This window comes from Centropristis striata, chromosome 1 (genome assembly GCF_030273125.1).
Source record: "Centropristis striata isolate RG_2023a ecotype Rhode Island chromosome 1, C.striata_1.0, whole genome shotgun sequence".
Lineage (NCBI taxonomy): Eukaryota > Metazoa > Chordata > Actinopteri > Perciformes > Serranidae > Centropristis > Centropristis striata.
The window spans coordinates 37963085-38107263 of record NC_081517.1 but is presented as its reverse complement, the minus strand read 5'-3'; the positions used below and the strand labels follow the sequence as shown (position 1 = coordinate 38107263).

The 144179-nt window shown below is 39.8% G+C and overlaps 5 protein-coding genes and 1 long non-coding RNA gene across 10 annotated transcripts; 3 read left to right on the top strand and 3 right to left on the bottom strand.

Annotated features, from left to right (window-relative positions):
* The first annotated feature begins 32022 nt into the window (after positions 1-32022).
* On the top strand, positions 32023-83955 carry lef1 (lymphoid enhancer-binding factor 1). Of its 5 annotated transcripts, none has more exons than XM_059341584.1 (11): positions 32023-33063; positions 35047-35113; positions 36340-36464; positions 58798-58927; positions 63457-63547; positions 65569-65688; positions 66505-66667; positions 67464-67571; positions 69993-70035; positions 71475-71516; positions 82333-83955. In XM_059341584.1, exons 1-10 carry the CDS (start codon positions 32863-32865, stop codon positions 71507-71509), a joined length of 1083 nt encoding a protein of 360 aa, XP_059197567.1. In that variant the 5' UTR covers positions 32023-32862; the 3' UTR covers positions 71510-71516; positions 82333-83955. The 5 variants fall into 5 exon arrangements, with proteins under 5 accessions (XP_059197567.1, XP_059197560.1, XP_059197553.1 ...); XM_059341577.1 differs by having other exon boundaries at positions 69987-70035; XM_059341570.1 differs by lacking the exon at positions 71475-71516.
* Positions 83956-85406: 1451 nt separating this feature from the next.
* hadh (hydroxyacyl-CoA dehydrogenase) lies at positions 85407-92404 on the bottom strand. The gene is made up of 8 exons (XM_059341545.1): positions 92246-92404; positions 90399-90527; positions 90153-90310; positions 89181-89307; positions 89017-89106; positions 88861-88933; positions 86668-86784; positions 85407-85928 (listed from the first exon to the last, which is right to left on the bottom strand). The coding sequence occupies exons 1-8, from the start codon at positions 92360-92362 to the stop codon at positions 85810-85812; spliced, it is 930 nt and encodes a 309-aa protein (XP_059197528.1). The 5' UTR covers positions 92363-92404; the 3' UTR covers positions 85407-85809.
* Positions 92178-98069, top strand: LOC131978049 (uncharacterized). The gene is made up of 2 exons (XR_009394927.1): positions 92178-92476; positions 97993-98069. It is a non-coding gene; the product is annotated as an uncharacterized LOC131978049 (long non-coding RNA).
* Positions 93705-101332, bottom strand: LOC131978021 (cytochrome P450 2U1). The gene is made up of 5 exons (XM_059341522.1): positions 100750-101332; positions 97755-98405; positions 96120-96281; positions 95834-96001; positions 93705-95253 (listed from the first exon to the last, which is right to left on the bottom strand). The coding sequence occupies exons 1-5, from the start codon at positions 101174-101176 to the stop codon at positions 95072-95074; spliced, it is 1590 nt and encodes a 529-aa protein (XP_059197505.1). The 5' UTR covers positions 101177-101332; the 3' UTR covers positions 93705-95071.
* A 1171-nt stretch (positions 101333-102503) lies between these two features.
* Positions 102504-116760, bottom strand: sgms2a (sphingomyelin synthase 2a). The gene is made up of 6 exons (XM_059341534.1): positions 116661-116760; positions 110217-110705; positions 108677-108794; positions 106158-106311; positions 105555-105721; positions 102504-103503 (listed from the first exon to the last, which is right to left on the bottom strand). The coding sequence occupies exons 2-6, from the start codon at positions 110648-110650 to the stop codon at positions 103318-103320; spliced, it is 1059 nt and encodes a 352-aa protein (XP_059197517.1). The 5' UTR covers positions 110651-110705; positions 116661-116760; the 3' UTR covers positions 102504-103317.
* Positions 116761-117495: 735 nt separating this feature from the next.
* papss1 (3'-phosphoadenosine 5'-phosphosulfate synthase 1) lies at positions 117496-138049 on the top strand. The gene is made up of 12 exons (XM_059341511.1): positions 117496-117730; positions 120637-120751; positions 120846-121081; positions 122531-122669; positions 124512-124630; positions 124945-125058; positions 125153-125264; positions 129142-129347; positions 132018-132153; positions 132698-132966; positions 134136-134365; positions 136786-138049. Exons 1-12 carry the CDS (start codon positions 117671-117673, stop codon positions 136922-136924), a joined length of 1875 nt encoding a protein of 624 aa, XP_059197494.1. The 5' UTR covers positions 117496-117670; the 3' UTR covers positions 136925-138049.
* Positions 138050-144179: the final 6130 nt, after the last annotated feature.

Sequence of the window (144179 nt, the reverse complement as noted above, 5' to 3'; positions counted from 1 at the left end):
TCTGTACTTCGCAGAAACCTACATTTATTCTGGTGGACCTGAACTCCCTTTATGCTGCAATGCACACTATCAAACTTCCTCTTCAACCACAGTCAAATTTAATTCGTTTAACTTTATTTTACTTTAAATGCTCAAATTTAGTCTATTTTAAATGATCACTCTGCACCTGTACACTGTATAAACAGGCTTTTGCATTGCAGGCGCCACATTCAGGATATGGTTTGTATGAGTAGGGATGTTGAACTAGCTGATCAGTATGAAAGTAAGAAAACAGCCAAAACTGAGTATAATTTAACCTACAGTCATGAAAATAAAAATATTAGACCACCCTTGTTTTCTTCAATTTTAATGCCTGGTACAACTAAAGATACTTTTGTTTGGACAAATATAATGATAACAACAAAATAGCTCATAAGAGTTTAATTTAAGAGCTGATATCTAGCCGTTTTCCATGGTTTTCTTGATAATGACAAACATCATTATCGTTATATGTGTCCAACCTGTACCTTTAGTTGTACCAGGCATTAAAATGACCAATAAATTGAAGAAAGGAAGAGTGGTTTGGCATCACTTAAACCACTGGCGGACTGGGAATGTTTGAAGGGCAGGGGTGGAAATAATAGAAAGGGCGCCTGCTGTATGTGGTACAGTACCTTACTATGTTTTGTCCACTAAGAGGGCACCCTGGACGGCACTTCATCATGTTTTATCTACAACGGGGACTAAGAGGGTCTTTGTTATGATCGCCTCTGCTTTCCATAGCATACCGACCACATTAAATATAATCTTTATGTGTATGTAATTCTAAATCAAGAGAATTTTGAATGAATCCAACAATAGACTAAATCTAAACAATAGATTTAGTCGGTTTTTAATTGACAGGCACGTCCTGTTAAGTTGTTAATAACTTAACTTGTAACATAGTTAGATTTAATTAATAATATTGCGTGCAATCTGTTGCCTCAGTTTTATTAAGTAGCTATTGTTTATCTTTTTTTACAGTGTGTGCTGCTGAGTAATGGTTAAAGTTGCCACTGCTGCAGGAGGAGTAGCTGCAAACTCAAATAGTAATTTCAGCATTTGGCATTCGTTCCAACAGCCCTACAGTGCACGGAGCTGGCTTAATCGGGCAGAGTTTTGGCAAGGAAGAACAATGGGCATCCTTGGTTTCCTAGAAAATCAAGCACCATCCCAATTTTTTCATGCATCGACTTGGTAAGGGGATATACTCTGCACATAACACAAAACACAAAACACAGGAAAATTTGAGAGAAGATGAAGAACTGTGAAGGGAAAGGGGAAAGTTTTTCTGCAAACTGCAGCAACATTCACAGAACAAACAATCCAAGTAAGAAAAAAAACATAAAAGCAGACAATCATTTCCAGAAAAGCAAACATTGTACAACACTGTTGCCCCGAAACATTTACGGCCAGTACATTTGAAACAAAGAGGGCCTCTAAACAGGTAAACCGCCAGGACATACTGTTTACCATTTCATGTTCTCTCTCCGCAGAGGAGTTTGATCTTTTTCTCCTGTATATCCCGCAGTGTCACAAACACAATGCAGTGTCTCGTAGCTTCAAAGGCCCATCGGTGACAGGTTCAGGGGGAAAAGATCAAATATTCATTTCTAAGACACACGATGGAAATTTAAATGAAATACAGTGAAAATAGGAAAATAACTGCTTGTGTCACTCGTGACAGGGACTCGCTGGAGAGGAAAAACCTTTGGGCTCCCCTTTGTGTTGTTTTTATTTTCACTGTGGTGATGATCGCCGCTTTTTCTTTAATTTGCTTGCATGGAGAGTTTCATCCTTAAAACGAGTTCTTTGTTTGACAGTCAGAGAAACAGAGTCAGACTATAGAGTCTGATTTTAATTATCACTTTAATCCAAAAACCTTTTTCAGCCCTTTATGAAACTTTCTCACTCACTCCTCACTGCAGACAGACTCTGTGTGTGAAAGATCGCAGACTTGTTTTGCCCCTTAATTAAAACTTTTCAGTTTGTTGCTTGTTATGGCACCAAATGTTCTCATCATATCATCACATTAACTGGCAATCCTCTCTTGGCTCACTTCTTGCTCGCTCCACACCATCAACAAAATATCCCTGTGGGGCTCCATGGCACGCCCAGCAAAGAGCTAATTGAATTAAACTGCATTAATATGACTTACTGTATGTCCTTCCAATCCAGAGAAGAACATCGCTCTCTAATGCCCTCATGTTTATGATTATATGGGATATTGATTCCAGCACTTTAAAGAGATGTGCGTTTTATCATATCATCTAAACCGCTCTCTCATGGTTGCTTGTTTACAGCGAAACCCGTCTTAATCGTAAACACAGATAGCAAACACATGCAAAATTCCCACAGCAATTTGAATACCAATCCTCAGCAAACACCCTTTTTTTACTCTTTCTACGCACTTGTGGAGGAAGCAACTTAATCTCTCTCCTATTAGAGGCAAGCCGGGTTGTCAGCTGAAATCTTGGGCGGGCTGCGAACCGATTGCTAGAGTGTTTCATCAATATAACAACGATAACAACGTGGCTGACCTCGCGGAGCCTCTGAAACCAAACTTCACAGAGGGAGGAGGAGCTCCCTCCACTTCTGTTAAGTGTGTGAAGAGGTGGAGGGCTTTACTGGATTATTGGGATCCCTGCCTGGCTGGCGCACGCAGGGGAGCGTCTGTGCCGAAAGTCAGAATATAAGGAGGATCTTCCGCAGCCGCCATTGTTTTCCAGATGTCACTTTTCTCACATTTTGAGTTTAAATGTGTGTATCCTTGGCTGCAGGTTTGCTGAAGATCTTAATGATGTTTCCTTTTAAATCCTAAAGCACAGAAACTACCAGAATAGATTCAGTTACCTCCTATTTTCTCATACCATCCCCCTCCTCTTCTCCATGCTGCGCCATATCATTCCTTCTCCCCCTTACATTTTGTGTATGTGTGGATGCATCTGAAATGTGAGCGACTGCTCCAGCAGAGTAGAAAGCGGAAGGGAGACCAGCCGGCACATGTTGAAAGGCATGGCTGCTCTTTAATGTGGCTCCAGCTCGGGAGTCCTGGGCCTAATGAGGTGCTGTGGAGCTCTGCTGCTCCAGCTCCCTTTCGCCTACACACCAGCAGCCCACATACTGCCACCACTGCACCATTCAGGATCATTAAGGAGATGCTCCCAAATTCCTCTAGGGACCCTGAAAGAAAAGATTGAAAAAAGAAACCTTTAGATTGGCACGCCGGAGTAGTTTGGGTGAGAAGTACGCTCCAGTCGCCAGCAGTCACACCCAACAGCCGGCACACACACATTAACTCATAACAGACTTATTCTGGACCAACACTAAAGAGCAACTGCAGCATCTGTGTAAGTAAAGACAGGTGTTAAAGTGACGTCACTAAAGTTTAATATAAGATCAGAAGAGACGGGGCCGGGTATAATTCAAATTTGCAAAATTCTGTTTCTGATTATTTTCTGCTTATTGCTTGTGGTTCTTCTTTTGGATTCTTAGCCTGTTATTATGATATGAAAAGAAACCGAAGAATGTTAACTTAATTTTCAGCAGATTTGAGCATAAATGGGCAGATATTTTGTGATTATTTTGCTGAATAAGGGTTAAAATAAAGAGGAAAACTTTAATATTTTCTAACCAAATTTGCAAGTTAAATGTTTACTGATTCATGGTTTATTTAATTATGAGTTAGTCTTTCTATTATTTTCTTTTATTGATTAATCTTGTGTTCCAAATTATAACCACAGATAGTGAAACATGACTTGTTTTTTCCAACAGAGCGTCCAAAAAACCAAGAGGAATTCACTTTTTTGTCACATAAGATAAAGAAATGCAACAAATCCTTACAACCGAGAAGTAACCCCCCCCCCTGCATGTCATAAGTCTATTCATGTTGTGAAAGTGTACCATGCCATGTTGCTGAGGTTTTTTCATGCTTTTTTCCTCCTTTCCTCTCCCCATGTGTGCTGTATTTCTCTCTCTTCATACCCTGTCTTCCTATCCTGTCTACCTTGTGATATTGTTTGTGGGTGTATTATGCGTTCTGGACGGGTTGATGGCTCAATTTCGTTGTACTTGTACTTGTACTCTGTGCAATGACAACAGGGTTCATTCATTCATAACTGGAAAATGTTGCATAACTTAAAATAATAAAATTATTATTAAGATGTTTGCAGATTAATTTTCTTTCAATCGAGTAATCATCAGTTGACTAATCTGTTTGATGGCTTTGGTATTTTAAAGGAATCATTAAAGTCACACAATAACAGAAACTACATTTTGTGAGATAAAACTGCTGTTTTTGTCAAAGGAGTCTAGTGGCTAAAATGCATTCACCTGCAGCAGGTAATACACTGACTAAGAATAAATACCTCATACAACAACAAAAAACGCCAATGGACTACTGTATTTTCCCTTTTAACATAACAGCTTCCCTTGAATTCACTTTATATCATACCAATTATTATCTTAACTTGAACCTGAAATTCAGTGAGTAAGTGATAAAATGGGCAGAAGCACAACACTCATTCATTCATTGAGTGGACTGAGCAGCTTTGAGTGAAGCTGGAGGCTATCATAAAGCTCACTTCCTGAACACCTCCCTGAACAACTCCCCTTCAACATGGTCTCACAGGAATCCGTGAAATAGCCACGGATTTGCTTAACTCAAAATCTGTGGAATAGCCACGGAATCACTCAAATTTCCGTGAAACTGACACGGATTTCGCTACAATGCAAGTTAATGACAGTCATATCCCGTGGCTATTCCAACATAGAAAGTGATAATGTACATTCACTGAGTGAATATTTAGAAAATAAAACATATATTTCTCGCTAGAAATGTGATCAAAATCCATTTTTATGCAGAAACTAAGTCAAAAATATTGATTTTTTTTCACTAAAATGAGAGAACTGTCCGCCATGTTTTTTGTTCTGACCGCCGGGACCTTGAAAGTCATGTGACTTGGAAAAAACCAATAGGAAAAAATATCCATGGAATAGCCACGGGATATGACTGTAATTAACTTGTATTGTAGCAAAATCCGTGTCAGTTTCATGGAAATTTGAGTGATTCCGTGGCTATTCCACGGATTTTGAGTCAAGCGAATCCGTGGCTATTTCACGGATTCCTGTGAGACCAGGTTCCAACATTTACGTCAACCCCAGTCTGTGGACACTTTTAAAAAAGGGCTTAAAACTTTTCTGTTCAGGGAGGCATTTTTAGGTTGTCCCTAGATGTTTTTATTATTGTCTCTGCACCTTAATCTCTTAATAATGTATTTTTTTTTATTACCTGTGTCTTTTTTTATTTACTGCTGATTTTAATGTGTCTGAGTTTTCTCTTAGTCTTTTGTTTATTTTGTTTCTGGTTTCTGTAACACTTTGAGATTTCTTAATGAAAAGTGCTTTACAAATAAAATGTATTATTATTATTATTATTATTATTATTATTATTATTATTATTATTATTATTATCACTTTATAACTAACTTAATGTAACATTTCCACCTCATCCCTGGGTCAGTTCAGCCCTCATGTGCTGTTGGCACTTTGCACTCCAGGACTTGATTTCAGAATAAAGAACCTGTCTAGATGCTGGGTCGTAAATATCAAACATGTTTGTGAAACATTGTTTGACAGGTGCGGTGCAGGCAATCCAGGGCTGCGTTTCCAAAACAGGAACGGAGGTCACTGAAATGAATAAAGGTCATTTGATCATGTGTATAAGTAGTTGTACTTTTTTCTTGGCGGCTGTTTTTAATGCACCAAAAAAAAAGTCCACTTTCTTCCATTATAATAAAAATGTAATGAAGTAAATAATGATTGCACCATCATTGCTGCATAACGTTTCAGTATCTTGATAACAACAGCAGTTTTAACATCAAAGTGTTGCAGTGGAAAAAAGTAGAAATTCCTGAGCAGGAAATATTGGTGCAGTTATGTGTATGTCTGTATATGCATGGGATGCTGCTGGTGGTGCTGGTGCTGTGTGAAAGTGGTATACCGCCCAACGAACAAGATGAATAATCCCCAACACCATCAAAGGATCCTCAAGTAGGGAGCTCAGGCCATGACAGCGGCACATACAGCGAGTCTCCTAGCCTGTCTCATACCCCCTGGGGACAGCAGAGGCCGAGGAGAAAGGGGAGAGAAATAGAGAAATGGGGGAAAATGACAGGAGAAGAGAAGAGGAAGGAGCCGAGAGGGGAAAGTGGAAAGAGGGAGAGAAAAGTAGGGAGAAAAGAAAAAAAAGAGTTGGTGGTTGAGGAGAGGAGATAATGTTAGCTGCAGAAAGTTATTGAGTATTTAAGAATTATTCCTTTGGGTGATGGAGACAAAGTAATACAGATAGGAATGTCTGGACATTACATTGTTCTTTTTTATTTTAGGAAAAGCTTTGATGAAAAGGGCCAAATTTACTAATAATAATGTTATTGAGCCCCTAAAGTGCAGAGACATGCTATTTCTTTAAAATGTTGCTCATACAAGTTATTAACTTTTGCAGAAAAATGTATGGATTATTTTATGCACCGTAGATTATTTTTTTGCACATTGTGCGATCAAGATAAAATATTCGCTATAGCGTTGACCCCTGTGAGTCAGTTGATTAACTAATCTGTAGTTTTGGTCTTAGTCGACTGTGATTTAGTCGTTTTTTCATGGCAAATTAAAAGCACATCTCTGGTAAATACAAATTTTAAAGTGGTGCTTTTGTATAATTCTTTGTGGAGGAACTTCATTTTACCAAATCAACTAATTGATTAGTGGGTTGATCAGCTAAGAATCTGTTTTTTTCTTCTGTCTTTGTTTTCTTACAGAAATATAGGAATACAGCCCTAATATTAGCACACAAGTTATTATAAAAAAAAAAAAAAATTCAGGACTTTTGGATCTCTATTCAATTCCCTAAACTTCTCTCATCAAAAATAAAGAAACAGAAACCATGAACATGTCAAACTCATTATATACTGATGCTTGGTCAGCACCTCAGTGTAAGATTGAATTCACAAGGAATTAAATGGCGTATGGTTTGGACGGATCAGGGATTGCGTGTCAATTTCTTTTTGGTACATGCAGTGTGGTTTTTCAAAATGAACCTGTTGTGTTTGCAGGAGACAAACACTTGGAACTACTACAGACAAAACTACTTGGTTATGGTTAGGAAAAAAAAATTAGTCTGGGTAAAATAAAATAAAAATAAAAATAACTTGAAGCAGTTACGTTTGTGAAATAGAAGATTGCGTATCTACCTTCAAAGTTGACAGGCTGACTTGACCTTTGATTTTGATTTTTGATCACCATGACCCTTTTACCCGACCTTAACCGACCTTATATTCAGTGAGCTGCTCTGAATGTCTGATAACGCCACAGATGGGTTTTCATTGGAGTTAATGGAAAGTCTGTTGTATCTCATACACTGAAGAGTTCCTTGCATGTCCTTATCTGAGGAACACAGACCAGGCGCCGCTATCTGAAGAGTTTGGAGTGGGAACAGGTTGTCACTGTCATTGTTTTGTTTTTGTTATCAAACTCTCCTGTTAATAATTATCACATCTTTGTTATGACGTTCACATCTCTATAAGTCTCCTCTCCTCTCCTCTCCTCTCCTCTCCTCTCCTCTTCTTGGCATCAGTGCGTTGCTGGCCTGTCTGACAGGGAAATACAGTAGATCACAGCTGGCTCGATGCCCACAGATAGAGCGGCTCCCCAGTGTCCTCACACCGCCGCCTCAGATCCCGGGCCAATTCTCCCGCCCCGCCTCATAGGTCAACCTTGGCTGCTCTCTACACCCTCGCACACCGTCCCCTGAGCCGATGCCCAACCCACCACCCGTGGCACAGACACTCCTGCCTTTCCCTGCCAGCTTTTTACACAAACCAGAGAGGACACAATGCAGTGTTTTTGTTAAGAGATGGACATGTAATTAACCTTGGACCATGGGTGTTTTTACTCCGTGTCAGGACTCGTGGAGAAATACGGAAGGCAGTTTAGCGAACAGTCAGGAATGTTAGCAGCGTGTGAGGGGGGCTAAATTAATGAAAAAGCCATCCATTAACCTTTGTGGCTCGCTGGCTGCTCACTCAGCCTGGGCTTCTGGATGGAGCTCAGCAACGTAAACTGTGAACAATTAAAATTGTGCATGTTTATACATAAAGCTGCAAAAGTTAAACACTTAATATTTCAAGCCAGACATTCCCTTGTTTCTGCTCATTGGTAGATTTGCTCCATTTCTCTATCTTATATTATAAGAAGTATAAGAAGTGTTAAACTCTCAACAAAAAAATGAGCATCTGTCATGTCAGAAAATGCCCCAAAACAGCATTTACTTATGTGACAAAGTCCATGTCACATAAGTAAATGCTGTCCACTGGCCATACTGCAGGAATTGTGATTTTTTTCCTTCTGGGAAGTTTGACTTTGTTTTTTAGCCACGAAGTCCACAGAGGGAAGAGGTCTAGATCAATAAATGGGTCAATAATACATCGGATGTAGGAGAACACTGTTATCCCCTTTTCCCACCAAAATGAACACATTAATGCAGCATATTTTAAAATGCGGGGAAATCAGCTCAAAAATAAATGATAGAACACTTTATCTTTGCCAGTAGATGAGTATGCCCTTCTGTTTTATTTTCTGGTGTTTGGCATCAGGATCACACCGGTCCTGTCTCACTACATTCCAGACTCCAATGACATATTCGTTCTCAAATTAACAGATCTGGGTTCCCCCTTACACAAATTATACTCATAATGTCTGACTTTGTAAGACTCCTGAAGTAAAACAATTGTTCCAGCTGATATTTAACTTTAACAGGTCTTCCGTAAACTGAATTAGGATGTGTGATGCTACTGTTTGACATCCAGAAACAGCCCCAGTCAGCATGTCTACATATTTTTCATAACTTGCTATATCAGGAAATGAGTTCTGCTTTGTGAAACATGAAGAATTTAGCAGAAGAAGTGATGGTGAGGAGAAAGTCTTTGACGGTTTCCTACTGTCAGACAAAAACCTATTTACACCTAACATAATTTGATATGATTTTTTATCTCCATGTAAAGGGAATAAACATTTATATAACTGTTGATTTATTAAATTGTAATTCTACGGAGGGAAACATGATGCTGAATTAAGCAGAAGAACTAAAAAATTTGTGTGACCACCAGGATGTCATGTTTGCATCACTGCAAATCAGAGCTGGAGCCGATAAATACCTGTCACTACTGCAGAGTTCATTGTCCTAAGAATGAATGTTGATTGTAATCTTTGACAATGAAGACACAAGCCAAATGTTAGTGGGCTTTTTGTGGAAAAGGGGCTTAATAGTTGACAGTCAACTTTGATTTATTTTAGCCAAGAATGAGATTATTCCCCTACCTTAACCTTTAGTATTGTAATGTTGACGATGAAGGTAAACAAAGTAGTAATTTCAACCTAAACCATGATGTTTCCTTAACCCTAACCAAGCTGCTTTGTACCTAAAGGCTCAAACATACTTGCTTTTAACTACTCGTACGCAAACGCTTCACATCAGCATTGCGTATCTTGCGGTGGTTTGGGCCGTTGGTTGTGCACTTCCTCAGAAATAAACGTTACATGCACATGCATAAAACCGTTAGGAGTGGTATAGGGTTGTATGTACCATTACGTCCTTGCTTGGCAGAAATTAATTGAAAAAATTGAGAGGAGACAGTGCCAATAACATGTTTTGTCCACCAGTCATCATACGCCATAGTTGGCTAAGCAATTTTATCGACCTTTTACCTTTTACGCCACCGTCTCTCTCCCCCTTTCTATCTGTCACTATCTAATAAAGCAGTAAAATGCCAAAAAATAATCGTAAAAAAAAAAATCAACCTCCAAGTCTCGCCATGTTAGTTTACATTACACCATGCAAATTCGGAAGCTCTACTTCAGTGTTTTTTTGAGCCCTTATGTGGTCTGGGTCTGATTTATGTGGTGCTCCCTCTAGAGGAATCTTCCAGTAACACGCGTTGTACATAGTCAAGTATATGTAAAAAAAAGTTACGTTCACGATGCAGCCGCTGTCTATGCAAACAGGTTTCAAAAAACGTATATTTGAGCCTTAAACCTTCCCAATAGCTGTGTAAAATAAAATGGTTTTGTCTTTGGAACAGTGATATGTCATTGTTTTTGATCAGAACATGCTTATATGAGAGCATGGACAAATTACACATTTTGTGGTTTCATTTGGAGGACTTTCATGAACATATATATTATTCTGACATTTCAAAGACAAATTATTGTCCGACTAACCAATAATAAAAACGGTCATTAGATATAGCCCAATTTCTACTGTATCTAGGAATTAAAAACGCATTACAGACTACACCCACAGTTCTCCTTTACTTTACCTCACGAGAGGCCCGCGAATCGTCTGAGAAGGTGTCACAGTTAAATTTAGATTTGCACAGTCATACGGCTCAAACACTGCCTCCAATATAAAGATAGTTGTCATCACATGACCCTCTAAGCCGTGCCTCCCCCAATGTGCCAGTTCTGTGACATTGTTCATCAGCAATTACATAAACCCCTTACAGCCGCTGTCGATGTTAGGCAGCATCTATTCACATGCAGATGTTACTAAATCCTCTTCTTGTTTTTTGTTTTTTTCAAGGATGGCTCATTTTGTTTTGGCTCCCCCCTCCTCCTACAGCTCCTTCTCCTTCTGTGTCTTCTTATTTGCATTTATGGCCCAGAAAAAGAGGTTATGCCCAAATGTGGATGGTACAGAAATGTTAATTGGTTGCATGGTCTATATAATCAACCCTGGCATGCTCTGGATGACTGTATGGATGATAAATATTTTATTGTAGGCGTGTAGCTGTATGTACAGCATCCCCCCATCTGCTCGATGTTGCCTCCTTTTTTTCTTTTTTCTTTAAAGAAATCAGCCGAACAATAGGCCTGATATTTTTCCCACTTGCTTATCCATTTCTGCCTCTTTTCCTTCTCATTCTCTGCCACCCCGTCTTGAAAAAGAGGCTCACAGCTGCCCTATCAGCAGGGGCACCCTTTCATCATATGCTGAATCCATTGCTCACCATTTTTTGTCTTTCATCACCCTCACAATAAGTCAGGAATCGTGGCGACATTACGCAACATGCTGTAACACTATTACCTCATTGTCACATTTTAGCGTCGTCGTGAAGGCGGGTACAGTGTCTTCCAACACCGCAATCCAACAAATTCAAATGTCCCCTCGCACGAGACAGAGAGAGAGAGAGAGAGAGAGAGAGAGAGAGAGACACGCTGTGACTTCCTCCCTCTGCCAGACAACCGAGTCACACTGTGGCTGGTTGGCCATCTCTAATTATTTCATGCCCCTTGGTTCTGCATGTACAGGACGACACGGCATAGTGTTGGAGAAGAATGAGAATGATTGACAGCCGGGCTCCATCCCACAGGAACTCATTAGGCTTCCTGACTAAAAGCTAGTGGGCACGCTCATGCTGCTCTTGCCTCCTTCTTCCTTTGGTCCTCCTTTTAGTCCTACATTCAGTAAGTTGGAAAAAGAAATGCCTGAACTCAGCTGCAAGCAGGGAGTGAACTTGGTGTGCTCTTATCTCATCTGATCTGAGGATCTGCTCAGAATAAAAACATTTTTTTGGGGCTCGGCGCTCTTTCATTTTGAGTTTCTTTTTCTTTGTGAGGGTTTCTCTGCTCATCTCAGCTCCTACGACTCTTTTGCATTTCGGTTTTAGACTGTTCTCCCTCTTGCTCGCTGTCTGTTCTCTTTCTATTTCTCTTTGGCCCTCTTTTCTCTCCCTCTCCCGGGGTGATACAAGGCAGTGATGCGGGTTCTAAGAAGCCCTTGAAGTGTTGGCTCCTCTGAGAGCACTTTAAAAGGCCATTTCATCATGTTCATGAAGCAGCACTTGAGACCAAGCTCAAACATGACTTGTGTGAAACTAGCATAAACTCCCTGGAAAGTTTTGTTGCACCCTTATAGTTACATACCACTTTTCTGTGCTGTGGATATCCGCTCCTGCTGCTCGTTTGTAGTCCTGCAGTCGGTTATCTTCAGATCTCCATGTATGTACATAATGTTTCTAGTTCAAAGAAAAGGAATAGTGAATCACTGGATGCCGATACGCCTTAATTACATTGAACTGTAACCCTGATCTGAGCTTTTCGGTTTCCAGAACTATTGAATTGCAGGCCTCAAACACATTTCCTCACCAAAATTGCTACCGAAGAGCACGGGGTGCCAAGACATCGACTTTTAGTCATTCAGTGTCCAGACTTCACTGGGTTTTTGCGGAGTGGCAATTATGACATGCCAATTAGACAGAGATAGAAAGATGGCTGTGCAGCTCTCCAGTTTCTAATCCGCTCCCAAACTGGGAAATCTACAGACCGTGTGCATCAGATTTGGTTCATTCACTGCCCTTCATTTACCACACACAGGCACAAATGTATGTGTATGTACAGTAAGGCACACACATAACGGGAAAGCAAGGACATGAGCCTAAACTGTTGATTTATCAAAAAGAAAATACATAACAAAACCTTATGAAAAGCAGAATTTGAGTTCAATTTAGAAAGTTGAGTTTATTAATTTGTCACATCTCCCATACTATTTTATTACAATTTCCATAAAGGTATTACCAACAAGAAAAAGGTGCATCCCCTACCTGTCACACACCTGAATCTAAAGGTCAGATTATACTTTCTGCCTATACATATCTGTAATGGTCTGTTTTACGTCCGTGTCTGTGAGGGTCTCAGACTGTACATGCTGACAAATGTGTGAGCACATCCTTGTTAAACTTGTTAGCAAACTTATTAGCAATTTACCTGGGCAGCAGATACAGAGCAACATTATCACTCATCGAGTTGTGTCTCAGGCAACCTGACAGTAATTAGACTTCTTTGAACTCTGTTTTTGGTCTCTAACATTTCCAGAGGGTACTAGGGACCATATTCTGATGAAATCACACCAGCTGCAATGCCAAATTGGGCGAAGTGAGTAGTGGCGCATTAAGCCAAAAAAGTTCTTCTGCATCTATGGGACCCATAGATCAAGCACACCAGTCTTTTCTTTGACCACCTCCCAGCCGCTCAGTCTTGGGTGCACTCGCTTGAACGGAGGAAGGAAAATCATTCTGTATTTGGCTATTTGTGGATTTGTAGAACCCAATGATCTAAATAAGGGCTGTTTAACTGTTCAGACTTGGAATATGATGTACTGACAAGCAGAGTTGAGTAATAACTCTGATGACCCCTTTCACATAGAAGCAGTCATGTGACTTCTTATATATTATAGCTACTTTTCATATTTAAATTACAATCTATATGTCTTGTTCAACCTGGTCTCACAGCAATCCGTGAAATAGTCACGGATTTGCTTAACTCAAAATCCGTAGAAATAGCCACGGAATCACTCAAATTTCCGTGAAACTGACATGGATTTCGCTACAATGCAAGTTAATGACAGTCATATCCCGTGGCTATTCCAACATACAAAGTGATTATGTACATTCACTGAGTGAATATTTAGAAAATAAAACATATATTTCTCGCTAGAAATGTGATCAAAATCCATTTTTATGCAGAAACTAAGTCAAAATATTGATTTTTTATCACTAAAAATGAGAGAACTGTCCGCAATGTTTTTTGTTCTGACCGCCGGGACCTTGAAAGTCACGTGACTTGGAACAAACCAATAGGAAAAAATATCCATGGAATAACCACGGGATATGACTGTCATTAACTTGCATTGTAACGAAATCCGTGTCAGTTTCACGGAAATTTGAGTGATTCCGTGGCTATTCCACAAATTTTGAGTTAAGCGAATCTGTGGCTATTTCACAGATTCCTGTGAGACCATGTTCGTCTTGTTTTAAGTAGGAAATATGTCAATTTTAAAGAAGCGAAATCCTCTCAACATGTTTTATTGTGACTTTAAATGACTTATTCCTCTCCTCTGAGCAAAAATTTGGTTTGACTAGATTGTTAAGCGATACACACACATCCTCACACACACATAAACCATCTTGTCTGAATAGATGCATTCCATATTATTTCAATTGAATTTGTGTTGTTTGAATTTACATTGACCTAGCTCCCTTCACCAAAGCTGTTTGCTGTTTTCTGTCTGCCAATTAGCTTCCAAACACATCTGAGCAAGTTCCCATTTGAACTCATGCAATTCAGTGTAGACAATTACTTCTTCTACTCGCAGTGTAGTACCAAGGCTTTAAGGCTCAACAGCTTGTTGTGGGAGCCGGGGTAAATACAGTGCTGTTTGAGGAAAATGTTGATGGTGAAATCACGCAGTTTCATCTGCGATTAACATTATTTACAACGTTGTTTGGCCTGGGTTTAGCCGTAAGAAATTAATGATGGATTTTAGGGGGCCATAAACACAATCTTTTTTTGGTGCCAAGCCAGTGGTTAAATATAAATTAAGAAGAAAGCAGAAGATTAATAGAGTCTGTATCACTCTCAAATCCCCATTGCTTTATGTTCTGTTTGATGTCTCAAGTGAAGAGCTCATTCACACTGAAATCAAAGACCTGTCATCTGGTTGCAGAAAGAGCAGATAATATCATGGTGCAGGACTTTGCTTATGGGTTAGATTTAAGCCTGTAGAAACTGTTGTTTCCACCGGGAGTCATCTTTGACTCTGTTGCTCACTACCTTCTGACCAACATCTTTACATTTCTGATTGTCACTAGGGACCAGCAGAAAAAATCTCATATTTTGTCCTTATTGTGCAAAAGATAAAATCCCTATTGCACTAAACTTTTACCACCACGTAAATTGTTGATTTTATGTTTTTTTTTAATGATTTTATGTGTATACATGCATATTTGATTTTGTGCGTGCAGTGCATTTTTTTTATTTTTTCTATTTTTATCTTATTGCATTTTATTGTTTTACTGTCTACTTCTCTTTTTTATTGTACTGTTATTGTGTTATCTATTGATCGTGTTTTTGTGCAGCACTTTGAAAACCCTGTGTTTGCTATAAACGTGCTATATAGTTAAAGTGGATTGGATTGGATAAACTGTTTCAGTTATATTCCTGTTTAAATGCAGTTGTATGTATTTCTTTTAATGTAACATGCTGTTTAACCTTCTGAACCCGGGGCAGTTTCATGGCACATTTAGCACCTGTCGAATTTTACGCACTGTGGCCTTGTTTTCCATTGAAATATATAAATTTTCCACCTCCGTGGAAACGGCACAATCTTGGCTGGAAGTAGTAAGAACTCAAAGAGTATTTTGTGCTGTATAACACAGTTATGATGCCAGAAATCATTACAAAAGAAGAAAAGAAATCAGAAATGTATTTAACAAAAATAAAGAATGGAATGTTATATATGTTATAATATAACATATATATGTTAATAACATATGTTATATATGTTATAATATACACAAGTGCCCACAAGTGTTATATATATCGGGGGGGAAAACAGGGTCTCCACATGCTATACACTATTTACATTTCTACAATCTCTGTTGTCCTCTCCTCTCGGCTCTGTGTAAACAGCCTGCAGATCAGTCAAAGTTTCACAGAATTTTTATCATCTCATTTTTGGTCTCAGCTCAGTCACCAAATTTTAAATGTGACATGTAGAATAAAGTCATTTGGATGAAATAACCCTTTTCAAGCATGGATTTAGTTATTTTTCCTGACAGAATGGTTTGTCACACATGATTCATCTAAAGTCTGTTGGATAGATGAAAATTCAATGATGATGCTTGTTTTTACAATTTCTCTCTCTGATAAATGGTGCAATTTTGGCTTTTTTTATTTTGAAGAGAATGTGCTTTTTAAACCCACTGGTGCGTTTTTGGGGTTAACATGTCAAAATATGGACATGTAGAGCAGCTTGAGCCTTTTTTCTTCTTTTCCACCGGTGGCAGACTTGTTCCACCGAGGGAACAAAACTCTCTCTCTTTCATTCCTTTAACCACCTTGAGATTGCAGATACATTGAGATGCATTTTGAATGCGCTGTGTACAGATCCAAAGAATGCTGCTTTAACCTGATTAATATCAGCACATATGGTGTTCATCAGAAAATGCTACATTCAAAATGAGGCCTTATTTGAATATCCAGACAGGATATGCTGTTTATAAAACCTGTATCAAATATTGTCATATTCACAATAATAGAAGAATATTAGAGTGCATGTAAATGTAGACTTCATAAGACGAGACCTATCCAACAGACAGGACTCTTCTGTCATCTTTTATAATGAAATTCCGCACAGGCAAGCAAACAGGTATCCTGAATCTTCTAAAATCATAAAACCTTTGATGTCTTCCTTCTTGAAATAATTTAATTAACAGCACAGATCAACAGGAATGCATACACACTGCTCATTCAACTTTTCTTTTACTTTACAGGGAAGCTTTGCTCATATGTGACATTTTCTGAGTAAATTCCTTTTGTATTAAAACTTTGCATGTTTGAGTTATGAGGCAGGCAGCTGAATGACTCACTAGGCTTACTCAGACTGATGTAACATTGGCATAAAACTTCTGTTCACACATCCTTCAAATGAAACTGACAAGCTTGCTTTCCCCATGGTTCCATTGGTTTACCTCCCTAAATGGTCAGTATTACAATAGTATTGTTTACGAAGCTCCTGCTTTTTAATTCCTAAGGGAATAGACAGGCCTGTGAGGCTGAGCTCACCTAGACCATTCAATTACAACCTGTTGCCCATTGCTGTAAGTAATCCCCCCTCTGTCTATCTCTCTCCCTGTCAATAAAAGCAAAAAAAAGAAAGAAAAGAAAGGTCCAAGGCACACAAAATAGGATTTTCATAATATTAACAAGCTGCACACAATTCTGGCATAGAAAAAGCTACTGAACGTGAACCAGCAACATTTCCAATAAAAATGTATTTGTTTGTGTTTGTATGTATAATCTGTGATATGTTCTTATAATTTCTGAACTTTCAATACTATTGAATATACAGTCATGGAGAACATGTATTAGACCACCCTTGTTTTCTTCAATATATGCCTGGTACAACTAAAGGTACATTTGTTTGGACAAATATAATGATAATATCTCATAAAAGTTTAATTTAAGAGCTGATATCTAGCCATTTCCCATGGTTTTCTTGATAATGATTTTGGTTATTATCAAGAAAAACATACGAAATGTCTAGAGCTTTAAGAGCTGATATCTAGACATTTTGCATGTCAGCTCTTAAATTAAACTCTTATGAGATATTTTTGTTGTTATCACAATATTTGTCCAAACAAATGTACCTTTAGTTGGAGCAGGCATTAAAATTAACAAGAAATTGAAGGAAAAGGGTAGTCTAATATTTTTTTCCATGACTGTATAATAAACTAAAATCGTATTATTTTCAACACATGGTATCAAAAATTCAAAATGCTGTTTTTAAAGGCTAAATTTTCCCATGTGACCCATATTAGTGAGGAACGTGATCCTATCAAGGTTCTCCTGTGACGTTGTGGAGCAGGATGTGGTCATGGCAGATGTGAAAAGTGTTCCAGCAGCTTATTGCGTGAGCCTTCGCTTATATTACGCATGTGAGAGCCGTGGAGGAAACCCCCACACAAAACATGACAATAATGAGACGAGACAAACACGAACCACAAGCGGCAACACAAGAAAACTTCTGGTCCTGCTGGATGTCACGATGAGGCCGCTCAGTGTAAATAAACAGCGTCTTGTGTGCAACAGGGAGAGGGGTGAGCGTGTGTGTTGCTGTAATCGTGTGCAACCATGGGCTTTTAATTGTGCTGCACTCAGAAGGCCTCCACCAATCAGATTCCTGACTCAGGCACGCTTCAGGGTGACCGCAAAGGAACAAAAAACAAACGCTGGGCAAACAAACCAGCCCTGATCCAAAGCCACTGAACCCGTCCTGTCTTAGCAGCAACAGAGCTGTCAAGAGGCTTTCAGGAACAGACACCCATTACTGCACGCTCTCTCTTTTAGATTTCCTCCCAGGACTTTTCTTTTACCCCAATTTTTGATCCTCTCCTCTCCTTTTTACTCTCCTCTTTTGACTTTCTTTCTCCCGTCTCCCCATCCATCTCTGCGCTTTCTGTCCCCCCCTCCCTCCTTTCTCTCCCTCCATGTCACTCGGCCCATCTGGGCTGTCTGGTGGAGTTGGGAACATCGGTCCCTGTCAGGGGAGCTCAGTGGGGCCCTGTTGAAGACACAAAGGGTGGATTACTGCAGCTGCCAGTCACACTAAGACCCACACAGCAGCTCTTCGGAGTCTATTCCAGTGTCCTCAACCCTCACACCCAGCCCTATCACAAAGGGACATCATTAGCTCCGCCACAAAGGAGCCCCCCGCTCACCCGTCTTAAGCAACACTGCAATCAGGCCCACAAATAGCGTGATTAGGGAAGATAATATGCATGTGTAATGTATGCTAAGGCGGTGTCATCTGCTTAAAATAGGAAGGGTACGTTGTGGGGCTTTGTTTTTAAGGAGCATCTTTCACACAGATTTCACATCATGTCCGCTCATAATAAGTCTCCCCTCTCCAAGATGTTGTTTTTTGTCTGTTTTTATATGACGTACGCGCAAACATTCGACGCATTGAGGATGCAATATAAGCGTCAATGCACATAACATGATATGAAAGTCCATAATGGAAAGATTTATGTTCGTGTTTCTGTGTTTTCTTTCCGAGTATGTCAGATGATTAAATTTAGGCCTCATAAAATTGTAATGCTCAACTGAGAGGTTATATTATATATTAAGCAGTTTTAATTATGCATCAAAAAGGTGTGTTTTAATTGGACTTTCCAGGAGAATTTCTCTCCACGTCTTGATCGCAGCATCTGTTGAAAGTATGTTTTTGTCTGAGAAATCATTACATTTGATCTTAATTGCGAGAACAAAGAATTCCCCTCCCATCACTCTCACATCATCAAACAACCACAATAGTTTCCTTTTTGTTTCTTCTTCTCATTTAATCACTTCTCACATCGTTGAGAAGAAACAGTTGTGCGATGTTGTGTTGGACCAAGATTAATTTCATTTTCACCCACTGTGATCCGGCCCGATCCCCTATGACAGATCACGCTGAGCATCTGGCTGGATCTGCTAATGCACCGAAGCCAAGCAGCACTCAGGGTGCCTAAAACACATATTCACAGCTCCAATACTCACGCTGGGTCGCCAACACTCTCCAGCCTGGTTATAGTGTTGGCTGTAGACTATAACTAATAATGTCTCCATTCATGCAGTTTGGCCAGCAACAACACTGAATTCATTGCAACGGATGGCTGCTTTCAGAGGAACATGAAAATATTTCGTTCTTCTTCTGTCTTTGGTCGTGTTATTCTACTGACACTCTGCATCCAGACTGCATGAGGAGGATCAAAGGGTCAACAGCACTGGTGCTCATGCCAATAATCTCAAGACAGCCCAGAAATCTCCGCAGTATGTCTCCCTGAGTGGATGTTTCAAATTCTCTGGATGTCCACTGTGTCTTAAAGGAATGGTTCAAAATTTTGGGAAATATGATTATTCGCATTCTGGTTACACAAGAAAAATAATACCACTTACAATGTTACAATTTCGCTTTTTTTTAAATACAAAGTCAGAAGACAACATGTGAGCAATTATTTTTCTTTTTCATCTGTGTAGATTATGTGTGAATAAAAAAGAGCTGGGTCTTCAGTCTCTTCTTAAAGATTGAGAGTTTCATATCTGTCTGTTAAATATAAAAGCAGACAAACAAAACTGGCATCAAAGAACTAACAACGACAATTGCCCTCTGTTGCCGCACAAAATATCTGTGTTTTGGAATTATCAAATGAGATGAAGATTAAAAAAATGAGCAGTAGTCCTTTGCTTATTCCCTCACTTCTGTTTCTTCTCTTGTGTACAGATTCATTTAAACTGAACAACTAGGTTGTGATGCTGACAGACTCTGCCGATTCAGCACTGGCTGCTAGCTATACCTTTATATTTAACTGACAAACAAAAGAGAATTTATTAATTTCTCTTCTAACTCTCCACCAGAAACCAAACCTCCAAAAATGTTGAACAATTCCTTATAAGGTTCCATATAGCGCTTCATACTTGTAGTTTATGTTTCTATTAGAAAATGTTTACACGCTTGAATGTTCAAAAAACACGTAATTTTCTCATATAATAAACCTGTATTCACCCTCTGTGATTGTAGCACCTTTTAAGCCCATTTCCAGAAAAAGCCCAGTCTGCTCTGATTGGTCATTGTTTCCGGGTCTTCCAGGCTGCATTTGCACTCTTGGCATCTCTGCACCATCATTGCAGCTAGGGAGTGACTCTAACAGCACTGTAGCAGCACATTCTGCCTATATGTAGCATAGTTATGACATCACCACCTTATAGAAATCCCTTTGGCTCATTTAAAGGCACAGTTTCTGAATGCAGGCTGATTGGATTTATCCAAGGATTGAGTGTTTTTACTTTCACAATGTGTATTGAATGGAGACCTGTTTATAATTTTAAAAAAAATACATGGAAACATCACTTTTTACAATATGGGACCTTTTAAATAACACGATGAACACCATTTAGTTTTCAAGTACTTGTGACTGAAGCAACTTTTTTTCCCCCAGAATATGTGGGAGGAAAATGTCTGTAACGACTTTGATTTGCCGTAACTGATAAAATTTGAATGTTTCCTCAGTTGGCTGCTAAAATTACACACCACGTCTTCTTCTTTTAATAGTTTGTTGAGGAACTTTTCCATAACATTTGTTTTATCATTGACCTGAGGAATTCTCATAACCTAAGAACAGTCTTTGAATGTGTTGGATTAAAGCAAGGAACGATATAAAAATGAGGCTCAAAGGCTCGATAAAGAGGTTGGGAATGCCTTTTAAGTGTGAACCTGGACCAGTGGCGGTCTACAAAGAGGGGAAACATTCACATGTTTTATGTGGTTTTGGTGGTGGTGGGAGGGATTTCTGTCTACGGAAATGTGTGAACATTTTAAATGTCGTCTCTGGTGGATTGGCCGCTCTTAAATCATTGTTTTCTCTCTCTCGCCTCTATCTGTCTCTTTGTCTTTGGATCTTTGTGTTGTAGTGCCTGAGAAAGGTGGCACCCCCACCCCACCTCCCCCCAACAGCACTGGTACTTCCAGACAAATCAAAGGCGATGAATGTAATGGATGGAGATGAAAACATAGGAGTACACGAGGGAGGCTTGTTTATGAGCATCACTTCAAGTCAAAGCCAGGGCAAGTCAAGCAATTCAGAGGAGGGCAAATGACATTAACAGCAGGGAGAAGGCACAAACACTGGAGAAATCAACAGGGGCAGGAGGTCACCACGCCCTGAATGAGATGCCTTCCTGATACATTTGGTGCAAGGAAATATGGAAAAAGTAGTATGAATGTTTATAAAACGTTCTTTAAGGTGTGGTGGCACTAAATATCACTCTCACAGGCCTTTTCGTGACTACACTTTATGAAGCAGATGGCAGGGCGAGGCAGGGTAAGGAGGATTTTGGCACAGCCACTTTACTATACATCCTCTGGGATTTTACTGTTTCAAATTTGGCTCAAATTGGGCCACGACTTGGGCGAGACTGAGGCCAAGAGTTCAAACGCTCTCCTGGCTGCATATTTCAGATGTAATAAAATTAGCAACAAGACAAAACAGGCTGCAGCTTTACAGTAGACTGTACGTCTCGGGCCCCACATGCTAAATGTATCGCACTTCAGAAATATTACCTGCAACCACATGCTGGAAGTAAAAGAATCGTGGAGGGGAAAATGGGACGTTTCTAGTTTAGAGTCGACTTTGAAATCAAGGCCAGAGAGACGAGGTCTGCCTTTGATCTCTCCTTCCAGGCCGACAAGAACAATAACACAATCATTTACCAACATATGAAGTCATGCATGCAAACAAACATAAACCGCAGCACATTTCCAAAAATCTTTTTCTTCACACAATTACTCAGAATTGGTGTTTGCGTGTGTGTGTGAAACAAGATAACTTTTTACTGACAAAACTATTTTCAAAGATGTAATTCAAGATATCATTTCAATATAAGTAATCACCACAGAAGTAATTAAAGCGGTGACAGGATAAGAAAATCACTTTGTCTACTTGAGAACCTGGCGATTCTTTTTTTTTTTTCTCCCTCGCCTGAGGCCTGCCAAGAAGAAATGACTCATTTGCAACAATTTCTTCGTGTTGGGAGACGTGGGGGGAAAACCCTTAGACAAAGGAATGAAATGAGTTGTTTCCCCACTCTGAAACGGAGTCAAACACAGCCAGCCTACAAAAAAAATCCACTCATCTGATGCTTTTTAAATACAACAAAGGAGTGGAGCCAAGGTGCCTAACTAAACCTGTCAAATTGGCAGCATGTGCCTGTGTCTGGAAATGCTTTTCTCTCTAGTAACAACTCCCGGGAATTGTGGACTTTTCTTGTGTGAGACTAGAAGAAATCAATCAGCACGAGTGAGTAACACACTCCAGTGGTTTTAACAGTTAATATCCTGATGGCTCAGGCTGGTGCACACAGGAAATCAGCTACCAACCTGGTTAAATATTGCTTGCTTGGGCTCTTTACACAGGCTCCCCTTCAACCTTATAAAAAACACACTAAAAATGAAAACTGTTGCAAATTTATAAGAAGAAACATGCTTTTTTTATTCACCCACTACACACATCAATTGCTGATTGCAAGGTTTGAACCTGGTGTTTCAATGCGCTAAAATAATGACATACAAAGGCGGGAATCTATGATGAAGAGTTTAATATAACATGTTATGAGAATACAGTGTGTTTCACTGCCAAGATTAAATCACAAAACTTCTTCATTTATGACAAATGGCTTCTTATGGCAACGTAAAGCTGCTCTGATCAATTGGTTTGTATATTAAAATAGGTCAAATCAGTTTGAATGGGAAACAGGTCGCTCATAGTGATAAATTAAGCAGCAACCTCTTGGGCTTTATGACAAATGAAGCTTATGCTGAAGTGCCAAAATTGCAGTTCCTTGGACAGCCACTTGAGGCTGGCCTCGAAAGTAATCAAACCCTATTGACATCCATGTTAAAATGCCCTCTATAGCTAATTTCCCTTTTTCTGAGAACTGTACGGGTGTGAATTTTGATATAACAAACATGTTTATATTAACATATTAAGTCTTTAAGTTCTGCATGATTAAGGGGGGTGGCAGGTGGTTGATGTCACACATACGCAAATTTAATGTTGGCAATATTCCCTTCCTGTTAACTTTCATTTTATGCAAGCATCATTCTTTAGATGCTAATTATGGAAAAATTCACAGATATGTCTAATAGGCAAGGCAAGGCAAGTTTATTTGTATAGCACAATTCAACACAAGGTAATTCAAAGTGCTTTACATACACATTAAAAACAGCAAGACACAATTGAAAACAGTAAAAACAGTCAATTAAAACAGGGAAATATAAATAAAAGTATAAATAGGATAAGATACAGCAGGATAAAAAAAGAGATAAAATAATAAAAAGCACAAGTCAAACATTGTGTAGTTAAAAAGTAAGGGCAGTAGAGTAGAGCAGATAAGTGTTAAAGTTAAGAGTACGCTTCAGTAAACAATAGTGTTTTTAGTCCTGATTTAAAGGAGCTGAGCGTTTGGGCAGACCTCAGATCTACAGCTAGTTTGTTCCACAAGTGAGGAGCATAATAACTGAAAGCTGCCTCACCCCGCTTAGTTAAAATAATAAAGGGATAAAATAATAAAGATCAAAGGTCAACTTCACTGTGACAATGTGGCAATATTCTGCAAAAACATTTTAACACCGTAAGAAAAGCATGCTTCTCACTGAAAAATTATTATTTGAATCATATGTCAATTTAACGATAACTTCCATTTCACCAAAAAATGACAATTATTACCTTTTGTTCCATTTCTTAAAATTCTTTACTACATATTTGAGTCCAGACAGACATGGATGTATGCATGGATGTAACTTGAGTATACAACCATACAATAATATTTTGTTGCCTTAGTTAGTCAAATAAGTAAGAATCAAAATCAGAAATGCTCAGCAGAATCAAAAACAAACACAGAATTGATTAAATCTTAGCAATACCTAACCCTAACCTCACAGTCACGCACAGGCCATACTGATATGTACACACACACACACACACACACACACACACACACACACAGACAGACAGACAGACACACACACTCACACACACACACACACACACACACACACACACAGACACACACACACACACACACACACACACACACACACACACACACAGTGAGCAAAAGCAGGCTGGCTGTGTTTACTGTTTAGCCCTGCGTGTTGATGTGATGAGACACCCAGGCTGATAACACAGGGCCAGAGGTACTGCCGCTCCCTGTTTGATCTCAGGCAAGCCAAGGCCGGCTGAGGCTGGGCAACGGGCACAGACGGAGGAGCGGGGTCAGCGAGGTGTGCTGTGTGCTTGATTACAGACTGGATGGGGGCCCCGCGACCTCTTAGCGGGTCAGCTCTGACCCCTGACCCTGACACAGCAGGCACCGACGCACTGCTCAATGCTTTCTCCAATAACACAGTGGGATGAAAGGAGTAGCTGTGTGCGCTGAGAGGACTGCACCACTTCCCCTTTGGACCTGAAGAATGTAGCACAACACAGCAGCGCACAGTGGAGGACGGCTGGTGGTGGAGCTTGGCCAGCCTCTGGACATATGTAGCCCTTGCGCAATAAAAAGAAGCCTTGTCATGCCTCTCTAACCTGATCAATTACACCAGTCAAGACCTTGCCCTTTCCCACAGCGTAACAGAAGGGAATACCTTGAAACTTTCACTTAGAAGAGGACAAAAAACTGTGAAAGATGTGCCTTTTTCTTTTGTCCTCTATGAAATATTTGAGCAACCACTGTGCTGTTTTGTATAAGTTCCTTTAGATCATTCTCTCAGCACACATAGAGTTAAACGATGGCCCCTATCAACAATAGAAACCCAAGGTGCCAATGGGCAAGCTCAGCAGATTCCTGCACCTGACAGTCCGCTGCAGAGAAGGTGGCCGTCCCAGCTGGGCGAAGTTTGTAGGTAAACACCCTCGCCATTAATTTCCCTGAAGGCACCTGGGTCAGCCAAGTGTTAATCTGCCCATTAGTCTTCAGGAGTGACAGCAGGACAGGGCTGCATGCACACACACACACACACACACACACACACAAACAGGAGAAAGGCTGCCTGTCATGATATTATAGCCCCGGAGGATTTTTCTTTTGGCTGCATTGAGGCAACACATGCAAGTATCAGTGTGTGGAGAAAAAGTCAAAAGAAGAGATAAAGATTGTGTCTGTGCATGTGCATGTTTGTCCAATGTTGTCCACGGATGATGGCGGCATGCGAGCACTCAGGTTTTTGAAGCTCTGAGAATGTAAGTTAATACCGTCTCGCCTGTGAGCGTGAGCCAAGTCTGAAGGGAAAAGTGATCCCTAACTCTCCCTCTCTTTCTCTGAGGAGCTTACTCAGTGTTTCTCTCTTTTCTGTCAGCTTCACTGGCTGGCAAGGATAGAAGGGTGGAGTCAGGTGCCACTTGGTGTGAATCATTCTTTATCTCCGTGAGTAAGACAATAGAGGAGTCTGCCGATTGGATTTGGTAATCTGTACAGTGGGTGGAGGAGTGGATCCTCATGAGGAAACTTGTTTTTCAAGTACATTGTTGCAAATGTGGTAATGCTGCAGCGTTAGCTCCATCCGTGGATGGCAATGTAGGTCAATTGGTTAGTCCAACACTTTGCTTGAAATCTCTAAAAAACGATTGCATTGATCACGTTTAATTTTTGTATTTGTGACCTTTCTTCTAAAGCACCACCAGCAGATACAAGTTTTTATTTATCCAGTAAAATATCTCAACGGTACGACACAGATTAGCACACACAGCTCGAGCTCCCAGATGATAAATCCAAATGACTTTGATGATCCTCTGTCTTTTCCTCTAGCACCGTCATGAGGTTGACGTTTGTGGTTTTGTGTAAAAATTTTATGGCTATAATATAAGGCTGGGATACTGAACCCAAAGATATATAGTCCAATGAGAATTGTTCGCCTTGCACATACAACAAAAACTTTTTCAAACTTCCAGTTGTACTTTTGTGGTATGCAGCCCAAGGGACTTTTTCGCTGTCATCACATCCAGTTCTATTGTATATCTATGGAACTTTCTCAACAACTGTAGTATGGATTGGTATGAAATCTAGCGCAGTCAAATCCCCCTCTGGGTTAATCTTAACAACTTTGGTGATCCCCTGACTTTCCTTTTAGCACCAACATGAAGTAAAAATATAAATTTGTCCAATTTTGGTCAATAAGTAAATATGCATGCTAACACTGAGATAGAGAGCATTGTCATTGTGCAAGCTGTTCTCATGAATGGTTTGTAACATAAAGAAATGCACTGGAGTTTTTAACTATTTCAGTAGAGCAACAGAGGTAGTGTCCCCCAGTGTTTGTGTCCCGTTGGAAATTTCCTTCCATAGATATGTCTAATTAGTGTCACATTGTACATCACCAACATAACTACGTCAAGTAGATATGTATAGAACTGGTTATTTTGACTCTAACTCTGTTCTTTACTCAGTAGTTATGGTGCCTAAATCTTACCAAGTTGTTCCATCTCACAACGAAAACAATGTGTTTAAAACAGTGACAGTTAAATACTGCGGTTATGTTTCATAGGATATCATATGAAACACAATGCATATATTTTTATGTAAGAAATTGTACAAAGCATTCATGAGAATATGTTGCATTGTGAGCATGTTAGCATGATGAAGTTTGCAGCTGTGCAGCATTGCAGAGCTGCTAGCACGGCTGTAGACTCCATTTCTATTTTATAATTTATTTCACAGGTGTATCATGATGTTTGTCACCTTGCCTGTATTTTCAGATTTACTGCTCTCTCTTTGTACACTCTGGCACCACCTTTCCAAATTGGACGCAACCAAAATATATACATTGCTTGACAAATTCCCCTCCTTTTCCATCAAGGAGATAATTTCCTTTTAATGACAGTTTGTCTGAGACAGCCTCCTGACAGCATTGCCATAAATCAGCAGATCACACGTCTGCCCTTCTCTTCCTTATTTTACCCCCAAGACACTTTCCTTCCCCTTCAAGAAGGTGACTCATCCTCCACCAATCAAAGAGCAGCACAAATAATCACTCACCTCGGACCTCCCCTGTTTTTGATTTGCACGTTTGATAAATGGTGTCTCTTCTCGGCTTTAATTGCCAGCTCTTTTCATCATAATTTGATGTTTGTTTCCTGTCGTTTTCTTGGAGATGACTGCGAGTGCAAGGGCTATAATTTCTACATCAAGGAAGTTGTTATGAATGACTAGCAGGTGGAATAGACAGGGATTTCACCACTGAAACTCACCTGGCAGGTGAATTTAGGAACTGATATTGACAAATCATCACACCGAATGGGCGGACGCTCACACATGCAGACATAGAAACGCCCACACATGCACAGCACAAAGCAGGAACGGGAGATAATTAGGGTAATTTCTGTTTGAAGTATTGTGCATTGCAATGAAAATAGAACAGATAAAAGATGAGACAATAATAGATCTAAAGAGGACCTTGACTGAATGTTGTTCCAACAAAGAGCATTTTGTTTGACACAATTCATATTGTCTACTAAACTGATATGCTCTACCAACTTTATAAAAGGGGGGAAAAATATAATATAAAACAAAATATGCTTGATATGCATTATGTTCACCAACACTTTGTATCTCACCACGATGTGTAGACCATTAACATATTTATTTCCTTCCTTAGACTGACTGCCGGGTTTTAAGGAGGGAGACGAGGAATCGAAATCCGCTGATGATAAATTATGCTGTGTGTATTGATATATTCCTTCCTTATATAACATGCAAAATGTAGTATCTAAAGTGAGAGACAACTGAATTCAGGTCACAGCGCAGCAGGAAATCTTCCTTTTCATGTGAGATCCAGAGGGGTCAGTCTTATGAACTCATTAGGAGAGAAATGCTAATGTAGCTGTGTTTTTTTTTCCTACTCCGCTCCTTCCTTCTCTCTCTTTTCTCTCCACTTCAACTTTCCTGGTTATTTTAACAACCGGGGCTGCGATACAATGAGCCTCACCGGAGAAAATAATGTATTTTTCAAGAGAAAGTGTGTAAGGTGGTTCTGACAGCGTCTTCATTAGAGAGGCTGTCGTCCACCGCCTTGTCATCAAGTCGCTAAACTAGAATTACTACACAGCAGACAAAGCCTCATCTTTATCTATGCCGGCTTATCTCTGATGCACTGATTCAACTGCTGCATACAATATTAATTTAAAAGTGAAAAAAGTAAATCTATATTGGTCAGTGAAATATGTACATCGCTGTTGTATCCTGGTGAACGAATGACCCCTCCTCACTTCTCTGCAGCAGTCTCCCATCATGCAGCAGAGGCCATTAAATAATGAATCTCTCACTCACCCACAAGTTCTACTTCACTTTGCAACACAAGAATATGAAGTTACAGTGAAGGTTTTTTGTTTAGATTATATTGCAATTTTTCATGCAGGAAACACAAACCTAATTTTGATAGCCTCTTGTTTTTGCAGAAACTAATGCATCATATGAAACATTTTGTTATGTAACATTTGCAATAATGTGATATATATATATATATATATATATAGAGAGAGAGAGAGAGAGAGAGAGAGCGAGCAGATACGTGTATTGGATTACTTTTCTACTTCATTCTCTTACATTTGCACCTTGAATATTTTCATTCAGCTAACCTTTATGCAATTGGAGTGTCTGGGGATACCTTCACCCTCACCTGCCTCATACCAATGGACTGTTTGTTTATTATGATTCAATTTTCCAGCTTTTATTGTTTCGGATATTTCTTTGGAGAGTAAGAGTGCCTGTTTACATCTTCATTGACCACTGTTTCTTGCAGATATTGCTGTTCCTTCCTTATCGTCCACCACTGCTATGTGTTAAATAATTAAAACAAAACAAAAAACATTTTTTTTGAAAAAAGGTATTTTTGCTGTACTTCCAAACTAGTTATAATTGAAATGGTCATCGTTCACCATGAACTGAGCAGAATGAACAGAAAAGACCATACAGCATTGTCACAACACCAGAAAAAGGAAGATATTTCATGTATTCTATTATAAGGGCTATGAATTAAGAGACTGGATTTTATTTTTTGTCCAAAAATTAATTCACAGACAAAAAAATACAGAAATGTTATCCTGATTGGTGCATGTCTTAGATTAGTTCTAAACTTAAATTACACAAATTCAAATAGAGTTATTTGGGATTTAGAAAGGGATGTACCCTTCCCAAATCCATTGACATGACAATACTTTTTTGCTGCACAAAAAGTATTGTCATCAGCAATCATTCATCAACATATCTTAGGAAAATCTGTTGTATTTAAGCATGTTATGAACAGAAGTGCCATTTTCTCAGATCAGCTTAAAATCTAATGTTTGATAAATGCTAATTGGAATAGGAAACATCATGAAGTGTCAAGGTGATAAAGCAACATTATTTGTTTGCTTAGTTGTTAAAGAGGAATAGAGGTTTAAAGAGCCCAAACAGAACATTAGGATTAAGGTTGGTATCCTTATGTTGCTTTTCATAATATCTTACAATGCCAATAAACCAAAGCCAAAACTCAAACATGAATCATTTAGTCCTGTGATTTATTTAATCTGTTTCATTTTTCACAGTTTGGATCTCTTCACCTCTTACCTCAGGCCCTGCAGGCCTGCACTGTCTCTTTTTAGTATCTTAATAGGCCTACCAAAAATCGTTTTCTCCCCCCTCTTGATTTCCCCCTTTTCTCACAATTTTATGATTAAAACCATATCCAAGGTGAATGCTGCAAAAGACACGGAATAAAAATATATTTCAAGGCAATGAGGGCTGTTCCTAGCGTGGTTTTAGGGTTGCTGGTGGATGAAGGTAGCATCATTTCACATCGTGCCAGAAAAAAGTGGCGGATAATTAAATTAAAAGAAGTAATTAAGCAGAACCGATACTTTCCACAGAGCAGGAAGGGGAAAAGAGTTTATACCTTGTATAACATTTTTCTTCTTCTGATTTCTTTTGGCTGGAAACAAGAAATATAATGTTAAAGGGTTTTATTTTTAATGAAAGGTTTGGTTGTTCGGGTCTGCCTGTGTGAAATCTTTCTAATTAACTCGTGTGTTGGTGCCTGTATCCTTCGTGCGTGCGTGCGTGCGAGCTCGCGCGTGTATGTGTGAATGTGGGCGCGTGTGGAAGCGCGCGCTTTCCGCTATACTCTGGTATGCAGCCAGTCTCGGCTCTTTGAATCCACACTCTGCTCCAAAACCCAAAAGCCTTTGATCTTTTTCTTTTTTTTTTGCTGTCTCCTTACCCGGAAGAGAACCCCTTCTCTCTCTCTCTCTCTCTCTCTCTCTCTCTCTCTCTCAGCTGGGATGAACGCACACGTGGAAATGTTGGCCCGGCTCCACACTCGGACCAAATTTAGTCATACAAAGGGAAGAGGGAGAGAGAGAGGAGGAGGGAGGGAGGGGTGGAAGAGGGAGGTGGTGGTGGTGGTGGGGAAACCGGGCGGGGGGAGTCGGGGATGAAAGAGCCAGCCGCCGCAAGATCAAAGGCAGCCGCGGCTCCGCCCCGCTAACCCCACCTCCGCGCTTTATAAAGATCTGCCTCCCCATCCCAACTTTGATTCTCACGCAATCTCTCCCTGCTCAGACAGACACAGAAAGCACACCAGTTCTACTGCCTCTTTTTTTGTTTATTTTCTTTTTTCTGTTTCCTATATTTTCCCATGAAATATCCGAGTCTGAGTTCTTTTAATCTCCCCCCCCCCTCATATGTCCAATGCTAGTTGTGTTTTTTATTATTATTATTATTATTATTATTATTATTATTATTTTACATAAATGTAATTCTTAATTAAATACACAATGCATTTATTTTATCTGTACTTGTGTGTGACCCCCCCCCCCCACACACACACACACACATACACACATTTTTTTATTCATGTGTGAGTGCTAATAATGAATGGCAATATATCTGAACAAATGTTTCATCCTTGCATCTTCGATTAGATGGTTTTAGACGAGTGTGTGACACTGAAAACTTCAAAAATAATTAGGGGTTGCTAACATGCAAAAGTTTTGATACCCCTTGGCCTTTTCCCAGTTAGAGAATAACCCTTGATACCCCTGGCCTATTTCGTTTAACCGTTATATCACATTTGTTATCTCGCAAGTGTGGCAAAATACTTAAACGTGACATTATGCTGCTGGAGACCAATAGCATAAATTTGATATTTGCACATGTTGTTATAAAACATAAAAAGCACTAGAAAACCGCAAGGACTCCCCTTGATATTGTCAATACAAAACAATTCAAAGAGGTAAAAAAAACCCACACACACACACACACACACACACACACACGCACTCCCTCTGCCCCCCAATGTTGCTGAATAAATAGGCCTACAAAAAACATAAATGATAAATCTATTTGAAGCTTTTGAATGTTAGTGAAAATTAATATGTCTGATTTCTACACCCCTTAATACTTCTTTTTTTTCTTATAATTTGGGAGCCTTGGTGTATTGGGCTACTACAGAAAATAACGCTATTGCCAATTCTTGCGTTACTTAACTTCTTTTGCCAAACAAGCGTAGGCTCGTCTTGTTTTCCCTCTCCATTTCTTTCGTAATTTTTATTTATCGTGATTGTTTTTAACCCATCACACAACGCGCGTGTCAGCCTCGCCGCTTCTTTCCCTTTTCTTCTTCTTCTCCTTCCTCCTCTTCCTCCTCCTGTCTGCCCATTTGTTGTGAGCTGTGTATAAATCTTTCTCTCAGGAGGAGTGTCAATCGGTGCGGTGTCAATCAGAGCCTCGGTTTCCCTTTCATCTCTCCTTCCTCCCAATGACTGAAGAGGGAAAGAGGAGGAGGAGGAGGAGGGAGGGAGCACAGCTACATTACCAACACACACATACACACACTGGTTACATTACACTGTGGAAGCAGTGCGGGAGCAGTGGGAAGTCGCTCCACGGCGTTTTTCCCTCTTTACCCTTCTTTTTCTGATTGTTTTATGACTTTTGCTTTTATCCCTCCTGCGTTGAGGATGTATTTTTGAATCATGAAAGCGGCGTACTGCGTTGCTTGTTGTCTTCTCTAAGTGTTAAAACTGTGTTTTCTTCCAGTTGCACATCCATCAGTTACCTTTTCACCTCCAGACGGTGTTTTGGTTTTGTTAGCCTACTTTTTTTTCCCCACTTTGAAGGACGACACGGCTTCTCCACTGACTGGACCACCGAGGAATTAATATTTCTCAGTTTTGTAAATGCACTTTTTAAACATTTTTTTTTTTACTGGACCATATCCGTCGTCGGTTGTGTGTGTTGACTGAAAAACTAGTGATGAGATTTTAACTCGTGGTTCGTCTTCCCTTTTTTATTTTTTCCTCATGACATTGAGGCGTGCACCGGACTCTCATTCTGAGCCTTCACATGTCAAGTTTTTCGTGTGTGAGTTACTAGTCTTTTTAGTTTAAACACTCGTGGTGAGAAAAGGACGCCGACAAGCAGCCACTCTCCTCCTGTTGCTTCAGTAAAAAGACACCGGCAGCGTGTTTGCACGCCGCTTCCTCTCCGAGTGACTCACGGTCGACGCTCCGGTTAAAGAGGGGGACGTTTAGGCTACCCACTCATTTCTGGGGATTTTAGTGGGAGTTTTCCCCTCTGTAGTTTCGGACAGTGCTGGCGTGTGTGTCTTCAGTTTTCTTGGTGAAACAAACAGAGTAAAAAACAAACAAACAAACAAACAAAAAAATGCCTCAGTTATCAGGCGGCGGCGGAGACCCGGAGCTGTGCGCCACAGACGAAATGATCCCGTTCAAAGACGAAGGAGACCCGCATAAGGAGCAGATCTTCGCCGAGCTCAGCCACTCGGAGGAAGAGGGAGACCTGGCAGACATCAAGTCATCTCTGGTCAACGAGTCAGAGAGCAGCCCCAACAGCAACAGCCACGATGTAAGTAATGTGTTTGACTGATGTGGTGGATGATGAGGAAGAGAGGAAGGAGGGTATCAACTCTGAACTCCCATCAGAGAGATGAAACGGCCTGCATCAAGCCTGTAAACAAAGTTTTTTTTTTATCCTCTTAATCATTTAAAGATCTGGTTTTCATTTAGCTTTTGGCACTTTTTTTATTAATTTATTCTGTGTGCCTGAATGCTTTGACAGCTTTAAAAACATGGCTGCTGCTTTAAAGAGCATTGAGAATATGGCAAAATTGAATTTCCTCTTGTGTAAAACAGCTCAGTTTTACAATGTTAAGCTTTTTTTTTTATCATCAAGATTTATCTCAAATTTAAAAAAAAATACACACTGAGTTCAGGTGCATTTATAGCCTCCTTTGTGGTATTTAAAAAAAAAATGTTTTAAAACATTAATAACACTCAATATCTGCAGGTGTACAGACTTCACCCCTCCAGAAACGTCTCCACATTTTACATCTTACACACCAAATTTTCAGAAACAATAAAGGCCTAAATGCACACTTGAACATCTGTGGTAGATATAGTTTTTTTTTATTTTGTTGTGAAATTTGAAAACAAAATAATAGAAAAAAGATTTTAAGATGTAAGAATTGAGGCCTTTTGTGCTGGCTGTGATAAGTAGGCTAATAGCTGTGTTTGCAGAGGTGCACCATAACCTTCAGCAGCTGTAAACACTAGCACATGAAACTGTTTAGCACACATGGCTTAAAACCGATTCACTAACAAGATTATTCATTTTGGTCAAAGTTCACAGCTTATAAAACACATCTTTATCTAAACGTCATATTTTTCAGTTGCCAGGATGTTTATCTATTTTTAATGTCATTCTCCTATTTCATTAGTGTTGTGTTTGTTATTATTGCATGCTTTATGGTTGAGAAAAATATTAATCACATTTAAAGCTGCATTTGATTTTTTCCATCCTTACTGCTCAGATTAAAATCAGGCAAATCACAGGAAATGAAATGTGCACATAGCATCTCAATGGAAGAATTATTAATTATAATGCTTCTAAAATTATTATCGGCATGCTTTGTATACCATACTTGAAAGATGCCATTTTATTAGCAAACGGAGTAGTCATGAAACACAGTCAAAATTAGCTTTTTAATTTTTTCTGCATCCGTCTCCCCGTGCACCGACCTCAGGATGCAGGCTGCAGCTTCCCCCATCACAAAGTTAGTCGGCTGTTTTTGTCATTAACCGCAGCGTTATTGAAATTTCGGGCACATCTTGAATGAGACTGTACACATTCACCACCCAAATGTCCTAGAGACGCACGAGACAGAGGCTGAATGTTAATTAGGAATCCAACGAAGTTCCCTCGCTCAGCTTGAAGCCATCCTGAGGGGTCTGAACTCCAAAAAGAGGTCCTCTTCCCAATTCTGATTCAGAAACAGAAAGGAAATGGTGTGCGAAAAAGCAGACGACCCCCCCCCCCCCCCCCTTCTTCTTTTTTTACATTTTTTAAAGCAAAACCTGTCTCCACCATTTTCTATTTTCATGGGATGATTTTATTTCACTCTATACAGAGGCTTTTAATTTGTAACGAAAATACACCCCATTTATTTGAAATTAGAATAAACTGAGAGATGAAATTGAGAGTGGACCTGTGCTACTGAAAACAAGTTAATTTATAAGCTCCTTAAGGACATGAAGCTTAATTAAGTGGTTCTTTTGAAGCTTTGATGCAGGCTGCTCCATCACCTCTCTATAGATGGTAGCGTGTGTGTTTTTGTGTGTGTGTGTGTGTGTGTGTGTGTGCATGCTTGTTCTGCTTTGGTGACAAGCAAAAGGGACGGCATTTGTCCCAGCAGTGTTTGTGGGTGTCTGACCGTATCAGCATGTTTGTGTGTGTAACTGCATTTGAAGGCCCATTTTAATTGATTCACCTTCATTTTAAATTTTTTTTTTTACTATTTCTTTTTCTTTTCTTTCTTGTCTTTTTTTACAGGCAGCTAGACAGTCCCAAATACCGCAAGATTCATATCATGAAAAACACAGAGATCATTCGGAAGATGGTAAGTGACATCGCCTTGAGCAAGAGCTCGTTAAATCAGCGTGCTTTATAGGACAGCTGGCGTGCCATTTAGCTGCAATAAGCCCCGGATTTTCAGAATAATTCGCTGCAGCTTGAGAAGTTGAGGTTACAAGGGGACAGGGTGAAAAAGTGGCACCTTGTTTCCTCCCCACACAGAAGTGATCAGTCACACTCCTGCGCTGTTGGACCTCCTCTTATCAGAGTCCCTGCTCCTGCTGCACTCGGACAGATAATGTCTGATCCAGGTCTAGTCAGGGCATGCTGCACCTTCATGGATACCTGTTACCTACCTCGTAGATGAGGGTGCCTGCAGAGCCAAAGATGAACTGAAAGGAGGATGCACATTTCATGTTTTCATTCTCAGATATGACACATGTGGCACAAGCCTACAAATGAAGATAACTCAGAAAAACAAGTCTATCTCTTGTGTTTCTTATTAGGCAATTACCCCAATAAACTATTTCCCCACATACATCAGCTAAGTGTCGCATGCAACATGTTGCTGCTGCTCGCTTTGCCCTGACCCCACTCCTGCAGGTCATCATTAGGGCTTTGTGGAGGAGTGTGTCTCCGCTTTGTTCCCCTTTCGCTCCTGAATAGAAACCCTCAAACCAAACACTGGCTTTCTTCACAACAAGATCCACGTTGCCATCAGGCTGTACACCACAAACACTCCCAACCCCCCGGCCTTATTACGCAGCGCGCAAGTTGAGTGGCGAGTGTCGCAGCATTGAGGCCTCTTGTATAAAGCTCTCCCCCCTCTCTCTCTCAGGTCAAAGGATAGTGGAACAGTTGGGGCGTCTCCTGTTTTGACACAGTCTGTATGTTCTTCTAATTGGTGCTAATTGGCACAGAGGGGCTCCATTGTTCCTCTGTATAATACGACCCTCCTCTCCAAGACGGGAAGAAAGGGCACAAACAAAAGGCCGAGGAGAAATGGGGCACGGGTTAAAGCGATCGACAGTGATATCATTACAGCATCAAAACAGGCAGGCGAACTCTGTGCTCAGCTTTGTCATGATTACTGCTCTGATTTATTGACTGAAGCACATTCAGAATATGTCTTTTTATTAGATTTATTTATGTGATTAAAGCCCTATTGTTTTGAGACATTCAAAGAGTTCTAATGTTGATAAATAAAAAAATGTTTCATGTAAGCCTTTAGCAATAATGGCCACTTTTTAATCTCAATTTTTTTTTAATCAGGAAAACTCCAAGACCTGTATAGTAAAGGTCATCCGTACCAGGGCTACCCAGGCTACATCATGATGAGCAACATGAACGACTCCTACATGAACAATGGCTCCATCTCACCGCCCATGCCCAGAACGGTCAGTACCAACTCATTATTTATTTTAATTTTGTTTTTAAAAGTCAGTTTAATTCTTATGAAATCATGACATGAAACGCTGTTGATGCAACAATGAGCGCGAGCCTGATCACCTGAGAGTAAACATGTCAAAACCACTTCTAGCTTGAGGAAGACAAAACAAAAAATGAGCCAAAGATCTCAACATCACTGTTAGTGAATCTATTTGAAAGTGCACCAAGGTGTCACCTTTAACAACTTTGAGTGGCAAGTGTATATAAAGTGAGAAAATAAATTGCTGACAATTTGAATTGGGGGTGAGAAAAATCACTCTAGAATCAATGTTACTTTATCGGTGTATTTGAGGCGTGTCATGTTGTCTTCTCTGACGTTTTTTGACGATTTTTTTAAATTCAGTTTTTACACTGTTAGTTGTTGCTTAAAGTGCTGGTTTCACACTACATATTGACTTTGTTCATTAATCCGCTTGTTGAATCAAAAGAACAAACATGGAGGATGATGATAGACCTGCAGAGATTTAACCTCATGCTGTACCTGCTCAGGAGAAACTGAAGTCCAGGCACTGAACACAGTTTAAAACTCAAACTAAAGTTAGATGTTGTAAAAGCTGTTTGTAAACTCTATTATAGTAATTCAACATGTTCTGGTAATTTTACATATGGCAGACAGAGGAAGAAGGAAACCTGTTGCTTTACCTGCCCACACACTCTGCTCTGCTGTCTCAGTTTTAAAACAGCCTAAATCAAATTCAATTAAAGAATTGAAGCACATAAAAAGATTGCAATACTTATGGTAACAAATGTTAAGACATGGCAAAATGTGGACTTATTTCTGGCTCTAATTTTGACAGTTGATTTTGTTTTTCACCTTTAAAGTAGGAATTGCCAATATTAGCTGTTCGAGCCTCTTGGATGTGAGAGTTTGCTTATATTTCACTATTTCCAGTCACTGTGAAATGATTGCTTTTGGTTTGGACAAAATGAGCAATTTTAAGATAACTGTGTTATCATCTTGCATGTCCTTGTTGTTATTTATATTATTTTATTATTTTTGAAATGTTCGAGACCAACCAATCAGTAGAAAATAATAGTGATTAGTGCTGTTTTTGTCTTTTTTTGCCTTTGTCTTTTTTTTTTCTTTTCTTTTTAAAAAAAGCTTGTTTAAAGCTTACCAAAGCTCTTGGGTCAAAATGTATGCAGTGTAATATATTATTAAATAAACATTTATTTATTTGCTATTCAAACTTGGACTATGAAGTTTAAATGGGAAAAAATCCCTTCAAAATGAATGAATCATTAAAAAAAAGTTACTGCCCGACAACATAGACCTGAAATGATAAATCTGGGATTAGAATAATTGAAATAATTTATTATAAAAAAGACAGCATTTCAGGTAAGCTCTCATTTATTGACTTACAAACTTAAACCAAAACAACAATGCTTACAGTATTTCTAATGTTTGTGTTACCCTTCTGCACCAGCATTGTTTATACTTACTCCCATGATAACCACATGTGACCGTTGGAAACTGAATGCCTGTCATACTTTCCAGCAGATTAACATAAGATATACAGTATTTTCCCATCTTGTTAAAATCTTAAGTGATGCATGTCTACATGACCCAAGTAAGCCCTCTAATTAGCCCAGCATGACTGAGTAGGCCTGAAGGCAGCATCCCTCTCTGAGGCTGCCCTGCAGAGGAGTTTATAGTCCCGTCCAGGGGTGGCGTGTGTTGTTGCAGATATCGTCCCTGTAATGGTATTAATTTCAGGCCAGCTGCAGGTCTCTCACTGGCGGCTTCCTGTGTCTGTCCCGTTTGCAAATTTCTCCTCTCAAGACAGACATAAAAACGCAGGGCACACCAGCAGCTGTCCACTCTAATCCTGCTTTGTCCGAGTCTCTGTATCACACTCGGGGAGACAACTAGCCAGCCTCAGTCTGGTTATGGTTTGGTGCCTCCATACAGGAAACACTCACACAAGCCCTGGGTTGTTTGTGCTTTTGCAGTGCATACACGCAAGTTTCATCAGGGTAAAGTTGTGAAATGTGAGCTCTGCGTTATTATAAGAATCGGCTTTCAGAGGCAGATGTGATTGTCGGGGGCAGATGCCACATGCTGTGTGCAAAGGAAGTTCATTCACACGCAACTCTATCACGGGATGATGTTAAAATTGCATTGCTTCTCCTCTGCCAAAGTTGCAGAGGGTGAAAGTATGTGACATTGTAGAGAAAACGTGATTACCTCATGATTTGCCCTGTTCAGTTTACAAATAGAGCGGTTTATGAAATGTGGGGTATGAGGCTTTCCAAATTCTGTTTTTATGGCTTGTTTTCTGGTCAATTTTATCGATTATTCCATCACACGCACTAAAAAACTCGTACAGGGTCTGTATGGAGACCAGCTGACTGTATGAGAGGAAATTACCCCTCACTGCAGATGAATTAGGCCAGGCAGTTAGGCAGCATACTCGCTGCCAAAACTTTTAAAGCCCCGCTTTCATTTCATTTACCATGCCTGCTTTTTTTTTTATTTTTTCAGCCCAATTTCCCCCCCTCACCCTGTCTTCAATAAAACGGTAGTCATTTTATATACGTTTCTCTCACTTATCCAATAAAAAAGAGCCAAGGCTTGGTGGAAGGATCACGGAACATGAGTCTTCTGGCTTTCTCACTGATGTCAGCTCGCTGCCTCTGCTGCCGGCCACCGCAGCCACAGTATCTGCAGGCCTGGGATCGGTTTTCACCGAGATCAAAGGCACATTCTCCCTTTCATTCTCTTCCATCCCCAGCCCCACCGCCGCCCCCGATCCCAGTAGTTTAGATTGATTTCCATTGACCATGACATTCCAGCACATGCCGTCCAGTCATGATGGAGCTGCTGGGAGTAGCTGATTGTCAGCAGATTTTAGGGCTTCTAGCTTGATAGGTCGCCTCTGCCACAAGAGCTGAGATTTTGGTGTCAAGATGCCTAATGGTGTTCAGTTGCATATACATGTTGACCACTTCAAAGGGTCTGTGGTGTGTCATATATACCCTCATGTTTACGTAAACCTATAGCTGTTGTAGGATGTGGAGTCTGCAGGGTATCCTGAGCAAAAAATGTGCAGTGAGTTGTTCATCATCACATGATGTGGATCCTTCTCTTAAAAGAGCATGTTTGTTGTGTTCATGATGTTTCTAACTGGTAGTAGCTTGTTATTTCTACATTTAAATGAATAAAAGGGATGTAGATAGATAGATAGATTACTTTATTCATCCCCGAAGGGAAATTCGGTATTCGGATGTTTGGAGCAATAAGGTTAAAGCGGGAAATTAGGTGGTATATTTTAAGTGTCATATGACACCTTAGCTTGTAAAGGTGTTTTTTTTTTGTTTTTTTGTTGGAGCATTTGCGCTGACACTGCGAGAGCAACGTATCATTTTACTGGGGGCCTGCTGTTCGGCTGTAGAAATCAGCTACACCGATTTATTTTAGTTATAGCTTGACTCAAGATTTAAGCCTGTTCCACATGTACGTGGGTAAATTTGAAAACAGGGTTTTTTCTCTTACTATAAAGAAAAACACATTAACACAAGCATCCTTTTAAAAAAACCAATTGAATCACTGCCAAGAGCATGCCAAACCAACACGCGGGGATATATAGTGGGGTCTGCATTGTGGAACTGTTGCATTATGGAGCATTGACCTCAATATAGGGGAAGAGCAAGAGCACAAGTCCTGTTAGCAAGGTTAGAATCAGCAGTATTTTGGCCGTGTCCCAATTGGCCCAATTTATATTTAAACGAAAGGCCAAAACCAGAGAAAGATTCCATGCTTTAAAAGATACTCGTGTCATTTTATTGTGGGACTCTTTTAGGACTATGATCTCTCCTCTCTGCTAATGGTTTCCTGTCACAGGTCTCTGATAAGCTGATGTGAACATGTTAAAAAGTTAAGCCCAGTTAAGCAGATATATGTATGTTCAAGATATTAAATTTCTCTAGAATAAACATAGACAGAAGTAAAGTGACTGTCTTGTCTGTCATCTTGATCTTTCACAGCATTCACTTGTCTACATGTAATGAGTTCTGTTTTAATGGTTGGTGTGTTAAAAAAAAGGAAAAGATGACAAAGATAGTGAAGGTTTGTTTTCTCTCTGACTTCAGTGTCTTTGTGAGCGTTTATATTGACAAATGATACTTTTCCGATCATAATATCCCATAATTATATTGATGATAATGTTCGCCAAGTATAAATCTTCAAAGCATCTTGGATGTCATCAATCCAGATTTGATGTGTGGAAGAAGAGAAGTTCACAGCTTTGAGTTCTATCTTTCATCGAAGTGGTCCAGTAAGTGAGGATATAAAAATGACAGCTTCTAAATAAAGATCAACATGCACGTGATGGAGACATATTTATAAACGACCTGACACCTATTCTCAGCGTCTGTTGCTCTTGTCACAAAACATTTAGTTAAAATCAGAAAAAAAGCTCCTCTTATGGGTTAGAAACAAACCCTCCAGCCTCTGAGCTCATGACATGCTATGAAACCCTTTGCAAAGACTCGTAAATGCATGGTTGACAAGATAACGACACAACTGCGTGTTCTAAAATGTTGATAGTGCAGAGATACAGTACAAGGTTTTTCACCTGGCTGTGAGGATGAGTTGTGATCTCCAGCTGCGTTGGAACAGTCTTGAGCAACAGCTTGGGGAGAGGATCGGATAGAATCGTTTTTTTTTTAGTTTCGCTGCTGTGGTTGGGGAGTTAAGAGAGCTCCCTCTCCTTTTGCCGTGCACTCTTTTTTTTTTTTTCTTTCCCTTCCCTTTGGACCCTCAATTGCAGATCCTCATGGCGAGAAAGAGGGGGTGTGGGGGGGGTGCAGCGCTGTACTTTCCTTTGATGTAGTGGGAACGTGACGGATCTGCTAGCCAGTGTCTCGCAGCGTGGAATCACTAACCCAGGCTTACCTAACGGGATTTGGTAGGACCGCTCTGGTGTCCCTCAGTGCCATGTGTGTCCTGAGCTCATGCCCCCAGCACTACCGTGGAAGATCCCTGTTAAAGAGAACACTGCATTTACCAGCAGCCTTCCATGTCCACACATAATGTTCTAGATGGCAGCTTATGGCAGCTTCTGTAGTTTTTTAAAGTGTTACTATAGGGTGGACATGCTGTGTGAAGTTTACCACAGTTAATTGCAGCATTTTGTCTTTAAGTAGCTGGACTACATATGATCATCCCACTGACAGCTCATTTTCTATAAGTACAGCTCTGTCTCTATTTATAGTCCAGTCTAAAAAAAGAGAAAGAACTAACTGTCACAACATAGAATTATAATTACCTAATTTAATGCTATAAATACCAAATCAGTACATATCAAAGAGTCACGCTGACATTGATGTCATCTGCTGTGCAGCTCTATCACACGGTGAAATGTGTGTATGTGTGTGTGTGTGTGCACATGAAGGACAGCAGCAGGGACCTCACAGAAGAAACACTTGGCGGCTCAGACTCTTTGTAGTGCTGCTGGGTCGTGGTGTTTTATAAACAGCACCATTAACGCCAAGGTTCCTTTTTGTCCGTTCGCTGTGTGCTGATGCTGGTTGACACATTTGCTCCATATGCACGGCGCTAATGACGCCATGTGGTTGCAATCAACCTTATCACTGTGTTTCATCTTGTTAAATGGAGCTCAGCAGGGTGATTGTCTACCAGGAACGAGAGATATGCATTGTTGGGGAAGATGGATGAGAACCCAAAAATAAGAAGATTGAGGGTTAAATTGGGTTTATATTACATGCTGAGTAATTTGAGTAGAAACATGGTGTCTTTTCTGTCTATACTATACTTCTTTTTTTTTTCTTTTTTTTGTTGATACTCTTAAGACATATCATAAAAATATATTTTTTTAAATTTGTGTTTCTGAAGCATTATTTTAGTTGTGCTAACACATTGAAACTGATATGCTAATTTTAAGGCAATGTAATTACATGAGAAAAAGAGAGAGCAAGCAGTAGATACGATCAGAAACATCTGGCTAAAAAAAGAAGTGATGAAGATAAAAGACAAGGCGTGGCAAAATGGCATATCAGGATAACAATATATATCACAACATAGCATGGTTTATAGAAAATAACCACATGGTGAAGGCTATTTTGTAGCGTCGTCAAAAGAAACTAAATTTTGTCATGACGGAGTTTGACCACTAGTTTATTGACACTGCGGTAGAAGCAATATATAAAGTGTATATGCTACACATTTTTTATATGATTTTCACGATATATGTCATCATATCACCTGTCCTTAATAAAAGGCAGCTAAAGATTGACAATAAAATAATTAGGTGTTCAAAGTGATGAAAATGTGTGTTACTATAGGCGTGTGTGTGTGTGTGTGTGTGTGTGTGTGTGTGTGTGTGTGTGTGTGTCCTGGTTGTGAGCATGTCATGCAGGCGCACACTTAACCCCAGTCGTTTATTTTGGGCATGTGTTCCTGCTCAAAGCGAAGCACTCATAGATGATGGCACTTTCTTCGCTCCCCATCCTCCCACTGAATTGGATGAAGCTTAACCAATCAAGCGGCTCTGCCTGGAGCCAGCCAGTCAGGCTTCCACGGGCAGACCGCCGCTCAAGCCCGCAGCACCTGCTCAGAGTGCTTCACTCTTCACCAGCAGCCTGCCGCCGATCTCCAGGGGTCAGCGGAGGGCCTCGCCAAAGTTGTCCCTCATGCCCAATTGTGTTTGAATGGCCTGGGTGTGGACTTCCTGTAAGGGAGGATCAGAAGCCGAGCGGGGAGGGCGGTGTGCGCACGTGTGGAGTGTTTTTGTCAATTTGTTGAGAAACTGACGTAATTGTTGGTGATGTTATGACTCTGCTTAGTTAAATGGGATAGTGGGTGAAGTGGTTGTCTCCTGGTTGTGTTAGCTTCAAAATAGGGGTGTAACGCTACACAGCAGTCATGTTTTCTGCAGTTTCAGCGTAAATAAATAATATCTAAAGCATAAAAATATGTTTTTATTTTTTTTACTTTTGAACGGACAGAGCAAGTGTCTTGGTGGGGAATGAGGTAACATTTTACCCACTGGCAATTTTAATTTTTTTATGATCAAAATAGTTCAGCAACAGGTCACAGCAAGCTATAAAAGTGAAAAGGCATCTCTCTCTCTCTCTCTCTTTCTCTCTCTCTCTCTCTCTCTCTCTCTCTCTCCCTCTCTCTCTCTTTTTGAAATTGAAAATACAAAATACATAGAATAATTAAAGTAGAATTTCTGAATTAGGTGGCGTGTAGCTCACCTTGGCTATTTTTAAACACCCAAACATTTATATAGTGTATCGTATTTATCAGTAAAATGTAAACATCACTGTCAAATGTGCGTGTATCTTATACACATTTGATCGGTATACCATTTGTTAAAAGATGTATGGCTAAAAGTTTTGGATCAAAATTTACGTGAATGTGAACTTTAGTTCCACATAACATGAATCATTCTACAAACAATATAAATATCACTATTTTGACCAGATACCTCAATATCGATATTATTATTAATATCGATGATATTGTAGGGTTGACTATTGGTGCTTTCACAAAATATTAATAATAATAATGTCAAAATGGATAAAGGCAAACAATAGAACAGCTAGAAGAGTCTAAGTTCAGAAAATGAACTTAAAAAAAACACTTTACGATGATGCAGCCTTTAAAACTGAGAAAGGTCAACACTTAACCCATGTTACGACGCTACGGTATCCGAAATTAGACTCATTTTTGGATACCATGTCAAGTCTCATGTCACGATACCGTGACAGTTTAGCACTAATACACAAACCATTACCGCTGTCCTTGAAATCTAGTTTTGCAGCAAACATGCGTAACTGCCCCGACAGCACAAATTTCATTGACCCGGTCAGTCTTAAAGCCATGATTGAAGCTTTACTGCAGTCCCTCAAAGCTGATCACAATACCTTACTGTTCCCTGATAAAGTCATAAAGTGAGTAAAAAACATGAATAGCTTTATTGACTTCATCCTGACAGCTTGTAGGTCTATATAGAGGCGAGCAGTGTTCCAGCTAGTAAACTGCATCAAGGGGAACAATAGGACCACAGGAGTGAAACATGGGTGCAAATCCTGCCGGCTGTGTCCAGACTTCAGAGAAGCTCAAACAGCCCTCACTTTGTCCGGCTAAGAAATAGAGCTATGATCAATAGCTGCTCTGTTTTGTATGAAGTTGGTCAGTCTCTGGCGCGCTCTTTTCCCCTCCCTCCTTCTCTTTGCTGTTTCATATTTTTCAGAAGCTCATTATTTCTTTCTGCTGTGGGTGTGAGTGCTAAAGAGGCTCACATGCAATGTGTATCTGACAGCGCTGAAATATTAATGGTCCCCAGTGTAGGAGGTTGGTATAGGGCCTGCATAGTTACGGTACAAAGGGTGCCTTCTCGCCACCAGGCTTTATTAGCAGAGCTGTTAAATGAATGGATGGATATAGCTTTCTTCATGCCTCCTTTTGTGTTTTTGCGCTAAACAGCAGACCACTTTCTCTTCTTCTAACAATTTGCAACACATACACTAAAACGAGTGTTCAATGGAGACTTGGGCACACACATGCAAACACACACACACACACACACACACACACACACACACACACACACACACACTCACTCACTGTGAAGTGGAAGAGCTACACTACACTGTTGAGCTTTCTGTGGGAGGACAAAGAGGAGGGCTTTGCTATCAGTTCATTTTGTGTGGTCTCGGCCATAAAAAACACGCTGTTCTTTGACTGTGAAAAAAGCCTGTCTTTAATTTTTGGGAAACCCATAAAAGTTTGTCGCTCCTTTCATATCGGCTGCAGAATTGAAAACAAATGCTACATTCTCCCCTCCTCTCCTTTGAACTGGCCAATTATGGAGTTGTGAAAATAAAAATCAGTCTGTAGATCTCTTTACCCCCCTCTCTTTTCTTTCCTTCCTTCTCTTCCCCCCCTTTTCTCTCTCTTTCTTCCTCCGTCACTTTCTTTTTTTTTCTCCTCCCCCCTTGTTTTTGAAGAAACCGAGGGGGATCACTGATGTCAAAGTCAAAACCAAGAGCATTAAGAAAACTGGCGAAATGCAATACAGCTGCAATCCGACATGACGCTAGAAAATAGGGCTGAGGAGCAGAAAGCCTCTCTCCCGTATTCCCAGGGCGCGCAACTGCTCCCGGCCTTGGCTTTGATCTCTTCAAAGCCTCCTGCCTCCTACTAGATGGAGAGTCTTGGCTGCCGCTCGTGAGCGCTGGAGAGAGGCAGGGAGGGAGGTGGGGGGATGTTTTTTGGGGGGAGCCGTCGTCTTTTCCTTTCCAGGGCTGAAATCAATCACGGTGCCGAGGCAATTATGTGTAATTCAACCCCAGCCAGATTAGTGACTCTTGTTACCTGAGCGACCGGAGCTCTGTAATCTGTGAGACACACCGGCCTCACCAGCAGAGGAGTAGCCAGGAACAGGCGAGGGCACTTGAGGGGAAAGGAGGGGATCGAGGGGAGAGGGAGAGGTGCTGAAAAGCAGGCTGCCATGCTGCTGTCCAGCAGAGCAGAAAATCAGAGTACAATGAAGTGATTACACTTGCAGATGTAGCCATATTTATGACGAGGTGGATAGAGAGAACAGGAAGAATGACGAGTGCTGATTGCCATGGAGCTTGCTAGTTAGTGTGCTAACGAGCCGGGGCTCTTTTGTGTTAAAACATGTGCGTAATGTCACCTCCAGTGCGCTTCCAGTCCTCCCCCACCATCCACCGCCCTGTCCCCCTCCAGTGCCATATCTCTATCCCTCATGCCCTCCACAGTCGGCTCCGAAATGCAAGCTTGGCCAAGGCTCCTGCCCCAGGCGCCCAATTTACTATGGCTGGAGAAAAACTCAGTGGCCCCAAGTCACAGAGGAAAACAGCAGAGCTGAATGCTGCTCTTTCCCTGCTGCTGCAGTTCGTCTGATCTGTGCAACTGTTTCAGTGTCTTAACACGCAGCAGTGTAACAATTTACACCCTTCTGCTTTTTTTTATGTGGCTTACTGAGGAGATTTATCCCAATTATGTTTGCTTCCAGTTTAGGCAAATCTAGAACGTAGTAAGAGTTTGATGCTCATGACTAATACCACCTAGCGTATGCTGTGAGATTTTTTCATTTCTGTGACTTTTTTTAAGCCTGTGGTATTTTCATGTGGGGCTTTAGAAACAATTAATTGAAGGTTGGGCGGAGGGCAGCGGGAAAAGTGCAGCTTCACATTATTGGTATTTAATTGGAAATATATGATTGCCTTGGCTTTTATTCATCCCCTGCGCTCTCTGTCTGTAAGAGCTGATGTCACAGCGATGAGAACAAGGCTTTGTTTTTTTCCTCAGCAGTCACTTGATGCAGGATGATGAAACCCACAAAGATATCTAGCAAGAATGTGTTTGTTCATCTGATGAGTTCGCCTTGTGCTCCATGTTTCTTTTGATCATCGGACTGCTCGCTCTGTGATTGAAGGCACTTATTTTCCTCGTGGGATGTACACATTGAATAAATTAGATATACCATCCTGTAATAATACAACGTAGATCATCAGGACCTTGATGTCTGTGATAGTTTTAACAAGGCAGGCTGACAGGGAAGTGGAGCTGACTCTAAAAATATAAAGGTCACGCTGAATGGATTATGTGGCATCAATGGAGCCACCGTCCAGCTCAGCAGGAGCCCTTAAATCCACTAGCAGCCACAACCCCTCGGCTCAGGGGCCAGGTGACGCTTTTCATGTCCTCCAATGGAGAGACATCACAGAGGCATCCTCCACTTTGAGCTGCCCGTCATCAAACAATGCATCAAAACATCAAATCAATCCACCCCCACTGTATCTATCTTTTGAACTGAAAGATGGGGGAAATGGAAGTGCTCACCGCGCCTCCCGCATCACACATCTACATTTTCATTTCTCCCATCACAAACATTGAGACTCCTTCAACACTCCCAAGTATTTATATAGTGGTATAACATGTGCTCACGATACTTAAATCGCGACTGCAAGTGTTATGATTGGATTTTACGATCCATTTCAATTTATTTTTAAAAACCTTTTTAACACTAAACCACAGAAAGGCCGTTAAAAGACGTTATCTTTGACCGCCACCTGGCTACTTAGTCGCTTCAGCTTTGTTTTGCCTAAAACGGATATGACACCACATCACTCATGACATTACTAACAAAAAAGTGTTGATTTATTATATCAACTTTCAAAAATCTATTCCACACATGCATTTTGCCAAAATCTTACGATTTAGTGAGCGTCAATTAATGCCGATCTGGATGAGTACAAGCCTGTGAAAGCCTGGGACAGTACTGGTGGAAGTGTTTTAAATAGTAAGATATTGGTGTTTGGGAAGTACTGAGCATACAACTGGATAAATGAGACTTGTATTATACTGCACAAGTTGTGTGAGAGTTTGAAAACAGATTTTTACTTAAATTCATCAAGAATTTACTATGTTTTTGGTCATTTTGGATTCTCTGTTTATTGTGGAAGCGTTCTAAGAAAACAAGGTTTTGTCATATGCAGTGAGTAGTTGATATACAGATGTCTTTTTTTATGGGTTGAAGTATTCCTTTTAATATATTAGATTTTAAGGTTATTGCGTTATCTGCTTATATTTTAATTAATCCAATCATTCATAATATTTTCCCAAAGTTTATATAACATTGTTGCTCGTTTTATCTGGCCAGTTGTCCCAAACCCAAAGATATTCAGTTCAGCTCATTCAATCTAACATCACTCTCTTAACAGACAATGAGATTACATTAAAACATATGAAGAGTCCACTATGAATTAATCCAGCTAAGAGCTGCATTATAATCATGCTATGCTCATTGAATGGCTTATCATTCAGGTTTTTTTTGTGACATCAGGTGCATGAGTGTGCCCTGTAATGTTGCTGTAACCATATGCCCTGAGCCTATAGAGCCCCCTTTTGTGCTCCAGAAATTCACTATTACCATTTCTTTAGAGGTATCAAGGGATAAGCAGACGGTTGTCTGTTGCCATGTTGTACATGGTCATTGTTTTGTTTGTATTAAAGCCCACAAAAACCCTGCCACAGAGCTAATTGACGGGGCGGAGTTTTCATGTGACCGTTCAGATCCTTGGAGAGGTTCTTGAAGTGTTCCCTGCTTCTGCGGGGATGGAGAAAAGCCATTTGTTCGGAGGGGATCAGATTTGAATAGCTTTGTGCTTTTCATTCAGATCTTAACAGGGGCGTGTGCGCCTGGCTGGAAAGAAACCCTAAAATGTGTGGTTTGATTAATGACTAATTCCAGGCTGAAAGGCAGTTGTTGGTAGTCTTTACCAGTTAATCCCTTAAAACGTGGAATCACACCCAAACAGTGGGCTGCTGGTATTGTTGTACGGTCTATAATATGAATGAGCCGAAAGGTTTGCAATGTGATCCACAACCGATGATGCTTCTTAGCACCGTGCCGTGGACCTTGCCTCATTATAACCTCCACCAAAATGGTCATATGATCTGTAACATAATACAAACACAGCTTTGTCAGGGTGCTTGTGTAATTATGTAAAAAGATCTTGTTGGAAGTAAAAAGGAGACAGAATGTGTATAGCTTCAAGCGCAATCATTTAGGTGAAGAGAGCATTTATCATGTAACTGTGGGGTCAAAAGTTCAGATCAAGGTCAGTACACAGGTGTCATGACACCTGAGGCAAAGGGGATTCTTGTGACCTGCAGTTTTTAAAGCATTGCATAACCTACATTTTTAACCCTATCACAAGAAATTGACACAATTCAGGTGTTTTCCTGCAGATTTTATTTTTGTTCCATCATGACGTGAAAGGCTCACTTACCCATCAATATTTTTATTCTTTCTATTCTTATACGTTGTGTCGGTGGGTGTGCATCTGTCTGAGTGGAATACAGAAGGAAAACTAGGTCAATACTCTCTACAGCTCAGGCAGAAGCAGCTCTCATTCAAATCACCTCCCCATACCCATTTTTCCTTGTGTGTGCCATTGAAAACCTTCCCTGCGAAAACACGGCAGCTCCTCCACAGCCTGCTGCGGTCTGCCTCCGTCCAGCTCTCCCCTGGCTAGCTCGCTGTGCTAATATTTAGCTCTTCCTTCCCATAGATGTAATGTGCAATGTTGCATTGGAGCTAGCTGGGGCTTAGTGAGAAGAGTACTGTCTCTAGCTCTCGTCTCCACAGGTAGAGACACACAAAGACCCCCACCAGACTCTATTTTCCCCCTCAACGCTGAGCTCCCAAATCCAAACTGACAGCCATTCATGCCCAGAATACCTGGGTGAAAGCTGAGGGGGGGAAACACTATCTAGGTGTAGCAGGCAAATCCGCTCTTGTTCGACGGATCTATGAAGCTCCTGCATAAGGCAACTCATCAGCACTTTTCCCCCTATTCTGCACTGTATTTCTCTCCCTCTTTCTCTGCATCTCGGGCATTGTGCGGAGGCTAAGGTTTTAGCGCGCTTGCCACACAAAGTTAGCTTGTGCTGCGATTTTATTTGTGTACATCTCTCAGGGCCTTCGAGTGTTGTTGTTGAATGTGGATGTTGGCACCACCACTCTGCCTGGCATGAATGTAGCTACTCAGCAGACCAGAGCTGGCTTCTAATGATAAATCATGCAGTGTGTTAATGCAGCAGCAGGGTGGCTATAAATAGTTGCTGGAGAGCGATGACGATTGATTCAGGAAGAAAAATAAAGCCTGCTCCAAACATTTTATGCTTGTGGTCAGCTGTAACGGGCGAGTTCAAACACAGGGCCCCAGGTTTAATATTGAAATGACACACAGCTGATCAGGTAAATGACATAGTTAAAGGCTTTATTGCTCAAATTAGACACATTGGCAGTGTCCACATACACCTGGTAGCTGTGTTTATGTCTGTTTTGTGCAGAGAAATGACTCAAGTCTGCAGAACGGCTGTCATCTAAGGTGTTGCTGGGATTTTCAGTTAACCTGTCTCACTAGATCCAAGGCGAGTGATGGAGCTGCCATGTTCTTTGTGGGGGTATAGATGCCTAGTGGCTGCTCAAGTGTGTGTGCGGTCTGCCTTTTGTGTATGTGTTTGCGTGTGCGCTCGCAGGCCTGCTGACAGTGGCACTTCAGCAGAATGTTTGCCCTTTCCTCAGTCCTTTGATGTGACCAGGTCCTGCTGTGATAATGAGCCCTGTGCCCCGCCGCAAGGTGAACATCCTGCAGTTCGCCCGGGGCTCTGCCAGAGCAGCGGCCCAACCCCCACCACACTGCTCCACAACACACACTCACACACGCACACACACACACTCTGCAAATACAACAGTGGAGGAGCCGACCTCCACTCAGAGCTGATCAACTTCCACACAGTGCTTGGATAGTGTGTACGTATATTCACAGTAAATACTTCTGGCTTGTGGGTAATAAGCAGGCTACGGTTTCTCTTGTGTTTGGATAACCTTCTTTAATTAACACCAATATGGCAAGACAGTCAACACCCACGCCACTCCCTCTGGGATCACACAGGCTCTGCACTCACATGTTGCTCCCAGTCTGTTACACTCACACCTGTCCCCTGCAAAACAATGCCAGGTAGGAACTAATATTACTCTTGTACTAAGGAGACATTAAATTGCAACTTAAATGCTACACGTGTATATATATATATACAGTCATGGAAAAAATTATTAGACAACCCTTGTTTTCTTCATTTTCTTGTTCATTTTAATGCCTGGTACAACTAAAGGTTCATTTGTTTGGACAAATATAATGATAACAACAAAAATAGCTCATAAGAGTTTACTTTAATAGCTGATATCTAGCCATTTCCCATGTTTTTCTTGATAATGATTTTGGTTAATATCAAGAAAACCATAGAAAATGGCTAGATATCAGCTCTGAAATTAAACTCTTATGAACTATGTTATCATTATATTTGTCCAAACAAATCAACCTTTAGTTGTACCAGGCATTAAAATAAACAAGAAATTGAAGAAAACAAGGGTGGTCTAATACATTTTTCCATGTCTGTATATATGAAAAATGTTAGTGAAAGTGCTATAAATGATAATGGAATAATGATTGTATGTAATAAAACTTACTTACTATCACATCATAAATAAAAATGATAAGCTTAAGTAATTAAAAAACAAAAATGTAATGTGTACTGTAACTAAGTAACTAATACCACATAAGAGCATGACAGGATATCTTAATATGATGGAATATGTATGCAAAGTTTCATAGAAATAATCAAATGCACACTAAGGATAAGTCTATTAATATTTGTATTTTTCCTCTCCCATCCCATAAAAAGACCGAAACAATCAATCATTTGATCCTGATACCATAAGTGTTTTCTGTGTAGCCCAAGCTTGATGCTGTATATCTAATTTCCCTGTGTCATATATCGTAGATCAGAAGCCTTAATGACAAACCAGCAGCAAAGCAAACTGTTGTAATGAGTTAGCTAGAATAGACGATGACGTCAGAAGTGCCTGTGATGCGTTATTCGAGTCGAATTAACCACTTTTAGTCAAAGCTAATGTTGTTTTCTGGAAAAACGTTGCGTGACAGGGGTGTGAAGAATCTGGAAAGGACACAACATGCCTTATAAGACCCAATCAGGAAGCCAAAGTGAGTTTCGGTGTCATCATCAAAAAGGTCAAGAGGTTTCAATTTTATGGGTTTGTAAACGGCAGAATAGTGTGGCCACTAGGGATAACTGTAGCAAAATGTATGCATTTTAATGCAAAAATATATGATGTGGATGAAGTCTGACAGCCGCAAGACAGAGTTAAGAATGACTAACATGTTGCTGGTTTTGGTGTTTTTTTTTTACATAGATTAATAAATATTTATATAAATCTACAATATAAGTAGCCTCATCCTTTAATTGCGTTGGATTGCTATGTTTTACATCAGACAACACTCTTACCACATTCAAAACAACAACCTCAATTACAATTTTCAGACGAAACAGCAACTTATTTTGCAAAACAATAAAACTATATTGTCCTATAAAAGCTGCAAAATGATTTTCATAATATAAAAAGTAACTAAACTCTTGTCCAACATCACACTGCAGATTCTAATCACCGTCTCCTCTTGCATGACCTTTTTTAAAAGCCTGAACTTGCAGTTATAACAGTACATTACTTTACTCTGGCTTTACAGTGAAGAAAAATAGCAACTGGATAATTTCTAATGTTCTGTTGCTCTTCCCTCAGTTTTTTAATAGCTCCGCGACATATAGAAATTAAGAGTTGAACACTTTAAAAAGCGGATAAAGTCTTTTCATCTGGGGCAGGCATATTTCACACAAATTATCTCCTTTGCACGTTCAGAATGTCAGTATGAGAGCTAGCGTGATTGGTTTGCTTGGAGCGCACGCTTTTCATGCCAACTGAAGGATGATGGGTAATCCACCTCTTCTCATTCAGTTGTGCTTGGTGGCAGTGGTGGGGAAGAAGACAGTCAGCTGTTAATAGCTCCTTTGTATACATATGTAGCATGTATGTGTTAAATTCATTAAATGCGTGGTTATTGCAGCCTCTGATCCCTTCACCATGTACCATAACCGTGTTTTACAGCATGTCAATGTGCCTTTCCACGTTAATACAGTGGCATGTGTCGGTCATGTGTGGTTAATGTGAAGTGTTTGACGCGTGGCTTGTGTGGGTGTAACGGTGGTATTTAGAGGACAGTGTGACAAGTTGCTTCACACGATAAATTTGTGCTGCAACTTATCTACTAAAACCATAACATTGCACATGTGGTCCATGGCTTTTTTTTTTTCGAGGAATTGAACAAATATGATATTCTTGATACCATTTGGTGTTTTTCCAATTTCTACCAACTGTCCTCGGCCTTCCGTTCAACTTTTCAAAAAAAATCACGCAGGATTTATGATAGAAACTAAACGAGTGGGGAGAAGAGGAGATTGTAAGGGGGGGGGGGGGGGGGGGGGGGGGCTTCACAGATGTAAATGTCTCTCCAGGGTAGGCTTTTCCTGTTATTTGTAGCCTCCTCCACTGCTGTCCCTGTGGTTGGCTTCACTTGTTCGTCTCATTACCCCGGGCGCGTGGCGCTCCTTCGCTTGCTGGCGGCCCGGCTTTCTTCTCCATTAATTGGGTTTCGTTACATTAAGCCCCCTGGCCGAGGGGCCATCCTGCCAATAAAACATTCCATTTTTAGCACTCCACTCAAAGCTGGTGGGGTTCAACCCGCTCCGCGAATGGTAATTGGTTATTTATTTAAGCTTCCTCAGGTTGGTCTCCACTGGTTTTGGTAAAGAAGCAGTGGAGGAGCTAGAGAGGGAGGGGCTGTCCCTTTTCTTTCCGCTGTAAAGCTACTATGGGACAATGTTTGCTCGCTTTTGTTGGGAAAAGGTCGGACAACTTGCACACAAACACACCTGAGAGTGAACACCTGGTCTGAGGGCGACCCTCTGTACCGGGCACACCCTCACTTCATGCTTTAACTTTCAGCATTGACAGAGGCTTTCCATCTGTAATCTTTTCTTTTTTATGATCACATTGTCAGTGGAAACAGTAGCCAAAGACGGTATTTAAACAGTCAGAGGTGGGTGTGTGCTCTCAGGCAGTGATTCACAGTTATTTTAAATGATTCCCTTAGGTGATGGCAATCATCATTTTATTGGAAATTTACAGCAAACGCTTGACGATACTGCTTGTGATCACAGAGCAATCTTTTTTTCTTTCTTTTGTTAATATCCCAAGCCTTATTCATAGTATTTTTTGGTGTATCCTTTTCCTCTAGAGGACAGAGAATCCCGTGAGTAGGTGAAGTTGGGTTTTTTGGGGTGAGAAGGGCTTCGTAGTGAAAAGATTTAGCGGCATGGGAATCCATAGCCACCACTCGAGCTGCCATCTCCCCAGCTGTTTGTGAAACACCTCACATGGTTTTTTACACACTTGATTGTAGCTGCAGGCGCAAAGAGTCCTCATTGCATATAAATTACAGAAGTGGGAAGTGATTATTATAAAATTCCCGCTTTCCCTTTTTTCCACTCCACTCTGCAGAAGTGGTATAATTGAGTGGAGTACAAAAGCCGTGCTGTGAGGGGAGAGAGGGAGATAGATGCTAAAAAGGCAATATTGCAGGGATAGTTATTGCAATATACCACATAGACACACGCACAAACGCACACACTCGTGCTCAGAAACTGTGGCAGGATGCTGGTGGAATCTGACAGAATACAAGCTCAGAGACACCGGCGTGCCGTCAGAAAAATCTTCCCTCAGAAAAAAAAACAAAAAAGAAACAAAAACGAAACGTCCCATTTCCCTTCCCCACCCCCAATTTCAGACAGCGCGCCAAGTCACTGGCTCCCCGTGCTGAAACACACTGGAGTGTCTCCTCCATGGAGGGCTTCCTGCCAGCTCCAGTTCCGCACAATGAATTTCTCTTAAAACCACATCTGAGGGGTTCTTTAGAAGGGCCGGCCAAGCCTGGATATGAAATTCCAAATGGAACGTTTTCTTTTCAATCCTCGCCGCCTCTCCTCTTTCGCTCTCCCTGAAAAATATGAATAGAAAGATCCTAAGCCTATTATTTCTCCTATACAATAAAAGGGACCTCCAATATGGCCGCCCTCCGTCGCAACACCGCTGCTGCTGAGGGCTTTTAGAGTCAGGAAAACGGTGATGAGAGGGGGTCAAATCGTAGTGACGTGCTGTAACCCTCATGGTTGTGGTCACTTGAGTGTCTCCAATTATTTCCTCCAGGAAATTGGTAAAAGGGTGTCGTGCTTTGTGTGTGTAAACTTGCCAAGAGCTGCAAAGTGGGTGCAGCAAGCCAACAAGTCTCCACCTGGAGGAATTAAAATGGTGGCTCTGTGACGGCTGCTAGCACGTAAACATGCGTGAGGATTTTGTTCCACCCTGATGCAGTTTTTCCCAGCATACTGTATGCATGTTAAGAAAGATGTGAAGATGTAAGAAATGACAATTCATTGCTCTTCCTTTCTATCGAGAGTAAAAACCACGGTAAGTTATGGCATGCGGTTTATGTAAATTTGAACCCAAATAGCCACAAATTGTGTGTGTCGGTCACAGAGGCCTGCAGGTTTTTCTCTGGTGGATTTTTGCCACAATGGAGGCAGTTTATTAAGAAGTTGAGAAAAATAGGATTTGACAGCTGTAACTGGGGAAAAGCACAAAAGAGGGCTTCTCCTGTGGCAGAAGCCTCTGGCTGGCTAAGGAGTCAATCACCTGTTGTTTTGTTGCAGTATTATAGTTTGTGTCTGTGAACAAGAATAAGAGAATAACTTTTTATCCACTTACTTCTTTCTTTTCTCTTTGCTGGAGAAGACTTGGATGATAATCCCTCAGGTTCTTATCTCATTCCCACAGGATAACAAATGGGAGTGGAGGGGCGTAAAATAATATGGGCGAGAATGCTATCATTTAGCCCCTGGTGTAGGCATGTCCCAGTCCTGGTTAGCCCTCCTTTAGGGTTAATGGCAATTACTAATAAGCCCCGCCCCCCACCCCCCCCCCCCCCCCCAGTAGGATGAGGTCCAACACCCCCACACTCACAGATTATCCCGTCACCTTTGACTCTAGTTAGCTGGGGTCAAAGGACCTCGCTCACCTGTGCTAAAAGCCTCAGCATCAAGGCTGGAATAGTTTTCAGTAAGGATGCGCGGATCGGTATTGGATGATATTTGTTCCAAATAGATTCATCTGCGGCCTCTACAGAGTTCGTACAAAGTTTGGAAAGGGCTTAACTTTAACTATTATGTTTTCAAGCTTAGAAATATTCTTGAATTTGAATACAACCCTTGAAATGAAACAATCCAGTCATCATATTTGATTGTTGTCTCCTCGTGTCTCACACACTCTCACACAAAGGGTTTTTAAGAAGTTTTTCCCTGGCCGATGTGAGGGTCTAAGGACAGAGGGTGTCTTACCATGTACAGTCTGTGAAGCCCTGTGAAGCAAATCTTGGAGTTGTGATTTTGGGCTATGTAAATAAAATTGACTTGACTTGGATCAGCTAAACTAGCTAATAGTCACCTAAGTCCTCTGTTGATCACTTACTCTGCAAATTAGCAAGCATTAAAGAATCAAAACATTCAATCAAAGTTAAATTTACAATAGGTCAATTAGCCAAAGTGTCAAAAAACATTGCTGCAGACAAACTTTATTTTTTTCATTTGCATTTATAGTAACAATTTAAATGTAATGATAAAAGCTTCTGGTTTAGGTAGCTTGAAATTGCTTGAAAAGTGTTTGAATTTAACTCTTAAACTGTACAAAACCTGTCTCTCAAGGCCGATCAGATGATGCAAAACATGCGAGACTTCTTTCCTGAAATAGATTCACTGGTCTGGCAGTTCTGTCAGGAGACACAAACATGGTGGTGAGACGACTTCCTTGTCTCGGCCGGCCAGCATATCAGACGTGTTTTTCACTTTATTTACTCGCACATCTCATGCAACAGATTCAGTTCATTTTAATCTGGGTAGTTGTCTGCACCAGCTCTCTGCAGGCTTGCATCTTAGCTGCATCTGCTGCAGTTAAAGTGTTTATTTATGCTTCAATTCATTTATTGAACAAAATGTGAGTCTAGGAACTGAAATAAATACATTAACCCACATTTTGCATCCAAGGTGGAGCAGGGTCTGCTATGCTCTGGTTTGTAATCCCACAGACTGTCACATGCTCTGGTGGCACGTTGGTAAACCTGCTTCCAGTGATTGGTGATTGGTCCTAAATTTTCCGGCAGGACTTGTCTTGTTTGTGTTGCAACCTCAAATGCTACAGTGGGGACTGTGCTTTTTTTTTTTTGATGGTGTGTCTATGACGCTCTTATCAAGAGAGGAGCTGGGAAAGAAATTGGCCGTGGGAGATGAGATTCCCATCTCGGTAAGGAATCTGATGCAGATGATACGTCATGTACTTGAATATAGTGAGATCTGGACACGCACACATACTGCACACATACCGCACACATACCACCCTTTGTGTTCGCGGTTAGGACGTTCCCAGAAGGTGGGGAGAGGGAGAGGGGGGTCTTAAGTTGAGACTGGTGCCAGTCTGTGAGAGGTTCGAGGGAAACGCAGACATTCCAGCAGCCACCCTTGTGTCCAAGGAGTTTTGTGTCTGTGTGTGTGTGTGTGTGTGTGTGTGTGTGTGTGCGTGCTGTGGGAGTGGACAGGGAGGGGCACCAATCACCACTTAGCACTGCAGGAATGTCACCTTGGCAGACACCTCACTAGGACAACAAAGTGAGAGCTAATAAAGAACAGTCCCTTGATTATATCGTCTCCTTAGAAATTTATGCTCGTACTAAATTTAGATGAGTATCTCCAACAACATTATTAATCAGGTGACTGTTCCTGTGAGAGCATCTGATTACAATTTCACGAAACCCTTTGATTCAAAGCTTGTGGGAGCCATCTTGGCGCAAGACGTGTCTCACCCAACAGTGAAAATGACGTGTCTCAGATTAGCCATATATCCTGTGGCGGTGATATTTTGACTCCAGCTCTGCTCTGGACTCAGATTGTGAATAGCAGATTTAGCATACCTAAGCATTGCCATGTGTTCATTGCTGCTGAAGCATGTAAGCGCTATTGGCTGGGGGTTGGGGCTGAGGATTTTTGGGCCAGGCTCGGTCTATTTTAGTTGTCAGGAGGCAGGTCTTTCTGAGTCAGCCGGGGATGGGGGGCCTGTGGTCAGGCCACTGTTGACGTGATTACCCCGGCATTAAGTACCGCTGCAGACATCTGTCTCACTCGCGCTCTCTCTCCACAGCCAACCCCCTTCTCCTCCTCCTCCATCCCTCATCTCTCCTTCCCCCGGCTCTTGCTCTGTAATGAACTCCCCTTATTCACCAGCTAATGACTGCCTTTGATCTCCTGCCTAAGACCTCTGCTCTAACTCTACCCTGTGAATCTCTCTTTTCTCTCCCCTCTATCGCTCGCTCGCTCCTATTCGCTCTGTTTCTCCCTTTTGCTGTCTCAAACATGCCCGTGCACCTCTTTGACTTGTTTTTCTCCCTTCCTTCAGGGAACAGGGTTTTCGATCATGCTGACCTAGGCTAAACAAAGTTTTGAGGTGCTGGGTTTAGACTACTAAAAGAGAAGAAATTGAAGGAATAGCTACTATTTTTTCTTCTTCGCCATACTATTAAGCTTCAGTCACTTCAACAGGGAGGCAGACCACCCGCACTACATACGCCGTACCAGTCCCCACATCATGTGGCAGGGAACAGGGACATATTGCTCATGAAAAAATGCAGCTGAAGTTCATTTCTTATGTCATCCCTCTTTCATGTTGTCTCTAAATCTTGCTGTATTTTTCCCAACAGTCCAACAAAGTCCCCGTGGTGCAGCCGTCCCATGCAGTCCACCCACTCACCCCACTGATCACGTACAGTGACGAGCACTTCGCCCCAGGATCCCATTCTGGTCCTCACCCCCAGGACGTCAACAAACAAGGTAGAGACCAAGCAAACATGACACAACTGTGTAGCTGCAGAGCAACTTTGTAAATGATTGATTGTTCTGATGAATTGTTACATTTTTTATTTGAATCGTCAATCAGAAGATTTAAATCTTTCATTTCTGTTGCATGGTTCAGCTCGACCCCGACTCACTTCCGGGTCACTTACTTTCTCCATTTTATTTTCCACTGCAGATAGAACCTCTGAGTCTAGGCAGGGTTCTCAGCTGATGGTCACAGCAATACAGTGTAAAATTGCTGTGACATCATCTTCATTGCAACACTCACCTGAACACCTACACGTTGAATGTATGGCATGTTTTTTAGGGCTTAAAAAAAAAATCTGGGTCCAGTGGATAAATAAATTTCGCTCTCTATTAAAGGTAGCTTTATGGTTTAAAAATGGCAAGTTTGTGCAGGATGTTACCTCCAATTACTTGAAACTTGGACTGAGGTATAAAAAAATATCAGGTGTTTTGCTACTTGAAACCAAGAAACATTGAGTCGACGCAGTGGAAATGCGACATTATGCATCACACAAACAGGGTGACACTGTTACTGTAGCCCTTATTCATTCTGTGCAGATTCACATTTAACGATTTTACTCAAAATCTTCATTGCAACACTCACCTAAACACCTACACGTTGAATGTATGGCATGTTTTTTAGGGCTTCCATTTAAAAAAAAAAAAATCTGGGTCCAGTGGATAAATAAATTTCGCTCTCTATTAAAGGTAGCTTTATGGTTTAAAAATGGCAAGTTTGTGCAGGATGTTACCTCCAATTACTTGAAACTTGGACTGAGGTATAAAAAAATATCAGGTGTTTTGCTACTTGAAACCAAGAAACATTGAGTCGACGCAGTGGAAATGCGACATTATGCATCACACAAACAGGGCTATACTGTTACTGTAGCCCTTATTCATTCTGTGCAGATTCAGATTTAAAGATTTTACTCAAAATCTTCATTGCAACACTCACCTAAACACCTACACGTTGAATGTATGGCATGTTTTTTAGGGCTTCCATTAAAAAAAAAAATCTGGGTCCAGTGGATAAATAAATTTCGCTCTCTATTAAAGGTAGCTTTATGGTTTAAAAATGGCAAGTTTGTGCAGGATGTTACCCCCAATTACTTGAAACTTGGACTAAGGTATAAAAAAGGTGTTTCAGGTGTTTTGCTTGAAACCAAGAAACATTGAGTCGACGCAGTGGTAATGCGACATTATGCATCACACAAACAGGGTGATGCTGTTACTGTAGCCCTTATTCATTCTGTGCAGATTCACATTTAACGATTTTACTCAAAATCTCAGTTTGAATTAAACTGAACAAACACCTGAGTTCTTTTTTTTTTTGAAAGTTTTTTTTTAACATCCCTTTGTGCCAAAACTGTCAGGAATCAATAGAGACGCACAACCAAAAAAAGTGTCACAGCAAAGTCATCCTTTCTATCAGCTCTTCTCATGAACTCATTTGAAGCAGCCTGTGGGACAGCGCGCTGAGCTCTGCTGCCCTCTCCCTCTGCACCCTCTGCCTCTCACTAACAACATCAAGCTCCGGCTCTGACAGCTGCAGCGGAGCTCCTCAGCAGTTTGGACGAGCCCCTCAGCCCTGCGCAGCTGGAGACTTTGGCAGCTTCTCACGAATGCCAAAAAAAAAAAAAAAACGTGGGCCCCGCCATAGTTTTGTCCCGCACCTTCTCTCTTCTCCTGGCTTTCTTCTCCTGCGGCTGCCAGTTGAAAAGGAGGAGAGGGATCAGACAGGATGTAGGCGATGATGAAGATGATGATGAGGCTGGGAGGTTCTGAGGGACCTGCTATAAATAACAATGTAGAACTGAGCACAAGAGTACACAGCGTAGTGAGATGAAGGGAGAGAGACATATAAAGAGACTGTGCTCCACATATGTCAGAGGAATCATGCATCAGACACATTTTTGTTGAATCTTTTTCTAAAGGAAGCATGAAAGAATTGTGTTGACACGAAATTGAGCATAACTACACTGTGCGCACATGCACGCATTAGATTTTAAAAATTTGTTGTCATGTCGTACAATATATGAAGTAATTCTCTCTATTTTCTGCTCATGCCGGTCCATAGAGATCCACTAAGTTTCTTACAAACACTGAAGAGCAGAAAAGACCCCTGGAGGTCTTTTTTTTTTTTGTAACTATATTTGATCTTTGCACTCGCAGCCCAACAGAAATCCATGTCCAAGCGATCCAGTTGCAGAATTAGCTGCAAATGATTTCCCTAGGCATATTCATGTGTGTATACCAGTCGAGCTAAGCTGAAGATGCTTAAAACGAAGTCTCTCTTATTCTCTTTCTAGCTGTCCCCCTCTCTCTCTCTCTCTCTCCCGCTCTTGCTCTCGCTCTCTCATATCGACTTTCCTTAGTGCGCTCAGACTTTGATCTGCTCGTTAATTATGAAAAACAATCATGGATTTTCTCATTATGAGCTCTAATATGCACAGGGCCGCTACGCAGGATGGAAGGTCGAGCGGAGGGAGGGCTTTGAACATTTTACAGTTAAACCTTATATGTGTACTGTTTCAAAGAAAAAAGGAAATAAAACATGGGAACGCTAATTTGAATATAGATTATTCCCGGTTTTACAATGAGAAGCATGTTAGTGTTGCTTGCGTTGAGAGGAAATGCAAGTGTTGGGCGTCAGTGGGAACGTGTGAATAGGGGAGTGAGTAATTAGGCACCTCGGGGGTGTGAGTGACAAGGTTAACACGCTGGGGCTCTCTCCGCCTCCCTCACCGCCTCACCCCTTGCCTCCTTCCCTTCTGCCCTCAGGAGGGCCCTCAGGAGTGTTAGGTGGTGGATTAGTTGGCAGGGGGTAGTGCTATGCGTGCTATGAATCCGGCGTTGCAACATTGGCTTTGGAGATATAAGCCCCCCGCTCGCCCTGCCTCTCCGAGGAGGGAGGCCCCTTCAGACCACAGCCTGGAGAGAGAAAGAAGAAGAGAGAAGATAGAGACGGGGAGAAAAGGCTGGCTCCAGCAGGGATTAGAAGATGGTGCTAATCTGGAGGCATTTGCCCTCTTTTCTTTGTGTGTGTGTGTGTTTGAGCACACATGTTGGCTCACTGCACTTGTATGAACAGTATTTTCTGATATCAACACACTTTCAATCGTCTTTTCACTCCCTCTGATCCAAAAGGACAAACAAATAGGTGTCAAACAAGAAGATAAGATTTTTTTTTGGTTAGTCATTTTACAGCCACGTTCACAGTTAAGTCTTCCCACACAAAAAAAGGACCCCTCGACCTTGAAAACCAGTAGGAGCAGGAGAGCTGGAGATGGAGGAGCTTAGTCCTGAAGATCCACCGACAGTTAGTCCAAAGCAATCCCGTGTCTACAGGGAAAGCTGCAGCCTCTGCCACAAAGAGGAAGCCTCAATTAACCAGCTTAAAGACACTGAAACACAGTGGAATGACTTGAGCTAAGCAGAAAAAAATATGATCCTTTTCTAACTGGTTGGTAATTTGAGGTCAAGAAACGTGTTCAGGCCCCGACATGTGCACTGTCCTTGACTTTTAGTGAATTATGACAGAGTAATAGATTTAAAATAAAATAAAAATCTTAACTCTAGTCCATAATATTACAGTACACAATTGGCAAATCCAATTTCAGGACACTTTTTGCTCTTTTTTTACATTTTACTCACTGTGGCTTTGTATTTCGCTGCTTTATAAAAGTCCTGCAGTTCTACAGAATCAGCGCAATCATGGCTAGAAGTGTGAACAACTCAAAGATTTTTTGTGGTCTATAACACAGTTATAATGCCATACATGATTAAAAAAAGAAAAAAGCGGAAGTTGGATTTCTCTGATACATTCTAATCAACGCAGATTAGAAAGTGTCTAATTAAAGAATACGTAAACAAAACCTGAGAAAGCATTCAGTTGACTAACTTTCTGCACTTTCTGTTTGTATACGGTCTTTGATATCACAATTTCTTCTTTACACTATTTACACTATTTAAATGTTCAAGTCAAAATGCATTGGTCTCAGAATCAAGTTGTATGTAAAGTACAGTACTTGAGTAAATTTACAGTCATAGAAAAAATTATTAGACCACCTTTGTTTTCTCCTTGCTTTCTTGTTCATTTAATGCCTGCTACAACTAAAGGTACACTTGTTTGGACAAATATAATGATAACAACAAAAATAGCTCATAAGAGTTTAATTTAAGAGCTGGTATCTAGCCATTTTCCAAGGTTTTATTGTTAATGATTTTGATTATTATCAAGAAAACCATGGATAATTTCTGGATATCAGTTCTCAAATTAAACTCTTATGAGCTACTTTTGTTGTTATCATTATATTTGTCCTAAAAAAAATACCTTTAGTTGTACCAGACATTAAAATGAACAAGAAACTGAAGAAAAGGGGTGATGTAATATTTTTTCCGTGACTGTACTTGGTTACATTCCACCACAGATGCAGATACACGAGTAAAAAAGTTAGCCTGAATACTTTCTAACAGTTGTGTATTGTTGTTGTGTCTAGGAATGCCCAGGCATCACCCTGGACCAGACATGCCCAACTTCTACTCCCTGTCTCCTGGAGGAGTCGGACAGATCACGCCACCGCTGGGATGGTGAGTCAGACAGACAAAAGCAAAAGCATGCACAGTTGATTCATGTAAACAAGGAGCAATTACCATCCCGTCTCTTCACATCAGATGCACACTGACACTGTGTGCTGAAAGGAGGAATGCAGCAGCAGCCTACACAGGGAGGTCTGCCTCTGGCTCTTCCTGCTGTTGCTGCTGCGGCTTCAGCCACACCGCTCCTCTGTGTGCCCAGCACATGTCAAACACATCACCGCATACATGCCCCTGCATAACCATATGGCTGCTTAACCCCCATCAAAGCTTCCCGGAAGCACTCCTCTCTCTCCGAGTGTCACTTCGTGTTTGTGAAGTACTTTTTTTAGTGTCTTCTCTGTCTTCTTTTTTTGACTGCATCCTTGTCACAACTTTTTTTTCTGCTCTCAACACATCTTAGCCTCTTTCTTCTTCATCAGTATCTCTTTCTCTGTCAGCGTGATGTTTGTAAAGACAGAGCTTTAGGCAAACACTGAGTGAAGCCAGATGTAAGGTGCAGGATCAGGCGACAGTTGGAGCTAAGACAGTCTCCTTCTTCTTCACTTCTCCTTAAATCTGAGTACTTCGGGTGTATTATATTCTAATTTAGGAACTTTTACCTACTTTTCCTCCTCCTTGATTGTGTTTGCAGTACTAAACATTGCTGATCAATACATTTCATGCTCCACAAGAATCTTTGTTTCCATAACAAACGTTTGTAAAAACCAGCAACAGTTGAAGCGGGTGTCGAACGAAATAGAAAAATGGCGACACAGACATTATGGACCCGCTGATGGACTGATGACAAGAAATAAAATCTACTTTTTATTATTTCAGAAGAAGAGTCTCAAAGAGTTTGAGTCGGTGACCAAGAAATAATAGCATGTCTAAAGATTTCCTCATGTTTTGCAGAAATTGATATTCAAAGCAGTTCTGAAAATTGACAGATTTTTATTTTTTTTGGTAAATATTGAAGACCACAGTGAGTTTCTCTGTCAGTTCCCTTTTTATTTTGCCTGATCTTCATGGTTCTTGAAGTGCAGCGAGAAGGCAAACTGATGCACAACTCATGGAAACTTGCAGTTCCCAACTTTATCGATGACTAAAGTTTCTTAAATCTTTGGAACCACAATAGCAGAGTGCAAAACAAACAGAAAAACTAATAGAAACCAGTCGTACGCATCCTTCAAATTCTGATCCTATGTTATAAAGAAGTATCTCCTTGTGACCCTGTACTTTAGGGCTGCTCCAAGCTGTTATTGTCATTATCAAGCTGGATTAATTGATTCATTTTTTGCTTGCTAAAATGTCAGAAAATGGTAAATAATGTTCATCAGTGTTTCCCTAAGCCAAAGATGGCTTTCTTAAACGTCTTGATTTGTACACAACTGAAATATATTCAGTTTACTGTCATAGAGAAGTAAAGAAACACAAAAATATTCACATTTAATCCTCATATTCTCTTCCTGTTGAACAACTTAAATGACAATTTGACCTATGAAAGCATACAGAACAATTGTGCACCTATTGTCCTACGTTCTTAGTTAACTTTATTTCAATGCATTATCACAAATTTCATCCTTGCTATTTTTTGGCAACCTCATGAAAAAATGCCCACAATTCTGATATAAAAACACTTGAGGATTGAAAAACTGGAGTGAAAGAGTTTTGTTTTTTTCCTTAAAGGATTACTCAAATCCAAGAATCAATTATCAAAATAACAGACCATTAATACAGTACTGTAATGTAATATTGCAGGAAAATGGTTGATGAAATCAGTGCTATAAATAAATAAATAAAAACCTGCACACACAAGCTACTACAGCCAGTGAAGACCATGTCGGCTGAAATGTAATCTTTAATATTGGGCCCTCCACATCAACCAAAAACACTTGTGTGTCTTTATTTATTTCCTTGTTTGTGTACACTGTTGCTAGTGTGCACTTTTCACACATTTAGGGGACCCTTTCCCTTCTTCTGTCCTTCTTCGTCCTATTTAATGAATCAAAGCCTGCTGTCTGCTGTTATTGCAGGTTCTCACACCACATGGTGCCCGGCCCCCCAGGTCCCCACGCCACAGGGATCCCCCACCCGGCCATCGTCAACCCACAGGTCAAACACGAGCCTCCGCATGAAACAGACATCATGCACATGTGAGTCCTGCAAACACAAAATACCTTCATGAAACACTCTCACACACACGTAAAAAAAAAAAAAAGAAAAAGTCTGCTCCTATGCTTAGTTTTCTGAGACAACATACTTCCAGGTATTTGTGCACTTCCACCACTACAGTAGGCCATTGCTCAACAAACCCTCTGTCAGAGCCTTGTTCTCATTCCCTTGATGTGAGCAGATAAGCAGTGAGGGCCCGTGCTGTACTGATAACAGGCCTATGCTTCATTTGGCCTCAGGGATCACAACACACTTAGCCAGCAACAGATACAGGTCCTAGATTAGTGCTCGGATGAACTGAATTCACATCCCCAGTGTGTGCAGTGGGAAGTGCTGTGAGCACCCTGAAGTGGTTATCACTGATATTTCCATTATTCATGGCCATCCCCGTACCAAGACTGTACTAGTATCAAAAAGGTTGTTAGAAAGTAAGCCAGAAGTGGGAGCAGAGTGTCTTTGAGTGTGAGCATTTGGTTTTAAGCGATTGCCAATGTGCTGCGGACGAGAAGGTTTGGTTGCCATTACTGGTGAAGTAATCTCTCCGCATGAAGGGCTGCGACTGTGCAACTGCACATGATTAAAGAGGCCGGGGCCCATGGCGTGGCAACCCCTCTCACGCTGCCTCACTATTGGCTGAGAGCAACCAGACCCTCGCTTGCTTTTGTCGCCACTGCGGCACCACAGTTTCCCTCCTCTGGTGCTTTCATTCTCTCATTTTCTAACTACTTTGTTTCCCCCTTTCTTCTTCTTCTTCTTCACTACCTCCATCCATGTTGTTGTTGTTTTTTTCTTTACAGGAAATCCCAGCACGAACAGAGAAAGGAGCAGGAGCCCAAAAGACCGCACATCAAGAAGCCGCTAAACGCCTTCATGCTCTACATGAAAGAAATGCGTGCGAATGTGGTCGCCGAGTGCACGCTGAAGGAGAGCGCTGCCATCAATCAGATCCTGGGACGAAGGGTAAGTCAAATAGTTTGTGTACCCTGATGCACCACCTCTCTGTCACTGCAGTTTATCTTTGTCGATTGAGTTAAATCACCAGATCACAGTTCGAGCTGTGGCTCTGCACGGACTGACTTCCTTTAACTTCCCAATTAGTTTGAAAAAGATTGCTCTCTCTATTAACATACAGTCTTTTATGAACTAGTTGTGATTATTGTCATAATGATTGCCCCAGCCAATTACTTCCCTTCCCTCTCAGCAGCACAGATACAGACTGCCTATCTAACTGACATTTAATCAAATTGGCTTTAATAAAATATGCCTGGATAATGGCATGGTTGGAAATGACAAAATTTGTTCCTTTTGAGGATTGGGAAAAGAGTGGAACCACAGAGCCATGTTAAAAGCCTTAACGAATAGGCCTAGCGGTTGAGGCAGCCAGCCACAGCAAAGCCTAGTTTGTGGCCTGCATAGGGTAATTGCTCGCTGACATAGTTTGAATAAAAAGCGCTGCTAAATTGGAACCAGTGTTTTGATATGAAATCAAAGTTTTTTTTTCCTTCTCTTCTCTTCTCTCCCTCCCTCTGACTCTTGTGCATGTTAATCTCTTCATCATGTGTCCCCCTTCTCCTTTCTCTCTCTTTTATCCCCCCTTTTTTTTCTACACCAAACGTTTGGAAGTTGAAAAGAAGATTTTTTTTTCTTTTTTACCAAAACACCAGCACACTTCTCTATGCAGGGAACATGCAAGTGCATGCCAGTAATTGACTGTATGCTATTTTTTCCCTCCCTAATCTCCTTTGTACTGAAACAGTGGCATGCTTTATCTCGGGAAGAGCAAGCTAAGTATTATGAGTTAGCCCGCAAGGAACGGCAGCTCCACATGCAGCTCTACCCAGGCTGGTCCGCTCGAGACAATTATGTAAGTATCAACAGAACAGATTGGCAGAGGTGCGCGTGCGTGTGTGTGTGTTGATTTATGTTTGTTTGTGTCAATGTTGCATGACTAGTTCTTTAAATGGTTAATCCTCTGAACCCCAAGCTGTGAGGGCGTCTTTTTTTTTTTTTTCTGTCACATTTTAGAAGTAGTGAGAACCAAAAGTCATATGTCCAGTATAACACAGTCATAAATCATAAAAAAGAAAATTCATTTCACAATTATTGGGATAAAATTTTTCCAAGTGCCCACAAGTGTTACTAATATTAAACAGGGGCTCCACATGCTATACATATTGAACTATTTATAGTTTTACAACCTCTTCATACAACCTCAGCTGTCTCCTCCTCTCTGCTCTGTGTAAACAGCCTGCAGTTCAAGAGTTTGCTGATTTTTTTGGATTGCGACTGTTGGTCTCAGCGGAGTCAGACATGTTGTCGTATTTGCCCTTTGGAGTGCAGAATTTAATGTTTTTTACAGAATCTGGTTATGGAAAATGGTGAATTTTTGGCAAAATTTTAAACGAGCATGAAATATGACTATTTTAAGCTCAGATTTTGTTCCTTTTACTGACAGAAGTGTTTGTGTTACATGATTTGTTCAAGAACCGTCACATAGTTGATGCTCCAATGATAATGCATGATAAACAAATGCATGATAAAAGGTGTCATTTTTATAGAAAAACATGCTTTAAAAACCCCGCCGGCAGGTTTTAGGGATTCAGAGGGTTAAATGAAACACAATACTGACGCACACCCTAATTCACACTAGTCAGCTCCATGCTAATGGGGTCCATTTGTGGACCCTTTGTTTCAGCCTAATGTGTAATTCATAACACTGCGATCATATTACCATCACCCAGTAAAATGGATTGTAGTATCGTGGACATTATTATTGCCACAGTGAGTGAAAACTGCCTGGTAATGGTTATGCTAGTCTTTGATGTTCCATATCAGCATGGAGCTTTGGATGTAAAAAGCACCTGTTAGACTGAGTTGAGGCGGCTGGATTGTACATGCAGCATTCAGCAGCAGCAACCTTTGCTCCCCGAGCTGCCCATTTTGTTTGTGAATGTGGGAGGTTCAGCTGGATTTAAGATGCAGTCTGTTTTTCGGTGTATATCACAGTGTGCATATGTGTCTGTGTATTCGCTTGGAAGTTGTCAGATCTGTCTCCGAGTATGTGGCGTGTATGAATTTGTGAGAGAGAGAGCACCAGCCTTTATTAAAAGTGTGGCTCCGGCACTCACATTCACTCCACCACCAAAGTGCTTTGTGGTGTTTATCTGCCTCCCCTCGGACACCGACAGCATCCCCCCTGCTTCTGCCTCCACTGCTCCACTGCCAAAATGCCTCGCTGAGGGGGGAGACAGTTTCACAGCTCTGCTCCCAGTTAAAGATACACAACATCAGCTAGTGACAGTCAGCCCAGTTCCTATTTAATTTCCAGCTTTGTTAGTACAAACATATTTGACGGGTTGGTTGGGGAAAAAAGTAGAGGAATGGCTTTCTACTTGGCATACCGGAGAGATAAAGGGAAACGGTATGTTTAACGCAAAACATTTCTTACAAGTAAATTTTGTATCCCTTAGAGCGCTATTCTGCGACCCCTCCCACAAACAAAATCCTCAGCTGTACACAGGCAGCACATCATGCCTGGAAACACCCAAAATAGGTAGCGCACTGGCATGGAGAGCGTGCAGCATTCATAGTTTTGCTGTGTACCCCCTCTCTCATCCTTTCTCTCACCCACTCTCACTTAGTCTGTCTTCTTCCCTGTCTGCCGCAGCAGTAGAAGGCAGATTAGCTCATGAATAAGTGGATTAGCAGACTTTGCAGCAGGAAACCAAAGTGCTGCTCATATTTGAGTAGAACGACTCTACGCTGCTATCTATACCTATACTCTCCCCCCTGGGGATTTAGCATAAGCTATAAATCCTTACACACTCCCACCACCTCGCTGAAAGAAGAGTGGCGCTCTTCACAGTCATTGAGCTAGACTAGCCTAATTACAGTGAGCATTTTTAATTGCACTTCATGTTAATATTTGTCATTAGAGGGACTTCAAAGGCAGTGGAAATATGACACAGACTGGTCACAATCTGCTTCTGTTTGCTTTAGATGGCCACAACTCAATAAAAGCCCCAAAAAATGATAGAAAGTAAGTCATTTAAAAGCAGCTGAAAGCAGGTAGAGCGCACTTAGCCATCAGCTCAGACTTTTTGGTTGGTCGGTCCCGCTCAGCGCGGCAGTTTGCAGTGGAGTCCGGAGTCCAGGGGATGCTGGTTGGATGCCCAGCAGGGGATGAGTGAACATGGCAGTCAGCAGCAGGATATCAGAGTGGTCTAGTGAGCGTGAGTGCTGGAGCCACACTTTATGTGTTCCTCTGTATATTTTTTAGGGAAAGAAGAAGAAGCGGAAGAGGGAGAAGATGCAGGAATCAGCCCCAGGTAAGCACCAGCCCTCCAGTTCCCTCTTTTATATTTGGTCTGTTGCATTTTGAAGTTGTGAGTTACACCATCTTTCCATAGACCACACATCATCTTTTACTGTATGCTGCTACATTTTTACTCATGCACACTGTGTTCAGCTATAAAAAAACCAACTAATCCTCAGTAGACCAGGACAAACGTTTATAAAACTGCCAAGTAAAGTTATACACTAACCAAACTAATGTCACCTACTATCCTCACTCTGGCTTCACTAGACTGGCTTGACTCTGTGCAGAAGGCACATGCCTTTACTTTCCTCCTAAACTTTCTTTGTATACATCCCACCATCCATTTGTCCCTTGCCTCTCTCTCATCCCCATCTTTAAAAATTACACCTACTTTGGGATTAGTCTGTCCATTCTATACGACTACTTACCGACTCCGGGCTTTGCACTATTTGTTTGCCTGCTGCACTACAGTGTGTCTTTCTGCTGACCTTGTTTAGCTGCGCTTATGAGCCTCCTCTCAGCACTGCAACTGTAATCCATTGAGAATTACATCTTAAAGGGATAGTTTGGAATTTTAGAAGTGGGGCTGTATTGAGGTATTTATCCCTAGTCAGTGTATTTTTTCTACAGGGGATGGCATAGAAGCTAAGCAATGTACTGCTGTGGACGGGGGCAGCAGCAAAATTTAGTTCAGTCACCTGAAAAAAAAAAAAATCAGTTTAAGTGTTATCTATATTTAGAATATTGTCACTGCTCTACTTTGCCATCAAACAGCCCTTTCCAACAGAGGACTGAAGCCCACGCTCTCGTCAAAGCCACCAGACTCCATGGACAAACACATTCATTTCCTGTCATTTTACCTGTCAGAACATGGGAGTGGCTTGTCCACCGCTGCCTCAATCAGTTAGTCTGTTTGTGTTATTGTGCGACTAAAGCAAATCCAAAAGAACTCTTTGAAAACACCAAAGCCAAGCAATTCCACAAACAAACATACCGATCGAGGCAGCGGTAGACCAGCAATTCACTTTTTCTGTGAGGTAAAATGACTATTTTTGTCAATGGACTCTGGTGGCTTTGACGAGAGCATGAAAGGAAAGTTTCAGCGTAAAGCTAATCAGGGATTCCCAATGACAAGGTAAAGCGGTGAAAATATTATGCTAAATACAGTGCACACTTTAACTGATCATTTTATTTTAGTTGACTAAAATACATTTTGCTGCTGCCCCGTCCACAGCAGTTCATTGCTTAGCTTCCATGCTGGTACTCCTGCCTGCTTCTCTAAAGGGTGGCGTGTCATCCGCCATCACGCTAAACAAAAATTCAAACTATCCCTTTAAGTAAAATGTCAGTATTTATTTCGGTCTGTACACTGTGCAGGCCAGATGGATGGTAAATATTCATGCCGTCCAAATACATCAAAATTTTTAAAAAAGATGCAATTTTCTGCAGGTACAGGCCAGAGAATGAAAACGGCGTACATCTGAGAATATGGTAAGACAAACCCTCTATCCCCTCACTGTCTGATCAGTTCAATATATGTCAAAGTCTTTTTTTAAACTGCTAAACACTGACTTGAGAGTATGTACTCACAGACTAATCCTGAAAAGGTCCACCCTAACCTCGCCATAGTCATTGTGTCGGTGGTGTTAAGGCCTGAAGAGGGATTGTGCTTTGTGTGTGGAGTTTTCTCAATGGCCTCAACACAATAGCCATTGGATTTTCTCTGTGTTTGTGTGTGTGCTAACGCGCATGTGTGTGTATGTCGAACCGGTCAATCCAACATTTTGTGGTAAAGCACCGGTTGGATTAAAGGTCAGATGTTCTGTCAGCAGTTTGTGGCTTATTTTTCTTCCATCATGCATTGTGGAAAATGTCCAAATAAAAAAAAAGGTTGAAAAATATGGCTTAATAAATCAGACAGCTCATCCACTCAGTGTTTTCTAAACATGGGCTAAATAATACATCTGAAAACAGTTTCACTCGTTCTGAACATTTTTTTTTCTGCTGCTGGAGACGTCAGCTCAGCCCCATATGGACTACATGTGTTGTCTCTCTCTGCATCTTTGTGAAGCAGAGCAGGATTCAGCAGCTTGTTTGGCAGGAACTTAATGAGATGCTATACCTTAATAAGATTTCATGCTATCTGGGGTTTCAGGGTGTATATAATGCCTTCATAACAAAGGCACTCCGTAGTCGTTTTTTTTCTCCTCCTTTTTCTTTAACATATGAATGATATGCTGAGATATATTGAATCAGATGACATGTCAAACCCTCACTGAACTGCCACCTTTCTTTTTCTTTGTCGAAAGAAGGATTAATGTTCTCTATATGTGGCAAAGGCACCTCTATTTTTAGTCTCTCTCTGGATCTTTTTGCTTTGCATCCCCCCCCCCTTCCCCCCCAGTGAGTCTGGTAGCATCCTGTTGTTCCGCTTCCTTTCGGCGGCAGAAAAAGCCGGGCAGATGTGACAAATCTGGTCTTACGTCGAAATCACCCCAACCAGACAAAGGTTTTCCACTTGATCGATTCCTGACCTGGTGGCTCTCTCTGAACCCAAAATTGTGCTGCTTTTCTTTCCCCCTTTTTTTTCTCTCGCCACGGACAGTTTTCAAAGCACAGAGAGAGCGAGCGCTAAAAAGCACTTTATCTCTGATCCAATAATTAGCAGCGCCTAGCCGCAGCGGGATGGACACCCTTGCTGATTCTCAGTGACAGCCTTAAACTAATATGCATAATACCAAGGATACTGCCACAACTCCCCAAGCCCTCAATTTATGCAGATCCCAAAGAGCTGGATTGAGGTTAGCTTGGTGTAGACGCCAAAAAACATCTTTAAATGAACTCGTTTGTCTATTTCTTTTCATCTGCCGTAGCCTCTACCCCATCTGTCTCTCCTCCAAATGAAAAATCTAAAAGGAAATTTGTTAATGAGTTAATTTTGAAGACTCACCTTTCTGTGTGATGGTTCAAACACAGTGAACATTTGCTCCCTTAGATTTTATTTATAGCACTGCTTCTTGTGCAGTCATAATAAGGAATATTCAGCAAGTGAAAAGCTCCAGTCTAGGTAGATTTTATGAAGGGAAAATTGTCTTAATACGATTTCATATTAACATATTTTATGGCTTGCGCTGAGTTTTTCTGCCTGAAGCCAAAAACCAGGAGTTGAGTAGCGGAGCAGTGTTTTATAGCTTGACGTTGGTTCTCTTTGTTATCTTTAGCATGTCAAACACTGGGCCCGCCACACAGCTGGCTCTCACCACAGTGGAACAGCACTCTGAGAAGTCATTACTCTGACAATGTGAAATTAGGGTTTCCGTCTCTTCCCCTCGTCACTCGCTGCCCCAGCCCCCTTTTTCTTACACAGCCTTACTCCTCCTTTCCTCACTCTTTCCGCACCCTTCTTTATTCAGTTTCTCTTTCTTGCTTCCTCTCATGCTGTTAGCCTTTTGTCTGACTAAGCCCGCTGATTCACAGCCCTTTTGAGATAGTTATCTGGCCGAGACACATACGTGGCCTTGAGGCTTTCTCCCATTTCAGCCACTGCACATTTTTTTCACAGGGGGGAGACACTGTTAACAAAGGTCTTTTTAATGTGGTGAGAGAGGGCCTGGGAGTTGCAAACACTTGCAAAGTGCCATAAAAGTGCATGTGAGTCATCTTTCCCAGACTCTTATGAAGATGCTCCTTTGTTGACAAGTAAAATGGACGTCTTTACAAGCCAGTTTGCCCAAATGATGTGTAAGGGGTTGTATTTTTTAATCACAAGGCAGCTTATCTTGATGCTCTTGTACAATGATTTCAGTCTGGTGGGTAGGGGTGTCACAATTTCCATTCTAATTTGAGAAATCGATTGATAAAGGCTTTTAATTTCAGTTATTGTAATCGAAAGCTTCAAAATTGTGAATCTTTTTAAAGAAGAATTTAAAAATGTAAATAACAGTCAGGGCATAAAACCAATGATCTGTTGATCTTAACAAATCAAAGTGGATAGACTAAGATAGCACTGGGCCATATGATGATTCATATTGCCATGGTTTTCTTGATAATGATTTTGGTTATTATCACGAAACCATGGAAAATGGCTAGATATCAGCTCTTAAATCAAGGAATTTATTTTTGTTGTTATCATTATATTTGTCCAAACAAATGTACCTTTAGTGGTACCAGACATTAAAATGAACAAGAAATTGAAGAAAAAGGGCGGTCTAATCATTTTTTACCATGACTGTATATCGTTTTCGAGATATGAAATGACGTGTATCAGGAAAGAAGACTTAAGCCACAGTCTAACGGGCATAGCTGTGAGTGCTGGGGAAAAAAAGTTTAAATCAAAAACTGGATCAAGTTGTGACCCTAAAATAGAGTATAAATCGTGGACTCAGGGAATCATGACACCCCTGCTGGTAAGTGCGTGGAGGGTCACTTCTAACCACATGTCCCGGTCCAGAAACATAAAACAAAAGTGTTGTTGAAGCCGGAGCTTTGGTGGCCACTCTCTCTCTCTCCCTCGCTCTCTGTCTCAGTCGTGCCCCGGCTCTGTTCCCTCTCTCTGATGTGTGCAGCCAGAAGTCAGCTGTCAGAAGACTTTGATGAGCGAGGAGGGAGAAAAAGGAGAGATGAGGGCGTGAGTGTGGGGGGGAGAAGAAAAGGGCCAGAAGAAAATCCCTCATTCTCTCGAGTTCTGAGTTTACCCAATCTCTCTCAACTGCCACTCATCCTTCAGTCTCTCCATCCCCCATTTATTTCCCCTTTTCTCTCCCTTTTTTTATTTGTTGCCTCTCATCTTCTCTCTCTCAGACCCTCATCACTCTCTGCATATTTCTCTCTTTCACACACACACACACACACACACACACACACACACACACACATCCACATCTGAGCAGCCAGCCACACACTCCGACTGCAATTAGGCAAGATTCAGCGTCTGCTTCTATTTCCCGAGTCGTTTCAATTTGGCACCGAGCCTCTAGGCCACTGCGGCACAGCCCAGTGCCTCCACACCCCGCCTTATTAGTGACCTGGGATAATTGGGGAAGGAATCCGGATTGCAAAACTGACTCTGGGTCTCGCTTTGAGCTTTCGCGCAGGAGATGAGAGGATGTTTTTAAAACCGTACTTTTTCACACACATACAAGAAAAAAAAAGATGAAAAATAGTTATGAGTGGGAGGTGGAGGAGAAAGAGATTTGGGTATAAATCAGAGCGACGCCCCGGCTAATGTTTCAGTGGGTAGGAAAAAGAATCGGAAACGTTCTCTCACTCCCTCTGACCTCCACAAAGCCCACTCTGTGAAGAAAAATGACCCTCTCAGCACTTAGTGTACGGACTTCCAGAGGGTGGCACTACGTCAGACTCCATGTAATTTAAGTATGTGGTTTTAGCTTAGAAGTACAAATCTTTCTGCACTGACACGGTTGTTTTATTCTGGCCTCGCAACCTTATGTGACACTTCAAGGGGGGTATGAACCTCTTGAAGGTCTTTGTTTACATGTGAGAAAAAGCAGCTATAGTGCTCCCATTGTTTAGACTGGGGCTTGAAATTTGTTTTGATTGAGTCACGGGCCTATTGTGTTGTGGTTTGGCCAGCTGCAGTAACAGTATGAGGGTCCAGTCTCTTGGCTTTTTGTGATGTCTTCTCCACTTCCTCTCTCTCTCTCTCTCTCTTTCTGGCTCCTCTAAACCTCACCCCCGTGGCTCCTTGAGGCACTGCAGCCCGTTTTTCGGAAGAGGCGGAGATATATGACCTTATAAAACGATCCCCCTCGTGAGATGCTTATCTCTGAATGAAAGGCCCCCAGGTAACACGAGGGCACAGGCAGGAAGAGGACGGAGGAGCTGAAGGAAGCGCTGTTTATTTTTATTTTACTCCGCTCCGGTCTGGCCATTGTTAAAATGAGGCAAAACCTCAACTCCAGCTCCTCTTTCACTCTTTTTCTGCCTCTCTACTTCCCTCTTTTTTTTTCTTTTTTTACTCCTCCTTTTCCTGCTCCTCTCCTCTCTCGGCTGACGGTGAATATGAGTGGCGGCGGAGGCCTTTGAAGCGAGACCACAGCAGAGGGAGCAGTCATTGTGCCGGCTCTTTGAATGTACAGCACCCCTCCCTCCCTCTCTCCTTCTCTCCCTCTCTCCTTCTCTCCCTCTCTCCCTCCCGACATCCCCCGGCCTGCAGCGGCTCAGACTGAGCTGTGCGGGGGCACACGGCCAGACTTCAGCTGCCCGGGCCCCCCAGCGATGCCGCCTCAGATGTGGGCAACGCCTCCCCCTTCCTCCCCCTTCCTCCTATACTCCCATCGTCTCACCCACACATGCCTGAGGTTTGGGGTTTTGGTGACTCCCCCTCCCCTTTTCCCCTTTTGACCACAACCAGACCCCACCCTTCCCTTCTCTCCAATATTTAACGCAGACACCGTCTTCCTTCTCTTCACCCTCTTTAGTTTCAGCCCCCTCCTGACTCGACTTGTTAGTTTCTGATAGCCCCTGTGGAAAAGATACAACATCCCCCGAGCCTTCACTCTTGATGGAGGTTAAAAAATTCAAAGGTTTTTTTTTTTTTTTCTTTCAAGAGGCGATTTCTTTTATGTGGAATGTCTCAAAGCTGAAGAAAGTGCTGACAGTGCAGAGCATTTTGTTTCAAACATGGCTTTGTCTTCCAGGTGCTTATTTTTATTGGCCTGCACGTTTTTATTTTCCCCCTGTGTCTTTAAGGGTGTAGAGAAAGGAGGCTCCTTTGAAAAAGGTGTCACTGAAGCCAGCTGTATGATCCGGGCCAAGGTCACTGCCAAGACACGCCACCGCACCAGACTCTAATGTAAATGTGTGGACAATTATACTTACTAGAGCTCGCACGTCTGTCAGCCTGAGCCAGACTGGAACTGACCTCAGTGGATGATGCAACAAAGAGCTGGCACTTAATGTTCGCTGGATCTCAGGTTGAATCAAAAGGGAGCAGCAGCTTCTGCATTCATGCCCTCCTTAGATTTGAAAGAGTGAGAAGTCGATCAAAATAAAACTAAATAAAAGTCCATATTTAAGAGGCTGAAAACAGCATTTTCCTGCCATTTTTGCATGAAAAATGACATAGTTTTATATCATATTGATTGAATATCTTTGGACTGATAAAAACCAGACATTTAAGATATCACCTTGCGCGTTGAGAAACTGTGATTTTTTACTATTTGCTGTCATTTTAACTGACAAATTGATTAATTAAGATAAAAAAATTGGCCCTTTATTCGATTGAAAGACAGAAATGTTGGTTCTGGTTTCAACAGGGTGGCTGATCTAGCTTCCACATTCTGCTATATGATGAATAATGCAAAAGTTGAAGGAGCTGATTAAATGTACCATTATCTGCAGCCTTACCTGTGAGCCAATTTTAAACTGAGCGAGAGCATTTCTGTGCCCTCACTTTGACCTGACAGTTAAATGACAAATCTGGTTTATTACAACTTTATTACATCATCTTTGTCAGTAACAATGAGATTACACTATGAGGTTAATTGCCGTTCCTTGGATTTGTCTTGGGGTCGGCCTTCACAGACAGAAGTTCCTGAATCTTGTTGTCTCTCTAGTTAGATATTTTCATTGTTGTCTTTCTTTAAATTAGCCTTCTTCTTCACCCTTTGTGTGAAGGTTTGTTTTCTTTTGTTTGATCGAAATGTCATCAACACGTCTACTCGTTTGGACGTGGGCTCAAATTGACATTACACTGACTTTAGTGAGCTGGCAGGGTAAAGTCCGTTTAAAGTCCGGTCCAACTGACTCGGACATTTGTGTTCTCAAATTCAGCCTCTCAAGGTAATGTCTTGATAAGTTCAGGATTACAGTTACAGATTTCTCTCTAGCAATGTCACATTGAACCAAAATAAGACCCAAGTTTCAACATGATTCTGACACATCTTTCTTTACTTGCACTGCTCTCTATCTTGCCTCTCCTTTCTCCTCCAAATCTCCCCTCTTCTCTCTGCCATGGTAAAGTCTGCGCCTCAGCCTGAGCTGGAGACACCTCTCTCCAGTTGGCTTATTTTTAGAGTAATTTGTCGGCGATGTTTTCCTTTTTAATGGCACCAAAAGAAACCCCAGAGCCGTGTGTAGGGAGAGAGGGAGCTGAGTGGAGGTGGGTGGGTCGGTGGGTTTGGAGGTTCGGGGCCTATAAGGCAGGCGGGCCCCAGCTGCGGCCGCTTTGATTTGGCCTGGGAGGTGAAAGCGGCGATTGAGACGCGAGGTTGTGCCAGTTATCTTAACCTCCCACACTTCAAAAGCTGGGCGAGAGCTTGTCCGACTCCTTCCCCTCCCTCTGTCCTGTGGAGGGAAAGGAATTGGGGAGAGGGAGAGAGAGAAGGGGGGAGACTAAACCTTCGCTAGCCCTCTGAACAGAGGAGCGTTTCATTTCCTGCAAAAAAGTCCAGCCGGCATTCCTGAGCACTAATGTAGAGGGAGGAGGAGGAGACGGAGGGAGGTGAGGGGAGAGGAGGGGTCAAGCTGCTCCTGAATCCCAGTGTTTGTGTCGGCTGGACCTTGTGAAGAGCTGGCCCGCTGCCCCCTACAACCAACCACCACGCAAGAACACACCCCCGCTGTTACCACCAGCCTCTTTTTTGAGACTTGCGCGCACGCACACACGCGCACGCTCCTCTCGCCCGCAGCCCCTCAGGCCTCTTCCCCAGGCAGGAAGGCCAGAGCTTTTCATGTCTGTGGTGGGGGAAGGAAAAATGCTCCCCAGGAAACAGGGTGCAGTGCCGGGCGTGCGGGCCCGCTTTGAGATCCTGGGATGAAAAGAGAGAGGGCGGCGGAGGTAAATAAAAGCGACAGGGGCTCTCTCTTTCTCTCTGAGCGCTGTGCTTCTTTCAGCCTCCACTCTGTGCAGCTCAGGGTCAGCTCTCCTCGGGAAAGGTGGCCTCTGTCCTGTTCCCTTTTATCCACATGTGGTAAAGCAGTCTGCAGGGTGGTGTGTGTGTGTGTGTGTGTGTGTGTGCGTGTGTGTGTTTTTCTGCATGTGTGTGTTGAGGCTTTTGAGTGTTAAGATGCAGCGAGCAGCAGGGCTCAGCTGACTTCTCTCCTACAAAAACACACTCTTGGCTTTGCCACAAGGGAAAAGCAAACTAATACCGTTTCTTTTCCTTTTTTCGTCTTCACAAAACATCCATCTTTTTAGTCGCAGGAGGCATCCATCCACCTCTGTCTCTGCCTCTCCACTTTGATCACAGATTCTATTTGATGCTGCTCGGGTCTAAAATAACTCTCCTTGGCTTGTCAATAACTGAAGCTAACTCTGTTATGTTAGCTCAAGCCCGGATCACGAGAGGGAAAAGAACACTTTTGCAGCTTGACAAACAATTTCCCCGTCAGGGAAAGGGGCCAATTTTGTGAGAGTCCTGTGAAGTGGATTGAGCATTCAGGTAACATTTTCACACTGCGGCGTCAATCTGCAACTGAACCATGTTGCTTCAGATAATTACCACCATACTACCATGAACTCTGCTTGTTTTAACCAACTGGGTCAACACGGTGATCCTCCTGTGTGAAGAGTATTTCCTCGTCTTGTTTTCCCATCGCCCACCTGCAGCGGCAGCCTAAATGTCAACCAGAAGCTACACAATTGGGTGCTCGCCTTGAGAGAGCTAGAGGAGGAATGAGTCAGTCAAGGGAGGGCAGAGAGGAGCGTAGCGCTGCCAGCTGGGTCACGGCAACCCCCACGTCAGGCGAGATCAAAGCCAGACCGGCCCACATCCTGTCACTGACCTATGACCCCCTCTGTAGTTCAGTGCTTTGGCTCAACTCTGCTGCAAAAGGCTTTCATTCAATCAGCTGTAACACTGCGCAGAAAGAAATGATGATTGATGATGTAGATGGTAATGACAGGTAATTTGTCCCCTCCCTGAACCGGGGCGGGATGCCTGCACGCTGAGACATTTTCGAGTCACTCTGAGTCATCTTGATGTGTCTGGTTTTGGTTAATGTGATGTGAATGTGACCCGTGTTGTGTTACTTTTGTGTTGGTAATTGTTTCCTCCTTTTTTATTTTGTTTCAACAATTTTTATTGATTTTCAACAGTGAAGTAACAAACAGACACACAAACAATAATAATAGTTAAAAAATAATATATATATATATATTATATATATATCATTTTGTTGTGTAAACCTTTTTTTATTTTTTTTTTATTTGTTCATTTTATTTTTATTTTTTGTTTACATATCGTATGTGTGTGTGTGTGTGTGTGTGTGTGTGTGTATATATATATATATATATATATATATATATATGTATAAATTAACAAATACAAGAAAAAAGTTTACACAACAAAATGATGGCTGCATTATATAAACATTCCTCCTTTTTTATTTTGTATTAAAATGCAGTCAAGGCTGTGTGATATACTATCTAGCCTGGCCTGGCAAATGCTTAATAGTCTGGAAACTCTCAGTTCATTTTTGATTTCCAAGTTATAAAACAGCACGGACTGAAATGCCTCTGAATAAACCTACAACCAGTCAGCAACAGTCATGTGAGGTGACACATTGAAAATTGGGGTGGTGCTTGCTCCATTTTCAGGCAGGAAAAACATCGGGCCAGGTCACCAACTTTCTCAAATTACACCTATTAGTCACTAAAAACGTGTTTGTGAAAACATCTGAGGCGAGAAACACACAATGCAGTAACAGAATCATCATTCATATTTAATCAGTGCTGCCTAGTTTGACAGTTTGATTTGAGTTTCTCAAGTTGCGCTGGACGCCAGCCATCATATCAGACCCGCCCCATGTGAGATAAATGGTTCTGATTGGCCCGTCGAGGAATTGGAGAGTGACCAGACGCATCTTTCAGAGCAAATAAAACACAAGCTCGGCAGATTCGACTCATTTCCACTCTTCAATATGCCGTCATAAAATCAATATTGTGATATGAAACTGAATATTTTCTTAGAATTTGGGATCATAATATTTTAATACAGCAAAATGATTGTCTTTTCCTGGTTTTAAAGGCTGCATTAGAGCAGGGTAGTACATTGTCAAATGCAGACGACGTACCAAGTCAATATTTCCCGGTCAAAGTTAACCAAAGTTGAACTCCGTACGAAGATTCGCCCCTTTGGCCACATAGAATTACAGGTGCATCTCAATAAATTAGAATATAATGGTAAAGTCCATTTCCAGTAGTTCAAGTCAAATAGCCCCAACCAAGTATTGAGTCATATAGCTGGACATACTTTTCAGAGGCCAACATTTCCATATTAAACATACTTTTTAAAATTGGTCTTTAGTAATATTTTTATTTTGAGACACTGACTTTTAGGTCTACATTAAATGTAAGCCATAATCGTTATAATTAGAAGAAATCCAATAAATTAAGACATGAAATGTTTCATTGTGTGTAATGGATCTATGTAATGTTTTATGTTCACTTTTTGAATTGAATTACCGACATAAATAAACGTTTCAATGATGTTCTAAGTTATTGAGATGCACCTGTATGTGAATTAGGTGTAAAGCTTTGTGCACGTGTGACCATGGCTTTACAGTACAATTATGTAATTTTCTGTTCTTGCTGGTCTGTTGTTTGCCTTTACAAACTTAGTCCTTTTAGCGACATTACCGATTATTATCTATGAAAAATCACAAATCGTAACCCCTGCAGTGTCTCTACAATATTGATATTGAGCTATTTGGTCAAACATATCATGACATTTGATTTATATACACTACCGGTCAGTTTTAGAACACACCAACTTTTCCAGAATTTAATTGAAAATTATGCAGTTTAATGTCTCAGTGTACTCTGAAATTAATGCACATTTGCAACATTTAAAATTCTTTATTGAGCATGATAGTGTTTTGAATTCAAAATCACATTTTATGTTGAACTAAAGGACTAAAAAAAGACACAAAATGACCAAAAAAAGACACAAAATGACTTACAAAGACATGAAAAGAATTCAAAAATGGACAAAATAGCCCAAGACTCCATAGAGTTAAGTTCTTAACCCATGTCTTGTTCCCTGAAAAAGGCCTACTTGTATAATTCTGAAATGTACATTATCTTTCAGTTTTGGTTAAGCTTAGCTTTTTTTATTTACCTCTGGCAGTTCACCACTTACCTTCGTACCCTTTCAAGCTGTTCATTTGACTTGAACTGCTTGAATTTCAATAAAAAACTGGAAAAATTGGGGTGTTCTAAAACTTTTGACCGATAGTGTATGTAACTGCAAATAGTCTCTCAGTCTTATTTGCAGTTACCTCATAACTCAGTTAATTGATCCTTCTTTTCTTACGTTGCCATCTTTGTTTATTTTTCCTGCAGGGGGAAAACGGAACAATTTCTCCACATGCAAAGCGAAGGCAGCAGCTACGGGCCCTCTGCTTGAGATGGAGGCCTGTTAGATTCCATGAAGACCCTTAAATCTCCAAACTGAAGCCTCCACTTCTCAGAGGACCCCTTCCTCCCTCCCTCCCTCACTCCCTCCTCCAACCTGCACCCGTCTCTCCCAACCCCAACTAAACCCTACTCCCTTCTCCTTGGACACAGTCACATGCCACCACCACCACCACCACCACCACCGAACACTGTCTGACTCTACTCCCGTCCTGAAGGCGCCTGCTGTAGAGACACTGAACTGAACAAGACAATCATGATAAGTAGGAGCACCCTCACGCAACCACCTTCTCTCACCGAAAGAAGAAGAAGAAAAAAAAACAAGCATCAATTTGACGTCTGTGTTCTGTCAGTTTCCTTTTACAATCAGCTTTACTGCAATCCCAAGGCACTGCACTGAAAACAGCAGCAATTTTTGATGTGCGCACAGACTCCTCCACTGCACCGCCCCAACACTCCACACACCTGTTTCTGAGTTACTGTAAGTTATTTGTCGCCTCGGTTCCTTTGTATAGATCATCAGGCCGACACTCACTCCCTCAACATCTCCACCTCCCCACCCATCCTCTCTCTCTCTCTCTCTCTCTCTCTCTCTCTCTCTCCCTGGATTTTTGAGACCATTTGGGGTTTCGCCCGACCGACCAAACACCTCTTTTTAGACTGCACTAAGGAAGCCGGAGGAATCTCATCTTGTCTACGAAAAACGTCCTCAAGACGCCATTTTTAGTTTGTCGCTGACCAGTTGGTGCAAAAAAGGATCAACATTTTGATTTGCTTTTCATTTTAGACTGAATTTTATTTTGAATGCTTTTTTTTGTATCTTGAATCCTTGTTTCAATTTCTCGGTGTATATTTTAGTGATTTTTTTTTTTTTTTTTAAATATTGTTTTTTTATATAGTGGTATATATGAAAATAAGCTTTGGACACAGGAAAGCCATTTTTCTTGTTGAAGCGTCTTGCAGAAAATTGAAACTTAAGGCTTCTTTTGATAACTATTTGTAACAAATAGTGACCTCGAGTCTTGCTCAGATGTAAAATAATGCTCAGTATGTGTACTTTTTAAAACTGTCAGGATATGTCAATTTTCTTGGTATTTTTGCAGGCAACATTAGGACAAAGGCGAGAGTGATAGCTCAGAGGCCTATATTTTATTGTTCTAAAACATGACAAATGAAGCAGATATATATATTTACCCCAGCACTTGGCAGTCTTTCTTTTATTGCAATGGACCTTTGTCTTTTCTCTCTGGTAGCTAATAGTGTGGTCTTTAGCCATGTTGTTTATTCCATGCAAGCATCTCTGTAACATTTTGATTTTAATGCTCTATTTTAGTATTACTTGATGAATTCCTTTTTTTATTATCATATTTTGGGTCACTGTCATCTTGGTGTAGCATTTTGCTTCCCAAGTGGTCATATTTGAACTGTTTCAACATGTTTTTTTGTTTGTTTTTTTGTTTTGTTTTTTGTAAGAAAAATAAAAAGGCACCATTGGCTCATTTGATCACTTGTGTGGTGGAAAGACCAGAGCTGGAGGTGCCAGATGTAGCAGTCTGAGTGTCGTCCTTCCTTGGCGATAATAATGTAAGTATGTGTTATATGTATGTATTGATAGTGTAAACACTTTAGATAAAACATGTTTTCATTTTTGTGCAAACTTAAAAGCTTAAAAAAAATTGAAAAGCAGTCAAAACTCCAAAAGCACACACTGCTTGGGGCTACATTTACGCTGTTATTGTGACGATAATGAAAGGAGAAACCTACTTCATCGAGTATAAAAACATTTATCAATTGGGTAACATGTCGATTTCAACTGACTCTGTGTGAAAGTTGTCTTTAGACTTTAAATTCCGTAAAAAAGAAAAACCTTTTAAAGTTCCAGTTGAATTTTTGAAGTAAACAACATTTTTGATTAAAGAGCCAAGATCAAAGGAAAAGTCTATTTATAGACTAATCTGAATTGTGCCGTTTGAATGTCTTCATTTCAAGTAAAACAGCACCACCTAGTGTTAATGTTGAGTTAATAGGCCATTTCTGTGGAGGCCAAACATTCCTGATTAATTCTGTGCATTCAAGTCAAATTTTTATTTATAAAGCCCCAAAATCACACATAATCTTGTCATCCTTAAGTCTTGATTTGATTTACTTTCACCAAATACCTCTTTAACATGGACAGAAGTAATGATAGTGGGATTCCAACACTGAGTAGATAAAAAGTTAAATGTAAGGGGAGATACTCAATCGTGGAAAAAGTATTCAGATCTCTTACTTAAGTAAAGTACTAATACTACAATGTGATATAACTCCACTACAAGTAAAAGTTATAAATTAAAAACTTACTGGTACTCGTTATGCATTACGGCAACACTCAGGTTGTCAAATATATTATTAGATTATTATTGATGCAATTATGTGAGCAGCGATTTATTTTCTCAAGCCAGTGCTCATTTTAACCACTAAATACTGTTAGGTGTTTTAATTTAATAAAATGTTTAGTTACTTTAAATTTATCATGTTTTTATGTTAAATCTCTACCTGAAAAGTAACTAAAGCTGGCGGCTAAATCTAGCGGAGTAAAAAGTACAATATTTCCACATAGTGGAGTGGAAGTATAAAGTCACATAAAATGGAAACACTCAAGTAAAAGTACCTCAAAATTTTACTTAAGTACATTGCTTGAGTAAATGTACTTGGTTATATTCCACCACTAATGAAACTACAGGTGACTGGGCTAATAATGTTCTGAATTCTTGTTCAGATATGCAAGAAGTTGTTAAACTGGTGCTAATTTGCAACACTACAACACAACACTTTAACACTTAATAGACCAGTAAAGAGTGTTACAACCATTAAAAAAAGTAAAATCTTGCTGTTTTTAAGGACAAATATTCTATAACGCCGGCTATGAAAGATATATGAACAAACCCCTTGTGCAAAAACCAGAACGTGAAGAAAAATAGAGTTTCTACAAATGTTCTAAGCTCGAGGACGCACACAACACATTTTGTAAAACTGAATTCATCAAGTCTTATTCAAAGATGCATTTCCTAGGTACATACAGAAAAACTTAAGTTGTATTTAATACACTTTAATATGTTCACAATGTTTTTTATTACCAACATAACATTGATCTGCAACTGTAGGGGCAACCTTTCTAACTTCACTGTTGGGGGGTAACTAATTATAAAGTAACTGATAACTGTCACCCAAGTCTATATCTGCACAGCAGCCAACAACAGACACCAAGCATTTGATAAAATCTATTTTAATCAGATTAAATCTCATCACAAAAAGATTTCATTCATAGGACAAAAGTCAACCTTTATAACAGAAGGCACAGACAGTTTTTTTAAATTAATGATTCTCATCAGTCTTTGTTAGAGCCTGTCTCCACAAAACCAGCAGTTACTTGTACTTGTAGAATCCTTCTCCAGTCTTTTTGCCCCACTTCCCCTCTGCAACCAACTTGTTCACGACTTCACTCTGACCAAAGAGCGGGTTGTCAGGATTGGCTTCCGACCAACCTAAAGAAAATAAATCATAAATATCAGTTCATTTAAATTAGCTTTGTTTCCCTATCTCTCTTTCAGAAAGCATTTTGAAAGTGTGAAAACAAAAGTAAGAAATGCCATCACAATTACCCAGAGAAAGCTTTATTTTCAGTCCAAACCTCAACATTACTAAGAATAAATTGAAATGATTAAAATAATGAAACCGGAAAAGCAGCAGATTTGTTGTTTTTGCATGAGAAGTTTCTTAAACAATGATGAAATAGTTGCCAGTTTCATTTTCTGCCAATCAACTAATAGTTTCAGCTGGTACATTTTCTTGCGTTTTGGATGCAGAATTGTGAATCTCTAAAGCAACAAAGAAGAAGAAGATTACTTTATTAATCCCACAATGGGGAATTCAACCTCTGCATTTAACCCATCTTTTTTTTTTACACACAAGTGAACACACCATGCAGGGAGCAATGGGCAGCACATTACTGTGCCCGGGGAGCTGTGCATGGGGGTTAGGTGCCTTGCTCAAGGGCACTTCAGTGCTTGACCTGTCAGTACCGGCGACTCTCCAGTTACAAGCCCGATTCCTTACCTCTAGGCTACAGACTGTAATAACTGAAATGTGGTGGAGTCAAAGTAGTAAGAGGCAAGAAGGCAAAGAAAAGAAAAGGCAAGAAAACAAAATCAAATTTGAAACTGGGTTACATCCCACCACAGGTCATATCATACTGACTGTATATTTACACAAGGTTTTACTCACCATCCATGATGAACTTCATGGTGTCCAGTCCGACGTAGTCTGAGAGCTCAAAGGGGCCCATGGGGTAACCGCACCCCAGTTTCATGGCGATATCGATGTCCTCTTTGGATCCATGACCTGACACAATAATATTACTCGATTAGATCCTCAATATTAAACTCTGTTTGAGGGTGGAATGATGATTTTTGGGGGGGGGGCAGGTGGAGATTGTTTATATAGCGGAGAGAATAACAGATGATTTAGTTTTACTTTGTTTCTGTTGAATTTGAAGCTATAAAGGCATTAAAGCTGGACTGAACTTTGTAAAGGAGATATATTTAAAAGTTGCATTTTTCCATTTAATAAGAAAAATGGGTGTAAGAATATTTTCTTTTGACATTTTGTAGGGTTATTTCATGTTAAGTAGCTGTGCAGACAAAAGAGCCAACATCGGGACATTTTTTTTTTTTTTTTTGCCATTTAACCCTCCTGTTATGTTCATTTCTCAGGATTAGCAATAATGTTCCTGGGTCGATTTGACATGTTTAATTATCCAGAAGTGTCTGAAACCAGAAAGTCCCAATAAACATTGTTTATATTTCATTAATAACTCCATTACTAACCATTTCAATCAAAATTTAGTGCAATGGTGTTTTTACCTCTCACAGATCATGGTTCAATGAGGATAATTCACTCTTTTTTTTCATTAAAAAAATGCATGTTAAAACTTTTTTTTATGTACATTAGAAAGACCTACAGTCATGGAAAAAATTATTAGACCACCCCTTGTTTTCTTCAACTTCTTCTCATCTTGTTAATTTTAATGCCTGGTACAACTAAAGGTACATTTGTTTGGACAAATATAATGATAACAACAAAAATAGCTGATTTTGGTTATTAATCAAGAAACCATGGAAAATGTCTAGATATCAGCTCCTAAATTAAACTCTCATGAGATATTTTTGTTGTAATCATTATATTTGGCCAAACAAATGTACTTTTAGTTGTCCCAGGCATTAAAATGTACAAGAAATTAAATAAAACAAGGGTCGTCTAATATTTTTAACATGACTGTATATAAAAATACAATAATTGTACAGGACATTGATTGTCTATCCATCCATCCATCTATCCATTTATCTAGGCTGTTCAGGGTTGCTAATATGTGAAATTTGCCATTTTAATTTTTATATATTTTGATTACACTTATTAATTGTCCCAAAAAGAACTCTTTTTTTAGATTTCTAAACTATAAAATGGGTCAATTTGACCTGCAACATATAAGGAGGGTTAAGCTCAACCACTCGCTGAACACTCGTCCAGCTGCATATAGTTCTCTGTGATAAAAGAGCTACACAAAGAGAAACCTCTCAATTTCTCTCAAAAGGTTATTTAACATTGATTCCACTTATCGTCCCAAAGAAACATAACTATGGACACTTCATTAAATATACAAACTATGGCCCCGTTCGCACGAGGACGCTTGCGGGTAAAAACGACAAAATATTTTATCGGAAGTGCCTTTCGTTTAGACAGTGACGGCGTTTTGGGGGCTTAAAGACGCAAAAATCTGAAACCACCTTCCAAAGTGGAAAAGTTAAATACGCTCCACCGTAGCGTGTCCGTCTACACTGCCAAGACGCAAAACTCTGCTCAGATCTGCTCACGTCACGTATGTGTTTACGTCACATACATGCTCCAGTACAGGAAAATAAACAAACGTGGGATTATTTCCATGCGTCGGACCTTCAAGCTGCTCTGACAGCTCTAATAAACTTACAGGAGTCTTTCCACCAAATGTACAGGATATGTACAGATAGTATTAGTGAACAGAGAAGGGTCTGTAATTACCTCTATCACATTTTGGATGCAGCAATTGGTCGGAGGCGAGCCAGACGGCTGTGAACGAGACCTGGGAGATCTAGTGGATGGTGGATAACTTTGTGGAAGGAGTAGCTGATGAAAATACGTGGCGTGAAAACTTCTGCATGCCCAAAGATGCTCTTATCGCTTTAAGTGATGCCGCCTGGCTGCATACAATCGAATTACACACACTTTTGCGTCACCGTATGCAGCAGATTTCCTCCCGAAAACGCTCGTCTAAACGAGGAATAAAAAGTGAAGACGCGACGCCACTTTTGCGTCTTCTGTTGAGACCGTCCTCGTGTGAACGGGGCCTATGTCATGTTTATTGTTGACTTGACTGAAACATACCTCTCTCATACATCCTGATGGCCTCCATGATGTAGGGAACAAGCAGGCGGTTTACAATGAACCCTGGTGTATCCTGAATAAGGAGATGAGTGGGCTGCTGAATATAGGTTTTAAAAGACTGTGAAAGCTGTGATGAGGTCAGACAGGAAGTCATACCTTGCAGGACACCGTTGTTTTCCCGATCTTCTTGCTGAAGTTCACGAGGGAATCGAACGTCTCTTGGCTTGTAGCTGAGGTTGCAATGACCTGCAAGAGATTATTACTTAAGAAACTTTGAGTCTTATGAAGTTTATACAGGCGTCTCACAAACATGTTTATACCTCGACAAGCTTCATCATAGGGACCGGGTTAAAGAAGTGAAGGCCGCCGAATCTGTCGAGCCTGTTGGTGGAGCTGGCGATGTCAGTGACGGACAGGGACGATGTGTTGCTGGCGAAGATGGTGTGTCTAAAAGAACGTGCAGAAACACAGAACAGAACATTTATCTGACTGATGGTTTTTCAGGATCTGGTTTGTGCAGAAAGTTTTTTTGGTGAAATGTACAGAATTTATTTATTTTTTTCTGACATTTGTCACTCGTGATTCATTCAAGGAACATTTTAACATTCAGCGACAACATCTGTTTTTATAGTTTCTGGCTATGATGAATAATGTCATTTTGGTAAACTTGAAAAAAGCCTTTCAAGGCCACATTTTGCATTTTCATGTACTGAAGACTGCAGTAAAAACTAGAGACTGGGGCTGATACGATACTGATTTAAAGAGGGGAAAATTCATCGATATGGTGACTGATATAGTTGTTTTTTTTACCTAGAATGAAAATAGACCTTTTTATGTGGATAATGCACACATTTTTTTGACCACTCTGCAAACGTACCTTCTCTAACACAAAACTTGATTACATAATATTTAACATTGTTATACATTATACATACTATAAATGAAACTGAGAAAAATAAAGAATAAATAGGAAGGAAATAAATAGCAAAATAAACATCACTACTTTTCAGTTTCGGTCAATTGCTGACTATTAAAATAAATAAAAAATAAATAATAGTGAGCACCATTTCTAAATCACGACAAGCAACGTTTTCTGCGTTATATATTGTGTGAAAAAGGTTTTTATTACGACACATATCAGACAACATATAAGCCGATATGATACATCTGTTAAGTGATCTGTGGAGCTCTGGTAGAACATGCTGCTGATATCAACACACACATGAACAGCAGTCAGATTGTAATCTAACACTTGTAGCTGATAAATTACACAGAGATGAGACAATACGTACGCTGGTGCCAGCTTGTCAAGCCCGCCGAAGAGATCCTGTTTGACTTTTAGATTTTCCACGATGGCCTCCACCACGAGATCTGAGCTCTGAGCGGCAGATCCAGCATCTGTCGAGGTCGACATGTTCTGCAGAGTTTTCTGGATGAACTCTTCACCTGCCTGAAACAAACCAAAACACAACACCTCCCATCAAAGACACATTTCACTCTCTCACTGTTATTTCATCTGCCGATCTGCAGTGTCTCACCTCGGGCTTATCGGCAAACTTCTTCTTCACCACTCGTCTAAGGTTCCCTTCAATCCCTTTGACGGCCTTTTTAAGGATATCTTCGTTTGTGTCCACCAGCGTCACAGAGTGGCCAGTTGATGCAGCAATCTATGAAATGAAAGAAATTAGTAAACTCTAAACAGGGCTGTCATTGTCTACAGTGTTGAGGTGGGTGCACATAATAAACAGGGACCTAAACAGAAAATGTAATCCAGATAAACCAGGTGAATTAATCAGCATTGTGCAAATTCATTACAATGATTTGAACGAAACAGGGTTCATTAAATATGTAAATGTCCTGCAGATACTTAAAAATACTACGAAAATAACAGATTTTTGAGTGTGCGCTTAATGTACACCAATGTCTTACATTGTTGTTCATAAAAGGAAGTAGAGCAGAAACAGACTGCACATTAGGTGGTTGTGAAACAGCTAAAGGAGGATTTAAAAAAATAAAAGTGTAAAAGCCAAGTTTTTGTACAACCCTGATTAAGTTTTAATGTTGTCTGAAACATAAATAAAACAGGATGCAATAACTTGCTAATCCTTTTTGCATATATTAAAGTAAAATCAGAGAGATTTGTATGAAAATATATATAACAACTTACAAAATAATAGTTGAAAACAGTACAAAGACTTTGTTTTTATGTTCAAACTTTTATTTCAAAATTTCAAAGTGATCCGTTTCATTCTGAAGAGTCAGCGTTTTTTTAAAACCAACATGGCTCAGTTCAAAATTTTGTTTCAAAACAAAACTTCTCATCTCTTCTTTGACATCAGATGATCTGCTACCACTACACTTCATAGTGATGTTTGTTCAAACAGAGAGACTGAAGCCTCATCTGTCACTGGATTTAAATGAATGGCTCTGACTGCAGTAAATGCAGAAAAATATAACATCTGTCATTAAAGGAATGTATAAAAATAAGACATGTCTTCTGATTAGTCTAAAATCAGACTTTTACAGAGAGATTTGTAGCTTTGTGGAGTTCATCTCATCTTTTGGGGGGGGGGGGGGGGGGGGGGGGGGTTCTCCTCCTATCTTACCTGCTAAACATGCTCAATTTCAAATAACTTCACCTAAAAGCTAAAACAGTGCTGCTTTATGATATCTAAAAAAAATACCACAATACATTTTAGAATACAAAAATGTAAAACTTTCATTAGCCCTCCAAAAAGCTCTAAAATAATGCTTAAATATCAAATAGTAAAAATATAAATTCTGAATATTCATAACATTCTGTTTTTATTGACATTTTACTTTATAAAAACTACCAAAAAAAATGCATATTTTGAGACTGTACACAGTTAGTAAATAAAATATATTAAAAACAGCTCAAATTCTGTCAAACTGTAGAGCAAACATGACGAGCAACACCTGGTGGCCAAACGTGTATCTTGCAGTTCATCTGAGTTGAAGCCTTAATGTCTTATGTCACACCACAGCAGTTTAATGAATGATAACTGAGCTAACCTGTTTCACAACACAACTTCCTTATGGGATCAATGGGTGATTGTGCTCTGAAACAAGAAAATCATTCACTATCAGAGAAGTGTCAAAGCTCTTATTTTGAAAAGCTTATATGACATGGAGTAAAATCTTGCAGGTTGGAAAGCTTGCACGCGACACAGAAGTGAAGTTTTTCTCGGAAAAAATGTAAGAAGACGAACCGGTTACTTTGTTTAACTAATGTGTGTGTGTGTGTGTGTGTGTGTGTGTGTGTGTGTGTGTGTGTTTAGCCGTCCCTACTCTGTTAAACAGCTGCACCAAGTTAGCTACAAATTAGCTACTTGCTAAGCTACATGGCTAAACAGAGAGCGCTTACCTGTGCAATCCCTGCTCCCATCTGTCCCCCTCCGATGATCGTGACATTTTTGATAACAACATTCCTGACGGCCGAGGAGGAAAAGCCTCTGCAGACCTGGTGAGTGAAGAACGCCATGCTGCTGCTGCTGCGGGACTTGAGGACTTACGCGGACCCGCTGGAAGGAGGAGGAAGGTCGGTGTTCACGTGATCACACAGACACTGCCACGACCTTTCACACAGATCTGTCAGGTCAGAGAAATATTCACGCAAAGGTTATTTTAAGTGTTGTATGCTGAAAACTCCTTATGCATTAATACTCATATATTATTATTATTATTATTATTATTATTATTATTATTATAGCAATAAAGAATGTAAAAGTCCTGCATTTAAAATGGGAAAAGTACTGCAGTTATTGTCAGAAAACCTAATTTTTGCCATTAAAATTAAAAGTACATATGCACGTGGAATGGCCAATGACAGACTTGTATAATACATTACATCATTTTGAAATCTACATTTCTTCTCTCCTCTCATGTTATAAGCAAAATGTACTTACTGAAGTATCATAGAGTAAAATAACAAGTTATGGAGAATGTCTCCTTTGGCTGTGGTATGATATTATTATTATTATAGAATATTATGCTTTTTTTTAAAATGAACAAATGCATACGAATAGCATTTTAATGTCATTGTCATTGTGCAGCCAGTTCTTTATAGCAATAGTTATTTATACTATACTACTATAGTACTGCATCATATCAAGCATATCTTTTATATTTTTATGTAAAAACTAGTGCCAAATAAATGTAGTGCAGAAGAAAGTACAATATTTTCCTCTGTAAATCTTTAATCTTTAAGTCAGTGCAGCCTTAATAATTACACAAAGGGTATCATGAGTAAAACTACTCGTTATGGAGATCGGCTCCTTTTACTGTGTTATATTATTATTATCATTATAGAATATTGTGGTGTTTTTTTTAATCACTAATAAATAAATGCTAAGAGCATTTTGTTGACATTGTCATTGCCAGTTTTAAATACTTAGTAATTTGTATACTACTAGGTAGTTAAGTACATATGATATATAATATGATAGGAATATAATTTGTTTTGTTTGTTTCTTAATGTAAAAAGTAACAATAAGTGCAAAATAAATGTACAGTAAAAAGTACAATATTTTCCTCCTGAAATGTAAAGTGGATAAGTCTGCAAAAAATGGAAATGCTTAAATACGTTAATTACAAATACATAAGTGAAAGTATTTAAGTATTATCAGCAAATCATAAAGAGTAAAAATACTAATGCCACAAATACCAACCTCTAAGTAAATTTTAACCATTTTGTTTTCCAGTTAGTCCCAGTTTGCAGAAAGGCCCCCCTGCTGGTCAGTTTAGGGCGGTGCATTTCTTACAAACTTTATTTTTCTTTCAAAATTACAAATGACAAAGACTGTCATCCTTATTTGTAACCGCTTTATTCTTTCAAAAATAACAATACAAAATATTTAAATGATATCTTCCACTGCTTAGAAGATAGTCTTATCTTTAAAATGTCAGCAATTTTAAGCAAAAAAAAAAATCAAAGAGTAAAAAAAATAGAATCAAAAATACATATTCATCCACATACATTAAGATAATTATTATTAACACAATCTTTTTATTTAAATAGTGTCGAGCCTTTCATCAAGTCTGCAACTAAAATATATTTCTTTCAAAGAAAATCTTTCTTTCCCTAATACCTTGATAAAGGATGAGGATAGATATGTGTTATAATAATTTCTATTAATCAGTGGCACACATTATAAAACAATAAAATATGAATACAGATATTCAGCAGTTATCTTTCAGAATAGAAGGCATCTGACATGAAATACTGACCTTAATCATGAAGTTGCTCATTGACAGACTCATTACTTGATTATCAAGTAAATATATGTAACATTTGCTGGTTTAAGGAGGTTATGGATAATACCATTTTAAATGTAATAACTTGTATCACTTTGGATTGCGGTCATTTCTGACGATGATGAGTATTTAAGATTGCTTGGATAATAAATACATTCATTGATAATTAAAAGTAATATACAGCCATAAGTGCATAACACATTCTTTTCCAGTTTTGCACAGATTACATCGTCTCTCCAGGAGACTTTTACTCTCATCTTGGTTGGTAAAGATCCTTGGTTGAAAGAAGATCTTTTGGAACTAAATATAACACTATTTCATTCAATAGATGTTTTTGAAGTGTAAGAAAAATGCCATCCCATTAGCTCCTTCAGTTTGTGCATTTTTAACATGAAGAAGAACGTGTTTGCTGGATTGGAACACAGAAAAATGTAAGGCTGGTTGAACGGCGCCATCATGCACTCCAGGATGCAGCCAAGTCTCGGCCAAACAAAGGATGCTGCAGCTCCAAACATATTGCTGGAAAACCAACGTGGGCACGGAGTCAACCCAGCAGGACGCGCTGCAGAGAGGACCTGTGTAACCAGGATTCAGCCAGTGTTCAATCTGCCTCTTTGCCTCCTGTGATGTAGAAATGGACACAGAGATGGTCTTGGTGGTCCATATGGTTGGGGTCGTAGCTGGTGCCCATCTTCTCTACCTTTTCCTCTATTTACTTGGATGTTTAGGTTGGAAAACGTTGACCGGCCAGGTTGGCCAGGCAGTGTCAACAAGAGACGGATGAGTTGAGTTGCCTGTCCTTACTCACAGTCATAGGTCATCATCGTCCATGTCAGTCTCAAAAGGCTCAACAGATATTTGTCAAATAGACATAAGAGGATAGATTTAGCAGAGCCGATGGAGAGGCGACTGGATAGGTCCGAGCCTTATAGAAGTTTCATCTACGTGGGCTGACACACACGGTGTACGGGCACGGTGCCAGCGTCAGGCCGAAGCGTCCGTGCAGAGGAGGAGGAGCCGCTCCCTCCGGCAGTCTGAATCTGAAGGCCTGCAGTAGACTGGTGACCGTCAGGAACAGCTCCATCTTGGCCAGCTGTTCACCCATGCACACCCTGCGACCTAAAAGACACAGGCGGGGAACTATTAGCACCTGGTCACGGACAATTAAAAATAGATTTGTCTTTTAGGAATTTGGGATAGATCAGGGGTAGGCAACCTGCGGCTCCGGAGCCACATGTGGCTCTTTAGGCCATCTGCAGTGGCTCCCTGTGGCTGTGACAAAAAATAATACGATATGAACAGTTATTTATGTTTTCCCTATAAACGATATTAAAACGTCTACAGCCTGCCACCTTAATATCTACATTTTTCCAACTTCAAGTCTTGTTTAGAGTTTCTCTAGCTAGACTAGACTTTCAATTCCAAATCTCCTGACATATTTCTTTGGTGTCCAGCCTCTCATTTGCACTTGGCTCCTTGCTGCATTCTGACAAAATCATATTAATAAATGCTCATTATTACTTATTAGTAATGTTGGTAGGCCAATTTAGACTTAGTAGGCTGTTACATCTTCATTGTGAGGCTCAAAATAAGGTTTGCGGCTCCAATCCAACGTTATCTCTCTTTTTTTGTTCAACAATTGCTCTTTTGTTAGTAAAGATCGCCAACCCTTGGGCTATATGAATAAAGAACGACTTACCAATCCCAAACGGTATAAAGCACTCTTTCCTGAGCACATTTCCCTCGTTGTCCAGGAAGCGTGCTGGGTTAAAACTGTCTGGGTCGTCCCACTGAGTGGGATCTCTGTGGACAGACCACAGGTTGGGCACAATAACAGTTCCTTTGGGAATAGTGTAGCCTCTGAACACTGAAAAAAAAAGATTCCGCTCAGTTTATCGATGTACAATATTGTTTTAGAAACTTGCCTAGATGATGATAAACAGGATTTAGTGAAAGCAGAGGGGTCGTAGCTGTTGTTTAACTACCTGTAGTCTCAGAGACCATGTGAGGAATAGCCAGAGGAACTGCTACAGTCAGCCTCTGCACCTCCATGATGGTGGCTTCAGTAAAGGGCAAAGTGCCCTTATCGGTCAAAGACAGGACCCGATGGGTGCCGATCACTTCATCAATCTCTGCCTGTACTTTGTCTGAAATTGAAACAGTAGAAAACAACATTAAACACATCATTGTTAAATAATTAATGAAGTCCTGAGTACAGATTAAGTGTGGCTTTTGCACACACCTTAGACCAGTTCAAATTATTTTCAAAGTGCTAGAAAGCAGTAGTCAAATGCATGTTTTAATGTTCTTATTAATGTGGTTGTGAAAGAGTTGTGGTTAAATGCATGATCGAGCCAGACATGTTGTCAGCCTAAACTAGGAAGTTGTTGAGCCATGGGTTCCCAAAGCAGACTGCCAATCCTTTATTTCCTTCTCAAAGGGTTTTTCATTTCTGTAAAAAAAAGTCTGTGAAATGTTTTTAGGCTTAAATGAACCATATTCAGTTCTACCGCATCGATTTGAGTAACTGCAGTATGTTGTAAAACTAAAATTATAAAATGTATTATTTGATTATTTCTAGGTACTGAAATAATATTTAATTGCATTATTGATTAAAATATTGTAAAATGTGTTAATTTTGATTCAAATATAGTAAAATGTGTTAATTTTCTATTTGTGTGCAAATCATTAGTCTTTTCTACACACTTATCTCCGCCAAATGTAGACTGTTTGTGTGTGTGTGTGTGTGTGTGTGTGTGTCACGGTTAATCAAGCATACTACGGGACAGCCTAATAGTTCTGGTGCTCATTTATGCCTGTACAGCCAAGGACCTTGAATAGTTGCAGAGATTGACAATTTTTGAAAGACCTACATTATTGACTGTTTTGTACAGCCATTGACTGCTGATTCCTCTTGACCAGCCAAGTGGCAGCAAGTTATCAACAGCTGCTTCAGTTACAGAGCCAAGTTATTTCAGTGATCAGCTAGGCTAAAAATAAGCCTTACCTGGTCTGTTACAGGCCACAGTTTGGCCTTTGTGGTGCCTCAAAAACTGATAAAAATGTCCTATTTTGAACCTGAGCATCTGCAGGTTAATCCCATGCCTGATATGACATGATCCACTAAAGTTAGACGTGATATGAGATGAATAAATCCTGGCTTTAGTTATCTTTGCCGTCATTTTGACTGTAAGGGAACCAGACCAGTAAAAGTACAGCCAATCACAGCACACTAGGGCAAGACTATAGCAAAAAAGAGTGGAAAATAAATAATGCAGCCTGCAGGGACAACTGAGTTAAATTCAGCTCTTCTTTGTTTGGAAGGGCAGAGGAGACACACCTGGCGGACATCTGCACTCTATTGCTTATAATTCATCAAAATTTAATTGGAAATCTGCCATGGAAAGTCTGAGCATCGGCCATTTTCTGGTTGGCCACTAGAAAAAGATAACTGCTTTACTACTTTCAGACAGAATCTGATTGGAGATATTTCAATCATTGCAGGTGATGGTCCCACAGCTTTGTTCTATTGTTATTGTCGAGGTCAGCTTTGCACAAGCACAAACTACACAAAGTGCTATAGTTCACAGGTGCACGCAAGCAGTTTGAAAAGATTTTACCTTGGATATCAGGGTGTAAAACCATGTAGAGCAGAATCCACAAAACGGTGTTGGCAGTCGTATCGGTGCCAGCGATGAAGAGATCTCCTATTATATAAAAGAGATAATCTTCTGTGAAGCTGCTGTCCTCCTCTCCAGCAGCTCGCTGGGCCAACATCTCAATCAAATACATGTCTACAAGATCCCTCGGGTGGTCACGATCCAATGTTTCCTGATGGTTTGCAATAATCCTTTTCAGAAACACAGTCATGTCTCTTTCCACCTGCCGTAACTCCTTAAAGACCCCAAAAGGGCAGTGGTACAGCAGTGGGAAGACGTTGATGAGGACCGCGGGGCTGTTCACACTGATCTCCAGCCCGCGATCCATCAGGTCCAGCATGTTGCGGAACTCGCGGTCTTCGTGATGGAAGCGCTGTCCCAGGATCAGCGAGCAGATGACGTTTGACACGGCGTTGCTGATCAGCGGGCCCGGATCCAAACCGGCGGCACCAGACTCCTCGTTCAGTCGCAGCAGCTCTGTTTTGATGGTGGCCAGGCCCTGCAGGATGCAAGGCTCCAAGCTCAACCTTCCCAGGCCAAAGTTTCGGAGTGTTGTGTGGCAGAACTTGCGCTGCTTTCTCCACACAGGCCCATAAGGGGCAAAGACTATTCCTGGAGTTTGATTAAAGCAGAAAAGGGATGGCATATTTAGTCAGGTTTCATTCTTATCTTTATGTACTCCTCACACTGTAACCTACTCATATATACAGTACAGGCCAAAAGTTTGGACACACCTTCTCATTCAATGCGTTTCCTTTTGTTTTCATGACTATTGACATTGTAGATTCATCAAAACTATTAATGAACACATGTGGAATTATGTACTTAACAAAAAAGTGTGAAATAACTGAAAACATGTCTTATATTCTAGTAAGCAAAGGGTGGTTACTTTGAGGAATCTACAATACGAGACATGTTTTCAGTTATTTCACACTTTTTTTGTTAAGTACATAATTCCATATGTGTTCATTCATAGTTTTGATGCCTTCATATGCCTACATATTATGTCAACCAGCCAGAGTTAAAGGGGGCTTGAAGTGGGTAGAGACCATAGTAATTGAGGACATAAGAGTATAGCTATGGTGGAAAAATCTAAGAAACATCAGAAAGAAAAGTTTCTGTAGTGGATGCTCCAGATCTTAAAAACAAAGTGATCAATAGCGAGCGTGTTTGTGTTATTACACTCATGTTGTATGTTTCATGACTCAAGTCTTAGGTTCTCATTTTAACTTGACACTTCATTCCACAGAAACTGTTGACAAATAACGACTTGAAATGTGAATTATTACTCCCAAATCCTACATTTGGTAATGCAACAATAATGCCTACACTGAAACATTAACGCATTTTGTAAATGAGACCTCTCAAAATAGGTCTGGACACCAAATGTGTTTTTTTTCTATTGGTCAACATGTTTGTTGCAAAGCCCAGCAGTATTACAGCAGTATAGGATTGCTGCATATTTTTTAAATAAAACTATTTTTAATTAAAAAAACAAACATTCATTATAATCCTATTCTGTTTATCCAGCTGGACTGGGCTGGAGCCTATCCCAGCTGACATTGGGCGAGAGGCGAGGTACACCGTGGACAGGTCGCCAGACTATCACAGGGCCCCCCCAAAAAACAAAACAAACTAAGCAAAACACACACAGCAAACATAGGCAGGCAGCACTTCAGTGTTGGTTAATCTATGCCATGCTGCCATGCACAATTTTCTGTGACTTGATGTGTCGTTACTTAGAAAAACAGGATAAATACAAGACAAAAACTGTCTGAGGAACTGGAGAGTAAACAGGGGCACACAACTTAACCCATAAAAAGCCACGACCCATTAATAGTGCTGTTTAACAATAAATTATTTTTCAGATTTGTTTTTAAGTAACAAAATAAGAATAAATCAATAATAAATAAAGACAAATAACCATTTGCCTTCTCGTTTGCAACTCCACAACATATGTCAAAATTGTGACTGTTGTACAAAATCTTTAAAGAAAAACAACTGAAGACCAGGTAGATTCGAATGGCAGTCTTGTGCGGGATTTATTTTGCAAGTATCAAAAACAGATACAAATGTCAAAGGTGACAGACAGATCCAAATGGTAGAACAACTCTGAGTGAGACAACACTCTGTGTCTCTTTTTTATCTTGCAGGTTCATGCGTTAATGTTTCTGGCTAACTAAGATTTTAATGTCCTGTTATTTCCTGTTATGTCCTACTTTTGTTATCAGAACACGCTTGACAGGTCAAATTCCTATTCTGATGTTATCGTATCAGCCAGAGCATCCTCTTATGATATGCTAGGCTGATTCATCTAATGAGTCTGAACTGAAATCCTAAACTGTGCCTGGTCACGCAATCCTGCATAAATGTCTTATATATGTATGTTCAACGGATTTATACTACATGACTTTGTTCTGGAAATATGGTCAGAACAAGTTAAATGAAATTGACTACTTTTTCACATTTCTGTTTCCTGTCACACACATATTTGGGAGAAGTCACTTCTTGTCAAAGTCACATGACCACCACACCAGGGTGTTGAGTATACATCGCTAAGGGATTTAATGAGTTAAGGTGAAGCATAAAGCTGAATATGGGAGATTCTAGAAGATTTAAAGCGTTGTTACACGGGTGTCACCATGGGTTCTTATGGGTTAATTTTGCCCTTCTAGGCTCACATTGTTTTTTTTTTATATCTGAGCTAGAACAAACAACAAATAGCTCTTTGAATGAGGTAACAAGCACAATGTATAAAGACATTCCTGAGAGAATTTTAACTTATCCTTGAAACTTGCTGTTTTATTGCTGCCTCTACAATTCAATTCACCAGCACCAGTAAACCTCCAAAAGTTTAAGCAACACTTCTCATAGGTACAAAGGTATATTTGTTCTAAGGCTAAAAATCAACCTGTTTTCATTATAGGTTCATAGGGGTTCTTTGTCCTGACGTTACCTTTGCGTTTGGTCATGATGGTGATCGAGGGGATATCTGGTCTGTCGGAGAACACCTCGGGATGGTTTGAGAGAGCATCCTTCACGACTTCGTAGCCGTTCAGCACCACCATCAGCTGACTCCCCACAAACAGACTGAAGATGTTACCGTAAGTGTTGGCTTGTTCCGTTAAAACAACCATCGCGTTTCTGCCCGGGGTGTCTGATAGCAGTCCGAGCCTCCTCAGGAGGAAGGAGGGCAGGAGGAAGCCGCCGAAGTTGCCAACAATCGGCCACGGTTTCGGACCCGGCGGGATATTTGCGAAGTCCCGTCTGCTCTGATACACACGAACTAAATAAAACACCAGCAGAAATGTGAGAAAAGCTGCAATGTTTACATGCGACAGGACAGAGCTGCTCAGACGCTCCAGCCATGACAGCGAAAACATGGTGTCGAAGTTAAAATAAACTGAACTCAGTGAGCGGATAGCACTATCCCATGTTCATGAGTTTTCATGAAGTCGGAATAAAATCATTAATTATATGCCAGCTTGGCAAAACTGGCATTTAACGGCGCAGCTCCTGTTGTTGTGAAACAGTAAATGACAACGTCGTACCGGTTCTAGCTTCCTATTGGCTGACATCGGTGTGACCTGCTGTGATTGGTGCAATTTGGCAGTGACGGCATCAGATATTCCTGCCCTTAAAGGGACAGTTCAGCCCAAAATGAGAAATACATATTTTTTTTCTCCTCTTACCTGTATATGTTTTTATTTTGGGGTTCTTAATGATGTAAAGAAATCAATAGATTGTTTATCAGTTTTGTCTGGAAAAATAGACACCACCATCTTAAGAAAGAAATTCTTAGTTTAGAGAGAGCAGGAGGAGGTTTGGAAGTTTTTTTTTTTTTTTTCACTTGAATTCTACCTTTAAAGTTAAATGGCTTAAAAAATGTTTGGAACTACCAGAGCCACTATGGAATTTTATTCCACACAATTTATTAAAAAAAAAATAGGAGGCTTAAGATTTCCAATGAGCTGCAACTTCACAGTTTCTAAAATGACACTGAAACTCTCAGAGTATTATCAGCAGGCTTTACTCTCTTGGAAATTATGCTATGTTCACAACTTTTCTCCACACAAGGAATTACTTTGGAGCAATGGACAAATTACTATTAAAAACAAAAGAGTATAAAAAGAGAGCTGGATTGTTAGGGACATAATCTTTGTGACAGACTTGTATGACGATAATGGAAGTCTTTATAGCTACGGAAACTTCCTAGAAGCTAAAGCCTCTCCAGTCAAATACAGAGAGTTTGTTTCTATTGTAAAGGCCATCCCAACTGGTATGATTGAGTGAATAAAATGTCACTTAAATTATCAAAATGTTACTGAAAAACTAAAAATTGACATCAAATAAACAATACCAGTAATACTTTTTGTACGATTAATTAATTTATTAGTTATGTTTTTTTTACAATCCCATCCCAAACATCAGTATTCATGTCAAAAATGATTTTCATACAGTTCAAAGGGGAGTAATAGCACACAGTAAATTTAAATAATCTCTTGTCAAATTAGGTTTGTCTTGCCATTTGTTCATCACTTACTTTTTATGTGACTAAAATTGCTTGTTTATCCATCCTTTTTTTTTCTTAGTATCTTTATTTTTTTCTCTAAAAATGTATAAATGAACATTAAAATTCACTTTTTTTCAACATAGGTAGATGCATGAAAACTTTAAGGACAAAAGAGACTGTATTAAATATAAAATCAAAATTTTGCAATAGATGTAATGCTGTGTTTTATGATAAGTTGTAATAGTCTGTAAAATAAAGTTAGAGCTATAGTGTATACAGTGCATTACTGTCCTAAATAGTAATGGTAATACCACTTTAACACACATATAAGCTTATGACTTGATTTTCTTGTATGACAGGTATTATTAATTAGTAACTAAATATTTCCTGTGATTTGTGAGGAATTTTGCAAGACTGAAGAGACCAATTAAATATAAAAATATGTCTAAAGCATACACTTGCATTATACATCATAATGATGGCTTTCACTGAATATTTCAATAAATCAAAAAACACACTGGCGTCTTAGAATGGTTAAACTTTAATACAATAGCACGATGTTTAGACTACAACTAGGATAGACACACTCAAGGCTATACTAAAATTAATATAAAATGAATATTAATAATAAAATACTAATAGAACAAAAACATATACACCGAGACTTGTAATGACAGTTCACCTACTGACTTTAAATACACTAAGGCACCTTGTGACTCGAGCACATTGATATCATATTGAGGTAAACCCCGTCAACACATACAGTATGAAAAAAATTATGGTAGCATCTAAAATTAAGTCTTGCAAATACTGCAACAAACCTGCAAGCTGACACATTAATCAGTTACAAAAACAAAAAGGACTTTGCAGGACTCATAAATAAATTACATAATATAAAGAACACATAGAGACAATATGATTATCCTTCATTTTTGCAGAAACATTTCTTTCATAGCTATGCATTTGGTATCATAATGTTCCTGTCCAGTAGACAGGGGCATCGGGGTCGTGTCACTCCTCTCGTGTGCTCTGTACCATGGAGTACTTCTTGCAGGGGTTCTTAAGGCAGGCGGGCGGCCAGGTGAAGGGCCAACTGTAGGAGCACGGCACCGAGGTCTGGACGTTCCTCTCCATGAAGTTGAACAATGGGTTCCACCAGGTGTTGGTGAGGTAGTTGTTGGGCGAGCATTTCAGAGTCTGTCAAGAAAAAAGTTATCCTTTAGAATTCAGTTTTGATATAAGATTTTGTTCATATAGGCCTATTCTGCCCTACAAAGCAAAAGGCAGTAACAGCATTTTTGGTCAAAAATGAGTTATTATCATTTTCATGATATTCAAGGCATCCTTTGTTATGTGACAAAACATCTTATCTCAAATGTGTGTCGTTTTGGAGAAAAATGGTAGTAGTTTGTACAGTAACTGCAAAAAGCCCTAGTGAAGTACAGCTTAGCAATGTGAGACTTTAAGCAGCCGTTTCAGCACCAGAACAGCTTCCGGGTGGAAAATATTGACCTAAAATGGTCAAATTAGTTTGGGTTTGGTACATCCATCTTCAGGAAAACAAATGGTTCCAATTATTTCAAATACAGTGTATCTAACACACACAGAGCCCAAGTTGTGGCAAAATAGTTTTTGGAGAATCTACTGCCTTTTGCCTTGGTGTGGTGCCACGTTTTTGGTAAGTAATACAAAGCAAGAATACAGTAACTGCAAAATAGGGGTAAAATATAAAATTAAATATGAGCATTGATATGTACAAAAAATAAGCTAATATAAAGTAACAAAACAGCCACATGTCCAATAATCTACCTACAACTACTTAGGCTAGATTACAGGATAACTTTAAAGTCATTTTTCTCAGTTCTGCACTCTGCATAGTTACTGCCTTTTTGCTTTGTAGGGCAGAATTGCTGTCCATACAATAGATGCAGCTTAAAGTGTTGCTGATGAGCAGACCAAACACTTCTTTTTAACATAATATAACTTGTTTATATAAAGTTGCATGTAGGGGAAAAGTTATACCTATTATTTTTCTAATTGTCTCAGGGGTTTAGATGTTACACCAGAAAACAACATCTGATCATTTTTTAATTATCTATTATTATTACTATTTACTCTTCCTCCACCTCCCTACACTTGAATTTTGAATGTAATTAATTGGTCATAAAAGACAAAACCGCACAATAAAGTTAAAGTTTAATTAATTGATTAATTCGACTGATAAAAGTATTTGTTTATTTTTCAAATATTCTATAGATGATAATATCGTTGTTGTGAATTATTTTGGCAGCAATAATCATGTGGAAAAAAATCTGATGTTGTGAACTGAACTTGTATATTAATCCATCAAATGTGTCGAAAAATTTGTATGCGTTAAGCATGTTCAGCATGTGTTAACCCTTTATCAGGTAAAGAACTATATTTGGTAACTTCAGGTAATATTTCAAGAAAAAAGTAGCAAATTTACTAGATTAAAGTGGCAAATCTACAAGAAAAAAAGTTGCAGATTTAAGAGATTTAAAGTGGCAAATCTGCGCGAAAAAAGTCACAGATTTACGAGAAAAAAGTGGGAAAAAGCAACTTTTTTCTCCCAGATTCACCACTTTAAATCTCATAATTCTACGGGTTTTTTTTCTCGTAGATTTGCCACTTTAATCTCATAAACTTTTTTTTCAAAATATTATTTTCGTATGTTTTTTTTTACACATTCTGGCTGTATGTAATATCCTCCAATATTCTCTAGGGTTGAAATTTGGAATTTGCAAGTATTTCAATGAGTGCCCTATTAAGGGTTAATAGTTAAATGTACTGAACCTTAAAAAAATATTTTCCTTGGTTCCACCACATAACAGCGGTCTCCACTCTGGCCAGTAGAGGGCGTAACTCACCACAATGAAGAGCCATATAATGACTGTTTGACAAGAATGATATTTCGTTTTGACACACAGTCTAAAAATATATGTGTACTTACTCTAAATATATATCATTATTTGTAATATATAGACCATTTTCTTTAAACACAAGCTGTAATAAATTCTTGTGTTGGCATGTAACTCTTAAGCTTGTAGTAAACTGTGAATAAATTACAGCCACGTGTCTGCAGACAGACACTAAAGCCCTCCATGACTAATGATTAATGTGTAACAAGGTTCAAGGAAAGGAGAACCATCAGCTCTCAGTGTTTTTTCCCCCGTCATGCACTAAAAAACTCTCAAACAGCTCTCCAGTGTTCATCTCTGTGTACAGACCTGTAAGTTGGCCATGGTGTGGTACCACCAGAAGAGGCGGGAGGTGATAAAATACGCCACGACCACATCCACACTGTAGTGCTCATGTGCCACCAAGATGCACACCACACCCACGGCACTCAGCAGCCAGCACATCAGATGGTACCACCAGAACGACCGCGGCGAGTCTTTGGAAAGAGGGAGGGAAAGACAAGAGTGTTGGCAATATTTATGACAACATCAGTTTGTGGTCTGTTCTTGCATGTTTTCTCTCTCGAGCTTCAATGAGACAAGAACAGGGATTTGCTGCAACACAGAGCCAGGCCACAGTAAAGAAGACTGAGGGCAAACATTAAAACAACTTAACTTGTGCTTGTAATATCTCATCCTCACAACTAAAAACCATAAATCCAGCAATATATTCAGCAACATGCAGCAACACGAGTCAGTTATTTGTATCTTATTAGTTCCTAGAGGGCCCTTGTGGATCTGTATAGTAAAATGCTGTTAGCGGTATGGGACGAGAATGGAAACAGACAATATAATTCATATATTATTCATATGAAATTCTCATTAAATATTCAAAGCAAAGCAAAGCAAACAAGTGACACTTTGAGTTCTTACACTCCTTGATGAAAAGGTAGGTGAGCGTGAGCATCACAGTGTGTCCGCTGTACAGGAAGTCTCCACACAGGAGGTGGGAGTTTGTGATGGACAGACCCCCGCCCGAAATCAGCTGCAGGATTCGCTGCATTTTAGCGTGAGAGTCTCCGTGGAGCTGATGGAGAACAGGATGCAAAAACAGGGAGGAGAAGAGAAATGTTAAAACATTAAAACAGCAACTAATCCGGATAATTTTTATTACAATTTTTATTTTTTCTGCATTTTATAATTATTGCAACCGATGGGATATACAATACTATATCCACCATCATGTGCACTATTATGCCATGTTTAACATGATGTGCTATAGGATGTTCACTAACCTATGCAGTATTACTTCTGTGCATTTTTTTTAGTTTCTACTAGGACACTTTATATTTATATTCAATTTTTTTCATTCACTCATGTGATTATCTAGTGTTTTGTTAAACTTATTTTGTTATTTTTGGAGCAACCTGGCATAAGAATTAAGCGTAACCAAGTAAAAAAATATTTAATCCTATTTTATATTATTTTAATTATTATTTTAATTACTGAGTAATACAGCTACTATCCTTTTTTCAGTTTTTTTTCAGAATTAATGACTCCACACCACAAAAAGTCAGAAAACAGTGAAAAATATTCACCAAATATTCAAGTTCCCACAGTCCCCAAAAAACTAATTGCTTTATGGTCCTACTTTGCTTTGTCTGAACCAACAGTTCAAAGCGCAAATGTATAAAATTTGCAGTGAATCGTGAAGATGAGTCCTAATCACATTACATTATATCAAATCTATTTAGCTGATGCTTTTATGCAAAGCAACATGAAATTAAGTGCATTCAAACATGTGGGCACAGACACAAAAATCATGAAAGAATCATGCAAGTGTATCAACTTCATACATTTTTAAAGGAATAGTTTTTCACTTTAGAGTGTGCACTGGTTGCCCGGCAACCTCGTTGTGCTGGAAATTGCTGTGCTCAGACAGGAAATAATCTGACAGAAAACCTCCTGTAAAACTGCACTGAGACAGAGTCTGACTGGCTGTTTATTGTCTACACACTGAGCCAAATATATATATAATATGTTCCAAATAAAGACATAACAGTGGTGTTAATCAAACAGTTGGTAAGAAAGAAATTGGGTCTAATTCACAAATTGTCTGTTGATAAATTAATAGACATGTCTCATTCATTTTGACCCACGGTGGAAAAAGTATTCAGATCCCTTACTTTCGTTAAAGTACTAATACTACACAGAAGAAATTACTCCACTACAAGTAAAAGTCTTAAATTATAAACAGTAAAAGTACAAAAGTATCAGCATCAAAATGTACTTAATGGATCAGAATGGCTCCCCTAGAAATAGATAGATAGATAGATAGATAGATAGATAGATAGATAGATAGATAGATAGATAGATAGATAGATAGATAGATAGATAGATAGATAGATCAATGTCATGGAAAACCATGGTATTTCATATGTAGGTCTTTCCAATGTACATAAAAGAAAGTTTTAACATGCATTTTTTTTAATGAAAATTAGTGAATTTTCCTCATTGAACCATGACCTGTGAGAGGTAAAGAACACCATTGCACTAAATATTGATTATTGATTAGTTTCTGACACTTTTGGATTATTAAACATGCCCCGGGTCAAATTGACCCACGAAAATTATTGCTGTTCCTGAGAAACGGACATAACAAGAAGGTTAATATACTGTTGTGTGGTTTTAATTTTTAAAAAATGTGTCATCACTTTAAATTTATCATGTTTTTGTGTCTAAGCTTGACTTGAAAAGTAACTAAAGCTGTTAGCTATATGTGGTGGAGTAAGAAGAATAAAGTTACATAAAATGTAAATACTCAGTAGTACAGTATAGTACTTGAATAAATGTACTTAGTTCTTTTTTTCATCACTGACTTTGATGTTATATAGTCCTTACAAGGACCATAGAGTCAAAATGAATGTATTTGTTGTTTAATTATTTATCTAACATGTTTATGCAAAGCAACTTACAATAAGGGCATTCAACCATGTGTGTACAAACACAAATGCAAGAATCGTATAAACTCATTGACTTCATCAAACTTTAAGGAACACGTTGTCGTCTTGGAGTTTCCACTGGCCGCTTGGCAACCGCATGACGGTGAATATAGGAAATTACCGTGCCCAGACAAAAAACCCTGAGCTCACTTCTTACAGGTAGCTGAAGGCTTTCATACAAAACATGTCAAATTCCTTGAGAACAAAACAACTCCTAAACTGTCCAACCTCTGATCTGTCTGCACAAACAACAGCCTGGAGCACATGTTTTTGATCAAACACTGATGCACCTCAATATTGTTGATGTCCTGAGGCGGTAAGAAGTCAAAATGGCTTTTTTATAGCTGCCTCTACTGTGTGGCTGTGTGAAATGAGTCCCACAGGGTGCACCGGAGTACACGGATGAGCAACGACAGCTGATGCCCACTCTGATGTTTGCGTGCTACTCACCTTAGGAGCACAAGTCATGTGCATGCCAGGCACAGGCAGGGTGGTGATGTACATGGTGACACAGCGGTACAAATACAGAGTGCCGATGAGGAAGAAGAACCGCCTGCATGCTATGGACCTGCAAGTTGACAATGTGAGAGGCAAATATTGAAATATTGAGCATTTTTCTTCCACTTAATTCCACTAAATTCTGGCAACTACCTCGCAGTGTGATGAGTCAACTTGTTGTCAAACCCAAAGGCAAAATCATTTTCATTAAACAGACCACATACAGGTGCATCTCAATAAATTAGAATATCATAGAAAAGTTTATTTATGTCAGTAATTCAATTCAAAAAGTGGAAATAACACATTATATAGATCCATTACACACAGAATAAACATTTCATGTCTTAATCTATTTAATTTATTCCCATTATAATGAATATGGCTTACATTTAATGAAAACCTAAAATTCAGTGTCACAAAAAAATGAATATTACAAAAGACCAATTTTAAAAAGTATGCTTAATATGGAATTGGCCTCTGGAAAGTATGTCCATCTATATGCACTCAGTTGGGGCTATTTGACTTGAACTACTGGAAATTGACTTTTCTATGATATTCTAATGTTTTAAGATGCACCTATAACGACTGATGAAATCCTCCATAATAGGCTGTAACAGTGTTCTCAAAGTGTTCATTAGGTGATTTTGCTTGCAAGCCGATTTTGTTATCAGATTTTGTTTCTCTGTCTATAGGCACATGGCCAAATATGGACAGCATGACATTTTGTGCATTTCCTGAGTTACAACACCTAACCACAAAACTACATTGAGCAAAAAGACTGAAGCCAATTGTGTCTGACTTCCTGCAGTAAAATGGCATTTTCATCTTTGAATTTTTTACTTTGAAAGACAGTCTTGCTGAATTAAAATGTTCTTTCTTATTCTCAACAACTCTTGTGGAAAGACCACTACCAATCATGTTTTTTTAAACATTATATAAGTATATTTACAGTATAACAAAGGTTTTTTTGACAAAGGAGTCCAAAAAGCTATATCAGGCTTTTGCTGCACAGATTACTTGTTATTAGTTCAGTTAATTTTTTTGTTGGTCTTTGGGATCATGCAATTGACAAGTTGGTTGACAAGTATTTGCACTTGCAAGTCATAACAAGTCAAATAACAAGTTCTAAACTTTGAGTTTTAAGTCCTAACCAAGTTATAATGTGCTCCTTTCCAGATGTCATCCCATTTTAATAATAGAGTAATAATATTAAATTCACAAATTTAATGAAAGTTCGCTAAAATCTGTATTTATTTGTAAAAACAAATTTGTGACCGAACTGAATTATTACTGATTATTTTAAAGAGTAGAGATGACATTTTACTTTAGCTTCCATCATGGCTCGAGGGAAGGAATCAAGTATTTCCAAGTCAAATGTCCAAGTGAAGTCACAAGTCTTTGGTATGAAGGTGTTAAGTTGCAACTTGTGTTGATTTTGTCAAGTAAGACACACCTGTGGAGCACACACCTAGACAGCACTAAAGGTTTTTACCTGTATCTGAAGAAGAATAACTGTACCATCCAAATACCCAACAGCACCATGCCGTTGATCTCCGTCACTGTAAAAGCCCATTTGACCCTGTCAATATAGTCAAAAAACTTATCAGGAAGGGGCGGGCTGCTTTCTTTGGGCGGGACCCTCTCGTGGACCACAGTGATGACGACTGTTGTCAGGACCAAGTTAAAGCCGGCGTAGAAGAAGACTATCGCTGTCTTCCACCACTCCATGGGCAGACGGTTGACTTTGGACTCTGGCACGGAAATCTTTACATAGTCATTATGCCTCCCTATGCCTTTCCTAAAGCCCCTCTTTGCATCTTCTCCACCAGGTGTGTGGACAGGACAGATTTTACCGTTGCTGGGTGCAGCACCACCTTCTACTCCAGCTGCAGAGCCTCTCGCATCCACAAGCTCCTGTGACGTCATGGCGGCCTGCACTGTCCATCCACAGGCACCGCTCCTCTGGGTTGAGGCTTTTCAGCTGCGAAAAAACGAAAAGGTTGGAAACTGAAAAATTCAAGCACACACAAGATATAAGGTAAGGTACTCTTTGTTTGCATTAAAGATGTCAAACACAGAAAAGGATGAACTCTTGTTTACTTTTGTCTTCACTTTTCCTGATCCTAGGGATTAGCAAAGCAAGAGATGGATGCACAGTTCTTATTTCTACCAGCTGAAATGTCCTTTTTAGACTGAAACAGCAGACCTTTGTAGATGTGGTTGTATGAGTTAATGATGTGTTATATTCTCCTTTCCCTGGACACTCACCAGAACCACTGTGACAGTTTTCTGTTTGGACGTTAAGTCAGATGCTTATTTTATTTTTTGTCTTGCAGAGTCTTTCCGCCACAGTGCAGTTGGTTTTTCAGATTTTGTCCTCAACAAGCAGTTGCTATGGTCACTTCAGCGGTTTTTGTGGTCAAACATCGTCTGTTGCAACAGAGGAATCTGCATGCTCATTAAAAAAGTTTTAAGACTTAAACTAAATTATTTTTAACTTCTCAAGGTTGAAAGTTCATTCTTGACCTTAGAAACAGCAAAACAGCAGTTTACAGAACAATCTCATGTCTCTGCAGATAAAGTTTGCTAAATTGTCATATAATTTGCAGAATAAAAGAGCACTTTAAGGACTTCTTATCCATGGTGGCTTAAAAGTCCATGACAACAGGGCAAAGTCGATCTGCTGATGAAGATTGTGTGATACGATTGAAAGCTATTAAAGGGCCCTTGTGCTGAGATTTTGTCCACAAAACAAAGTCAAATAAAGTCAAACTAAAAATAGAAGGGTACTTGTAGAACACAGCCCCACAGCCAAAACCATGCCTTTTCTTGCAATTGTAACAAAAGTGAAAAATAGCTCCTGTATCTGCTAAGTAATGCAGATCTGCTCTGAAATTTGATGGGTTCTTCCTTGGCCCAAGCTACACTCTTCCACAAACTTTAATAAACAATCTGGCCAGTAGTTTTTCTGTTACTCTGCTGACAAACAAACAAACTGAGCTGAAAACATGACCTCCTTGGTGGAGGCAAAAAGCTCCGCTAAGCAAAGTTAAGATAAATAAAATAAAATAAGAGGTAGAGTATTGGAGCCAGAGGTGAATTGTTTGTAACCACACTCAGTAGACTAACAGCTTATACAATGTTTGTTGTTGAGCTCTTTACCGTTAATGACTAGAGAGAGAGAGCACTACAGATAATGATCATTTTCATTCTTTCATGTCTAAAAGGCTTCTAGTCCTTTTAACAGCTCCATTAATGGATTTGATTATTCTGCCACCAGCCCTGAAATGCATCACAATACATTTCATCTGGGATACATATGTCCAGAATGGTATGTTTGCTTGAAGATAAACCTGGCACTTGGACAAAAGAGGGGATAAAAATGGAGTATGGCTGGATGCAAGAGAGCTGCTGAAAGTATCAGTTTCCTCAGAATCAATTTTTTCGGAAAATGTTATTACACCGGAGAAAGGCTTATTGTAGAATGCCCTCTGACTAACCCATAGCAAACTCAGCCTCTGTTATGCAACCGATGGATGGATACAGGACACAAAGTCTGACAGACTTTGGGGGAGTTAAATGGGTCAGAAGGTAAATAAATTCTGACCAAGATGGCAAATAGGATCAGCAAGAACAGACAAACAATACAAATCAATTATAATGTAATGTCTCTTCTATCATTAGTGAGATTATGTTTCAGCTATGTGGTTAGTTAACTTGTAAGTTGTGATCATATGTCCAGGACATTCATGTATTCACTCTGTTACTGTTGTAGCAAAAACTGTTTACATCATTAATGTGAGAAATTATGAAAGTGTCCTTTTGAGTTTTGAAATAAAACATAATTCACAATTTATTATTACTTCTCTCATAACGACCAGCTCAGTTTCAATTTGTGAATTTGAAGATCTCTGTACTTAACCCTCCTGTTATGTATGGGGTTTTTTTAGGAACAGCAATAATGATTAATTGGACATGGGGCATGTTTAATTGTTCAGTGAAAAAGGTGTCAGAAAGTACAAAATCCCAAATAAACATAGTTTATATTTCTTCATTAACTCCATTACCAACCATTTAAATCAATTTAGTGTAATGATGTTCTTTACTGCTCACGTATCAAGGTTCAGTGAGGATAATCACTCTATTTTCATAAAAAAAGCATGTTAAGACTTTTTTAATGTACATTGGAAAGACCTACATGGTTTTACATGACACTGATTTTTAAATGTTTTTATTTTACATTTTAAATTCTAATAAAATAAACTTTTAACTTTTTTTTTTTGGAAGTTTTATTAAACTTTGAGATGGGTCAATTTGACCAGCAACATAACAGGAGGGTTAAACAACAGTGAGAGAAGTTTGAAAAAAAGAAACAAAGTCTGCGTGTCATCTCGGTAAAATCTTCTCCTGGAGACACGACAGTAGAGTACCTTGCCAGGTGTTTATATGTCTGTCTGTCACCATTTGCCCAATCTGGCTCTTTGGCTGATAACGTCGCAAGATGGTCTTTTGTTTCATTTTTCTGTGTTCAGGACATTTCCCATGCTTGACTTAAAAAATGTACCACAAGGTGCCAAATCATAAGTACACATCCAAGAAGAAGCTACCGAAATGGAGAACATTGCGCCAAAAGAAACCAGAAGCAAAACACCAGGCGAACAAAGCTTGTTCCAAGAAGAGAGTTAATATGGGGTTGGTGTTAGGCGGTCAGGGACTGTGGAAGGAAGGGCCAACTTTGGATGCTGTGTTTACAAACTAAAATGGACAAATCCTACTCAGTGTGCCTTTAAGAAAGAGCCTAAGGGGGACCGACTGTGGTGACAATGTCATCTGGAGACAAATCCTGCTGCTGCTCCAGTGATTAATGAAGCACTATGACAGTGCATGACATCAGTGCCTGCTGATGCTAGCTGTGGTCACACTGGACACCTTCAACCAGAGAGAGCAGAGAAAACTGAGGTTTATGAAGGTTATTTTTGAGCAACTAAAACTACTTGGTTAAGGTTAAGGAAATATTAGTCAGGGTTAAAAAACAAACAAACCCTGACATGGTCAAGTTTTCCAACTCAACTAAGGTCCACTTGCTAACTAACATGGACAAGAAGCTCCAGAAAAAGCTACTAAGTGAACCTTGAGTTGGGATGGTTTTGTTGAACTCCAATGTCAAAGGTCAAAAGTGAACTTCATTACTGTCCTCTTTCATTCAGGTTATTAATGAATATCTCAATATAAACAAACACTTCTTTTTATTATTTGTTCAGAAAACACAAGGATATTTTAGGTTGTCCTGTACCGCTCCTGTTTTATTCATTTTGTAGGTGAGTGCAGTCAGGATGGTGTGATGGTCAGCACACGGAGGGGGTAGTTGTTGTAAATATTGAGTTAACTGTCCAAAATAGCTGGAGAGGCACATTACTTTCTGTGATGAGGTGGATTTTATGTTAGTTTATGTCCTACATTTTCAGGTCAGCGTGGCAGTCAATACAACAGAGACGGGAGAGATTTACTTAGCGTTCACTGTGAGACTGCACTATGTGTACCGTACATGGGAGGTCAGCAGAGTGTCTCCATGAGACCAGTTTTCCAGCGGTCCCCTCCTCCCCAGTGTACAGTGCACAGTGTTTTCCCACCAGCCGGAGCAGCCAGGACTCTGAAGGGATGGGTGGTGATGGAAAACTGGCAGAAAAACCTATTCCACATGGTCACAGGCCGTAATGGATAACTTGGCTGCCTCCTCTCGCTGAAGCTATTTCAAGAGGAGCCACCCAGTTGCCTTGAAGGCTGTACTTTACTCCAGGGGAGTCGAGGCTTTGACTCCATTTCGGGACCTTCATAATAACATACTACTATTGCTGTCCAGTCATTTTCTTCTTTACATCATGTGGATTGTCTTCATCAAAGGGAGGGTTAAAAATAAGTGACACCAGAAGAGGCCCAGCCTTTTAGATATATTCTATAGGGTCTGGTTATACTATAGAGAGGAGTTTATATGTTATGAAATGTACTAAATAATGCCTGGAAACAGGATGTTTAACAGTCTATCAAGTTTAGGTTTTAGTTTTGTCTTCCCACATATTTAGTTTAATTTCAGACAGATGTTCAAATGTTTTAATATATAGTTCAAAAGTGTCACTGATGAGGATGTGATTAAAGTATTTCATACAAGTTTCAGTTTGAGATTCTTTCATTAAAGACAAAAAATAGTAATCTTAATGATATTGTTATATATATACTTTTTTGTTACATTTTTGCTTTGAGAAATTATAATTTGGATTCACTTTTTAAATAGTTATCAGTAGTAGCAGTGGTATAAAAAGTTCAGATCAGTTACTTAAACAAAAGTTGCAGAGCAGCAGTAACGCAAAATACTTAATAATACTTCAGTAAAAGCATTTGAGTATCTGAGAGCAAAATGTACTTATCGAAAAAAGTAACAGTAGTCTTTTATGCGTCCATTGCATTAATGTCTAAGTAGTCCTTCACTGTTGTAGCTGAAAGTGGAGCTAATTTTAACTCTTTTATACAAAAAAAATCTGTTTAATATAAGACAAATTGTTATAAAGAATGAACTCATCATTTGTTATCTACCAGAACGCTTAATCTCCAAAGTATTTATAGCTGCCAACTAAATGTACTGCAGTAAGAAGTACAATGTTTCCCTCCAAAATGTAGTGGGGTTGTAGTATGAAGATGGGATACAAGTTAGTACAAGTATGTCAAAGTTTAACATAAATAGTGTGATTGAGAAAAATGACATTAGCTAATTCCCACTACTGATTAGTAGCAGTTGAGGTAGGTTATAGAATAAGTATGATTAGTAGCAGTAACATTGGCACAGTTTGTCATGATCTTGCATATTCATTCACTAGTAAACATGTCATGATAATAAAGTGAATGACCAGAGCAAGTGTTTGAAATCTCTGGTTTTACCACAATCGTGTTCCCTTGCTGTATTTAATCCAATGACTTCTGTGTAACACTTGTGTGTAAAATGTGCAAAGCTGTTCATCAAAACAACACAAATACATATTAGCTGCTGACAGAACAAATAAATTAAGCTGTATTTCTGAAAAGGTGTCCACTTTTATAGCGTAAAAGCCAAATTTGGTCACATTGAGCATGGCGCCATCTCTACTTTTCTGGGTTTCATAACCGCATGTGGGGTGTGTGCAGGCGGTAATGTCAGGGTCACAACTGGGTGTCTCCCTGGCCTCCCATATATTACAGGGCAGCAGTCTGTCACATGTGATGTGTGCAGCACAGCTGGGATTGAAGTTTACTTTCGGGGTGTAACACAGTGGCCCCACGCACAGTGTTAAACACCATGTTCCATATGAGGCTACTGGGTGGGGCAACAGGTCATTGCACATCCTGTAATTAAGCCCTCTCGTTTTCAGTCAAAGCTGTTGCAGTTGAGAACTGAATAATTATAAAGAGATTAAAAGCAGATCAATCACAAGCATGTAAACTGTATATTTTCTGGGTATCAATTCACAAATAATGTTTTTACAGTTATGTGACAACTTGTCTATTTATCTCCGTGCGTCACGTGATGCTATAAATACCCTGATAAAACGCTGTGTATAACTGACATCATCATACCATACACACGCAGTCTTCCAGCTCATGCTCACTGATCCACCAAATAAAACTTTTTGCATGAATTTATGCCAACACATGAGCCCTTATTATTACAAATAAATTCCTAGATTGATTTTGTCTCCGAGAATTCAAATCTACTGTGTATTTCTCCATCTGTAAGCAAGGCTGATAAAAATAAAAGTTGAATGTAAGGAGTAAATCCAATCCGGCTATACCATCCTCTTGAAGATGACACATTAATACCGCAATTAAAGACAAGATACCCAACACATACCGACGATAAGATAAAGATCTGTGTTTATATTCACATGTTGCACAGTTTATAGCATCCTACCTGCTTTGCTCGGGCCTCCTAGCGCCTCTTCCTGTAGTTGCAGTTCCCTCAATGTGTCTGATGCTGCGCCCTGCCTGGTCGCTCTGCTCAGACTGGACTGCTACATTACCCGACGGTGCTGCTCGCTTTTGAGAGAGCGCTCCTCCCCGAAGCAGCCCAACATATTCTCAGATGCATCCAGCCCCCTGTCTGTGCTCAGCCGCCTGCCTTGCATCCCCCTTTAATTCAGAGTAAACCGTCCTGTAATCAGTACAAGCGTCGCCCTCTAACTCTCCTCTTGTAAAAATAGGTGTTCTGCAAGATTCACATCTTAAAGCAGTTAGGTGGAGCAGCGCGGTGTTTTATAAATAGTATTTTGTGTGCATTTAATATATAGAGGCACACGATTTCTTTCTTTTCTTTCTTATTCTTTCTTTTTTTATTTTTACATTTTATAAAATATGAGCATAGGAAAAAACAATTCAATTTTATTTAGCCATTAATTATTACCGTTATTTAAAATAATTTAACATATTCCCAGCCGTATCGGTAGAATAATAACATTCTTACTTTCAAAACATGAATAAAACAAAAATAATAATTATAGAACTGTGTTTTCTTCTTTCTTATAGCTACTAAGGAATTTATACATTTTTCTTTACAAATTCCTTGGTAACTTCCAAACGCTTTGCCTTGTGAGTACTGGTCCCAGATCAGTTGAGTCATTTAGCCAGTTACTGTGCTGACAGCCGTTAAGGCACGCAAACTGACATCAGATCAGTTTTCCCTGAGCCGACCACTTGCCGAGGAAATGCGTCACTCCGTCGCAGGTGACGTGGCGTCTGGGAAGCACTTCCCGGTTGTCGTGCCAACCTCCTCCGGCTCGGGGCTCCTCCATTCACTGGAGATACCAGTGCTGTAAAGAAAATTAAAAAAAAATACTAGTGCTAGCAAACGAGTCGAGCAGTTTCTTGTTTTTTGTGTTTTTTTAAGAGGAAGCTGGTTGAATCAGCCGTTGACTGCTGCCGGTCATGGAGACTTATGGCAACTCGAACAAGAAACAGAAGCTAAGCAACGCTGCCGAAAACTGGGTGAGTTTTTCTTTCCCCCCCAAGTTGTGTTGATTCAACACATCGATTCATCACGTCCGTACACCTTCACTAACCAGCTACTAACAAACTAACGGACTAACCGGTCAGACAACTAGCTTATTAGCTTGTTTAACATCCGGCTATAATAACAGTAATGCTAGCTCTACATTTAAAGCCTGGCTAGCTAGCAGCGTCGAGCTTGAAAAGTGGCTAATCAGTTCACTGCTAATACATAGCAACTACTGTTTATACAGACCTGTGATAACATTACCCTTGGTGGTTCCAACCTCAGTGTCAACAAATCACTTTTTTTTTGTTTGTGCATTTGATTTAGTGTCCTTTTGCCAGGTGACTTTCTTTTAAAGGTATCCATTGTTGTTTGATGATTATAGTACATATCGTCACCCTGTTAAAATAATCGCCTAACTAATTTTTTCAAGTTTTGCAGGAAACAAAAAACTTCACCAAAAGTGTAATATATGACATTTATTGATCATTTCACTCAAAAAGGATGTAACAAAGGTTGGCTATTGGCATAGTAATAACACTGTGTGTAAATTATGTAACTTAAGAGAAATAAATTACTTTTTTTGGCAATTTTTTTGAATATGCCATTGTGACTTAAGCAATATATGGTAACACTTTATTTTGAAGGTGTCTACATAAGAGTCACACAAGCCTGTCAGAAACATGACATGACAAGTATCATGAGCATTAATGTTACTTCTAAGTGTCATTTATGTTCATGACACATCCCATGTCACTCTTATGTAGACACCTTAAAGTGTTACCAATATTAGTGTCAACAATAAAACACTGATAAACTAAACTGATAACTAAACAATCTCCCTCTAGACCTTCTTTGCTGGGTTCTTATCTGATGCCTATGAATGTGGCAAATTGTCAAAGAAGTGATGATATTAAAGGGGTAAAATCACATGATCTGATCAACAGAGGATGTAGGCAATTTTACCAGAGGTGGCTGGCGTCATGAGGAGATGATTTAGGCAAAAAACCCAATTTTGACAAAAAATGACATGCCGATTATTTTAACAGTGTGACGATAAGTTACATAAGTGTGACACATTAAAGGAAACATCTGATTATATGAGTTGAGAATCATGACGAATGCAGATGCTTCCACACAGATGCACTGCACGGTACAATTAAGCAATGCACATCCTGTCATGCTCTGTGGCATGTGTAAAACTGCTGAGCAGGTCAGATTTTCTGATTGATCACCTTTCTGTGATGAAACATTTCCATCTCGATGGGAGTGGTCTCTTCCAGGATGACAATGCCCGCATCAATAGGGTATGAGGGGTCACTGAATGGTTCAATGAGTATGAGCATGATGTGAATCATATGCTATGGGCTTTGCAGTCACCACATCAAACAAATTAAACACCTGTGGGAGTTGTTGGACTGCTGTTAGACAGTGCTCTCCACCACCATTATCAAAACAACAAATGCATAAATATGTGTTGGCAGATTGGTGTTAATCTCTTCAGTAGAGTTCAGAGACATGTAGAATTAATGCCGAGGTGTATTGAAATTGTTCTGGTGGCACGTGGTTGCCCAACACCACACTTAATGTTGTTTTTTCCTTTTAGTCTGTCACCATCATCAGTCTATATTACATGTTACAGTACATAACATTTTATATATTTCACTTGAGCACTATTTTTTGTCTTAGATTTTCCCTTTTTAACTTATGTGATTGTATTTGATACATATTCAATGTGCATTATTAGAGGGAGCCTGAGATCCAAGTTTGTTATTGCAGATGTCCGCTTCTCTGTAATTGTTGTGTATATGACAGCAAGATACTTGAAACAGTCCACTGTAGTACACTATAATGCTAACTCTAAACTGCAGTCTGTACTGTTATCAATGATAAAAATGTCACATTCATACATGTCCCAGAATACATTAACTATCAAATTGACATGGTAAGAGGACAACATAATTTCAACACAAGCAAGCATTATGGCATGCAGTGTTCCTCGTGTTAAAAGTAAAATAGTAAGGCTATTTGGGTGATGTTATTAGCTTACTTTTAAAGAAGGAACTTGAATTATGGTGAAGAGTTGTAAGGGGATGAGAAGGTATATGTTAAATGTTGTGGATTTCCATAGCTTTGTATGTAGGCCTAAGCCTGTTTTATCTTTATGTCTATGTTTGTTGTTTTCATTGAAGACCACTTTGGAAATAAGTGTTCTTAGTAATGCTTTTAGGTGCTATCCTCGGGGATTTTGTTACATTATACGCTTTGGAGTCCTAATAAAAATCGAATAAAAAAAAATACACTGTGGTCCTCCAACATATATCAAACAACACAAATAATAACATCAGAAAAACAGACAGGACGGACAAAAGTAGTCTAGTCATCTAACCAAATTAGTCACGAGTTTTGTTAATTGAATATGCTTCATTCAGTTTTAAAGAAAAAGGGCAAGCATTCTCAAAATATTCCTTCTCACACTCATTTGTGAAGCTAAGCTGTGTCTTTTAGGGTTTGAAACTTTTGTTTGGTGAATCAAATAATACATCAACTTCTGTTTGTGGTAACTTATAATGTGCATTTTTCCTTTTTACAATTTTCTGACATTCTATAAACTAAATGGCTAATTAATACCTTAATGGTCAAAGAAAGTAATCGACTCCACATTCATGTTCCAAGCTGTCTTCATAATATATATGTCAAATATCTGACAAAACAACATTTTAATCTGCTTTGAAGATACTTCGAATGCATGCATTGTGATGTTTTTCTAACTTTTCTGAAGTCTTCATCTATTCATGTTAACTTCCTATTTTTGAATTTGGAGGGTTCTTTTTTTATAAACTTGTATAATTGGACTGGAAGTGGTTTGTATTCACATTATATCTGTGTAACGTTTCAGGGAATGCAACGTGCAACGAATGTCACCTATCAAGCTCATCATGTCAGCCGAAACAAGCGTGGGCAGGTTGTGGGAACAAGAGGAGGGTTCCGAGGATGTACTGTTTGGCTGAGTGGTAGGTTATGTTTCTATCAGTATGTCCTTTCCACACCTGTATGTATATTATCTCATAGCTGCTTCATAACCCTGTTGTTTTTCTCTGTGCTAAGGTTTGTCCGGTGCAGGGAAGACAACGGTAAGCATGGCTCTGGAGGAGTACTTGGTGTGTCATGGTATCCCCTGCTACACACTGGACGGGGACAACATCCGTCAAGGGCTGAACAAAAACCTCGGCTTCAGTCCAGAGGACCGTGAAGAGAACATTAGACGCATTGCTGAGGTGGCCCGGCTTTTTGCTGACGCTGGGCTGGTCTGCATCGCCAGCTTCATCTCTCCCTACAGCAGGGTGAGTAACTCCAAAGAATGTATCAGTGGTTGAATGAAAGAAAACGATAACCACAGCGATAAATATGGCTAGACCTCTCTGATACTCTATTAAATTTGTCTCTGTTATATAATCTCTATTGAACAAAATTGGATTTAATTCTGGCCCCTTGTGAACAGTTTTGTTTTATTCTGGGATTACCTAGAGATTTTTGGTTGGTGATAATGATGTTATAGGGCTGCCCAATTATGGAAAAACTCAGTCATGATTATTTTGTTTGATGATGAAAAAAAGATAACTAAATGATCTAATAATATATAAAAATATACTTTTACCCTTTGATGCACAACATACTGAGCCAAGAAGTTAGCTAAGTAGTTAGCTTAGCAAGCTACTTAGCTGAATACTTAGCCAAGAAGTTAGCTAAGTAGTTAGCTCAGAAAGCTACTTAGCTAAAAAATGGATATGGGTCATTTTTGACCCATGTTGTGCATTAGAAGAGCAGTGACACAAATAGGGATTTTATTAAAAAAATAATAAAGGAAAACATAAAATGCATACAATACAATACAAACATAAAAACTCTGTCCGGTCACTTTAGACCCATGTTGTGCATCAAAGGGTTAAATAAGTAATGTAAAAAAAAATTGATGATGATTGAAAAATTATGTTGTAACATTAGTGAACTACTGAAACTACTAAACATATACTCAATATATAAAAATAACAAATAAGAATAAATAAGACCATCAAATATGTATTCGAGCACTGCCACAACCAACTGAAAAAAAACCCAGTGAAAATGTGTAAAAGAAAGGAGTGTGCTGGATTCCTTCCACAACAAAACTAGAGCATCATAAAACACGATGTGGCACAATATTAATTTTATCTTGATTATCTAGTTTGAATGATCTTTGTCATTTTACTATACTGACATTGTCACTGTCTATGTTCATTATTTTTGCTGATATAGATGATGCCAGTTCTAAAATAGATTTAGAATGATAAAGTCGAGTTTTTGGGGGCTTTGATGTGTGAGGTGTTAACATCCTTCGTTTATATCTGCTGACAACGGAAAGTCCCAACCAGTCGACTTTATGTCTATATGTAAGTTCAGGGCTGATTTAAAACAGTAGAGGGCATTTTTCCACCTTTCCACCCCTTAAAATTACCTTCTTTATACATTTGCTAAGAAATGTCAATATTACCACCAACACTGATGGGTTTCATCACAGAACAGCTGTGTAATTTAGTTTACATCACAAAAAAACATGTTTAAGTGTGCAGTACGTCTTTAAAACGGCAAACTCATCAATGTACATTTTAAATAAAAAAAGCATGATAAGAAGAGCCCTACTGCATCTCTAAAACCAAACGTGATGAGCCCTAATAACATGCTAGTTTCACCAGCTCTTTAATTAAACCATGTGTGACATTAACTTCCCTGTATATGTTATTGTTGTCTGACAGGATCGTCTCAATGCCAGGAAGATCCATGAGGCAGCAGGGCTGCCTTTCTTTGAGGTGTTTGTGGACGCTCCACTGGATGTCTGTGAGCAGAGGGACGTGAAGGGGCTGTACAAGAGAGCCAGAGCGGGCGAGATAAGAGGTGCTCTATGGTTTAATACTGTTTGTGCTGAGCATCAAGGCATGGATTATTGTATCTGTCATGTGATTGGGGTTCAATCTTGGGCTGATGTACAGTGATAAAGGGTGGGACATTAACTACAATGTAAATGAAACACAATAGCATAATTTGCTAATCCTTTGTGACATGTGACATATTCAATTGAAAACTGTACAAGACTGGGGCCATCATTTATCAAACGAGCGTACAAAAGAAAGAGAGCGTAAAGTGGGCGTACAGTCATTTCTAAGCAAGGCTCGGCATTTATCAATTTGGATGTGAGCAGAGGGTATGATTAGATCTCACGTCTGGTTTCGTGTACACAAATTTGAGTCAGCGTGATGTCAACACGTCTGAGTCGGAGAATTGATCTTAGACTATTGTATCGATTGCATGATAAAACTCTGCCGTGTTTTAATTTTTTAAATACACCCTGCAACCGTGAAATTCTTTAACCACAATACTAGCCGAGGCTGTTAAATGTTGTTGTCTTCGGCTATTTACCGTTATCCGGCTCAGACACCGGAGCGCCACATCTCCTCCACCACTGGTTCTGCCCCAATAGAAACATTCCCAATCAACGCTGCCACACTCTCCTCTGACTGGGACATAATTCTTACTAAATGTAAAGAAGTGAAAATATAATATATATCATAATAATAACAATATTTGGATATTATATAGGCTATTAGACTTTATATATCACAATGTATAAATGAAATATTCCAACCTCACCGGGAGTTGGATGGTTTGCTGCTACTCTGCTGACAGCGGCACTGATTTCATTCCTTTTCTCTTTTTATGCTGCCAAACAAAACCAGTTTGTTCTGTTGCACCTGTTGGATGTCATTGTTTCACTTTCTGCCTCTGAGAAATTCCTCTTCTTTTGGAATTTAAACTTACTTGAAAACTTTTTTTACCTCCTGGCTGCAATCAAAAAGCTGTGGAAAATTAAAAATATTCACTGAACTTGTTTAAGTATATAATTTTTATTTCAAAAATTCCCGTTGCTGCGTATTCCTGTAAAACGTCTATTTCACTTTTTATGTTCAAAGTGTTGTACATTGTACTCTGTACCTTTTTAACCGTAATGAGACCCAGTCAAATTGTACTTCTTTATGATACTTTGTTGATAAAACAGAGGCCAAATGTACAAGAGAACTCTGTTTCTCAGGAGATACACCTTCAAGGCCCTTGCGTTTTCATTAGTGTGAACTGTTGCCTGTAAATACCATAATTTACCAGACTTCACATCCTGTTTGTTGCTTATCATATCAAGTTACACAGAAATGACATGACAGTGGCAGTAATACTGATGCATCACTATTAGAGGAAGTGTTTCTTATCACATTGTGGTGCAGCATGCTTGTTGCAAGGGAGAGATCTCAACCTAGTTTCCTTTTTTTTGAGTTTTGAGTCACATTTGTAAATGTACCTTTTTCAGTGTTTTCCTTGAGTCTTTGGTCTAGTTTGCTATTGAAATTGAATTCAGTCCCGACCAGTTCACTGAAGTTCTACTTTAACCCCTAACAAACATGAAGAGTTTTAATTTATTGTAACTTAAATACTTTTGCAACCGTGCTTAAACCCACTAATTTAGTAAAAGTTGATTTTAATAGGGGACAAAGTAGTTTCTTGAATAAATGGATTTCAAGAGAACATTTTTGAAAGTGTGCTTGTTTAAGCATTGTGATACGTTATCTATTTCACAGTTTTTATTCCAATCTGTTCTATAATGGAAATAGAGAAAAAATCTATGTATGTTGAATAGGTGTGATATAGAGCTCAGACTGTGCATTTAATTATCTTCTTTTTTTAAATCAGGTTTCACTGGGATTGACTCAGAGTATGAGAAGCCAGAGGCCCCAGAGCTGGTGCTGAAGACTGACTCTTGCAGTGTGAATGAGTGCATACAGCAGCTTATTGACCTGCTTCAGGAGAGGGTGAGGGAAAAATTAAAAACACATTTTTTATATGTTTAAAATGCTATTAGATTTAAATTAGCCCATTTCTTTAAAAAAATCTTTGGGACCAACACAACACAGCTAGAGGCTTGAAGTTCAGAATTGATATATAAAACTGTGCCACCATTACTCTGTTGGCCACTAAGGGGCAGTGACGCCTCATATTTGAATACATGTTGATGTCACTGCATCTAAATCAGTATTACTTTGCTGAAGTGGAAAACAATTACCAAAGTCTCAAATATGCAGGATGTTTTATTTGTAATGATTGATTTCACATTTTTTTTCTGTAGGATATAGTTCCTGTTGATGCATCTTATGAGGTGAAAGAGCTGTACGTTCAGGAGAATAAACTGGACCTGGCTAAGGCTGATGCAGAGACTCTCCCTGCTGTGCAGATTGGGAAGGTGACCCCCTTGTACCAAGCTTTTTATTTGACCTGCATATAATAAGTTGTTGTTCAGTATGTAACCCACCTGTGTGTGACTGTGTGATCCTCAGGTGGACATGCAGTGGGTGCAGGTACTGGCTGAAGGCTGGGCCACTCCTCTCAATGGCTTTATGAGAGAGAGAGAGTATTTGCAGTGTCTTCATTTTGACTGTCTGCTGGATGGTAAGATCACATTTATGTTTTTTTTAAATACTTTTTATTTATTAACATGTACAAAGAACATGAGATCATCATGGGTGTTACAGTTAAAATCAGAATATTCTTTTACACATACATACATACATACACACATACATCATGGCATAATGTCACACTATTCAAGGTGCATACACGATCCATTTTTCCCAGCGTTCAATACATTTCTCCACCTGAAGTCTTAAAACAAAAGTAAGTCTCTCCAAACAATAAATTTCTTGAACGATCCCTCGCCACTGGACCAATGTTGGGGGATCTAGTTGCAACCACTTTCTGGTTATGGCTTTCCTACTACTTGCCAAAAGGGTCTTCAGTAAGTATTTGTCCTTGTGCGGGACTTTTTCTGAGAAATCAAGATCCACCCGCATGATTTTATTCATCTCGGTTGACACCTCCCTCCAAAATAACTGGATTTTTGGACAGGCCCAAAAAAATATGAAAATGGTTAGCCATAGAGGTTCCACATTGTCTCCAACAGAAGCCTCGGCTCTGAATGCCCATTTGTAGTGCTGTTATTTTAGGAGTTATGAAAAATCTCACTACATTCTTCCAGCCAAACTCTCTTAATGATCTTGAATTTGCTGTAGTCGCTTGTGTCTCGCATATTTCTATCCAGGTCTCTTCTGAAATCTCGGTTTCTGACTCCTTCTCCCATTTTTGTTTCACATTTATGTTTTATAAGAAAAATAACATTTAGATGCTTCACTGTAAAAATTCGCTGTTGCTATACTAGTGAAAGGCACTAGATGGAGATGGGTGCTCACAAAATGAACTCCTCAGAAAAAGCAAATAGGTTTCTGACAGCACATCAGTGCACATTTCTCCCACTCATACTATACCTCCATATAAACTAGAAACGAAGATGTGTTTTCAGACTTTTACAGATAAACGAATGTCCATTAGATTCAAGCCCTTGCCAAACACGTTCACTCAATGCTGATTAAGCCTATCACCACCAGCGATAGCTCTTTGAGTAGTGTATCGGAGTTGTTGTGCCTGGTGCAACTTTGCTGCTCTGTCATACAGGTATTGATGCGGTTTTTTTTTAACCAAAATCCTAAGAACCATCTAGGAAAAGATTCTTGAGTAGATGGCTCAGATAAAAAAGAAACTCGGTGCTCAGAGGAAAGATTAAAGTCAGTGTAGTTACTCTCATTGCCAGAGAGGGGAGACAAATGTTCAGCACTGCAGGTTTAACCTGTCCTTTTAGTTTACCTCTTAGCTCTGAGCTAAGGGAGTTTATTCACAAGTGTCTATCATTTGACACTTATGGACTGAGCGAATTATTTTTTATATTATTTTTGGCAGTTGAACCTTAAAGGTCTGTCAGCTGTAGCTCTTTGTGTTCCTCCCTAACATTTTTTTTAACTTCAATAAAAATTGAGCACTCTGATTAAATGGAGCATTAAATTAGATTAACAAACACTCCCTGCATACGTCTCTGCATATTTTCTACTGCTGGATGTGCAGTGATGCTTGAATTAAGTTTTCTTGCAGGCTAACATGCGGGAGGAGTGCCCCATTGTTCAGCAGTGATGTATAACTTAGCCAGGTGGCAGAATGACACATTGATATATTCAAGAATGAATGATGATGTTGTAAATCATGTTGGTGAAGTAATCAGTCCTGTTGCACCCAAGTCTCGGGACAGCTTTGGATTTTTGCCGCTTTATGGGAAACAAATATCACACTGGGTGTAGATCTCTTGGTGTAATTACAGCAATTTCTCATGTATTGTTTGAAATTCCAAGAAAAAGTCAATTAACTTTTATTGCCCATATGACCACTCAAACCTCAGTTGTGTGTTGTGATGCCAAATATTTAGCTAGACACACACTCACACAGTAAAAGGAAAAATACATAAAATAAACTGAGAGTTATCATAGCTTGTATTTCATTTTCAGATTTTGACAGGTATATATTTCTAACGGCTGTCCTCACGGAAGAATAAAGCCATCAAGTTATTACAATTTGATGATTTAAGTTCTTTCCTCAGAAAGATAGCTATTCAGAGAAACTAAGCTGTCTGGAGGCACAGAGGCAAAAATATATATATTGATGTGAAATGTCTTGATTCCACTTTTCCTGTTTGTCCGGAGGGAGAGGGACACAGAGGAAGAGGCTTCTGTATTGATTGACACCACACACCACCATTTGTCCATTTTCACTTCCTTCCAGGGATTTGACAGTGCAAGAATGATATCACAGTGAAAGGATTGATCGCTCAAACTCCAACACTAAAACTGGTTGGGAAGCAGAAAACTGCATGTCTGACTAATCAAATAGTCTGCAAAAATAAACGGAGACCAAAATCCAAGCTTGTGTCTCTCCCGCTCGGACATTTGGCAGTCTTGTGTGTGTGTTTTATTGAAACCAGCTGTGAGCTCCACACTGTGACAGAGGGGACGTGAAGAGGGTCCAGAGGGAGGTGGGGGCTTTAACAGTCAGCATCCCCTCCCTTTTCCACTGCATTTGATCTGATGTGATGTGAAAAGCGTGCCGGTCCAAACTTTTTCATCAACCTGGACGGCAAAACGAACCCGCCAACAGAACACTGTCACTGCACAGCTCAAATCATAGAGCGAGAAAGGGTCAAGCTCCAGCTTAGCTTAAGAGGGGATTTTTCTCCTCTAGCTTCTTAAATTGCAGACTTGAAGACTCACTGTAGCCTGTGGTTTAGCTGTATATCCCCCATTTAGCCTGAAGGGGTACAGAATGGAAACTTGATCAGAATAGTTGAGCTGCTTTGAGAATACAAACCTTTGAATGTTTTAACCTGCCTTTTGTAGGATCTCTGTTCTCAGTGTTCCAGTGCTTTGCATTAGGATCCTTTACATTGTTTTTCTTGGATCGTTGGCCGATATTAAAGGTGCCCTGTGAGGTTTTAAACTCTATAATATAATGGATAATATTTTGATAATGGCACACTTTGATGTATTTTACAACTGAAACAATTCTCAATTTATTATCCGCAACAATAATTGATGCCAGTTAACCCTCTGCAGTCCATCAATTTATTGAAAATACACGTTTTATTTACAGTAATAACTTTATTTATATATGATATGTAGACAAGCTGAGAAAGCCAGTTGAAAGTACTCATAGGAGTTTTCACAGTGTGCCATTTATGTTTCTAGACCATTTTTAAAATGTGAATTTTTTTTCTACAATTAAAACTATTACTATTTTTTATTTATATGCAAATAGACTGTTTTGCAGTTTTATTATTTATTATTTTTCTGCTGTTTTAGTGTGTATAAATGGTAAAAAAATATATATGTACATTTCCATAGACACCTGTGTCTTTTGTTTGTATTTTGGGTTCCTGGCAGCTTTATACTTAATGAAAAAAGTATAAAGTGAAATGAAAAATCTGCCAAGTTAGTGTCGAGAAAAAGGAGCCATGCATGTGATGTAAGGACAGACTGAAAGATGCTAAACAGAGAAAGTTGACAAATTTGAACCAAAATCTCCTGGACTTCAGAGGTTTAAGCAAAAATATCAATATCTGCTTGTTTCAGTATCTAAAATGTGAGAATTTGATGCATGTGTTTGTGTCATGCATAAGGTAAATTGATTAAATTTATATAATTTGGATAAAACCTGACATCCCTGAACATTACTTGATGTAAAACTGAATAACGGACTTTTGGTCACTTTGGGCTTTGGGAAGTAACAACAACTATATTCTGACATTTTTAGAGTTAATTGATTGTTCAAGCAAATCCCAGCAGATTACGTAGTAATCAAAGAGATGGTTAATTGCTGTTTTAAAGTATTTTCTCACTGCATACATATGCATGTTCCCCTTATTAAAAATATTCCTTGTTTTCCATTATCCTAGGTGGTGTTATCAACCTGTCAGTGCCTGTGGTGCTGCCAGTGTCTACTGCAGATAAAGATCGTTTAGATGGAGTGACAGCTATGGCTTTGATCTACGAGGGCAGGCGAGTGGCCATTCTTCGCAACCCCGAGTTTTATGAACATCGCAAAGAAGAGCGATGTGCTCGCCAGTGGGGCACCACTTGTAAGGACCACCCCTACATCAAGGTAAATTTTCTTTAAAAACTCTGAAAACTGAATTAACCCATTGACGCCTAAAACTTCCTGTAAAACCTCTGGGCGATTTTAAAATAAGCCCCTAAAACCTGACGTTTTTCTGGAAATTCCACAGAAGTGTCAACACTTCTACTAAATAATAGATTTTTCAGCCTCTGTAGCAGATAGAAATGAATTTCAAAAAGTATTTGAGAGCTTATATAAATACTACAAAACGACGTATCCGCTTTCCAGGCTTCAATGGGTTAACAATATAGGCTTATAGAAGGAAACCCAAAAGTTCAACCGTGGTGAAAGTCCTGAGCAGCATCGATGAGCTGCAGACGGCCTGTCTCAGTGTGCTATGTGATAAACACCCTGCATGCGAAAGCAAACTGCCTCCCTGGCTTCGGCACTGATAGAACACAGATCCGAGCTGGCCTCTTCACATTGCTTATGGAAAGACTGAATAGGTGGAGGAGTGGAGCTTTTCTCACAGTCTGTCAGGACGCCCAGTATAATCACTTGATCTTTTTGGTCCACCCTCATTTTGCAGGTGTTATATTTGGATGCTGAGCCTCTCGCTCAACCTCCACCAAATGCATTTTGAGATTGCACTGCTCAGCTCAACAGGCTGTGGAATCCCTGCCAGCTTCCACCTTTCCGCTCACCAAACCCCTTCTCCAAATATACCCGGGAATTGTTTCCATCTGTCTCCTATCGACTGCTTTGGGGCTCAGGTAGACTCGGTGGCGAGATAACGTCCTGAAATGATCCTGCACACCCTGCGGAAAGTGGCACTGCCGTGTAGCTGGAAAAGAGCGGGACAGTCTGGTGTTACAGACAAAGACAGTTGTCAGATTGCCTCTTTAAAAATCCATCCGTGTGGACTGGGAGTGCAAGGTTACTTTTGAAAGCTGCTTGTCTGTCTGTCTCATTTTAAATCCCATTGTTAGCAGGATTAATGCAGTTGGCTGGCAAAGGTGAAAGACAAAACTGATGGTAACCAATGTGGTATTTTGTGATTTCACTCCCAGGGGTCAGACTTGCTGTAAACCTCACTGGCTCATTTTAAAGCCCTGTGTTGCTAAAAATCTTGGATGGAGATTAGCTAGAGCACTAGACCGCAGCTGTCTCAATATTTCAGCGTACTTGGTAGTCATTTTTCACCCCAGCAGATAACTTTTTTTTAATGTAATTTGGGATGCCAGTTTCATAAATTGGTATCATAACTCTCCAGTGTTAACACCTGAAGCCTCATTGCTGGCTGTTTTTTTTCCACAGCGTGGTCATTTTTTTATCCACTCTAACCTGTCACAGCTGAGCATGTGTATTCAGCTTGCCATGATTAAGGTTTCACTCATTAAAGAGTGTGTGTATGTATACATAAGTGCATGTTAACTCGCCACGCTGGAGCCAGTCTGTCAGCGCCCCCCTGCTGGTAGCTACAACTTCTTTCCGACCCAAAACGACCGTGCTCCACATTACATGTAGTTAATCCACTTTTTCCTGTTTACCTGTCTGTCAGTCAGACAGGAGCCCCCTTCATTGGAAACCACGGTGTAGTGTGTTTATTTGGCTACGGCCCTTTTCACATGTGAAGTCCTGGGGCACTTATAACGGTTAAACAGAGCGCATGTGTACATGTAGATCTGCCCCTTTGATGTATCCACGCACAGACATTACATTTTCCATTCACTTATGTTGGGAAAATAAATTGTGACTTGTCTGTACTGTTGAGCTATCCAAAGAATAAGACTGCTAAGCATCTTTCACGACTCTTCTCAGGCCAGCAGTGGACAGGTGGGATTAATCGGGAGTGTGGAGAACAAATCACAACACGATCCTGAAAACTTTTCACGACGGAGCCAAGTGGTTATTGATCACATCACATAGACACCTCTGCTGCTGACATCTTTCTGATTTTTATGTATAGCCTGCCAGATTTAACCGAAATCCGTCTGTTTGTAAAGTATCGATATCAAAGAGTTTTTTTTCACATGATAAATGACATGTTAAATGAAATTAGGGACATGTTTTTTTTATTTTTATCAACTTCCAAAAGTCTTTTTCTCGCCACGCGTACACACTTCATGTTTCATCTGTTGTTCTTGTTTTGAGTTCTCTCTGTGTGTCAGAGCTGGAGCTACGCTTGTTTTATTACCGAGCCTGGAGAGGATTGTCACTTTGTATCACATTAACATCACACAGGCCAGTCTTTTCAGTAACTCTAGCTACAGTCTCATAAATGGCACAAGAGGCAGGAGAAAGATATTGCCTGAAACAATAGATGCCTTTGCCCGGATCCTGAGCACTTCTTGTTGGATTATTCTCTTGAGGGGAAAATTTCTCTCCAATGTGGTCATGAGGCTCATCACCGGGTTTTATTGTGGAATACAATCTCATTTTGTCTCTGCTCTGTTACTGAAATTAAGATAGTAGACGTTGGCCATATGCAAAAGAGTGGGAATGCCACAGTTTTGTTGACTGTTTAACGACACACAGAGACTTTGATTTATGTCGCTGTGTCCTCGTTGCGACTGGGTAGTAACCCGGGGGTTTTATTAGAATTCACACTGGCCTGGTTCCAGCACAGTGAAGCTTTTATAGACCACAGTGTCTTAAGTCTGGATTATGTTTGAGTTGTGTTCTCTGTCATGATCACTGTGACTCCTATTTCAGATGGTGATGGAAAGTGGGGACTGGCTGGTTGGGGGAGACCTGCAGGTTCTGGACAGGATCTACTGGAACGACGGACTTGATCAGTACCGGCTGACACCCACTGAGCTCAAACAGAAGTTTAAAGAAATGAATGCAGGTAAGGGCCAAGTTCTGCTGGTTCTTGTTTATTTTCTGTAAGAACTAAATTAAAGCGGGCAAGAGATCTTGAGCCAAGGACTAGACTAGAGAGACTGCAGTGTCACAATATTTACGTCCACCAAGGAGGTTATGATTTCCATTCTGTTTGGTTGTTTGCCAGCAGAATTACAGACAAACTGCCGGCCCAATATGCATGAAACTTGTTGGAAGAATATAGCATAGGCCAAGGAAGAGCGCACTGAAGTTTGGAAAGCATTTTCTTTTCACGTCCAAGATGGGGCATGGCCATGGCGGAATGGGTAGTCCTCTCACTTCAATGTTGTTATTCTTGTTTAGTCTTTAGGGAAGAAGTAAGGGACACAGAGTTGGTAAAGTCACAGCTCTGGTGTGATTCAGTCCTTCACTGTATGTGGCTTCAGTGGTTGGGCACTGAGCTGCTTGATTATCTCTGGATACATTGCGGCCGTTTGTTTGTTTTGTACAGATGTGTTTGGTCGCAGTTTGACAAACCCTTCTCACCCTCCTTCTTTCTCTCCATTTAGATGCTGTATTTGCCTTTCAGCTCCGCAACCCAGTCCACAACGGGCATGCTCTTCTGATGCAGGACACCCACAAGCGTCTCATCGAGCGGGGCTACCGCCGGCCTGTGCTGCTGCTCCACCCACTGGGAGGCTGGACCAAGGACGACGACGTTCCACTGCCCTGGCGAATGAAGCAGCACGCCGCCGTGCTGGAGGAGGGCGTCCTTAACCCAGATACTACCATCGTGGCTATCTTTCCTTCACCCATGATGTATGCTGGGCCAACTGAGGTAATTATCAGGAATGTTGTATTTGCAGTTGAGGTTTCTTTTTTTAAAAAGTCTAAATGTTTTCCTTAAAAACTCACAGGACCAAAAAAAAATGTGACTGCAGCACTGAGTAACGACAGCAGACACGGGGAGGAGGAGGACTGTCAGTTACTTGGTGTCTGCAAATTTCTGAGAGTGAAAAATGACAGGAAAGGGGATTTGCAATTGTCTTGAGGCCCTCTGTTAAGTGTTTCCTTGCCATACACTAACCTCTTCGTGTGACTGAGCATAGCTGTGTAGCGGAGAATCTTTTAATCATTCACTTAAAATAATTGGAAAGCTACAGCTCAAATTATTGAGAGCAGATTGGATGTCAGGGAATTTATTTAGTTTGTAATTCTGAATGGGAGGTTTTAAGAGGACCAAGCTCAGCTCCAGCCTTACTATTATTATTCCGACCTCGTTTACCCATTAAAAACAACATATACCCTTAGTCTGCTCAGAAAAAACAACTTAAATAACTACCGCTCCAGTATTCGTCTAAAAACTTGACACTTAGACCTTAAGCTGAAAAGAATTGATTGCATTGGTATTAGTGACTGTCAAGGAGTATTATACAGCAGTTAATACTAACAAGTAATGGTTTTAAAAGAGCCTCAGTACTTATAGTGAATGCAAGTTCTTAGGGGGATAACTCATGGTGGCCAGCTGGCTGAACTCAAGTGGAGATAGCTCAGGTTCTAAAAAGTGAAAATGGTAAGGTAGCAATGTTTTGTTTTGTCTCCTTCATGCTCTGTGTTAACAGCCTGCAGTTCAGTCAAAGTCTGACTGAATATTTGTCAAATGGCTTTTGGTCTCAGCCAAGTCATTCATGTCTTTCCAGTTGCGCCGAGGAGTCTTGAATTTCATGTGTTTTACAGGAACTGGTAGGGAAATGGTTTATTTTTGGCAAAACTTTAAATGAGAAATGTAGAAAAAAAAACAACATACTGGCAAGTTGTGGGGTTCGGAGGGTTAAAAGTAAACAATTGTGACAAACAATCATATTTAATTAAAAAAGCAATCTTTACTTTACAAAAATATACTGAATATTTTTTTATTTCTCTCTGTAGAAATACCAAAGAATTCATAAATTCAAAACTTTTCCCAAATGTATTCACAGTTTTTTTTTGTCTTGCCCTCATCAACAGGTTCAGTGGCACTGCAGAGCTCGAATGGTGGCTGGAGCCAACTTCTACATTGTGGGCCGTGACCCTGCAGGCATGCCCCACCCCGACACTGGGAAGGACCTGTACGAGCCCACTCACGGCGCCAAGGTCCTCACCATGGCTCCAGGCCTCATCACCCTGGAGATTGTACCCTTTAAGGTTGCAGCTTACAACAAGGTCAAAAGAGCAATGGACTTCTATGAACCCAAGAAGTGAGTACTTATTCATGCCTTTGTCCGATTCTGGTTCCTTTTTTTAGTTTTTTAAGTCTATTAGGGTCATGGAATACACAAATAGTTTGAGTCTAAAGCTTCAGTGCTCACTCACACCAAAATTAATTACCTCATTTATAGATTTAGAACCAGCAGCCTAAACAGAAATTACATTCTGCAAATTAATTACTCATTATGCTTGTAATTAAAAAAAAAAAAAACCCAAGCCCTTTTATCCATTTTCTTTCCCTCTTCTCTCCTATCTACAGTAAAAGCCAAGAATAACAGGAATTGTTTTTCTTTCTTATTCAGTTAAAAGGTTTTGGGGATTAGTATGAGCTTTGATGTTGCTCAGAAATTACAGAGAGCTGCTATTAATTAAAGTCTGTATACAGTCACTGCACATGATGACGAACAAAAATCATGCAATCTCTCTGCCTCTTGTCCGGATTTGATGCAGGCTCCGTCGTCAGGTTATGCAACGTTAGCTGGGCTTGGCCAGGAATGTTAAAACTAAATATGGCCAGACTAATCAAAAGATTTGCTTTGTTTTCCATGATGCATATTTATGATGAGTCCAAAGGGAACTGTTGATCAGGAACATCTAGCACTTAACTATTTGTTTAGCTTACCTTCATGTTGAATTTATGACATGAGCAGGTGCAAAAACATTTTTTTTTAAATCAGTTTGTGTGTGAAAATGTCAGTAAGTGGGAGCCCCCTGGTGATAAAAAGTTTATTTATCACGTATCTTGTATCAAGACTTATATTTTAATTGGGTTCTTATCTGTAACAATACCCATAAATGTCGGTCTAAATAATTGACCAAAGTTTTAAATGACAGGATTGTTTTGGTCACATACAAAAGTGAATGCGCAGTTAATGCTGTGTGGTGTGCTGATTACATTAGAATGAAAATAATCATCGAGAATAATTTAAAAATAAAGGATACAAATTAAAAAAAAAAACTATAAATACATGCCAAATGCATGCAAGTCTGGGCAAACTAAACAATATAGTTATGTACAGACTTAAGGGGGGAAAAAAAGTATATGCAAGTGCATGATATGTTTTTTAGCTGCATTAAAACATGGAAAAATCACCTCATTGGCCCTTTAAAACATTACAGTTCGTCCTGTAGAATCAGTAACTCACTCCCTCCAGGAAAATACACTAAACTGTTTTGTAAAATCTCATTGATCCAATGGCTTGCTATCATCTTAAGGCCAAAGCTAGAGAGAGAAAAGCAGGATGGTTACTGGATTTCCACAGTCTGCAGTCGTCACTCAGTTAGATTTATGGCATTCCATTCTCTCATGCACGCTGACAGCACGTTGCCAAATTTCAGGAAGAATTGGAAGGAGCAATATGGATGCTTATCCTAATCACCAGCAATACCCCTCAGTCTTCCTCCAAAGTGTAATGGCTCAGATCACAGAAAGCTGTTTCTAATTTGACACTGTATAAAAATGTTCTCTGAAGAATTTGCCTGGAGCTCTTTTACCTCACGCCATGTGAACTGTGAGCTCTTCTTCACAGCTTCTCATTGTTTCAGAGCAACGCGATGTGCTTTGTCATGTGATTGCAATTAGCAATGCGCCTTCATAAACAGCAGGACTGTCTCTGAATGTCAGATCAGGGGAGATGAACGTGTCTGCAAACAAGATGTCTTAAACTGTCTCGATTCGCCCTAACTGTGATTTATTGACACGGCTAGTGAAGATATGATGAACTTGTGCCAGTCTTCCGCTCAGCACCAGTCAAAGCGAAGACTATCCTTGGCTCGTCGCTTCATATAAAGTTGTTCATATCTTTTCTGGGCTGAACAGGCGTGAAGAAGCTTTCTGTCACAGAGGGAAGATTGAGTAGAAACTAGAATGTTTGAAAAAATTCTTGGACGATTGTCGGAAAGAGGCTTTCTGACAGTTTTTGATTTTCCGATCTGTATTAAATTCAAATCGTTTCACAACCACATTCCTTCATGGTGGTGGGGATGTTTCACCTGATACCCTAAAGTGATGATATAGTCTTTTAACTAGCTGTCAGGGTTTTATTTATTCATTGAATAGTAATTTGAGGTGTTTTCTTTCACAGAGAAGTAGGAAAAAGATTTAATAGAAGAAAAACTTGCCATGACAGCTGTGTCAGATACATATTTTATAAACATTTAGATTAAAACAACTGGACCAGGACATTCCAAATGGGCTCTTTTTTTGTTTTCAGACTTTGGTTTGTGTTTACAGAAATGCTAACTGACCTGCTCCGACGCCTTGTTTCACACGATTCCAAAGCAGCAGGCAGTTATTGTTGGCTCACATTTCCTGTGCTGCTGATAAGCATCTTTTCATTGATTGAAATATGTCTGTTACTTAAAACCCTTTTCCTTTTCCTCTCTTTCTCTTTTTTTGTTGAAATTGCAGCCATCAAGATTACGATTTCATCTCAGGCACACGTATGCGTAAGATGGCTCGCGAGGGAGAGAATCCTCCTGATGGCTTCATGGCGCCGAAGGCTTGGGCTGTGCTTAAGGAATACTATAAGTCACTGGAGAAGGCTTAAAGGTCAGGTCTCAGATGAAACAAAAATGGAATCACAGTGATGTTTAACAGGATTAATGTGGGGACCACTCATCTACTGTCAAATACCACGCTCTGGCTTCTGTCTGTGTCACTTTCACGCCCAACTGTCAGTCATGAAACTGGTCTCAGTTGTTTTTAGTCTTAAAATATTTCTGTTTTAACTAAATGTACTTTATTTAACTGAACGCATTCTATGAAATATAGTAGAAGAGGTCATAAACTGATAAAATCAAGTGAACAAACAAACATTTCTTTAAAATAGATGTTTCTCACTAACTTTATGACTGTATATTTTGATCACTGATGACAAAACGGTTGCATAGAAATGAAAAGATCAAGTTCGTAATGACCTGATTCGAAAGTGCTGTTGACCAGTACTTTCTAGGATGAATGTTGAGTGTTAATAATGTCCAAATTAAATAAAGAAGTTAGTGCTCCTACTTAACTCGCTCCTGAAACCCAAACAAGTTACTTTGTTCTGTACTGTATGTTTGCAAGTGGCAGTGGTAATTGCTCAAAATTTGGTGTACACAAGTATTTGATGTAAGTCGAGTGCCTTGGTATTCAGAAAGTGAATTCACATGATGTCTTGTTTGAATTAGCACACGCATACACACACACACACACACACACACACACACACACACACACACACACACACACACACACACACACACCTGCTTTTTGTCTCACTTGTCTTTATGTTACACTGAAACGGTCCAATAGCTGAAGGACTGTTCTGCAGAACAGATCAGCATTAAATATGTTTTTATTAGGATACACAACCATAACGTTCCTAAACTTCTAGGAAACATTTTTAACATTTTTAAGTGTCATGTTTAGTCTATTTATTGTGTGCTAACATTACAACATTTTCTCTTTTTTAACTGTGTTGTGCTTGTAGTTTTGGTGCTTTAGACTCATCTTTCAACAGTCTTGATATTTTGTTACTTTATCATCATTTGTATTTTTTTCTCTCTCTCATGGGTTGCTAATATTTTCCATGTGGTTATTCGTTTTCAACAGTTGGCCTGTATAATCAGATGTTTGATGGTTACCATCAAGGGATCAGATTTGTAATCTTCCTTGTCCAATAAACCATTTTTAGAAAAAAAAAAAAAAAAAGAAGAAGAAATTTGTTTACTTTTCCTTTCTGTAATCTTCGGGTTTGTTACACACAGCGCACGGTATGTTTTGTTTTTTTTCCTTTTGAAGAACTCCAAAGAGTTTTAAATACATTACATATTCCCAAACAATTCCACTTGATTTTAAATGACAGCACTGGATTTAATGTATTTTAGAAACTAACTTACATTGATGAGATGTCATCGACTTCTAACTGCCTATCAGAACTCAACAGCTCTAAATCTCTTCATGTGTTTGTGACTAACTTGTTTCAAGTGCATTCTGTCTCCCACATGAACAGTGCACTCTTCAAAATATAATTTCTATGATGTCCTAGACCCTTTCTGTTGGAACTTTTGTGACCTCCCAGTTGGTCAATCAGCTGAATATTGAATGAGACAGACCCTTTAGTGACCCCAATCAGAGTCAGACACACTCGCACACTGTATACAAAGATCTGCAGCTGGCTCCCAGATGCAGCGGTGCAGGGAAAGTGGAACATACAGGGTTAAATCCAGACCGAGGAGAGTGGCTCTGTCAGAAATACCCTGGATAATTCATCTAATCCAACTCCAAGATGTAATGAAGAGACCTGCCAGCAGCAATTTTTTCTACCTTTCACCAGATCTTGTTCAATCCCAGACAGTAATCAAGCTGGGTCCTCAGTGCGACTTCAAAAGACAGAATATTATCAGATGAGTTTGGAGAGGTTTCGTTATGATTTTTGTTGTTTTTTAAACTGTCTGGGGGAGATCAGATGACCTCTGGGTTATGCAGGTGTCTGTTACTATGTTTATCCTTGATGTTATCTGACTTGTTGCATGCACTGTGTATTTTTAGTTTTCACCCCATAATCAGATCTCGCTTTGAAACTTTTCATCCCTCTGATGGTGTTGTAACAGTGTGGCACCTTGCCAGAGAATAAAAAAGGTTGAAGGTGCCAGAAGAATTTGTAGAGTTTTGACTACTGTTTACATGACTTATGCCTTTACTCACCTGCAGCGCCTCATTGTAGCTGGAGCGGCATTTGAATGGAATTTAGGTGTTCATAGACAATAAAAACTGAAAGATGTTTTTGTATAGTATCCAGAGCTTAATGACAAACTTGAGTGTACCAAATGTGTTGAATATTGAATTTAGTTATGTATATTAATAAACCTTTCCTAATACTCAAGGGCTTTAAGAGCTTCCCATGACCTGTCTGGGAGCATTTGGAGAACTTAATGTACTAAAACAAATGTATTTTAATAAAAAAACTAAAAAAAACTTTTATGTACTCGGTCTCTATGGGAGCGGCAGGCAGGAGTAAGGAAGCCAAGTAATGCAAATTTATATTCAAGACCCAAAAAAGAGAAACACTTAATAAATGAATATCAGATTAAGTGTACACTATATTTAGAATAATTTCTCCGCTTTACGTGCTGCCACAACATTGTTAATATTAAATAGCAAAGCTCGTTAGATTAATTGAAGTCAGCGATCAAACGGAAAGTCTGCGCATAAAATCTAAAGTTATGATTTTCTTCAGCACTTTTAAAAAAATAAGGAGGGCAGCGGCACGTGGGTCGGAACTTTTGCCACTGACAAACTGCAAAGGGGAGCGCTAATTTACCAACAAGGAACAAGGGAAGAACAAGGATGAGTCAACAACGCTTGAACTCTATCAATACTGTGCATACAGTCTAAAGTCGACATAAATTAAGTGATGGAGCAGTTTTTCAAGGAGAAAGTGCTGAAAGAAGACCTGTGCATCAGGTGGGTCAGTGTTTTCTTTATAGTAGTGACCGGGTTGTGCTAGCTAGCTAGGTCGGCCGACCTCGTTAGCTACAGTTAGCTCTGTAGCAGTACAGTGTGTACACTGCAAAAAAAGAAAAGATGGGTGAACTCAAAATTTCAAGGCAACAAACTTCGATAAAATTTTAAGTTGGACAATTGAACTAAATTTTTAAAGTTTTGTTTTTGAGTTTGCTCAACTCTGAATTCAGATTTCTATCAACTCAACTGTAATTTATAATAAGATTTAATCCTTACTTCTGCAATGTGATGAATTGGCACGATTGTAACACCTCTATGAAATGTCAGCTAATGTTGCGACCACAATTTTGAGTTAGCATTGATACGCTAATGGCTACTCTTGTACCTGTAACAAGCAGCGCCACTAGCATCAGTTAGCCGCCACTTTCCCGCATTTCACAACAAAGAAATAAGAGTTAGCAGAACTATTGTCCCTTGTTTAGAACCCCAACTTAAAGATATAAGTAACAACAACTCACAAACTTGTTTTTGAGCAGACAACTGGCTTGCTTTGTTGTGCTAACTTACATTATTGCCCTAAATATCAATACTTTATATTTCCAAGTTTTACCAACTTAAATCACTGTTTTAGGCCAAAAAATACAAGTTGGCTTTTTTGCAGTGTATGTGCTGCTGCTACAGGAGGTGTTCACTTAGCGATCTCTGTTTGTTTACAACAAGCACCGGAGTGAGCGGTGTCAGTGGGGTGAAAAGACGAGTGAAAACCTCTAACCTGTTGACTTCAGGTCTGTCCCCGCCCATCATCAAGTCTTCAAGTTGTGAAATACGATCCGCCGTTAACCTGAGGTACTTTATTTTGAAAATATACCGGATGTTTTATTTTGTGTCTGTGCACGACTTCCTGCCCCCAAACGATCTGTTCTGTGCCGAATTGATGCGCCGTGCTCCGTCGTCCGACAAATAGTCTGCAAATGAATCGTTCCTTGGCCAGATAAAGGAGGGTTGGAATTGTGACAGATGACACATGTACTTCTAAACATATTAAGGGTGTTTTTTACTGTCTTTTTGACATTTTTGTTTGGTGGTATGCCGTGTAATTTTTCTAATGTAAAATATGTGCCGTGACACAAAAGAGGTTGGGAAACACTGTTCTAAGCAACTGTAGCTATCTTTTTTGGAGCCGGAGTGTGGTTTCTATGGTCCCAGCTTGTCGTCACTCTCCCTGAAGAGAACATACTGTACTGTCATTTTTATGGTTGTCATGAGTGACTGACATCCTGTCATTGTTCCAGTAGCACATCCTCAAGTAAAGAGAGTTCAGTGGAGCAGACAGCACTGCGGAGTGGTGTAATGGAACACACACTATGGCCTATCGTTACCCTGTCTATTTATTCATGTCTCCAAGGTGTTTTTATACAGTGAAAAGTAGTTAGTTGTTTTTGGAAAAACTGTTGTATTTGCGTCTCTATGCCAGGATGTGATATGATGGAAATCCTGTATGATACGATATATATATCGTATCATACAGGATATATATATGATGTAACATATATGTTACATAGACATAGCAACATACATGGATACTGCTCAGACCTATTGCAACATATGTATAACATATATATAAGTAGGAATGAGTATGTGATGAAATCTGAATCATAAACTGTATTGGAGGAGGTAGGGCAGTATGGGCTTCCACCATTGAGCTATGCATTGTATGCTAACTTGATATTGTTGCAATCAGTAGTTGTAAAGATAGCTGATGGTGCTGATCTTGTCCTTCAGGTTGTGATCCTGGACTGTAGCCTGTCAGTGTAAATCCTGTATGATGTAAGATAGAAAATATCTACAACTGTTGATATTGTCCTTCAGGTTGTGACCCTGGACTGTAGCCTGTCGGTGTAAATCCTGTATGATGTAAGATAGAAGATATCTACAGGTGTTGATATTGTTCTTCAGGTAGCCTGTCACTGTAAACCATGTATGATGTATGATAGAAAATATCTATAGGTGTTGGTATTATTCTTCAGGTTGTGATGCTGGACTGTAGCCTGTCAGTGTAAATCTTGTAAATCTCGAAATATAACAGTAAATAGTTGTAATGGTGATATGTAAATGTTGAAAAGATAACCTAATTCGAATAGATTTCTAGTGTAAATTCGAGAAAATCTTAGTCTGTGCAGTGTCTGCAAAATATACACACATGCCAGGTTTGTCCTTCTTTGTAGTTCTAAATTATACAAATTAATGTTTCCAATTATAAAATCTTGGGTTCAAATGTAAGACTTTTGCTGTTATTTTAAGAAAAGCACTCTTTTAATCTACAACTGCTTATGACAACTATTGGTTCCTGGTTTCTTCTTAAAAACATGGTATTTCATTTATTATGTGGAATTACTCAGATTATTGCCGCTATCTTATTCATAGTTGATGCCAACAATAACATAGTTATTTTGTTTTTAGGGAAACATTTTCTATATAAAAAAGTGTTACTTTCACACACAAAAAAATGCAGTGAAAAGCAACAGAAATAAAAAGTTGTCTCTATTGCAAGAGCCACTGTAAAGTATATAAATGCCACCAGTGCAGCCTTCCTCCTCAATAGATACACTGCTCCACATGCATGCAACGTCTTGCATGTGGTGACATCATCACTGTCTCATCCCATACCACCAAAAGGTTCTGCTCTTACATGGACTCAAGCTGCATTTATCTCCAATTTCCTTCCATCTGGTTTGAGTTTTGCTCAAAGCCAGTCATGATAAAAACAGGATTTACTTCGGAAAACGCAATACAGTGATACAGGACATGGTTAAAATTCAAGGATGTCCCTGTCCCTAGTGATGGGGACAGAGTCAGTGCTCATCCGTAGTAATGGCTTTCGTTGATATTCATCTGGGCCTTCATGATGGAAGTGGGAATAGTGATCTCAGATACTGTTTCATGAGCTCCTGAAGAAACTCAAATTGGTTTTTAGGAGGTTCTGACATGTGGTTAACATATTGTACCGTTATTAGGGCAGTTTGATCCTGAAATACACTATAAAGAAGATATTCAGCCACTGTCTGAGTATGTTAGATCAGAAAGATTAAATTGTAATAAAAATGCATCAACCAAAAATGGAATATCAGGTGAATGAATCCAACAGCAATGGGACAGGAAATTTCAATTAAGGTTTAATTTATCATAACCAGTCCACACCGTTTCTGCTCAGAAATTATGAAATATAATGTCTTAGCTGTATGATCATTGTCCGATGTATGTAATATGACCATATGTTGTATATTAACTAATAACTTTCATAAATTAGGGTTCCCACACCTTCTTAAACATCAATTTAAGGACTTTGCAGGCCCAATTCTCTCAAATTCAAGGACCCAACATGGCATTACTTGAGACACGGATCAAGGTTAATTGTTGTTACAACACTGAGAACTTTTATAATGAGAACTAGACTTTACAGATGCTCACAGAAAAGAGAAATAGGCTTGAAAGCGCAAATATTTCTCATTTGTGTGACCATCAAGTGTGACCATCAGGCTTTCCCAGTATGTAGCCTTTTCTCACATTACGTTAAAAAAAATCATCAAAGGAACTTTAATTTAAATTATAGCACAAAATATATAAATTCAAGCACATTCAATGACTGAAGTCTATTTATATTTACTGTTAAAAACTTTAAAGCTCTTGATTTTTTCTCAAACTCATAAGGACTCATGGGAACCATGCTTATTACAATTTGATGTATAATGGTTAAGATTTGATTCGGCTTATGTTCTAATGGTCAGACAGCCTAGCCTGGCTAACGCCAGACTAATCACAAATGAGATATAGTCTGGACACCAGCTATTCATTTTTCCAGAGAGGAGGCGTGGTTTACGATCCTCCAGAGCCGTTTATTGGGCGCTACGAATGTCTATCAAAAGTGTCTGTAGGTAGCTCTTAGCCAATCGTATCAGTTATACCAGATGATGTATGTAGAGCGACAGAAATTGATGTTTACACATAGACTGTATATAAATAGTGTTTACGTAGCCAGACTAGCCCATCTCTACTTTGAGACTAAAATGCTCAATTCTGCTTCTGCAACGTTTTTCTGCAGCATGTTCTGACTCTGGCTGCTCACAGTCTACCGGCAGTGTTGGTGTGTGTGTGTGTCTGTGAGAGAGTGTTGCTGCTGCTTTGCTTCTTCAGTTCTCGCTTTCTGCAAGATTCTTTATTTTTACGCCTTATTTCCTCTCATGTCATTCAGCTACATACATCCACTGATATTATGGGCAAACAGGAGTGTAAAGTCAAACGTTGTTCTTCTTTTAAAATAAACTTTCGCTCTAAACTATTTAAAACGGAGTCTACAG

Coding starts and splice junctions, on each gene's coding strand:
- LOC131978021 (XM_059341522.1), bottom strand. CDS start 101,176: ATGTTTTCGCTGTCATGGCTGGAGCGTCTGAGCAGCTCTGTCCTGTCG. Junction 98,406..100,749: donor CATCATGACCAAACGCAAAG/GTAACGTCAGGA, acceptor ATCAAACTCCAG/GAATAGTCTTTGCCCCTTAT. Junction 96,282..97,754: donor TTTACACCCTGATATCCAAG/GTAAAATCTTTT, acceptor TTTCAATTTCAG/ACAAAGTACAGGCAGAGATT.
- lef1 (XM_059341562.1), top strand. CDS start 32,863: ATGCCTCAGTTATCAGGCGGCGGCGGAGACCCGGAGCTGTGCGCCACA. Junction 35,114..36,339: donor CAGAGATCATTCGGAAGATG/GTAAGTGACATC, acceptor TTTTTTAATCAG/GAAAACTCCAAGACCTGTAT. Junction 65,689..66,504: donor GAAACAGACATCATGCACAT/GTGAGTCCTGCA, acceptor TTTTCTTTACAG/GAAATCCCAGCACGAACAGA.
- hadh (XM_059341545.1), bottom strand. CDS start 92,362: ATGGCGTTCTTCACTCACCAGGTCTGCAGAGGCTTTTCCTCCTCGGCC. Junction 90,528..92,245: donor TGGGAGCAGGGATTGCACAG/GTAAGCGCTCTC, acceptor TTCATTTCATAG/ATTGCTGCATCAACTGGCCA. Junction 88,934..89,016: donor AAACAACGGTGTCCTGCAAG/GTATGACTTCCT, acceptor CTCCTTATTCAG/GATACACCAGGGTTCATTGT.
- papss1 (XM_059341511.1), top strand. CDS start 117,671: ATGGAGACTTATGGCAACTCGAACAAGAAACAGAAGCTAAGCAACGCT. Junction 125,059..125,152: donor CTGCTGTGCAGATTGGGAAG/GTGACCCCCTTG, acceptor TGTGATCCTCAG/GTGGACATGCAGTGGGTGCA. Junction 125,265..129,141: donor TTTTGACTGTCTGCTGGATG/GTAAGATCACAT, acceptor CCATTATCCTAG/GTGGTGTTATCAACCTGTCA.
- sgms2a (XM_059341534.1), bottom strand. CDS start 110,650: ATGACGTCACAGGAGCTTGTGGATGCGAGAGGCTCTGCAGCTGGAGTA. Junction 106,312..108,676: donor ACATGACTTGTGCTCCTAAG/GTGAGTAGCACG, acceptor GTTCTCCATCAG/CTCCACGGAGACTCTCACGC. Junction 105,722..106,157: donor CTACCTTTTCATCAAGGAGT/GTAAGAACTCAA, acceptor CTCTTTCCAAAG/ACTCGCCGCGGTCGTTCTGG.